At 55.3% G+C, this 121,896-nt stretch overlaps 2 protein-coding genes and 1 pseudogene across 7 annotated transcripts; 2 read left to right on the top strand and 1 right to left on the bottom strand.

Moving 5' to 3' along the window:
- Nucleotides 1–548: 548 nt before the first annotated feature.
- On the top strand, nt 549–9,274 carry DYNLRB1 (dynein light chain roadblock-type 1). 5 transcript variants are annotated; one of them, XM_026115735.2, is made up of 4 exons: nt 549–661; nt 3,659–3,734; nt 5,169–5,342; nt 6,504–7,032. In XM_026115735.2, the coding sequence occupies exons 1-4, from the start codon at nt 617–619 to the stop codon at nt 6,545–6,547; spliced, it is 339 nt and encodes a 112-aa protein (XP_025971520.1). In that variant the 5' UTR covers nt 549–616; the 3' UTR covers nt 6,548–7,032. The 5 variants fall into 5 exon arrangements, with proteins under 5 accessions (XP_025971520.1, XP_064377336.1, XP_064377335.1 ...); XM_064521266.1 differs by lacking the exons at nt 549–661; nt 6,504–7,032 and adding exons at nt 1,220–1,360; nt 7,263–9,274 and having other exon boundaries at nt 5,169–5,336; XM_064521265.1 differs by lacking the exons at nt 549–661; nt 6,504–7,032 and adding exons at nt 1,220–1,360; nt 7,263–9,274.
- Nucleotides 9,275–13,071: 3,797 nt separating this feature from the next.
- On the top strand, nt 13,072–28,275 carry MAP1LC3A (microtubule associated protein 1 light chain 3 alpha). Of its 2 annotated transcripts, XM_064521263.1 has the most exons (5): nt 13,072–13,281; nt 21,225–21,280; nt 23,900–23,998; nt 26,684–26,790; nt 27,310–28,275. In XM_064521263.1, exons 1-5 carry the CDS (start codon nt 13,242–13,244, stop codon nt 27,470–27,472), a joined length of 465 nt encoding a protein of 154 aa, XP_064377333.1. In that variant the 5' UTR covers nt 13,072–13,241; the 3' UTR covers nt 27,473–28,275. The 2 variants fall into 2 exon arrangements, with proteins under 2 accessions (XP_064377333.1, XP_064377334.1); XM_064521264.1 differs by lacking the exon at nt 23,900–23,998 and having other exon boundaries at nt 13,101–13,281.
- A 9,196-nt stretch (nt 28,276–37,471) lies between these two features.
- On the bottom strand, nt 37,472–44,539 carry LOC135330065 (ropporin-1-like; annotated as a pseudogene).
- Between the last annotated feature and the right edge of the window lie 77,357 nt (nt 44,540–121,896).

Here is a 121,896-nt window from a genome sequence, read left to right as displayed (position 1 = left end):
TTATTGCTGGACTAGAAAGAGATACTAGCATTAAAAAGAACTAGGCTGCAGAGCTGTAAGTATCCACTAAAACAGAAAATAACTGTATGATTCTAAAGAAGGATTTATTCCTGATCTCAGATTTCTGATCCCATGTCCACTCTCACCCTCTTTCCCAACTCTATAGTAACACAACATTGATGATGTTCATTAGAGAGAAATTGTTTTCTCTGAGCCACCAGAAAGTAGCCCTGCTAAGAACAGGATTCCAAATTTGAAGGGCCAGTGACCTGATCTGCTATGGCAAATCCTGTTTTTCAAAGTATCTTGGAAATAAATGAAAAAAAAAAAACTTTATGAGGTCATTATTTCCCTTTCTGTATCTTTTCTATGTGAAATATAGACTGCTTTTGCAGCTCCATTAATTTGAACTCTTGTTCTTAAATGTGGTCACTGCTTTTAATCATTATAAAGCAGTCAGAAATGGCTACACTGAGTAAGATTAATCTTTAAAAAAGGAGTTGAGTCATTGTGAAAGGTGGATTTCCACGTGCCTTTGCTCCAACGTCTGCTTTCTGTAACTGCTGTGAGCAGTTCAGCGTCAGTTTTCTGCGTGCACACTGCTCACAGGATTGCAATGCCCAAAGAAGCAAAACGCGATTCAGGCAGAGAATGGCCCCAGGTAAACAAGGAAAACGAAAGGAATCTAACAGATTTTGTTACTGCATATATTTAGCACCCACTGTGTTGGATAAGGTTCGGGGTGGGCTGGGGGGGGTGGGGGCACAGGGGTTTGTTGTGGTTGTTCTGTCTTAAGACTAGGACATCTCGCAGCCTTTCCAGAGGCCTCCGTCCAACGTACTGCGCAGGGCAGAAGGAGCAGCCGCTATCACCCTCATGGCATTAATTCCCGGGCTCGAGGCCGGTCGGTTCCCAGGCTTTTTGCCCGCGCTGGTGTCAGGAGCGCGGCGCCCGGGGAAGACCTGGGCAGCCTCACTCCCTCTGGACTCGGCCCGGGCCGCGGCTGAGCGGCGGCAACGAGGAGCGGGAGGTTCCGCCTGCTGCGCGGAGAGAGGCCCGTGAGAAAGAGGGCAGCGCCGCGACACCTCCTGGAAAAAAAGAGGAACTTTGGGTTCCAGCAGAGGCCCGAGAAACCGCAGCATTAGGAGGGCGGGGCCGCCGAGCGCCCCATCACGGCGGCGGCGCAGGCGCTTGACCCTCCTCTGCTGCCGTAGAACAAGTGCTTCCGGGACTGGGGCGAGGCTAGCCGCCCGTAAGGGGGCGCGGCCCGCCTCTCCTGTGTGATGATTGGTGACGGGGGAGGCGCATGCGCAGGGGGAGCCGTGACTGGGCTGTGGTGGCGGCAGCAGCGCTCGAGATGGTGGGTGAGGGCCGCGGCGGCGGGCCGCGCCGCGCCGCGGAGGGCTGCGGGCGGGCGGGAGCGAGCGAGCGAGCGGCGGCGGCGGCGGCGGCGGCCCGGCCCGGCTCCGCGCGGGGCTGCTTCGCCGGGGCGCTCCCCCCCCGCGCCGGGGCGGCCCGGCAGGAGCGCGGCTGCGGCCCGGTGCCCGTTCGCCGCCGCCCCGCTTCCCCTTCAAGTGTGCTACTAGGTGAAAGATACTTACAAAACCCGGGATCAAAATAGCTGGAGAAGTTTCTTAAGAAATAAAAACACCGACCTGGGCTGTAGGTGGGAAAATCGGCGTGGTCCGTTAGGCCTGAGGGAGAGTCGAGGAGTTCGGGCTTTCAGGATAAAGGCAGCGGCTGCGTGTGTAGCTGAGCTCACGTGAGAGCCGCTGTGTGACAGGATTTGTCTCCTTCTCCCGTCCGAGCGGCTCTCTCCATCCGCACGTACGATCTCCTGTGGTTGTTCAGCTCCCTGTTAAGATAGTCTTTGTCTGGTTAGCAAGATAACGGCCAATTTTTTTTTCCCGAGTAATATTTTTCCTGGTTTAGTTGGTTGAATTGGCTTACGGAGGTGGCTGAGGAGCATCAGAGCTAGTGCTTAAGTGGTACATGCGTGCCAGGGAGCGGGAATAGGAGAAGCAGGGCTTTCCAGTTGAAACAGCACTGAACTGTTAGATGAGTTCACCCTGCCTTGTGAATGAGACTAGGTTATCTGCAGGTTGGTTGTTAAAATCAAAACTGGGTATCGTTCTGCACGGCTGCATCTTCGTGTCCAAACAGGGTTTGTTAAGCTCTGACGAAGGAAAGTGTTTCATAAATTGGGACTTAAATAAGAAGTCAGGAAGTTATTTCAGACCTGACAGTCTGCCACCATTTATTTCTCAGCTTTTGTGCACCCTGTAATTTGCTCTTTGTTTCAGCCCCTTTTTCTTCCATTTGGAATTTGTCCAGCATAAAATATAATCAAAAGCTTTGTCAAAATGCTTGAGTTTTGACTTCTCTGTGCTAGAGAGGACAGACAAACTGCTTCATAAAGGCAAAATTAGGTAGTAACATCTCGCCGCAGCAGCAGCAGTGTGTGTTCCTCCAAGCTACTTACGCTAACAGAGTCCTGCAGAAAGTTTGCTGTTAGTTCTGAGGTCTAGGCCAGGTTGAGATGAGCCCGCTTCCCAGGGAACAGAGCTTATAACATGACTGTGCTCGGTTGGTGGTGACAGAGAGAGGGTTATTCACAATGCCTAACAAACACAGCTCTGTTGTCCAAATGCACCATACATATCTGGCCTTTTCGCTGGGTTTAGGTAATCCCTTTCTTCTCTTCTAGATGATTTCTATGGGGCTTTGTTTTGTTTTCTTTTTGAAAGATGCCCTGTGCCTCTGTTTCCTTTAGTGGGAATCAAAAATACCAAACATTGCATTAAGGGTGTTCACCCAGCAGTGGAATAAACCTTTGGTGGTGAAATATTTATGGCTCTGTTAGAGGACCTCTGGGTAAATTTTGATTGATCTCTTGTAGCGATTAAAGTTTTGCAGAGGGGTTTGAAAGCTCTTAGGAAGTCGTTGATGATTTTGCAGATCTGGCAAATGGACTGACAGCTGGGCCTTCAGTGGTTTGTTTGTTTGTTTTTGGTTTTTTTTGTTTTTGTAAGTTGATTCCTTGGAGTAGTAAATTATTGTTAGTGCTTATAATCTTGTAGCTCTCCCAGCAAGAATCATAATCATAAGGAAAGAACATAGTTCACTTTTTCCTTCACTTTTCTTATGTTTAATTGCTCTTAGCATTCATTTGATAAAAGAGAAAATAGTCTTACACCCAGAATTTATCTTTTTCTATTTTGTTCTTAAATTCCACCTGTATTTTCCTACATGATTTTTGCATTATACCTAAACTGTAGCAGTCTGACTAGGCAATCTTCCAGTTACAAGCCAGCAAGCCTAGAGTAAGAAACCAACGCATGAGGTTGCAGGAGGGTTTGGAGAAGAGGAGAGGGGTGAAAAGATTAAAAGGGAGTCCAAGTTTGCATCACAAATGAGTGATGCACTCTTCACAAATGAATGGAGACAGCTGGGAAACAACTGAAAAGGGCTTGCTGAAATGGTCGTATCAACGATGTCTGTACTTTGCTCTCTGGAAATGTGTGGTGTCTGTTTGAATCATCTTGGTGCAGCTTTATTTTCAGATATGTTATTACAAATAATTATTTCAAGTCAAATAGTGCCTGTAAGGCATCACGATGCCTCATCTTCTATTGATTTGCACTTTCTGTTTTTGCAGGCTGAGGTAGAAGAAACACTGAAGCGAATTCAGAGTCAAAAGGGAGTGCAAGGAATAATTGTTGTTAATTCTGAAGGTATTGTGCCAGTTGCAGTTATCTAAAATAGAATTTATTCAGAGCATGCACTTTAAGGACTGCTGACTGTGCTACTTGCATTTAGGTTAAATGTCTCTCCTTAGCAAAGGTTTTCTGGTAGCCAGTGCCAATTGACAATAATTAGCGGCTACAGGAGCAAGTTGGGTTCTCTTTCCTGTTGTTCTACCAGCTCATTTGTATTATTGAAAGAAATAAATTAAGCTTACACTGGAAAAGCTTTTAAGTGTCTTGAGTTCTGCCAGCATTTGAGATTGTAGTCTACCAAAGCCTTACCTTTTTGAGGCTTTTGCATTTTTTAATGGTAGCACTAAAAGATCTTACGACATTAAAATCTTGCTGAGGTGCGTGTCTGGAATGCCGCTATCTTGGCAGAGGTGAGTAGCTCAGCAGCTATCTTGTGCTCATGGCCTCGTGGGACTCATAAGCTTGTTGTCTCTTTTTGAAGCCCCTGTGGAGTCCAATGCAGTTAGGCATGTTCAGAGTACTCCAGATACACTAACAGTACCGTGGGCAGCCCAGCTTTTTAAAATGGTGTGATCGTCTTTTTAAATTGAATATTTGTTGGAAATACTCCTCAAAAAAGATGACAAAGAGGTAGCAACTATATGTGAATATATTGAAGACTGGGTCATTGCATGCTTAGCTCACTTGAACATATTCGGCTTGTGTTCCTGCTTGCTGTTTTTACATAATGGTTTGTAACGGTTGTGCTCTGCAGTCTGAAGGTCACATATTTGAGCATATACCTTCATCATTTTTTCAGTCATGCCAGTGTTTGGTAATAAGCTGCTTTACTGTTGCCTGACACAAGCTGGATTTTGGCTGGCTTTTGCGGGGAAAGTGCATCTAGTGGATAGCAGAAGTATAAAGGAAGGAAAGCTCTGGCCAAACAGTGTCAGTGTAATTGCCCTCTTGGTGGGTGCACAGGAATTGAAGCAGGGAACCTGCAGGACTGTGTCAGCTGTAACGACTAAATATAAGAGCCTCAGCTCTGATGCAACAGCTCATGTCCTCTATACTCAACACTGATCCCAGCCCAGGTTACTTGACCGTCATTTAACTGCAATACTCAGGAGACTTTCTGAAAGGAAGAGTTGACCCCAGTCAGAAAAACAAAACTGAAACACTGGTATTCCCGGTCTCTCCCAAAATATATTATGCATCTTATAAACAAATGAATAACAGAGAGCAAGAGTAAGAGACTGATGCTACTAGAGACAAGCAATTTTGCACATTTTATTTCTGTTCATGTTCTTCTGTTAAGCCTTTTAAAAAGAACACCCCTAATCCCGTTCCCCAGGTGTTGCTATAACATCTACTTAGGTTAAATGGCCACCACAGTTGGACCTGATGATGAATTAGTTCCAGTGTTTCATCACTGACCCCTGCTGTTCCCACGGTGACTTCTTGCAGGTATTCCTATCAAAAGCACTATGGACAACTCCACAACGATTCAGTATGCGGGCCTAATGCACAGTTTCATCATGAAGGCAAGGAGCACTGTGCGAGACATTGATCCCCAGAATGACCTCACATTCCTGCGGATCCGCTCCAAGAAAAACGAAATAATGGTTGCACCAGGTAAAAGTGAGTGGTGTGAAAGGAGGCATCAGAGAATCTGGTAGAATTCTTTTCTCACGAGATTTGTCACACTTGCCCATTGCATATTTTTTGACATAGATATTGTGTGAGCCTGAAAGAAGTGAGTCCCCTGTGTTGCTTTTGTTTGTATTATGCACTCTTTTTTTCCAAGGCATTTGAGCTGTCTTGCTTTCTTCAGAGCTGAATCCTTTTATCATTGACCTAAGTTTGCTTCTTCATGTTCGAATGTGGGAATGCATTTTCCTCATTCCATTTTGATCAAAGTGGAAAACACTGAATAGCATTTGAGAGAGTGTTGCAGCCTTCTGTGTTTTGTGTTTTTCAACATAAAACCAGAAAAGTCAGAAATTGATGTTTTGAGAGCAGTTTCAGATCAGCATTCTAGGCGAAGCAGTGTAAAGCAAAACAGTAAAATAGATTCTCAGGTTTAGAGGAGGGGAACACAGCATGTTGCAGCTGCACTCATGAGTCTTAAAATATAGCAGTAGCAGCAACTTTCTCTTCAGGAAATGTTCTCTGTATTTCATCAAATTATGAAATGAGGAGTGATGGGATGAATACAGTTCACTGATGTGGCAAAAACTTTGCTTTGTTCCTTCATACCATGTCAGATTTGGTGGGATTGTGCTGATGGGGAGGCAGAAGATGGAATTCCAATCCCAGTAGACTGCTCCACAGGGCAATTACTGAGAAAGAAAGGCTTTTTGGTTAATGCTGATCTCTAAGATGAAAAAGGAGGAGTAAATGTTGCTCCAGAACAAATACAGCTGCAGCCACTTCAGCCCAGCAGTCTGCCTGTGGGATATGGGAAATCACTGTCTTGCACCACCTATCTTGGTTTGATCATTTCATGTGCCTGTTATGCCTACACCTTAAGGCACAAACTGAGTTAAATTTGGTTGGTTTGGAAGCGGGCAGTTTCTTAGATTGTGACTCTTTCCTCAGTAAGACTTAGGTGATCTGACATGTCAAACCTCTTTTGTTCATTGAGGGCAAATGCAAAGGCTCTACAGTTTCTAAAGTGTATCAGTGAGGAATGGAAAAATGCTGAAATTTACTGTTGCTAAATACAAATGTGTTTTTTCTTGGTGAACAATTCTCAGCAATGAAAGAATAACTTCTTTTTTTCTTTTCCCCTCCTTCCAGATAAAGACTACTTCCTGATTGTCATCCAAAATCCAACCGAATGATTACACTACCTTGGTCTCTTTTTTTTCCCTTTACCCAACTTTTTTAATTTAATAGCAAAGAGTAAAGCATTAGTGTTAACTCTGTTGTGCCACTTTGATAATGTCTGGAAAAACAAAAGCAGGGTTTTTTGTTGCTTACAAAGAGGAAAAAGTGGCTTTCCCCCTGCCCCGTGTATCACAAAAGTGGTTTTGAGGGAGTTTCTCTGAAATAGAATCAGGTGGCTTAGGCTGTCAAAAGTGCAACAGATTCTTTTAATAGCTAAGGTAATATAATATTCTAATAATGTTCTAAAAAGATTATTCCTTGTATGTTTCCATACTCCTGTCACTGCTATTTCAGATATGCTTTTACACTATTGCTTTTGAATGACTGTAAATATGAAACTTGCCTGTCTTCATGTTCTCTCTTACTCTGTTGGTTTTACAAGGTTTTTTTCTTTTTGAAAAAGAAGTCTGGCCATATCAAATTAAAGTGTCATCAGCGATTGCTTTTGTCTTGTGCATTTTCCTTCTCTTGTAAATATATTAATTATTTTCTTGGTTGACTGAGTTTTTTTTCTTCAAAAAGTGAAATTTTCCAGGGGCAGTTTTTGGCTACCGGTTGCTTTCTCTGATTCTCTAAACAGTAACTTATTCAAAGTGAGTGTACTATACACTTGTTATTGTTTGCCATGTTAGAGCATCTTCCCACCACTTCCTTTCCTTTTCTTTTCAGACAGAGAAGAGAAGTGTTGTGGTTGAATAAGGCCATAGAGGCTGCCTGTTGGAGCTCTCATACTAACACAGTTCACAGCCAGCATGATCTGGTATCTTGCCTCGGTAATTTTTCAAGTGTTGGCCATTAAGTACAAAAAAGGTCATCTGGTTTCTCCAAAATAATAAAAGGGGTTATTTTCTAGCCTTGAAAGTGTCTTGTAATTGCATGCAGAACTTAAGAATGTGTGCCAAATATCTGCATAGAAATTAATAATTACTTCTACAGTTTTAGTAATTAGCAAAAAAGTTGAAAACTTCCTCCATGTAAATTAAATTACATGAACATTATGTGCCTCTTTGCATATGTGACCCCCTCCTCTAAAGCTTTTTTTGTTGTTTACTTACTGCCTTAGTAAACCTATATGGTGAACTCATTCCTTCTGGGTAGGAATTCTTGCTCGGGTACTAGGTAAGCAGCAGTACCCCTGTGTGGGCTTGTCTGAGTGGTGCTGGTTACAAGACAAAATTCTTCTGTCACTCCTCCCATGGGGTATGAGAGGAAGCCCATCCTTCCTATTCCATTCCTTCAGCACTCCATGAAGACCTCTTGCTTTTTGTTGCTCCTGGGATAATATTAGAGGAAAGTCTATGTCACGGTGTATTACCGACGTATGAAATTGCCATTCAGATAGTGTTTAGCAAGATGCAGAAATGGCCTGTGAATATACTGTTACTGATCTTCATGGCTATCACAATGTGCTAGGAATTGCCTGGGTTCCATATGAGCAGAGCTGCTGTCCAAAGGAATTCATGGATAGAGGAAATCAAACTTACTTGTGTTCTTTAAAGTTGCTGATGCATTTTGTGACAGAGAAAATATAGTTTTAAACTGTGTATTATTATCCTGCTATTTTCTTGTTCCTCTTTGACACAACAGGTCAAAATTTCACGCCAGACATTCCTGAATCCTGCAGTGGTGCTAACTAAGCTCCAGGAGAAGCTTTCTTCCCCTCCCCAAATACAAACATAACCCTGGCTTGTACTGGATGTCTTAGTGATGCAACGCACATAATAGCTCAGATTCAAAAAAGATGCATATTGTTTTTTTCCACTCGATTTTTTTTTTTCACTTCGTACACGCATAGCTCAATACTAGGAACTGCTTCAGGAGGGAGCCGTGCTCTGACAGCCTAGTTCCCTTTCCAGTCTGGTTTGTTCCACGGAAAAGGGAGGGGGCTGCAGTCAGCTGCTGTGTCTTGTAGGTAGTATAGCTGCCAGCTTGTGCTTTAGCCTTCTCATGCGTCTGGCCTCAAACTGTACTTGTGGTGGAAGTGCTCTACCAGCATGAAGAGGAGTTTCTCCCAAAGTGCACCTGAGCAAAGAGATGGTGGATGCACATGAAACATGCCGTACAATAAAAGAGAAAAGCTTGACTGCAATTTCACTAGGGATGCTGTTACTTGTGCCTGCCATCAATCACTCCTGATTGATGCATCTGTTAGCAAAAGTGTGTAACCTGGATTTAGCCCTGTTCTCTCAAAATTACATGCAGTAGTAGGAGCAAGTGATACTGTCCAATTCTGCACCTAGGAACAGACTAAGAACTTCTTAAGGATGATCTCAGCAGGTCAGGGTGATGAAGGGATATTCCAGGCAATCAGCTGCAGTGCAGTTTTGAAGTCTCTGGTACAAATGTTGAAGTGTTGGACACTTGTTGGATTTCCAGATCACAAAGCAAGGGGGTGCATGTATGGTGACTCAGATCTCCAAGACTGTCTGTATCTTCATGGTGTATTTGTTTTGTGAACATTAATCCTTTTTTTTTTTTTTTTTGATAGTGTTTATGACCAGGAAGGCCATTAACATTTTTTAGAAGATAAGTGGAATTCTGTCTTGCAGAGCATGACTCCAGACCCTATATATATAATTGTATCTGGTGTAGTTCCTAATATTCAGCAGCTTATATAGTGCATATGATCTGTTGTAATTTATTTTAATTTACTATTGCCTCCATAAAATGATCTTCTGCAACCTGAAGCCTCTGGATGATAACTGAATAGTGAGACAAGTCTGAAGAAAAATGTGATTTCAGTTATCTTCTCTATCTTCTGTTGCTCACAGGCAGAAAAATATTTCCTTGGAGATGGTGACCTGCATACATATTTTGGCTTTCCCTATTATGTGGCAGTGTTACTCTTGTGAACAGTGAAAAACTCCTTTAGTGTCCTCTGTTATTCTGGACACCTCCTTAAGGATAACCATCCTACCAATGGTTCTGTGCTGTATCTGGGTTTGGGACAGGGCTGAGTGTGTGGGTGATCTTTTTGTGTGTGTGTTTTTTTTTTTTTAATCTTGTAATAAATAAACCTATTGCAGAATTAAGATGATGCACACTTTCTGCATTATGTTGAGATCATCATACTTAAAGTGAAATTACTAGGTTCCTGCCATATGCTGATTATTTTTCAATGACTGTTAATCAGTCAAGTTTGAATATACTCAGGACCTTGAGTATAAGGGTCTTGAAAAAGCTGGTATTGAGTCTGAAGGAGTTTACTGAATCCAGCTGGTTAGGGTAGGGCAGGGCTGGGCTTATGCCAGACTAGTGCCACTTTTACACTACACTTCAAAATTGATTCAGATTTTAAAAAGGGGGGAGGGGTGATGCTGAAGAACAACTTCCGTTCAGATACTTACTATGGAGGAAAAAGTGTCCGATTTGGATTGGGAGCATCATAAAGATGTGGCTGGAAGTTACTTCTTTGCATGCGGAGTTAGGGGAGGATTTCACTTTTCCTAAAAGCTGTCTTAATGAGCTTCAAGAAAGAGGTTGGATGAATTCCTGTTTCTTGTCCTGTGCTTGCTGAGGCTGGGCCTAGTCCTTCACATGGTAAAATAATAATTGCAAATTGAGGAAGAATAGAAAAATAAGCATGATGGATCTAGCCAGAAAGCATTACAAGGTGATTCAAAGGAAGGCTTGGATAACCTCTAGGCTGTGTGCCTAAGAGCTGCTTTGTGTTGTGCTTGGAGAGTGGCCTAACCTCCTATCTTTGAGTAAATTTTTATGGATCCCTCTCTGAAGGCAGAGGGAGCATTGCTCTTAAGACATGGAAAGCAAACCCTAGAGTATTAACAAGCTAACGAAGTACAGTTTGAGGTATGGCTCTGGGCTGTGAACAGCAGCACTTGAGACCCAAGGACATACTCCCTTTTGCTGACTGCTCTGAGATAGGGCTCTGGCAGAGGATTGCAGGTGGTAACATTTTAGGATAGCAAAAGCTAGACTTGTGGAAAGTCATCTTCTGTGGGCCTTAGAACAGCTCTTTTAAGCTGCTTCAGCTTGCGTTTGTTCCTGTGCCCTCCCAAGCAACTCCTCCATCTGCCTGAGATGGCTGAGTTCTGATTGCGCAGCATTCCTCCTAATGTACCAGACTTTTATCTCTGATCTAGTCTTAACAGTTTTATTATGCATAGCTACATCTATAGGTGATGAAAGCCTGGCATAGATGATTATGCCAAGATAGGCTGGCCTTATGTTAGGAATGTGTAAGAAAAGCTGTGCCAGCTGGGATCATCTGGGGGTGCAGGGGCAGTGAGCTCTGATAGACACAGCCATGTCAATAGAAACCTCAACATCAGCACAGTTTCTGTTGGCAAAAATGCAGTTTTTTGTTTTTTGGTTTTTTAACCAGCGTGACAGGATTCCTTTGGGGAGATTTCCTTCCACTGGCACGGTTTTGCAAACATCCAGGGGTGCTTATCGGTGGTGTTTACCCCATAGGAACACTGACATATGTAAAGCTTTATTGTTGATTATAGGTCACATTAGGACAGCTCTGTGGTGCTGGATTGATATAGTTGGATCCTCCATCCTCTTTAAACCTCTGCTTGACCTGTTTTTTTTGGATCTGAAATCCAATAGATCTAAGGAGTTGTACCACTGACATGAGAAAGAACAGGCAAGAGAGGTATTAGCATATGCAAGATTTTTCAGGAAAGGTGAGACTGAGGGGAGAAGCATATAAATCATTGGGAGTATTCTGGTGTATTAGCAGTGGAGTTTCCTTGATCCATGTCCCATTTATATAAATAAAATAATATGTTGGAGAGCTCCAGAACTTCCATGAATCAGTATATTTTCTCCCAATCTATGTGTATGAATAGTGTTCTACGGAATTATGGCCTCAGCCCTGCAACCTGATCTGCACGTACAGGATCAGGGATTAAATCGCATTAGAAAGAGTTCCTCATGTCTTTCATCAAAAATTGGTTAACGCTTTATCACATAATAGTAGTAATAAAAAATATTTTTTGTCTGAGCATGCAGCATGCAGTTAATCAGCTTGCCAGGTCTATTTCAACTCTCCTTACTTCACTTTTTCTATTTCCTAATTGAGGGGACCTGTATTGGAAATGAATTTGAACCTGCATTTAGTTATGATGAACTGGCACTGTAGTTATAAAAGTGAATCTGAAAAGTTTATATTTACTTTTCAGTAATTCATACAATTCTTGTTTAGGCCAGAAAAATCCATTAAGTTAGCCTTGAAAGTTTAAAGGCAAATTATTTCCTTTTTGGATAAACTCTATAATGGAAAAAAAAATGTTAGAATCTAGTTAAGTTTTTAATTGGTGACACTTTTAATAGTTGGAGTTCATTTTTTAAACAGATGCAAACTTTTGCGTCTCTTTTTACTGAATGTGTACTTTAACATTTTGTGATCACCCAGGTTTCATGCTGATTCACTGTAAACACTGAAACATTGCATCAGCATAACACAGCTTTCGTTGCAGCATACATCTAGAAGGAATGTTAAATGTGGTTCTTCGTGCAACATTGTCGTTTTATTTCTGTTGTGTTTGATTTATTTAGAGTAGCTCTAGAAATAGCCTATTTGTAGTTGTGCTGTGGGCTTGAAAATATGCAGCATGGAAGTGGCTTTAAATGCAAGATGGAGAAAAGAGCACAACAGACTCATTAGGGGAGAAGTGGCAGAGGTAGCCACATGTACTCCAAATACCCGATCGTCTTGGTGAGCCTGGTTTCTGGGGGGGTTGCGTACTGCGGAGGGTCACAGAGGCAGCCCTAAGCGGAGCCCCGTCTCAGCAGCCGTCACTGCCTGGCGACCCCCCTCCCTCCAGCCTCACAGCATCGGCGTTTCCTGGGAGGCACCGATGGTAACAGGGATGACATCTGAGACGGGATCTCCAGAAGCAGCCAGGACATGCCGTAGACACTTGTCTGCCCTTTGCGCCTGCCTGAAAACCCCAACCCCAGGATGCTGCTGCTCCATTTGACCGGGGCCTGTGCTCGCTCTCCCCGACGAGCGGGAGGGAGCTGTTGGCCCCAGGGGGCTCGGGCGCTGCGAACGCTGCATGGGGCCTTGCTGCCAGGACGTTGCGCTCTCTCCTCGTGGCTGCTGCTGGCCGGAGGCGACCTTCCTGTCGACCTCAAAGCGTCTATCTTATTTATAGAATCACGAGTCACTGTAGTAGCTATGAGCTGATGAAGAGGAAAAACCCTTCTCCGATGAGTGGAAGCCGTCTCAAACCTTTGCATGTAAATAAATACGAAGGCTGGAAAGCAGCATGGGGAGAGTCTTTGTTACCTTCAGGTAACTAGGGGGAACGAAGGAGTAAGCTGTCCTCCCCACGACAGAACTAATGGCGTCCTGTCACCTACAGCTAGGGGCTTTCATCCTCTAAAGTGGCGGAGAAGCCCCTGCTCTTCCTTGCGCCGCACCCGGCAAGGCAGCGCCCGCCGTCGCCACTCCCGGCCCGGCCCCGCCCGGCCGCCATCTTCCCCCCGGGCCCAGCCCCGGCCCCGCCCGCCAGGCGCCGCCGCAGGGCAGCCGCCGTCGGCCAAACGCGGCCTCGCGCCTCCCCTTTAAGGAGTGTTGTGGTGACGTCACCGGGCCGGCTGCGGCTGCCGCTCGAGCGCAGGCCGCGCCGCCGCCGCCGCCGCCGCGCGCCAGACGCCGCCGCCGCCGCCGCCATGCCCTCGGACCGGCCCTTCAAGCAGCGCCGCACCTTCGGTGAGCCGCGGGCGGGCTGGGCCGCGCGGCGGGGGCGCCGCGCCCTGCCTCGCTCCGCCGCGGGCACCTGCCGTGCCCGTGGGCCGCGGCGCGGCGCCGCGCGGTGATGTAATCCCGGCCGGGAGCGGGGGGCGCGCGGCGGCGTTAGCGGCCGCCCCTGAGCGCGGCCGCGTTTCTGCGCCCCCGCAGTCAGCGCGGGGAGGGAAGCGGCGCAGGGGCAGGGAGGGGCCGCGGGGCGAACCCGCCGCACTCGGTGGCAGCGCGGCTCCCGCCTCAGCAGCGGGGCCGGCGGGCCCCGGGCGGGCGGCCGCGCTCGCCGCGCGCCGGCGGGGCCGGGGCGGTGATGCCGCGCGGGGCGGCCCGCAGCGCGCCCGGCCGGGGCGCGGCGCTGAGGCGCCCGCGGTGCCGCCGCGGGAGCGCGGTCGTGGCCCCGGCGGGGGGACCGAGTCGCCTGCTGACTTCTTACCGGCGCTTCCGAGCGTGTGTCGCTCTGAGCACCCAGCCTCGAGAGGACCCGTACTGCTGCTTTTTATCGAAACGTTTATCTCCTTGTCTTACGTCAGCTTTGGCTGTTGTGCCTGACCAGGGAGATGCCTGCTGAATTAGCCCCCGTATTTTATAAAGCACGAAATAACGCATTTGTCCAGAGTAAGTGTTGTCGCGAGGGTAGGTGCTGTAGGTGAGGGGGAGAAATTTGTATTCCCTACCTGGCTGAGCCATCAGCCTCCTGTGCGACTTCTTTGTGTCCCCATTAGAAGAGGGGTGACTAACTACCCTCTCAGAAAGGGCTTTGGAGTCTACTGAACAAGAGTAGTGGTCAAAAGCTGAATGTTCTTCTTGCATGTTTACCCTGGGTCCTGTCTTTAAACTTTTGACTGTCGGACAACAGTATTCTCTTCAGGAATTGTTCTCCCTCTTCCCTGTCCGGTTAGCATTAGAGTAGTTATTGTTCCGAGGACTTGATACACCTCCTCAAATTTTCTCGAGAGTCAGAAGATTTAATGCTGAGACTGTACCCATTACTGTGTTGGAATGGTGGGAAAACTCAGTGACAAAAAGGTTTCCATAAATTCTCTACCAGACTTGATTGCCAGGCTTGACAGTGAAATCAGATGAACATGGACTTCTGTTTCCCTTGACCTTTTCCAGCTGGCATTGGGAAACGTGTGTTTCTGTCGGATTGAATCCTTTACTGTCTGAATAACGCTGAAGTCAATGTCTTCAGGCCAAATAAAGCCTTCTTTTGTGTCAGATACTGTCCAAACAAAGGTGAGGGTGTTTCTTATGTGAATTTTAAAATTAGAGTTTTTTCCTATGAACTGTGGATCCAACCCCTTGCTGCTCTCTTGAAAACTGTAAATATTTGGTAATTTGTTATCGCAACCCTTCTGGCCTTAAACGCTTACCCAGCCTTCCCGTGCTGCTGCAGCCACTCCAAGCAAATGTGCAGAAACAAGAATAAAATGAAATCTCGGTACCCTGGGATACTTGCTTGGGTCCCTGCCGTATCTTGTATTCTCTTAAACTGTGTGTTTAAAAGCCAGTAAAGTTCTAAATTAAACCCTTAGTAGCTACTTACTCTTAAACTGGTGAGAGCCAGCTGCTTATGGCCAGGGTTTGGTTTCCCTTTGCAAATTGCTCAGCTTTTCTACAAGCTGAAAGGAAAACAAAACCCAAGAAGGCTCAGAGTAGCTGAAAGCAAGCGAGATCAAAATAGCCCAGGAGGGACGGGGTGTGGGGTGAGGGAGTTTGGTGCTGGCAGCTGCAAGTGCTCTTTGTTTGTGTGTACTTTCCTCTGCCCTTTTGCGCTCTCAGCTGACTGGTTTGCAGAATCCTCCCAAGGGGAGGAGGAGGCCTGGCAGCCCACGCAGTTGCTTTGGGTCAGGGCTGGAATTGCTCAGCTGGGGAAAGTAAATACATCTTGTTTTCATCTTCAAATCCTTACACAACAGGAGCAGGAAGTGTTTGTTTACAATGCAGTTGGAGAGGGCTGATGGAAAATACCTCCAGCTACAGTGTGCGTTCAGAACGGCTTAATTTTTAAGACTTACAGAAGTGCTACAGTTCCAAAAAAACAGAGAAAAGGCAGAGTCAGGAGCGTAATTGTTTGCAAAAGCTGCCCAGGCTCCAGTTGCATGGCAAATGGCTTTCTTGGTCTTGTTCTGCCACCCATTGCTGAAGACTCCACTTTCCTCAATACCTGTTTTTCCCCTTCTTGTATTTTTGAGACTGAGATTTATTTTTCCGTGAATTTCTTCTGCTTGTTCCTCTGCTTGGTCTTGGGTCTATTCTGAATAAGCTTTCCTGATTCATATTCATAGCTGTTGAGGAATTGGAAAAGGGACCGGCTGGGAAACTCTGAGGGCTCAAGTGCATTGAGGGCAGGGAGCACTGGCTTCTCCTGTGATCTGAAGTGTCGTTAACAGTGAGACGGTGAGGCTCTGTGAGCTGGTCCAGTCCTTGGCGTGTCTGCAGCAGAACCTCTTTGATCTGGATGCACGAAGGAAAAACCTGACGGTAACCCTCTGCTTTCATGTGCTAAACCTGAGCATGTGGTCAGATCCATTGTAGGAGTCCGGAACAATTCCCAGAACAAAATTATGGTCTGTGTTGGAGGAACAGGGTGTACTGACTGCAGTGAGTGTGTGTGGTTGCTGGACCACACCGTTGCACTTCCGGTAGAAAGTGCAAGTCCTTCAGAGCATTGGATACTGATTGCACCTCCCACTGTTCTTGAAGTTACTGTTTTGAACTGGCTGATTTACTGTTGAGAGGCTGCCAAAAGCTTCAAGCTTTGTTTGCAATGCAGTGCATAACCAGTGAGATTACGGGCAACGACCTTAAACCTTGCTGACCAGTTGGCTAACGTCAAATCTGGAAGTGAGTTGGCCTTGTGCCCCAGTATCCTGCTGAAATGGAGACACATCACAGTAACGCACATACATGTGTATCCTCATGTTGGTCAGCAGCAGCCCCTGGCTAGATGATGAACATAAAGGTTTGACCTCAGCCTCTCTGAACTGAATATTCCCACAGCAGGTTCAGTTCTCTGGGAGATTTGCCTTTAGTTCTGGGAAGCCAATTCTCTTAAGTGAAAAAGCAGTAATAGATAAAGGCAGTGTCTATAACTGAATTCCCTCTTTTGGCTGAGGGGAGAAGGAAGCATTGCCTTCTGTAGGGACTAGTCTAAGCGAGCCGTGCTTGTACCAGCTGAAAGACCACCAGTGGATGAATTGTGTCTCTCAGGTGCCATGGTGTACTTCTCAAAACAGATTTTGCTTGATAGTAGCTTGGAAAAGCCTCTTGATCTGAGCTTAGTTAATGGGTCAGCTTGTCCTCATAGTATGCTATGCATAGTATGCTATACGAGGATTGGGAGCTTATAGAAATGAATGTGATTGCTGAGATCCCTCTGCAATCACCTGACTCCAGGAACTGGGCAGTCAGAAATCCTTCCAGCCATTACATATCTTGTGATAAAACTGTAACAATAAAATGGATATTCACCCAGACAGATTGTCAGTTGTTCCAAGTTCATAGTGGTAAAACCTTCCTGTGACAGCAAAATATCAGACTCTACCCGTGCCATGTTACAGACACGCTGTCTATCAGACAGCAAGTTTAAAACAACATACTCTGTGTCCTGAGTCGTCTTGCTTGGCGCCTTAGCTGTTTGGAGGCCTTGCAGCTCTAGACTTTGGGGACGAAAGAAGTAACACATGAGCAATAATCAGAATCACCGACCATGTTCTTGTGCCGTTGTTGTCCTACATAGACTGAGGCAGCAGCCTTGTCCCAGTAGTAAGGGCTGTTTTTGCAGGGCAGGGCTGGCCTGGCAAGCTTCGTCCTCTTTTCTCAAATATGAGTCTCCTCTTGCTCCTTCTGCGGAGTCACTGGCCTGAGAACAAGCTCTCCGTCATTGGACAAGGACAGGTCAGGTCAGCTGTGGTATGATCCATGGCACATAAACAGAGGTAGTTCGAGGTGTCTGGCCTTAGTCAGGGTGGTGTGATACTACATAAATATTTATTAATGTTCATCTGCAGCGACCTGCGTAACTTGCCCTTGGCTTCAACATTTGCCAGCAGAGGGCTCGTCCCAGACATATCCTGATTTAAAACTATCCAATTCTTCCTCTCCTTGCTAAAAGTCTTCTAGAAAGGGGATCATGCTTCAGTACTCCTCCCTGAGACTGACCACAGCAGGCTGTCTGCACCTTTCCTTCATGATAAGGGCGGTAGCACTTGAAGTCTCCAGGGTATGGAGCAACAGGGAGAGGCAGAAGCTATTGTTGGCTCTGGCTGAATTGCTACTCTCTTCTTTGCTCTTCATATGCAGCTTTTGCTCAGTTCTGGAGCTGTTGACCTTGTAGCATGTCGATAACCTGTTTAGGTGGTGTTTTTTTGGACGGAAGTTGTGGTCTACCTGTTGATCATAGACAGCAGGGCTGGTCATCTAGCCCATCCATTGCCCCAGGGCAGTACCAATGCCTGACCAGTGTTTGTGTAGTGTTCCCTGAAAGAGCTGTCCCTTATGCAACTGCACCGTCAAAGAATTTCCATGTGTTTTCCTTATGTTCTGCCATCTGTATCTTTTGTCAGATTAAGCTCTTTGTAGCCAGGGCTGTCCTTTCGTTCTGTGTCTGTACAGCACCCGGCACGGTCAAGGACTGCGTCCTGTAGCCAGGGTTCCTGGGCACTTCCAACGCAAAAGGTTAATGCTATGAAAGTCTGACTTAAAATTTTCTGCTGTTCTCTTGAACTCACGTAAAGATCTCATCTTTTTGTGCCTGGAGGTATGCTGTATGCCCACATCTTTGGGAGAACAGCTTCAGAACAATTTCAGACAAGAAAGCAGCAGAGACTCCTGTGTGCTGTGCAGTTTGGAAGCTTTGCTGTTGGTGCTTAGCAGCTGAAACAGCAGTTGGAGGGCAAACAGGCAATTTTCCTGGCTTATGCAATGCTACAAAAATATTTGTCTTTCAAGAGCCCATAGCAGTGAAATTTTGCCAGGCAGAGCCAATAAAATGTGTGCATGTTTTTCTTATTGCCATCTTGAGCTCTTACATCCTGGCACTGTGGCAATCCCCAGCTGCCTTAGTGATGGATGTCTTGGTGATCTCACGTGTGAGCAGAGACGGTGCTTTTCACCCTCTGGTGGGTGTGTGCAGTTTAATCTTTGCTTGGCTCTTTCAAAGTAGCAGTTGCAAGCAGCACGGCAGTGTATACCCGTGTCACCTGCCTCCAGCTCCCCTCAGTGCCGGCTGAAGCCCCTTGGTCCCCTTCTGTTTGGAGTCCCCGAGCTGCTGAAATCAGGAGCGCTGTTTTGCTAGTAAGGAAGGGCCAGCAAAAAAGTGTAGCTGCAGACTGGGTTGTGTAAACAGTTCTGCTTCGCTTTACATGTAGGCCAAGGATATACTAGCTGGGTGCTGCAGCAAAGGGGAAAGTGTTACTTCAGTGAGCACAGCTACAGTTTTGGGAGAGCTGCAGGGGAAGAATGAGGCTTGTAAAATCCAGCATGTAGTATGACATGCAAGTGTGCAGACACTGCTAGTGAAAGCGGGGAGGAAACCTGTCTGCAGTGCCATAGCTGGGTGCTAGGCTTGCATTTCCAGTCAGGGTCTCTCTGAAGTGTCTCCAGTGGCATTGTGGGTCTGTGCCCTCCTAGTCCCTGCTCTGTCCATTCATACTATACTTTCTTGTTATTCCTGTGATTTACTTAGAATTTACTTAGTTTAGACTAAATCTGAATTAGGTTAAAGGTTGTATTTATAGCCATTCCTTGCTGCCTGGTGTTGAGGATACTTTGCTAAGATACAGGATCAACATCTACCTCCCACCACAAGCCGAAGAGGGTATGGGTGACTGTCAACTATTTCTTGCATGAGAGCTCTAGCTGCTGAACTACTGTGCAAATGGAAATGATCACTGTATGATGTTTGATGTGAACTCACCTTCAGGGTATTTGAGAGCATGGTTGCCCCTCCTGATTCACAACCCTGCTTGGGCAGGAGATAGTTGTGGAAGCAGTTGGCTCACCAAGACTAGGATGGGACTGAATGTGCTCCTTAGCAGAGCTTTAAATGTCCTAGAGACTTATGTCTGAATCTTCAGGTGCCTGAACAGCTTAGGTAAGGTTGTCCTGAACTGCTTTCCTGAGTCAAGATTCTGAAATGGGCATCTTCTGGGCAGAGGAGTAAGTAAAGTGCTTTAGATGTTTGCCATAGCGATGATACTTGCCTGTTGAAGGGATCCAGCAGCCCCTGGAGCAAAGCAGCACATGCAGTCATCGCACTATGATAACCTGCTAATCAGCCGTGTCCAGCAGGGAGGCTCCCAAGGCCCTGGCCTAGCTGATCAGAAAGGCCAAGTGCTGGGCTCATGGTAGCTCTTGAAGATGCTGCAAATAGGCAGGTGGGACAGGACAGCTGCAACTATGGTGCGTCAGACTGGAGACTAGGGAGGGCTTTAGAGGTGCTGGCTCATGCCCTGGGTTCCTTCTGAGCAGGTAGTCGGCAAGACCTGGAAGAAACGTGCCATAGCAGCAGCCTGACCTGTCTCAGTCTAAGGCACGTGCAACCCGAGCCCATCAGGGGATAAAGGACAGCTATTTTAGATGTGGGATTCTGAGGCACAGACAGGTAACTGGTACCTTATCCTACCGTTCAGCTATATTCTTGCTTAGCTGCTGCTTCTCCTTTTCCTTTGCTGTGATGCTTAAACCAGTTTTTCCCCTCTCTCAAGGTTACATTTGTCAGTGACCAGTAACTGAGCATCAGTGAGCTGTTTATAGCTCTGGGGCTGCATTTACTGGAGCATCAGGCAAAAAAGTGCTGTTGGAAGATGAGTCAGTGTGGAGTAATGACTGTTGATGCTGCTCACCAGAGTGTGGTCCAAATGACTACTTCTCTTGTGCGTTCCCTGTGTAGCCCTTCGTAGACTAGAAGTGATGCAAGAGGGAGTTCAGGTTTGTAGTGAGCCAGCGTCCCGGGAACAGCGTATGCACAGGGAGCACAGCCCAGCCGCCTCCAGTGCTTCCTCCTCCCGCAACTTCCTGCCATTTTGAAATGTGGTCCCCAGGTTCCTGCCACAACTGGAGGGCCCTGTGATAAAGCAGTGAGTGTGAGTATTGAAATTCTCGTGGAAGCTCAAAGAGCACACAAACTTTTACATACTGCCTGTTGTGTGTGTCAGTAAATATGAACTCAGGAGGAAAATGGGTTACAAGTGTGAGAATAACTATAGAAAAAATCTTTTGGTGTGGTGGTCACCTCCCCTGACCACCCCACCCTACTCACACTCTTTGCTTAATTTTTTTTTCCTGTTTCTACAATGGGTTTAGAAATATATTCTCTTAGGCCAATAGCTATTGTAGCTACAGATGCATGGCAGTGAGGGAGGTCCTTCTTGGCAAGAGGTATCCCTTTAGGATTGAGGCACTGTGCCAGAGAGTACCTGGAAATGTACAAAAAACCAAGTCCCACTTGGGGCCATCATCTCCTCTGGGGGAACATCCAGAAGACTTAATGAGCCTAAGTTTCCAGGGTCAAGACCCTAGAGCTACACTGCTGCCCAGCACCAGTGATCACAAGCTGCATTTGCTTAGCATAGATTTAGGAGTAGAACTTTGTTGTCCCTGGGGTCTTATTTAAGTCACTTTGCTTCTGCGTGTGTTGCCCTGTTTTACCAAGCAGGGTAATGCTTCCCTGTCTTGGGGGATGGTTGGGGTGGTAGGAAGCCATGAAGGGTTGATGACTGAACCTGAGATTTGGCTGAAAACCTTACTGCAGCAAAATGTGCAAAAGTGTCCCAGTGAACAGAATTTGCATTTCTTTTGCAATGTCCCTCTTGTCTGTGCGGGGCTGGCAGGGTGGTTACCTTTTCTTTGTCTGAACTAGCACAGCCAAATGTTTCTAACTTTTTTCTTCATCTTTTTCCTTCCAGTGGATCGTTGTAGAGAAGTGCAGCAGATCCGAGAACAGCATCCAAACAAAATCCCGGTAAGTGCCAGTTCTTGCTCTTCTGCATTTGACTTCATTCTCTCGACCACTTTGTGCTACTGAACAGCCTCCACCAACCAGCCACTGAGGTTACAAAGCTTTGGTCCCCAGACTCAGCACAAGAGGCTCTCCATAAGCCTCCAATACCTTGTGCATGGCAGCTGCTCAGTAGTAGACCTCATTCTCAGCAGCACAAAATACTATCTTTCTCTTAAGCTTGATGCCTGTCCTTGGGGGAAGGAACTAATTTGGTGTCAAATCTCCTTCCAAGCTAGTGCAGCAGAAGATTCTGAAATGGCCAGTATTTTGTTGCAGTAGCTGGCTGACTTTTACTGAATAACCTGGTGAGGATTTTTCTGTGCCTGTCCAGAGAAGGATGCATGAGAGGATCTTCGCTGTATTGAAAACAAAGAGACTCTTAGGATAGTTCATACCACAGTGAAACAGTGACACCAGTTCTGTGCTGGCCCAGCACCTGCTGTTGCTGTTTGTAGGTGAGACTCCATGAACTGCCTCCAGTTCTTATGGCCCATCTCAGGCCTAACATGCTGTCTCTCTCCCTCTGTTCTTGGTTGAGTGTACTGTCTCTGTCCTAGCTGAATATTTGGGAGGATAGAGAGCTTAGAGAACAAATGTCCTCAGGGCTTGCTCAAGTTAGTATTTGCAATATGAAAGCGTGTGTGACCCCAGGAAGTGAGACCTGTTCCTGGTCTCTAGGTGTTGGCTGCGCATCAGCCTTGTCTCAGAATTGCATCTGGCTGCAGTCTCTCCTTCACTGTTTAGCCTTCAAGACTTACTGTCTCAAACACTCTTCTTGGCACATACTAGTCCGTTCCTGACTTGCCCTTCTCTTAATTTTAACATAGCATCTTCTAGCAAAAAGAGTTCTTCCTCTTCCTGACTTGCCCTTCTCTTGATTTTAACATAGCATCTTCTAGCAAAAAGAGTTCTTGCTCTTCCTCTTTCTTCCCCTGCATTGTCAATATGATGTTCTTGAATTGTCGGCTCAGCAGAGCAGGACTTGTCCCGTGCAGCACATTCAATGCTGCTTGAGTACCAGTATACCACATCATCTATGCATTTACTGACTGCTGTGCTTAAGACAGTATTCGTGACACTAGGCTGGCTCTGCGTTTCTCCAGAATTGTGGCAGAGCTAATTATAGGGGCCTTAAGGCTCTAATAATGAGGAGAGGCTAGAGATGGTCTGTACATAAATACATGAATGCATTCATATATCAGGGGCCTGTACACAAATGCATGTTGCCTGGGAAACAAAATGAGCCAGAGCTCTGCATCCACATGCAGAATTTCGCTGGCATCACAGACATGGTGGGAGAGCTACCACACCTGGAGTGCTCTTTTTCTGTGTTGAGATCAAACACTATGTGCCCCAGGGGAGGGCTTCTATGTCATCAGGCCTTAGCCACTAGTGTGATTGTTTGGGAATCCTATGTGTGCAAGGGTGTTTAGCTCTGGAAGGGACCTCAGCCCTCCCACACCTGCTCTAGTGGCCTCTTTATTCTGTGCGTTAACATCCTTGACAGTGTCCTGAGTGCCAGCCGTGTGAAAGGATGAGGGAATCCCCTGGGTTTTTGTATACTGCTGAGGGGTTGGATAGGTGCTTCCGTCTTACCACAGGCCTGGTGCTTGGCTTTTCTTTGTATGATGGGACATAGGTACTAGAGAAGGCTCTACCTTTGTGTGTAGTTGTGGGGTGAGGGAAGAGCAACTGAATTTCTTTCTAAGGCTGTGTTATCTCATTATCTGTACTTCATCCTCTGCAGAGCTAAATGAGCCCTCTGCTTTCCTCCTCGGCTGACTGACACAACAAGAGTGGTGGTGGGGATACATATAGCCACAAGCTTGCTGGAACAATAAAAATAATCAGGAGGAGAGAAGGAAGAGTGCCTTGGGTGGTCTGGCTGTGTTTCTGTCTTTGGTATCTCTAATGGTCTGATCCTGATTAGACCCTGACACCAGGTTTGTTGCTGTCTCTTGTCACATACACAGCCTGTAAGTCACTGGGCTTAGCTTTCAGTGCTAGGGTTGTCAGTAAAGCCACAAACTACGAAATGGAGCAGGGTGTGGGGGAAAGCTGTGATTCAGAGCAGCTCAGTGCAGGTGAATTAAGTGCAGGAAGGTCTTAGTTTCCTTTGGAAAAAAAGGAACTGTTTTTGCCAAGTGACTGGCTTGTCTTGAGAGGCCTTTGGAATGAGCAAAGGGGTTTGTGCCCACAGCCCAGGGTGAGTCTGGGGAGAAGAGGCAGGATATTGCCTCAAGCTGCACCCTTGCTGCTGGTGGACAGCATAGCAGACTGTACTGTAGCTGCTGCCCTCTTCCTGCATCTCCAGTTGCTGCTCTGAGCCTTGAGTGAGTTCCCCTTTGCTTTGACAGAGGGCCTGGCTTTGTGCCTGGCATTTCTCTCCTGTTTCCCTGAGAGTGCTTTGAGAAGAGGCTGAGGAAGGGGCTGTGCCATGTATGTGTAGGGGGGCTGAAAGAGCAACAAAACCTGGCTTTTCCTGGTGTTTTGCTCTGGCACCCTTGCTCAGTATCAAAAGTGGTGGCCGATGTATAATACCTTTGTGGGCCCTCATATGCTGCTTGTCTTGCTCATCAGGCTCGCTTTGTCCTGGATGGACTTTTCAGAAGGCATCTAGGGGAAGAGCTTCCCCCAAGACCCCTTGCACCTCTCCTTTGTCTGGGAACTGTCTGTGAGGTAAGGTCAGCCCATCCTGGTGGGCCGTCTGAGCGCTCATGGGATGCTCCCAGCTCACTGATGATGTTGCAGCATCCTCACAAAGGTGATTGGCCTTGATGAAGACAGAGCCTGGGACTCCTGCCCAGGTGGCAGTGCTCGGCCTCTCCCTGTATCTCGAGTGTTCCCCATAGCTGTCCCTTTCTACTGCACACATGGTCCTTCCCTGCACTCTATCTCCATGTTGGCTAGTTCTAGTTCAGGGTTTTAGTCAGGGCATGAGGAAGAGTCTTGTTTGAGTTGTGTCTAGGCTCTGTGGAGCTGGAGTTCAGCTGGGGCTGCCATACTGGGTGATGTTGAGCAGCTGTTCTGTGGGCTCTGTGCTCTTGAAGTGTCCCACTGCCCCAGCGAAGGGAGCTCTTGCATGTTGAGGCTGTGAGAAAGCTATTTAATAAGCCAAGAGATCTCTCAGCCGTGCCTTGTGGGGAGAGCTAGTGCTGCTTGGCTTAAGCACAATGTCCCACAGTTCCCTCGGCTTTCTGCTGGCTTTTGTCTGGTAAAGTTTCTTGTTCTGGTAAGGTCAGCACTGGAGCTGTCTCTGCCAGCTGGGTTTCGCCCTGCTCCAGGGTAATATCTTTGGACATGCCTCCTTCTGGGAGAGAAATGAGTCTTCCAGTTACCATTGTGCTCAGTGGATGAGCATAAAGGCTGTAGTCCCTGGATCTCTCCCTGTCATGCAGGGTGACAGCTGGTTCTCTGCATTCTGGGAATTGGTGTCTCTTTCTTGCTCCAGTCTTGCTCCTTGTTGCTTCTGCTTGCATTTGGCTTCCCTTCTACAGCTACAGCAGGGGCTGAGAGCCTAATGAAGGAGAGAGCTGGGCAGCAGGCAGATCCAAGGAGAATCTAGGTCCTCAGCATCATGCCACTCCCCAGCAGCTGTCTGGGATGAGTCGCATATATGTAGGCTAGAGGTCTGCTGTTATGCAGGTGGAGCCCCACCGACAGCCAAGTTTCTTGTGGATTGTTCGCACCTCATGGATGCTGAGGGCTCTTTTCTTGCTATGTTCTTGTCATACAGGCAGACAATCACTGTGCAGGCCAGGGGAGCCTTCTCCAGGACAGCTTCCCTCTGCTCCAGAGGGAGAGACAACAAGAGTGTGGAAGGGATGGACAAGAGGCCTTCCAGTGAGAAGAAGGATCTGTGTGTTCTTCCACTGCGCCTCTACTGGCTTTCTGCAGGGACCCCAAAGCTAGTAGTTACTGCTTTTATCAGCGATCAGATAGCAAGAGTTATATTGCTGCTGATGATAGTCTGGTGTATCATCAAATGATCAAGAAAAAGGCAAACTGAGCAGTGTTTCCACAGATTTGCCTGTTCCCTTCAGTGCCACAGAGCTGCCTTCTTGGGATCTTGATCTCTGCATGCCACTCAGGACCTACGCTGCCCAAAGGGATTTGCAGTCTCCCTTATTTTTTGGAAAAGAGCTGTGAAGATGATTTATGGGACCTTCTTGCCTTACAGCAAAAAATGATGTTCTGTCTCAACTTGGAGAGGACAGTGAACTGATTAGTATACAAGTATCTTTCTGGGGAGAAACCAGTTAGGTACTGAAGAGATGAGGGAGTCTTAAGTATCACTGCAATGGGAATGTATTGAGCTCGATAAGTAGATACTATTTATTATTTTAACTGCCTACCACCCACCTTCTTTCTCAGTGTACAAATAGTACATTTTCAAGTGGGTTTAAAATAGCAATTGTAGCTGTCAGCAAGCAACCCTTAACAAAAGAAAATTCTTAGTTGTAATAGTCAGGAAAACTGGAAAGAAACCATTGTTTTTCTGAGCATAGGTGTGGTAATCTCATCCCAAGTGAGACCTCTAGAAGGAGAGGCTGGGTTGGGCTGTCCTCTTGCTGGCACTGTGCTGAAGGGCCTTGGAAGCTCACTCTGCACGGTTCCTGTGGCACACTCAGGGAAGTGGCCTGGGGTTTGTAATCCATTTTGGAGTCGGTGTGTCTGAATGTTCATGTGAGGAATGTACTGGATATATTCAAACTTCCCCTTCCTGAAGGAATGCCTTGGGTAACTTCACAATTATTTCTAACAATGCTGCTTGTTCCTGAGTCTCCCCAGCTCTTCCTAAGGCAGCAGAGCGATGTTGAGCTGCAGCAGCCTGGAGCCTTGCACAAAAGGAGAGGAAAATGTCTCTTGCTGTGCAGAGGCTATCTGGGCTGGGGCTTGCAGGGTTGTGCCAGTTGCTTCCCCCCCGCATGATGCATCTGGGAGCTTGGTCCTTAGCTCAAGCCAGTGGAACCTGTGCTTTTGGTCAGTCTGAAAGTGATGATAAAACACCCCTCGCAGCCTGCTAAAGACTCTCCTGCCTGTCAGGGGAGAGAACAGAATCAACCCACCAGTGCCTGCTGTTCCTAAGCCAGTCAGAGCAGTGGGTGCTTTAGTTCACTCGTCTGGCAGGCTCTCTATCATCTTGTTCAGGCAGACAGACATTTCTGCTGAAGAGCTCTCCACATCAAAGCTGAGGGGCCCTGCTCTGCTCAGGTCCCTTTTCTGTTTCTCTGCCAGAAGGAAGCTAGGGGAAGCCTTGCCTCAACTTTTCCACTTGTGTTACTTTGTTTCTTGTATGTCCTTAAGGCCAGTGCTTGGGGCACTGCATACTGAAGCTGACCCTACTCTTGTCTTTCTGCCCAGGTCATCATTGAACGCTACAAAGGCGAGAAGCAGCTGCCAGTGCTGGACAAGACCAAGTTTCTTGTCCCAGACCATGTCAACATGAGTGAATTGGTCAAAATAATCCGGTGAGTGGGACACCCAGGACTGGCATGCTCTGAACCCACCCTCACCCACAGGTCCTGAACACAGCGAGAGTGGTGGGGTGCGGATGAGGTATAGGCAGCTACTGAGGGTGGGGACTGAGGACAGGACGTACACAGCATCCTTTTGTTGGGGCACAAACCGGTAGTGTGTATGCCCAGCATTGTAGCATCTGGTGAAAGACAGTGGCCTCTGCCCCATTTGGCTACTCCATGAGTTGATCAGGAAGACTCCAATCCTCTTCCTGTATCCTGCAGCTGAGATAGAAGAGGCCTCTCTGCCCTAGGCAGCAGGACTGGGTGAAAGATGCTTTACAGAGCCCCAACTTGGGAGCTGTTGGAGCCCAGAGCAGCTCCGCATGGCTTATAAGCACCATGTCCTGACCATGTGGGAGAAGGTCCTGGCTGTGCAGGTCTGGCTCTGCATGAATGGCATTGAAGGGGGCCAGGCAAGACTTGCTGTCACAGCGCCTGACTCAGGCCTTCCTGTTCTTGTCCCCACAGGCGTCGCTTGCAGCTGAATCCCACCCAGGCATTCTTCCTGCTGGTGAACCAGCACAGCATGGTGAGTGTGTCTACCCCCATCTCGGAGATCTATGAGCAGGAGAAGGACGAGGATGGCTTCCTCTACATGGTCTATGCCTCACAGGAGACCTTTGGCTACTGAGCCCTTGTAAGAGATGGCATGCGGAGATGGACGAACTGTGGTGCACAGGCCCCTAGCCTTGGAAGATGATGCAACCAGAGGCTCGCAAGAGGGGGACTGTGCTGGCTCCCTTCATCATTACCCCATCATCAAAAAGGCTCATGGTGTGTGTTGGACTTGCACAACCCTTTGCCTCTCTGTGTAGATTAGTCTCATTTCTTCCTCGACCCCCTACACGCGCATTTACCTACACACATCCATGCGTGCACACCAAGCCTCAGCTTCCTGTCCCATTCCCTCAGTGTAACTTTCAGCTGCTCTCCGTGTGTTGTGTATGTGTGTGTATTTCTAGCTTACTGCCAAAACAGTTCAGCTGGTGATGGGGAGAGGAAAGGGCAGTATCACCTTGGCTTTCAGTACAGGGAGAGCTGCCTCCCCCTCCAAGACACTAACAAAAGGCAGGAAGTCTGCAAAAACAGCAAACAAATGTTATCATTGCTCCTGAGTTTTAATTGATTTTAATTACACGCGTATCAGATTCTTGGTGCTACTGAGTAGATGTAGGCATCTTTATAGGACTGTGGATAATGTATATCCTTTAGATTTATTTTATTTTATTTTGAGGGATGGGTCGGAATGGGGAGATGGGGTAATCTTGTTTTCTGTCGGTAAGACAGGCTTTATTGCACTTTAAAGCATAGTAGATGTGAGAGTGGAATTTACTCTTAATTTATATGTTTGCCATATATAGTGCTGCTCCTCTGTTGACAGTTGTACCTAGATTTTTTTTCTTTTGTTAATAAAATTGACTTCCCTTCTCTGTCTCCCCATTGCATGCAATTTTTTCCTCTCAATGTGGCAAAGAGACAGTTCACTCAAGGATGTACTGTTTTATATTTGCTACGTTCCCCTTCCTACTTTTCATGTGTTACATCCCCAAAAAGTTTATGATGAAAATTCTACCCAGTTTAATCTATACAAATGTGTATATATAAATATATATATATATAAATAAATATAAATTCAAGTTGAGTCTGGTAGGAATGTTCTGTTCCTATCTCACTTGTCTGTGTTGATGTCCCTAGTAGCAGGTAAGAGTGATGCATGTTGGTTGGTGCATCGTATGCCCAGTGCTTGGAAGTGGTTAGTCCAAGTTGTGGTGAAAGGGCCTGGATGGGGTTCAGGATGGAAGGTGGAAGCTTGATCTAGAGAACAGAGCACTGGATGGTGATTTGGAAAACCTGGTTATCCTTGACCTATGTGTGAGGTAGTGTTAGGTGGGTCTCTTGTCCTGTGACCAAGTTTTCCTAATCTGTAAAAATGTAGACCCAATAAGCAGAAAGGCATGTGTTAATGCTGGTTGTTTTGCTCATGATATAAAAGAGGGTGAAACCTGGAGATGGGCATGGCAGTTCTAGAGGACACTTCCTGTCCCCTTTTGTGCCATTTTCCTTATCACAGGTATGAACATCCTACTGCCTGATGGTTACTCTTTATGCCAAACATATCGGTGCTGGGCTGGTGTGCAACAGACCTGGCTGAATCTTTGCACACTACCAAGACTGTGGTGGTCTTTTAAGACAAATCTGAGTGCTGCAAGTTCCTGAATGTGATGCTTGACCGCTCAGCAGTCCCAACGATGACAACTGGGCCTGGGTGGGGACCAAAAGGCACGCATGGAGGTCTTCACTGGAAAAAAGAACAAATGGAGCGCTCTGGGGCACACAAAGTCAAAGTGACGGCTCTGGGGGGGACAGCACTGAGAGGCACATGGAGGGTTTGGGATGGCACCGAAGGGCCACGTTCCCCTGGATCTGGTCATCTCCCAGGTGGGACCACGTTGGTCCACAGTTACTGTTGCCCCATGTGCTGGGCTGGCTAAAAGATTCCCTTGCTGGCAGAGATGAATTCCCACCCCTAGGGGAAGGACACTAGAGCCAAGGAGAGACAGAGCGAGAGATTTCCCCGGTGCTGTAGGGTGTCTCCCTGCCTCTGAGAAAAAACAACCCAAACCAAGCAGCGCAGTCCCCCTGCCTACCAAACTCCTTGAGGTGAGCCGAGTATTTTCCTGCTCTGAAAACGTGCTTGACTTCATGCAGCAGTGCCCTTGCAAGGCATAGCCCAGCTGTTGGGAGGGGGTTGCACCAAAAGGTGCACAGAGGATTCTGGGCGGCTCCAAAGAAACGGCAGGGCTCATGCTGCGGTGAGCTTACGGAAGGCATTTGACTGCTGGCCATGGAAATGTTTCACAAGAATTCTGAAGCAGAGCAGTCTTCACTCCACTGACACCCTAACATAGGGGCAGGAGCTGAGCTCGGCAACACAGGTGTGAGGGCAAGTGCTGGGAGTCCCCTTTTCTTCCCTGATGACTCATTGATAGCCCAGGCCTTCCCAGTCCCCGCAGGAAAACTCATTGAGGCTGGTTGAAGAGAAACTCCGGCTCCTCTACCTTGCCAGCTAGGCATCAGGTCTTGTCCCAGTCTTGGAGGAGCTGCTGGTGACTGTTGTGACCAACTGTAAATTACAAGAGCAGCAAAAGAATACCAGGAGGTAAGAGCAGTGCTTTGGAAGTACACTCTTTATTCTCTGCCGGGGGAAGCTCCCTGGGGGTATCCAGCACCAGAGTAGAATGTGGGTGCCCAGGGGTAATACAGGGGCTTGTGAATGCCTTACTGTGGGCTCTGAGCATCTCGCTCAGAGCCTCGGAGGACAAAGGGGAGGAGATGAGGTGACAGCTCCTCTGCAGACTGTGCTTCTGCCTCTGAAGGCATGACCATTCCGGGGACCATGATAGGTGGGAGCTTCATGCTTGGTGGATGCTTGTCTAATTTTTTAGCGGGGATTTTCTTTTCTGCTGGCCTTAGAAAGCCCTGGCCCGGAGAGCTCTCCTTCCCATCTCTTGGGCTGGGCTGTTTTGCGACCTGCCTTCCACAATGGACTCCTGAAGCCACTGTAGTCAGAGGGGGACCACACTGCAAATCTGGAGCAAATGCAGTTTCGGAGCATCTTGCCAAGCCCACAAGCTTTTGTGAGTCTGCTGCGAAGCATTAGCGGCAGATAAGGCCTCCTTGGAGATGGATGTCCGGCGAGGGAGCCGAGTCTCACCTCTTCTCTTCCCAGCCTGGGGACACCGCTGACCGGGCAGGGAGGGCGCTGGGCTTCAGCCAGCCCCGGGATACCAGCTGCCACCTCTCCTCTCCTCGCCTCTCCTCTCCCCCATCCCAGCCGCTGCCGGGCTCCGTGAGGCAGAGGGATTCCTGGAGGCTGCTCCTCCTGGCATCCCGGGGTGCTCCAGCATCCACTGCCGGGCTCCCTGGGGTGCTCAGTATCTGAGCAAGCAAGGGGCAAGGGCGCGTGGCTTTGCCGTGGTGAGGTTGGGACGGACCTACCGCAGGGTAGGTTGGTGCTGAGCCTATGCACGGAGCCACTGTGGCCTCCAAGGCCAGATTCATCCACCTTGCAGCCACAGGAGCGGTGGAGCTCCACAGGCCCGAGCGGGCAAATTCCCCTCCCGCCTTGTCCGCGCATGGGCCGTGTCCCGTGGCGCCCCAGGCCTGCCCTGGGGAGGTATCGCTCCTGAGACCCAGCACTCCCCGCGAGCCCCCCGAGCCTGGGCGCCAGAGCCGCGCTGGGCGCAGCATGGCTGCTGCAAGCCCTGGTGCCCCCGGCCCCTTCCCAAATCGTCCTCCCCGCCTGGGGCTCGAGGCTGTGAGCAGCCATGGGGCGGCATGGCCGGGGCAGCAGGGAGAGGTGGGCGACACAGACGGGGCGGAGGGGGGTGGTGGGAGGTTAACGCCGTTATAACCCGGCGCGGGGGGGGTCTCTAACAGCCGAGGGATCGCCGGCCAGATGGGGAGCCTCATCTGCTGCGCTGGGTGCGCTGGTCATGGCTACAAAGGAGGGTCCACTCGTAGCAGCTGGCATTTGTTAATGAACTGTAATTATTTTCCAAATACCAGATGGGTGTTATAGCTGTTTCACACACGCTGACTAGCATATTAGTATTCTACATAAGTTTGCTTTTATTAGCTGATTAAATAGACTTTCTGAAGACTTCTCACTGAAAGCAATTATATTTACTCAGGCTGAAAATGTAGTTATATTACTACATTATTAAGAGTAGAGTAGCAGAAGTGCATATAAATATTCAACATCCTCTGTACTCTCCCAATGTGTAAATTGTATCATTATTATGTATTGCTACATGAAACTATGCTGAACTTGCACTAAAACCATGCTGTGAAGATATCTATCTTGTCAAGAACAGGTAAAAGGGTTTTCTCGAAGGAATCTGGAGTCTGGCCCAATTTTTCTGTTCTTTGCAAAACTAAAAATAGGAAGATCACTGTAATAGGAAAACAGCAGAATTCCCCTTTTCTGGGCTAGAGAGAGGAGTATAAACTAGAAAACTGAAAAAAGGTTAAAAGATGATGTGTGGCTATTACTGACACAGTGTCCAGAACCATTGGTGTACTTTCTTTTCTTAAGGGGGCTTATGGAACTTTGTGGATGAATTCTCATTGAACTGAGACATGAATGTAACAATTTTAATAATTAAAAAGAATTATCTTAAGTTGTTTAACAACAGCTAACAGATGCAGAAAAACCCAGTCACCCAAACCACAATCCCATTTTTTTTCTTTGACATATTATTTGATGAGGCATCGAACCATGCTTCCTTTTTTATCAAAAGGAAAATTAATACAGAAGGCTAGCAAAGTGCATTCTTGTCAACTGAATCATTTTGAAATTATGAATGAAATTGCAAAATTGACTTATAAATAATAAAAAAAATTAAATGCAACTGTGCAGATGAGAAAATTGCTTTAAAAAATTAAAGTTCTTATGAAATCACAGACCTCCAAATGATCAGTCTTTAAAGAAAGATGCAGTTGCCATGAGAGTTGTGATAAGACTGAGCATAGATTTGGGTATGAGAAGACGTAGATTCTGTCATTGACTTCCTTCATTGAAGCAATTTGGCAAATCATTTAATATCTCTGGTCTTATCCTGCTATTATTGTAAAACTATGATAAAAAGAGCTTCTCTGTCCTACACACTGAAATACTTCAGTGTCATGTGCTGCATTCATACATAATATTATGATATTATTTATTCATGCTCATGATTAAACTTGGTTTCAGAGAGAAATTTAAATGTCATTTCCTTCCATTAAACAAACTCCATGTTTTCTTCCTTTTTGCTAGCTAGTTAACATTCCCAAGCTTTTGTGGTGGCACAGTTTGGGATGTGGCTGAGGCTGCGTTTTATTTCTCAGGGCTTTATGCGATGGGAGTGCAAAAGCAAGCTCTGTGACAATATTCCAGGTTCCCAACATGTTATTTTTCTCGTGATCAAGGTTGCCTCAAATTCTCTTGTTTAGATAGGGAGACTGCTTTTTTTCTGTGCTGTTCTGATGTATTCTTCTAATTTGCTTTTTACAAGGAAGCAAATGAGAAGATAGGTAGCTATAACGAAGTCTTCATTAAGAATGGCATTAATATCAAGGACATGGATTCAATTGTAACCACAGGATCAGAGTATAGATTATGCAGAGATTTGCTATGCCTGTGCATTAGGGGTTGTTAATTACCCCCTTTCCCCTGGGAGGCTTCTTGGCAGGTTTAGGGGTAAACAGCAAAGACAAAGAGAAGTACACTGAGCTACATCGTACTTTACTGATGTGAAAAATAAATTCTTGCTAACTGCCTTGAACATCTGGCGGACTCCCCTTTAGAGGATGTCTGGGAGAGAATGCTGGCGCAAGATGCCATGTATGCACTGTGGGGGGGGTTTGGTTTACAGGCGTTGGAGCTGTGGGGAAGGAGGCGATGAAGCAAAGAGCTGCTGTGGAATAGGCCACTCTTTGCACTCTCCTTGTCTGGGCTCTTTAAAGAGCATTTCTGGTAAGCGCTCTGCAAGAAGGCTCTTGAGATGGTGGCCCGAATGCCCATGAGCGTCTCTGTCTTTCTAGCCCGGGCGCAGAAGACAGCAACTCGGAGCAGGATGTCCTGAGCTGCTGGATATGCCGCTCGGGGTCAAACTCCCTTTGCTGCCTGGCTCCAACCCTGTCTTCTACTGGAGCAAGCTGGGGGAAAAGGTAAAAGCAGTAGAAAGGAGTAGGAAAAGTCCCCGCTTTTTCAGCCTCTGCTTGCCCAGATACACTGAGCAGCCTAGAGAAGAAATGGCAGGGCTCACCATCATCATCAAGGAGAGTCAAAATTTCTCCTGCTTCAGTTCTTTGGGTATATGCAAATACCATGGCCTCTCTGCTAGGGAGATATAGGAAGTCCCTTTTTCCTTCCAGGCCTCAATACATTGTTGCCAATACAGATACTACTCGGAGGCAAAGTTAGCCAAGGTGCTCCTTAGGACTGCCTAACCCTCAGGAGACTGCTTACAGTGGAGCAGAGTTTTGCTAACTTTGAAACACCAGGACAAAAGTTTTTGGTGTGGAGATTTCCTGCACTTCTTCCTGCTTGGCCTGCATGCCTCTTCTGCTTGGGTGTGGGGGGGTTCTCTTGCCTTCTCCCCACCCTCCTCTGCCCTGCAGTGTGGCTGTGGTATTTGTTAGGACTTCACAATGATGGGAAAGACTTTTGGTATCAGCTATTCACTGCTGAATATATACATATACATAGCACTGCTCCCTGCTGGGGGGGTGGGAGCAGAGCCCCCAGCCGCTGCGCAGGGCAGGGGGTGCAGGGGAGCAGCTCCCGCTGCGTTAGCGCTCTTGCTGGCAAGGCAGGCTGCGTAGCAAGCGTGACAAGCCTTGGGTGATTTCTGCCCTCGTCCCACTGCAGGTCGTGTGCACTCTGCGGCAGTTCAACGACTACAGGCAGTACCTGGCCACGCTCAGGACAGAGGCGGACAAAACGTACTGTCGAGAACAAGTACGTACAGCTCAGGGCTCACAGGCACGCTTCCCGGTGCAGAGGGTCGGGGCCTCACTTCTTTGCTCTCAGCAAGGCCTGACCTGAAGAAGCGGGGAAGGCTGCGCTGGCGTGCCAGGCCTTGTGGCATGGAAACGACTGCGCGGCTCCGTGCTGAGCTAGCGCAGGGCGCGGGGCTGGGCACAGGCAGGCCCGAGGGCCCGCCGCGAGTGCTGAGGCAAGCCCTTCTCTCCTGCCCCGGGTGCGTGGCTGAAGCACAGCGCTGCTCTGGGCCAGGGTGAAGCCTCCACACGCAGGTGCGTGAGAGCGTGTTGTGGCAGAGGGGAGCTGAGAGCCGGTGTCAACTTTCAGAAAAGGCTTCGAGAACAACTGGCAAAATTAAAGAGTGCCCCCGAACTGCCACAGGGGATGGACATTTCTCGCCTGCGAGAGCGGCTGCTGTGGGAGCAACGAGAGAGTTGGAGAGCTGCAGAGCGGGACGTGAGGGCCAGGTAAGAGACAGGACAAGGAACGCTTGCGCTAGGAGCGGGACCGTGGCCCTTCAGCGAGGTGCCGGCTGGAGCCTTGCGTTCCACGGAAGACCGCCAAATTGCTGCGCGAGCAGATGCTGGTTGTGCCTAGAGTGGTGCAATCAGTGTTTGGAGCCTGGCAAAGGCAGCTGGAAGCTGTTTGGGGCGCTGGAGCCAGGAAGCCCAGAGCGGGACGAGGGCAGTGGCTGAGCAGGGAGTGGTCTGGGCAAGAGAGCTGCAGGCGCTCTGTTTCAGCCATCTCTATTTCTCTTCAAAGGTATCTCGCCATGATTGCGGAGAGCATGGAGAAGCCTGAGGCTCCTGAAGCAGACAAAGGCCTCCCCCAGCAGGCTGAGCAGGACCAGGTGTGCCCGGCACTCTTGGTGGGCTCTTGTGCTCTCAGACTCCCCTACTCAGCATCAATCCCTTAGCTGCACTACGTGTCCCCACGGTCCCTGTTGCTTGTTTCTCGTGTGGCGAGCAGCCAGACATGCAGCGTCCCTGAGGCCGATAGTGCCAGTGCTTAGCCACCCGTGGGCTAGTTCCCTCCTGCAGGAGCTCCAAGGTTAGCTTAGAGGAGAGCCTGCTGTTGCCCGAGTCTCATTAGCGGGGCGTGGGAAATGCTGCCTGGCTCCATCTGGTGCAACAGCCTGGCAGGCAAAGTACAGGAGCAGCTGGGTGCTCCAGGAACAAGGACTGCTTTTCTATTCTCTTGGTCTCAAAACTAGCCTTCTTCACATGCGCACTGGAAAAGGAGCAAGTGAGCCTCAGAGAAGAGGCAGAGGTGTCATGAGAGCAGGCAGCACCCATGGCAGAAGAGCGCAAAGAGTCCAGCCCAACAACTTAACCTCCTCCCTCTCCTCTACCCTTTTCTTCACCGTTCCCTCATCAGTTCCCGCTGGTTTCTGTTACAGAAGCCTTTAACGGGAGAAGTGCATCACGAAGTCCAGACTACGCTGGTGTGGACTACGCCAACAGAAGCCCAGGAGCTGCAAGAGCTGGCTGAGAGCGTGGTCGAGGAAGTGCTGCAGAGGGTGAAAGAGCTGCATCCGGCTGTCCACGTTTTAAGGAGGGCTCCCCTGGCCATCAGCGGAAGGATACTGGCTAGTGCGAGAAGGGCAGAGCCTTCAGAGACATCGCCTCCAGATCTCCAGCAGGAAATCGGACAGGTGGCCAGAGAGATTGCAGCAACCCTTTGGGATCGCTTAGGGAAGCGTTTGCTATGCAGCCAGTCAGACGCCTCTGAGCCCAGGCTGTTGGCCAGGCGGAGGCAGCAGCTTGTTGCTGGAGGAGCCACGCGAGCTGCCGAATCGGGAGGAAGCAGAGCGAGGCAAGCTGAGGGAGCAGGCTATGATGGAGCATCTCCTCTGCCTTCTCTTGACCAAATCCCCACAGATGCAGTTGTGAGTGTTGGAGTCACCTTGCAATCATTCGTGGCTTCTCAATTTGAACGGCACTTCCAGTGTAAATTTTCTGAAGTCCTGAAGCTGCCCCTTGAAACGATTTCTGAGAGACAACCGCAGCCACCCCAGACGCCTGTCTCCACCCAGGGCACAAAAGAAGGGGAAGGATCATCTAGTGAATCTGAACACTGGCTGTCAGAAGCCACAAGCTTGCCCCCAGTGCAGCCTTTGCAAAATCTTGCAGCTGTATCCCCAGAGAGTAGCACGCTTGCAAGGCGTAGCATCCAAAATGCCATTTGCAAAGTTCAGCATCTCCACGCAGAATTAAAAGTGTATGCTGAAAGGATTGTCCGTGATGCTCTTGACACCCTGAAGAAGGAGGAGGAGGAGAAGAAGTTAGAAAAAGAAATGCATGCAAAGGCAAGCTGCTTTGAGGCCTCTTCAGAAGAAAGCACGGAGGAGAGTGGGCTAGTGGAGCAGCTATTAGAGCGGTGTGGTCCCCCTCTGACTACAGTGGCTTCAGGAGTCCGTTGTGGAAGGCAGGTCGCAAAACAGCCCAGCCCAAGAGATGGGAAGGAGAGCTCTCCGGGCCAGGGCTTTCTAAGGCCAGCAGAAAAGAAAATCCCCACTAAAAAATTAGACAAGCATCCACCAAGCATGAAGCTCCCACCTATCATGGTCCCCGGAATGGTCATGCCTTCAGAGGCAGAAGCACAGTCTGCAGAGGAGCTGTCACCTCATCTCCTCCCCTCTGTCCTCTGAGGCTCTGAGCAAGATGCTCAGAGCACAGCAGAAGGCGTGCAGAAGCCCCTGTATTACCCCTTGGCACCCCCATTAAGACCTTGCGCTCCAGTGCCAGAAACCCAAGCTAAAGCGAGGCCAGGGAGCACGCGAGACAGTTGCCATGAGAGCTGTGATAAGACTACAAGAGTTAGCAGAAATGTATTCTGAGCATAGATTTGGGTATGAGAAGATGTAGATTCTGTCATTGACTTCCTTCATTGAAGCAATTTGGCAAATCATTTAGTTTCTCTGGTCTTGTCCTGCTATTATTGTAAAACTATGATAAAAAGGGCTTCTCTTAATTCACACACACATTTTCTGGTTGACTTGACCACATTTATTCACAGAGACTTTGAGAACTCTGCTGGTAATGGGGGTATCTGTGGTATTTCTTCATCCTTCATCCCTAGAGTCTTGGAAAAGTTGTGCACTTATTCCAGCCTGACCCGAGGGTTCTCTGTAAAAATCACTCACTTTAATTAGACCATCTGGTCCAATGCTGTATGAAGAATAAAAATTGCATCTCTTAATTAATTAAAATTACACTTGCAATATAATGTATTATAAAATAATGCTGATTATAAGTTTCCCCCTTTTGACTGGATTTTTTTCTCCTAAACTCTATTGAAATGGTTCTTCAAGCTTTGTTTGCTGGTCCTGTTCCAGCACTTGATGGATACTCTTCCACTGATATTATGGAGGGAAGAGATGATTTGGTCCTTGTGCAAGCTCCATCATGACTTTTCTCTTGACGCATTCTGTACATAGAATAGGCCCTTCATTTCTTCATTCATTTACATAAACACTTTACACTTTCTGAAACAGCTAAACTCTAACTAAACTAACCAACTAAAATCTATGATATGTTTTTAAAATATATTTCCTGCAGTAACATTTCATTGTAAAGATTGGTCAGCATCCAAAACGTGTCACTTCTTTTCTTTTTTATCATATCTGTTCAGCATCTGACTTCCAGAAGACTATAAAAATTTGCACCAACTACACTACCAGCTTTCTAGAGACTAAACTAAGCTACCAGGCACAAGGATTTATTATGTGTGTAGTACAGTGAGAACACAATTGCGAACAAATGTGTTACATAATAAACTGGAAAGCAATGCTTCTTAGCATCCAAACAAGAAAGCGTTATTTAAACTGTAAAGTTTTGAATCAGGAACATTGTCTTTCTCGATTGTGAAGCATCTTTGATGCTATAAAATAAAATAAACAACTCTGGTTACTCTTCTGTCCTTTTAGACTTTATTAATGTCCTATAATTACTGTTTACTCCTTGGATTTAGCCATTCTTTATGCTTTTTCACTTCACTGTTTTTACTTTAGATTAGTTATTACTTAGTTAATATTACTACTAGACTTACATCTCCTGTTCAAGGTAATTTAGCACCTGTCTGACATGGGATGCTGAAATCTCTCCATCCTTTTCAGCAATGTAAGTGTAGAGAAACTGGAGAGTGCTGAAAGGAATACGTGGATCATCGTAATCACCAGATAAAACCTCGCATAGGATTTTCAGTGTTTCTGCAAACATCTGTTGGAAAAGAGAACAACCAACCAAAAAGTTTCAATTTGGCATTGTTAATGAAGAGACTGGTAGCCAATACCGTTTGGTGTGGAAATAATGCCAAAGGCAATAAAAATGTGCTAGCAAAAGTGGCATAAATAAAAAGTATAATGATGTCAGCAATGTCCCAAATAGATGAAGGGGACTTCTTGGATTTCCATGATTTATGTCAAACTTGATTTTATGTCATATCTGGAGAATTAGTTTAGGTGAAGATGTAAGGACTATATTGTTAGTGAGGAAGAATAGTAAAATATTTTTACAAATACTATCGTTAGTATGAATATGTGATGGATGCTACTATTCATCTTGTTTTAAATAACATGTTCTTTTTTAGAGGGAAGCTAAAGAGCTTCCACCCTTGTCTGGACAAGGGTGAAAGTTTAGATATTCCACTTCTTAAAAGTCACTGACCTTTTAAAGCTCACCTCTTTTCCCCTGCTGTATGACTGCTAAGTATGGATGGTAATTTTGACCCAGATCTGCAGAAAATCTTGGCCCGCTCTGTGCCAGTTCTAATGTGCAGCCTGTCATTATAAGGAGATGATTCAGGACTTTGCCAGTTCTCAGTCCTTCCATGACTGTCTGCTCCAGGAAGGAAGTCATTGGCTGCATATCTTAAATCTGTACCTGTACACTTAATGTCTCAATAGTATACACAGTTGTGCAGTGTTTTTCAGACTCTTTGAGTGGATATATAATTCAAGCTACGGCTTATCACACAATTTGGTGATGCTGAAAACCTGGGGTGTAATTCACAAAATCACATCATTAGAGTCAAATCAATAAGAAACAGAATTAAAAAAAAATGTAGGCCTAGAAGAAAACTTCAGTTTGGAATTATCTGGGGTAAAAATGCTAACAGATACATCTTGCAGAATCAACTCAGCTATTCATTAGGAAAAAGAACATGAAATGCAATAATGTCCAAGTAGTGATGATGAACTACAAACAGAAAAAAGGGTGAAGTGGAATATGATAGCTTAATACAGCTCATTGTGCAGTGGACTATCTACTCAGAGGAATCAGATTAGCTGAATTGTGATAGAATGTGTTCTCTCTACTAGAAGGTGATTGACAAACTAGAGAGAATTGAAGAAATGGTGACAGGACCAATATAATATAGGAAAAAACAAATGTATAAGAAGAGTCTCAAAACATAAACCAGGGAAAAGCTGGCTGAATTATGAATAATTAAAACATATCTTTGGTTGTATTCACCATCTTAATAGTTGAGGTGCCTTCCATGTTGCATGAGACATCACTGAAAATCACAGTAAGATGGCCATTGCCCTAAAAAAGTTACAGTTTAAGCTGACAAGCTGGTAGGTGCCCCGAAAGCCATCATTTGCAATTGAGGAATAAAGCTACACCCTGGCTAATGGAAAGAGAATGGACATCTTTTCTGTCTCTCCACCCATCCTTCAATTTATGTATAACTGACAGAAAAAGGGAGATTAAGAGCAATAAATATATAGTTAACAGAAAACTGATACTTAATTTGCCAAAGACAAGTTTAAGGGATGTCTTGACCACAGTAAAAATACTGTTAGAGAAAGCAGAAGTTTAGTAGCATGCTTTTCAGTTTGATAGATAAAGATGAGATGATAAAGGTGGACAATATGGAATGGGCATACAAGCCATAAATTTCTTCATCCCAATATGTAAATAGAATGGCAAAATCAAAAGAACTTAGCTTTGGCTTCTCTGTCCTTATTTAAGTAAATACCTTATGTAAAACACATTAAATGTTCTTCACCTTAGGAGGTTCTCACATGGCCAATATCGTAACGATATCAAATTATGTCTTGTAGGAAACATAAAGATTCGCAGTGTTTTGAGTTTTATGAGCTGATGACAATTTAAATAACAATCCAGATTTTCAGGAAACTGATACCCTATTGCATGAAGTACTTGTGCATGACTTTTGAATCCCACAAGATGGTGCCACCTGACTATATAGTAATAAGATATACACTTGTTAAATCAAAAAAAAGACTCATCATTTCCTTAAGATAAATCAATGCACAACTCTCTTGTTTAGGTAAAATTAGGAAAAAGGTCTCTGGCACTTCATAGAATCTTTGTCAAAGCTTGTCTTTACAGGCAATTCTGCTGATAGGAATTATGTTTTAGTAGTGAAGGACTATATATCATTACACTTCATTACACTATTTTTTTTGTTGCTCTGCTACATTTATTATCTTCTGTGACATCAAAATGATCATTACAAACACATAGGCTATTTCCACAGCACGTAAGTTTAATATCACAACTAGATTCTGATGGCTTTAGCAGAAGTACAAACTGTGTGAACAGATGAATTTCTAAAAACATTTCTTATTTTCATGACAAGTTGGAAAAAGAGCAGAAGCAACAGAAGAACAACAGCAAATACAATCTCTGAAGAGAACTGACTCTAGAGTGGTTTTCTGAAAATCCCATGAGCGGCTGTTGGAACTAATGCTGGCAGAAATAGTTCTGAAGACCAGGATGAAGGAAATAGGTCCCACCAAGGTTAAATCTTGTAATCTTGCTGTTTTAGAAGTAGATACATAGGTGAATAAATTATACTGTCTGAGAGACCTTTGAAATAATCTGCTGCTACTGCAAACAGCCCATAGAGCTTCATCCATTAATGTCTGCTTTAAGCTTCTGTTTGAGTTGTTCAGGACTTAATCTTTTTTATTCCCAAGTCCACTGATCATCACCTCTGTGCATGCTTACGTCCACGGCCTAATCTCATCTGAATTAAAGCTTTCAACTATAAAATGAAGTTGGTTATACCAATATAATAGAGGTGCCATAACTAGTGCTCTGCTAATCCTCCAGATGGCCTCATGTGCAAGTCAGGGAACTATGCAGTCTCCAATATGCAAACATTGGCCCAATGCAGATGTATGGGATGAAAAAGGGCCTTTCATGATATTTGCAGGTGAATCAATCACATCAATACATCTGATTGTATCAGCTCAGTAACTTGGTTGTCTTCCACTGCTAATAGAAAATCACAAACCCATTTTCCTTTACAAAATGGCTAAGAGAATCAAAGCAGCAATGCATATAAGTACTGCGAGAAGTATCTAGGTACTTTTCTGAACCCACAGTGAAGTCGGTGACTGTATTTGCTAGATTGTTGACACTAACTGATAGCTTTTTACATTCCAGGTTCTTCTAGAGGTTATGAGAGAAGACTGCAACCTGTTTACCATAGGGCATGACTGTCAATTGCCATTAGACCCAAATGCGCTACCTCCCCTTTGGTTTCTATAGTCAGGAAAACATGAACTGAAAGCATGTGTTATGGCACCAAGTTTCTCTAGTGTTCTTGGATTTCTTTTACAGACATTGTCCGAATATTAGGTAGTGGTGAAAAGTTGTTTCCCTTGACGCAAGAAGTTTACTATAGTCATCCAAATTACTGCTACAAAATCAGAGTGAGTGAGGAACAGCAAGACAGAGCCAGGATACTTCTCTTCAGTCGTATCTGCTGAATGATGCTGGAGACAGAGAAACTCTCTTGTTCTAGCCCTCACAGCTATGGCATAGCACTGCAGAAATGCCTTTATGAAACCATTAGAGGAAGCTTCTTTCACTGTCTCTCTAGCTGCCTTCCCCTTTGTTTAATCTGTTGCAAATTGTCTGGAAGGAAAAAAGCTTGGAAAGAGTGTACTATAAACATTCTGGCTCCCTTGATCCATGAAATAATACAGTTAAAGTAATTCCCTTATTCCTAAAAGAGATTTCCTCCTTACTTAAAAAACAACAGCTGTGTTAGTCAATGATACTGTTAAAATGCATAATTACTCAGTCTCCTATTTCAACCCAAACATTAACTCAGAATCACTATATATAAAGTATTCATACAGGACAACATAAAAGTATGAAGAAACCTACCACTCCATTCAGATGACATGCCAGGGCTAAATACTTCAGCCACTCAATTTCTTCGGTAAAATACCCAACATTGATTACACTCGCGAATAAGTCTTTTGGGAGATTCAGTGACTTCCACATGTGAGCCAGTTCATCTGCATTGATTATGAGTCTCCTTCCCACCTGGAAATAAATGTAAATAAAAATGCATCACAGGAAAATGAATGCCATTTTGTTTTCATTTGGAATAAGACAAAATTTTCTCTTATTTATTCCAAAATCAGCCCCAGAATCCTTGACTGGGCCTTAACCTAGGCTTTTGCTTTTGAAATAAGCTGTGATGATTGGGGCCTAGTTCCCTTTAAAGGGAGCATCAGTGATACCAGAGAATAACTGGATGCCTGAAGCTCACGTTTTGCTGGTATAGCTAAGAAAGATTATGGCAAAATTAATCCATAAAGAAAAATATGGGGGGAAAAAAGTGGAAGCAAATAATGATTACAGGTTTTATAAATACAGGTAAAATTAACAGTGTGAGTACAGGAAATAATTACTTCTGCAACATCTGGGAGGGTGTTGATTTTACAGAACTGTGGCCTGACAGTAATTTTAAATTTGTTAGTGGGCATTTCATCATGCAAATTCTCCCTTTGACTACAGCAGTATGACTTGTGTGAGCAAGTGATCTGAGTATGAAAACCATGAATAGTCAGGGCCAAAGGAAGCACAGCTGAAGAAATAATCTACTTTCTACTATATGCAAACAGCTAATACATTAGTATTTTCCATACACATTATATCTGTATTAACTGAATAGAATATTTATAGGCATAAAGCTGAAAGCAGACTCTCCAAACTGAAAATGCGGTCAATCTGTTTCTTGCCCCCAAAAGTAAGGAAGGTGTTACTTACTCTTTGATGTAGGACTTTTAAGAGCTCTGGTGTGAGGTCTTTCCATTTTGACCAAGGCCTCCTTTCTTGTCCTTGTTTTACTGGGGGAATATCACCATGGGCCACAGCAGTAAAGTAACTAGATGAAAAGATAAAGAGGTGCTTGCTTTCTAAACGCCTTTAACCAAAGCAGATCTTCCAACACAGATGTTTGAGCAAGTTTTGCTTACTGGACAAAAGGTGATTGGTTTTCCATGCCTGGTGTATCTGTTAACTGTTTAAATTTTAAATAGCACTGTTTTGTTCTGTGCTGTCAATGGACTTCTTCATTATTCATGCTCAAACTGGATTTTGGGTAGTGCCTTTGGGACCTGATCCAACACACACTGTAATCAATACGGTGTCTACCCTTTATTTCAGGACCAGAGTGCTGTTAACTTCAGAGACTGCCCCAGGAGCACGGACTCCTTGTGGTATGTCTATTTACCCTGTTTCTCCATAGGGTTTTTACATTCTAATCTGGGGCTCTGCACCTGGCTTGTTATCAGCGTGCAATTTAGCTGCGTTAAAGTTTGTTCTGGTATGTATAAACAGACTGTAGTTGGGGCAGTGACGTAGTGTTGACCTACTCTGAACTTAGCTGAAAGCTTATTCTTGTGAAGAGTTTCAACCCAGATCATACAGTGATCGCTGCCAGTCTTTGATCAGACTGAACTGCGTGAGCACAGATATTTACCCCCACTAACTCTTCACTCACACTAAGAAAGATGTAAAATAAGAGGCAGCCTACGACAAATACAAGCCAATATTTTGCTTTTGCCATCTGCCACTTCATGTGTGTGCAATTGCTGTACAGGGCTAGTAGGTTACTACTACTAGAAGCTCAGTCCCCAGGAGGGGTAAAGCAAGGTAACCCTATTAAAGTCAAGGGACAGAACACTGAAGTTACCAAGATTTCTATGGTTACAGGCACAAATCATTTGTGTCCAAGAATAACTGGTATTTTGTTAGGAAAAAAAAAAAAGTTAACCTACTCTGCAGACCATTGTAGCAAATCTGGAGGCCGGGTTTGAATAGCAGCTTTTGTATATTGGGTTAGCACTTCTCGCAGTTCTGGAAGACTGCACTTGTGTTTATTTGTACACGACATAATTACAGCACCTATGAGGAAAAATAATACTTTTGTAACATATTTTGTCTATAATGGAATGTACGAGTATGAATTAATAAGTTTTTCATACAGTTCAGTACTCTCCTACTGAAAAAACTTATAAATCCAAAGACCAACCAACTTAAACTTAAATGGAAACTTCCACTTCCATTGGGACACACGGAATCAAATCTTAAGTTAGCTCCATTCCAAAGGAAATCATACAAGTGTCATTCTCTAAGGCAGAACTTGTGAAAACAGCTAACTTTTTTTTCTTGCTAAAGTTTCACTTCTCAGTGCTAGTGGTAGTTAATATAGGCTCAATGAATTATAATTAATACTAGAGCCATTGCTTTAAATTTAATTTTTTCACAATCATAACATTCAAATGATAAATAAGACATAAGGGGAAGGAGGAAAAATATACACTCATTACGTCATATATAAGAACAACAAATCAAACGAATTTCCACATAAGATGGAGCAATCTAATTCTTCTTGGGAAATAAGGTCAGAAGCAGTTAGATTCTTAGTGACTGTTATACAAGAAAATATATTTACCATTGCAACACAGTTGCTGGGGCCTCTAAACAACAGCGCTGTTTTGACTTTCCATGAGGCGTGCATCCCTGAAAACTAGTGCTTAATTATCCTAAGGACTTGGGTGCTCAGTGTCTATTAAACTCCCAGAAAATGTGGTGTCCTTTTATAGCCTCCTTTGAAAATCAAGGAGAAGACAATAAAATCAGCAAGCACGAAAGGCTCCTAAAAGTCACTAAAGGCTGTAAATTATCCAGAGGTTGGGAGGGAACAGTCAAACTGTTCCACTGATTTGTGCAAGTAAGGGCTGAAAGCACATAATGGCTGTGCCCCTGCCGATAACCAGTAGACCTGTCTAATGTCTACACCCTGTTGATGACAACAAAATAACTAGAAGTGTCTGTTCTTATAGGTGAAGATATAATTATTAGTCATGTTTGTACTGTGCAGGCATCTTGGAAAGGTAGCAGGCTGCAGTGAACTGAAAATGGGGAAAAAGGTTTGGATCATCTAGGTGACCCTGTGTGATAAGAAGACACCTCCAAAGGGTGGGAGGAGCAGTGATGTACTAGAGGGTCCCTGTGAGGATGTCTTGGGAGCTCCATGGGGGGATTGTCTGTTCACACGACCTGTTGTAGGAAGGTTGGGTCCTGCGCAGCAGCTTCCACCTGGGCCAGACAGCAGCCTAGGGTGTTTGCACCCCCAAACAAACCTCAGTTAGCTTAGGGGAGAGCTGATTGAAAAGCTAAAGGGAAGAAAGTAGTAAAGAAAAACCAAAGAGGAAGAGGAAATGAAAGAGAAAGCTGAAAGCAAGCAGCTGAAGCAATGCCAGTCTACAGCCCTGCCTGGCCTGGCCATGGCCCTGCTCATCCAGACCTAGACCCGCAGGCTGACTGCCTGGCTTGACCTCAGACCTGTTCTGTCACTATGGACCTGCCTAGCGATCATGAGGCTGTGTCTGACCCCAGTTACCCTCACCAGGCCTGATTCAGGCCTGCAGATTGACTTCCTGGCTTGACCTCAAACCTGCCTCATCACTATGAACTTGCCTGATGGAACCTTGCTTGGACCTGCCTGGGCTTGCCTGGGGGCAGCGGGATGTGGCCTGGCTGATAAGGCCCTGGGATTGCTGATGATCCCCCCATGGGATAGCGCCCAGCTCCCTGTCCCTTAAGGAGAAGCAGGTCCTTGCATCTCCCTGAGCATTCAGTGCTTCTCTGCGAGAGAGCTCATCCTGCTCTCTAGCTTACATCTGCCTTGCTACATTTTGAACTGACCATTTTATTTTCTGTTCTCCGTTAACTTGGACAGCATCTCTTCCTTTACCTCTCTGCAAGCATGTTTTAAAGATTTGAGGACTATTATCATGTGACCTTTGTTACTCTCTGTTCTATAGCAAACAACCTGAAATTGCTCAATCCTGCCTTGTATGTTGTGTTTCTTAAAATTTTGGTTACTCTCATCTGAAGTCTTCAACCGATCCACATTCTTCTTGAAATATGATGCCCAAAACTGGACAAAACACTCCAGCTGAGACCTTACCAATGCTAAGAATAGCAGAAGGATTATTTCATCTGGCTATAAATGATACCTCTGAATATAAATGATGAACCTGTATTTCACAATAGCCCTCAAATATTTTTCTGCAAAGCTGTGAGCTGTCTCGTTATTCCTGACATTGTACAATTGTTGCTGATTCCTGACTTGCACAGAATCTTGAACATTCATTCATTCAATATCTTTTTTGCATGATATTTCTCTAAATTGTTAAGATATGTTTAGATTAATTCAGATTATATCCCTCAGCTCCTTGGACGTAGTCTAGCTGGAAAAGAATTCTCTTCCTTAATCAGCCCACATGTGGCTGGATCTACCCACTTCTGCCACTGGCCTAGGAGGCACTGAGGCTCCTGTGACCGCACAATCCCAGCCAGCAGCCATTGGACTGCCCCTGACCTATGCGGCACAGAGCCTGCTGTGACCTCACAAACACAGCAGGCAGCCATGAGCCTGCCACTGGCCTATGAGCCACAGAGTCTGCTCTGATGTCACAAGCACAGCAGGCAGCCAGAGGCCTGCTACTGGCCTATGAGGCACTGAGACTGCTGTGACCTCACAAGCACAGCCAGCAACCATTGGCCTCCCACTGGTCTATAAGGCACTGGGACTGCTGTGACCTCACAGCACAGCCAGCAACTACTGGCCAGCCACTGGCCTATACAGCGCAGAGCCTGCTGTGACCTCACAAGCACAGCCAGCAGGCATGAGCCTGCCACTGCCCTATGAGGAATGGCGGCTTCTGTGACTTCCGATTCCAGACAGGAGGTGGTGCTTGCCACTAAACTATGAGGCACGGAGGCTGCTGTGCCCTCACAAGCACAGCCAGCAGCCAGGAGCATGGCACTGGCCTAGGAGGCACTGAGGCTGCTGTGATCTGACAAGCACAGCCAGCAGACATGAGCCTGCCATTGCCTATGGGACACTCAGGCTGCTGTGACCTCACAAGCACAGCCAGCAGCCAGGAGCCTGCCACTGGCCTGTGAGGCATGGAGGCTGCTGTGACCTCACAAAGCACAGAGAGCAACCATCAGCCTGCCACTGGCCTCGGAGGCACTGAGGCTGCTGTGACCTCCCAAGCACAGTCAGCAGCCAGGAGCCTGCCACTGGCTTGTGAGACACTGAGTCTGCTATGACCTCACAAGCACAGCCAGCAGCCAGGAGCCTGCCACCTCCATGGAGGCACTGATGCTGCTGTGACCTCACCAGCACAGCCAGCAGGCATGAGCCTGCCACTGCCCTATGAGGAATGGCAGCTTCTGTGACCTCCCATTCCAGACAGGAGGTGGTACCTGCCACTAACCTATGAGGCACACTGAGGTTGCAGTGACCTCACAAGCACAGCCAGCAGCCATGAGCCGGCCAGCCGGCCTATGAGGAAAGGAGGCTGCTGTGACCTCACAAACACAGCCAGCAGCCAGGAGGCTGCGCCTGCCCTATGAGGAATGGAGGCTGCTGTGACCTCACAAGCACAGCCAGCAGCCAGGAGGCCACCACCGGCCTGTGAGGAAGGAGGCTGCTGTGACCTCTCAAGCACAGCCAGCAGCCAGGAACCTGCTACTGGCCTAGGAGGCAGTGAGGCTGCTGTGACCTCACAAGGAGATCCAGCAGCCATGAGATTGCCACTGGCATAGGAGCCACTCAGGCTGCGGTGATGTCAAAAACACAGCCAGCAGCCATGAGCCTGCCACTGGCCTCGGAGGCACTGAGGCTGCTGTGAGCTCACAAGGACAGCCAGCAGCCATGAACCTGCTACTGGCCTATGAGGCACTGAGGCAGCTGTGAGCTCACAAGCACAGCCAGGAGCCTGACACTGGCCTAGGAGGCACTGAGTCTGCTGTGACCTCAGAAGCACAGGCAGCAGCCAGTAACCTGACACTGGCCTCAGAGACATTCAGACTGCAGTGGGCTCACAAGCTTAGCCAGCAGCCATGAGCCTGGCACTAACCTGTGAGGCACTGAGGCTGCTGTGACCTTACAAACACAGCCATCAGCCATGATGCTGCAACTGGCCTCAGAGGCACTCAGGCTGCTGTGACCTCACAAGCACAGCCAGCAGCCAGGGGCCTGACACTGGATTATGGGGCACTGAGGCTGATGTGACCTCACAGGCACAGGCAGCAGCCAGGAGACTGCCACTGGCCTAGGAGGCACATAGGCAACTGTGACCTCACAAGCGCAGCCAGCAGCCATGAGCCTGCCACTGGCCTCAGAGGCACTGAGGCTGCTTTGATGTCACAAGCACAGCCAGAAGGGGACGCTGTAGACTAACCTGTGGGGCACTAAGCCTGCTGTGACCTCACAGGCACAGACAACAGCCATGAGCCTGCCACTGCCTTCGGAGGCGCTCAGGCGGCTGTGACCTCACAAGCACAGCCAGCAGTCATGAGCCTGCCAGTGGTCTAAGAGGCACTCAGGCTGCTGTGTTCTCACAAGCACAGACAGCAGCCATGAGCCTGCCACTGGCCTCAGAGGCACTGAGGCTGCTTTGATGTCACAAGCACAGCCAGAAGGGGACGCTGTAGACTAACCTGTGGGGCACTAAGCCTGCTGTGACCTCACAGGCACAGACAACAGCCATGAGCCTGCCACTGCCTTCGGAGGCACTCAGGGTGCTGTGACCTCACAAGCACAGCCAGCAGTCATGAGCCTGCCAGTGGTCTAAGAGGCACTCAGGCTGCTGTGTTCTCACAAGCACAGACAGCAGCCAGGAGCCTGCCACTGACATAGGAGTCACGGAGGCTTCTGTGACCTCACAAGCACAGCCAGGAGCCATCAGCTTGCCACTGGCCTATGAGGCCCTCAGGATGGTGAGACCTCCCAAGCACAGCCAGCAGCCAGGAGCCTACCACTGACCTATGAGGCACCCAGGCTCCTGTGACCTCACAAGCACAGCCAGCTGGAGGCACTGCACGGTAAATTATGAGGCACCGAAGCTGCTGTGACCTCACAAGCACAGCCAGCAGTCATGTGCCTGACACTGGCTTGGGAGGCACTGAGGCAGCTGTGACCTCACAGGCACAGCCAGCAGCCATGAGCCTGCTACTGGTCTAGGAGGCGCTCAAGCGGCTGTGACCTCAGAAGCACAGCCAGCAGCCATGAGCCTGCCACTGGCCTAGGAGGCACTGAGTCTGCTGTGACCTCACAAGCACAGCCAGCGTCCATGAGCCTGACACTGGCCTAGGAGGCACTCAGGCAAATGTGACCTCACAACCACAGCCAGGAGCCATGAGCCTGCTGCTGGCCTAAGAGGCACTCAGGCAGCTGTAACCTCACAAGCACAGCCAGCGTCCATGAGCCTGACACTGGCCTAGGAGGCACTCAGGCAGTTCTGACCTCACAAGCACAGCGAGCAGCCATGAGCCTGCTGCTGGCCTAGGAGGCACTCAGGTAGCTGTGACCTCACAAGCGCAGCCAGCAGCCATGAGCCTGCCGCTTGCCTAGGAGGCACTGAGTCTGCTGTGACCTCACAAGCACAGCCAGTAGCCAGGAACCTGCCACTGGCCTAGGAGGCACTGAGGCTGCTTTGATGTCACAAGCACAGCCAGCAGGGGACGCTGCAGACTAACCTGTGAGGCACTGAGGCTGCTGTGACCTCACAGGCACAGGCGGCAGCCATGAGCCTGCCACTGCCTTCGGAGGCAATCAGGGTGCTGTGACGTCACAAGCACAGCCAGCAGCAATGGGCATGGCACTGGCCTCGGAGGTACTGAGGCTGCTGTGACCTAACAAGCACAGCCAGCAGCCCTTGGCCTGCCATTGCCTTCGGAGGCACTCAGGGTGCTGTGACGTCACAAGCACAGCCAGCAGTCATGAGCCTGCCACTGGTCTAAGAGTCACTCAGGCTGCTGTGACTTCACAGGCACAGCGAGCAGCCAGGAGCCTGCCACTGGCCTAGGAGGTACTGAGGCCGCTGTGACCTCACAAGCACAGCCAGTAGCCAAGAGCCTGCCGCTGGCCTAAGTGGCACTCAGGCAGCTGTGACCTCACAAGCACAGCCAGCAGCCATGAGCCTGCCACTGGCCTATCAGGCACTCAGGCTTCTGTGGCCTCACAACCACAGCCAGCAGCCAGGAGCCAGCCACTGGCCTAGGGGGCACTGAGGCTGCTGTGACCTCACAAGCACACCCAGCAGCCATGAGCCTGCCGCTGGCCTAAGAGGCACTCAGGCAGCTGTGACCTCACAAGCACAGCCAGCGTCCAAGAGCCTGACACTGGCCTAGGAGGCACTCAGGCAGCTCTGACCTCACAAGCACAGCCAGCAGCCATGAGCCTGCCGCTGGCCTAGGAGGCACTCAGGTAGCTGTGACCTCACAAGAGCACAGCCAGCAGCCATTAGCCTGCCGCTGGCCTAGGAGGCACTGAGGCTGCTGTGACCTCACAAGCACAGCCAGTAGCCAGGAACCTGCCACTGGCCTAGGAGGCACTGAGGCTGCTTTGATGTCACAAGCACAGCCAGCAGGGGACGCTGTAGACTAACCTGTGGGGCACGAAGCCTGCTGTGACCTCACAGGCACAGGCAGCAGCCATGAGTCTGCCACTGCCTTCGGAGGCAATCAGGGTGCTGTGACGTCACAAGCACAGCCAGCAGCCATGAGCCTGCCACTGGTCTAAGAGGCCCTCAGGCTGCTGTGTTCTCACAAGCACAGCCAGCACCCAGGAGTCTGCTGCTGGCCTAAAAGGCACTCAGGCTGCTGTGACCTCACAATCACAGGTAGCAGCCATGAGGCTGCCACTGGCCTAGGAGGCACTGAGTATGCTGTGACCTCACAAGCACAGCCAGCAGCCAGGAGCCTGCCACTGGCCTCGGAGGTACTGAGGCCGCTGTGACCTCATAAGCACAGCCAGTAGCCAGGAGCCTGCCGCTGGCCTAAGAGGCACTCAGGCAGCTGTGACCTCACAAGCACAGCCAGTAGCCAGGAGCCTGCTGCTGGCCTAAAAGGCACTCAGGCAGCTGTGACCTCACAAGCACAGCCAGCAGCCAGGAGTCTGCCACTGCCCTAGGATGCACGGAGGCTGCTGTGACCTCACAAGCACAGCCAGCAGCCAGGCGCCTCCGACAGGCCTGGGAGGCAGTTAGGGTGCTGTGACCTCACAAGCACAGCCAGCAGCCATGAGCCTGCCACTGGACTAGGAGGCACAGAGGCTGGTGTGAACTCACAAGCACAGACAACAGGGTACCTTGCCACAAATCTTTGAGGCCCTGAGTTTGCTGTGACCTCACAAGCGCAGCCAGCAGCCATGAGCCTGCCACTACCTAGGAGGCACGGAGGCTGCTGTGACCTCACAAGCACAGCCAGCAGCCAAGAGCCTGCCACTGGCCTAGGAGGCACAGAGGCTTCTGTGACCTCAGAAGCACAGCCAGCAGCCAGGATTCTGCCAGTGGCCTAGGAGGCACTGAGGCTGCTGTGATCTCACAAGCACAGCCAACAGGGTAGCTTGCCACCAATCTTTGAGGCCCTGAGGCTGCTGTGACCTCACAAGCACACTCAGCAGCCAAGGGCCTCCCACTTACCTTGGAGGCACTCAGGCTGCTGGGACCTCACAAGCACAGCCAGCAGCCAGGAGCCTGCTACTGGCCTGTCAGCCACGGAGCCTTCTCTGACCTCACAAGCACAGCCAGCAGACAGGAGCCTGCCACTGGCCTCGGAGGCACTGAGGCTGCTGTGACCTCACAAGCACAGCCAGCAGCCATGAGACTGCCACTGGCCTGGGAGGCACTCAGGCAGCTGTGACCTCACAAGCACTGCCAGCAGGGCGCGCTGCACACTAACCTATGAGGCACTGAGTCTGCTGTGACCTCACAAGCACAGCCAGCAGGGGGCGCTGCACAATAATGTATGAGGCCCTGAGTCTGCTGTGAGCTCACAAGCACAGCCAGCAGCCAGGAGCGTTCCGCTGTCCTCGGAGGCACTGAGTCTGCTGTGACCTCACAAGCACAGCCAGCAGCCAGGAGCCTGCCACTGACCTAGGAGGCACTCAAGTTGCGGTGACCTCACAAGCACAGCCAGCAGCCAGGAGTCTGCCACTGCCCTAGGATGCACGGAGGCTGCTGTGACCTCACAAGCACAGCCAGCAGCCAGGAGCCTGCCACTGTCCTAGGAGACACTCAGCCTGCTCTGACCTCACAAGCACAGCCAGCAGCGATGAGACTGCCACTGACCTCGGAGGCACTGAGTATGCTGTGACCTCACAAGCACAGCCAGCAGCCATGAGCCTGCCACTGGCCTAGGAGGCACTGAGGCTGCTGTGACCTCACAAGCACAGCCAGCAGCCATGAGCCTGCCACTGGCCTAGGAGGCACTCAGGCTGCTTTGACCTCACAAGAGCAGCCAGCAGCCATGACCCTGCCACTGGCCTCGGAGGCACTCAGGCTGCTGTGACCTCACAAGCACAGTCAGCAGCCGTGAGCCTGCCACTGGCCACGGAGATACGGAGGCTGCTGTCACCTCAGAAACACAGTCAGCAGCCAGGAGCCTGCCACTGGCCTAGGAGGCACTCAGGCTGCTGTGACCTCACAAGCACAGCCAGCAGCAGGCGTTGCATATTAACCTATGAGGCACTGAGGCTGCTGTGACCTCACAAGCACAGGAAGCAGCCAGGAGCCTGCCACTGGCCTAGAAGGCACTCAGGCTGCTGTGGGCTCACAAGTACAGCCAACAGCCATGAGGCTGCCACTGGCCTAGGAGGTGTTGAGGCTGCTGTGACCTCACAAGCACAGTCAGCAGCCGTGAGCCTGCCACTGGCCTAGGAGACACTGAGGCTGCTGTCACCTCAGAAACACAGTCAGCAGCCAGGAGCCTGCCACTGGCCCAGGAGGCACTCAGGCTGCTGTGACCTCACAAGCACAGCCAGCAGGGGGCGCTGCACACTAATATCTGAGGCACTGAGGATGCTGGGACCTCAAAAGCACTGCCCTCAGCCAGGAGCCTGCCAGTGGCCTACCAGGCATTCAGGCTTCTGTGACCTCACAAGCACAGCCAGGAGCCAGGAGCCTGCCACTGGCCTAGGGACACTGAGGCTGCTGTGACCTCACAATCACAGGTAGCAGCCATGAGCCTGCCATTGGCCTAGGAGACACTGAGGCTGCTGTGACCTCACAAGCACAGCCAGCAGCCATGAGCCTGCCACTGGCCTAGGAGGCACTCAGGCTGCTGCGACCTCACGAGAACAGCCAGTAGGGAGCGCTGCACACTAAAGTATGAGGCAGAGAGGCTGCTGTGACCTCACAAGCACAGCCAGCAGCCATGAGCATGGCACTGGCCTAGGGGGCACTCAGACTGCTGTGACCTCCCAAGCACAGCCAGCAGCCTGGAGCCTGCCACTGGCCTAGGAGGCACTTAGTCTGCAGTCACGTCACAAGCGCAGCCAGCAGGGGGCACTGGACACTAACCTCGGTGGCACTGAGGCTGATGTGACATCACAAGCACAGCCAGCAGCCATGAGCCTGGCACTGGCAGAGGATTCACTGACGCTGCTGTGACCTCCCAAGCACAGCCAGCAGCCAGGAGCATGGCACTGGCCTCGGGGGCACTGAGTCTGCTGTGACCTCACAAGCACAGCCAGCAGCCATGAACCTGCCACTGGCCTCGGAGGCACTCAGGCTGCTGTGACCTCACAAGCACAGCCAGCAGCCATGAGCCTGCCACTGGCCTAGGAGGCACTCAGGCTGCTGTGACCTCACAAGCACAGCCAGCAGCCAGGAGCCTGGCACTGGCCTCGGAGGCACTGAGTCTGCTGTGATGTCACAAGCACAGCCAGCAAGGCGCGCTGTAGACTAACCTATGAGGCACTCAGGCTGCTGTGACCTCATAAGCACAGCCAGTAGGGGGAGCTGGACACTACACTATGAGACACTGAGGCTGCTGTGACGTCACAAGCACAGCCAGCAGTCATGAGCCTGACACTGGCCTCGGAGGCACTGAGGCTGCTGTGACCTCACAAGCACAGCCAGCAGCCAGGAGCTTGCCACTGGCCTAGGAGGCACTGAGGCTGCTGTGACCTCACAAGCACAGCCAGCAGCCAGGAGCCTGCCACTGGCCTAGGAGGCACTGAGGCTGCTGTGACCTCACAAGCACAGAGAGCAGCCAGGAGCCTGCCACTGTCCTAGGAGGCACTGAGGCTGCTTTGACGTCACAAGCACAGGCAGCAGCCATGAGCCTGACACTGCCCTATGAGGCACTGAGGCTGCTGTGATCTCAGAAGCACAGCCAGCAGCCATGAGCCTGCCACTGGCCTAGGAGGCACTCAGGCTGCTGTGACCTCACAAGCACAGCCAGCAGCCAGGAGCCTGCCACTGGCCTAGGAGGCACTCAGGCTGCTGCGACCTCACGAGAACAGCCAGTAGGGAGCGCTGCACACTAAAGTATGAGGCAGAGAGGCTGCTGTGACCTCACAAGCACAGCCAGCAGCCATGAGCCTGCCACTGGCCTAGGAGGCACTCAGGCCACTGTGACCTCACAAGCACACCCAACGTCCATGAGCCTGATACTGGTCTAGGAGGCACTCAGCCTGCTATGACCTCACAAGCACAGCCAGCAGCCATGAGCCTGCCACTGAACTACAAGGCGCTCAGGCTTCTGTGACCTCACAAGCCCAGCCAGCAGTCATGAGCCTGCCACTGGCCTAGGAGGCACTCAGGCAGCTGTGACCTCACAAGCACAGCCAGCAGCCATGACCCTGCGACTGGCCTCGGAGGCACTGAGGCTGCTGTGACCTCAGAAGCACAGCCAGCAGCCAGCGGCCTGCCACTGGCCTAGGAGGCACTCAGGCAGCTGTGACCTCACAAGCACAGCCAGCAGCCAGGAGCCTGCCACTGTCCTAGGAGGCACTCAGGCTGCTGTTACCTCACAAGCACAGCCAGCAGCCATGAGCCTGCCACTGGCCTAGGAGGCACTCAGGCTGCTGTGACCTCACAAGCACAGCCAGCAGCCATGAACCTGCTGCTGGCCTAGGAGGCACTCAGGCTGCTGTGACCTCACAAGAGCAGCCAGCAGCCATGAGCCTGCCACTGGCCTAGGAGGCACTCAGGCTGCTGTGACCTCACAAGCACAGTCAGCAGCCGTGAGCCTGCAACTGGCCACGGAGACACTGAGGCTGCTGTCACCTCAGAAACACAGTCAGCAGCCAGGAGCCTGCCACTGGCCTAGGAGGCACTCAGGCTGCTGTGACCTCACAAGCACAGCCAGTAGCAGGCATTGCATATTAACCTATGAGGCACTGAGGCTGCTGTGACCTCACAAGCACAGGAAGCAGCCAGGAGCCTGCCACTGGCCTCGGAGGTGCTCAGGCTGCTGTGACCTCACAAGCAAAGCCAGCAGTGGGCGCTGCACATTAACGTATGAGGCACTGAGGCTGCTGTGACCTCACAAGCACAGCCAGCAGCCAGGAGCCTGCCACTGACCTAGAAGGCACTCAGGCTGCTGTGGGCTCACAAGTACAGCCAACAGCCATGAGGCTGCCACTGGCCTAGGAGGTATTGAGGCTGCTGTGACCTCACATGCACAGCCAGCAGCCGTGAGCCTGCCACTGGCCACGGAGACACTGAGGCTGCTGTCACCTCAGAAACACAGTCAGCAGCCATGAGCCTGCCACTGGCCTAGGAGGCACTCAGGCTGCTGTGACCTCACAAGCACAGGGGGCGCTGCACACTAACATCTGAGGCACTGAGGATGCTGGGACCTCAAGAGCACAGCCAGCAGCCCGGGGCCTGCCAGTGGCCTACCAGGCATTCAGGCTTCTGTGACCTCACAAGCACAGCCAGGAGCCAGGAGCCTGCCACTGGCCTAGGGACACTGAGGCTGCTGTGACCTCACAATCACAGGTAGCAGCCATGAGCCTGCCACTTGCCTCAGAGGCACTGAGGCTGCTGTGACCTCACAAGCACAGCCAGCAGCCAGGAGCCTGCCACTGGCCTAGGCCGTACTCAGGCTGCTGTGACCTCACAAGCACAGTCAGCAGCCAGGAGCCTGCCACTGGCCTCGGAGGCACTCAGGCTGCTGTGACCTCATTAGCACAGACAGCAGCCAGGAGCCTGCCACTGGCCTAGGAGGCACTCAGGCTGCTGTGACCTCACAAGCACACCCAGCAGGCAGGAGCCTGCCACTGGCCTAGGAGGCACTGAGGCTACTGTGGCCTCACAAGCACAGGAAGCAGCCATGAGCCTGTCGTTGGACTAGGAGGCATTCAGGCTGCTGTGACCTCACAAGCACAGCCAACAGCCATGAGCCTGCCACTGGCCTAGGAGGCACTCCGGCAGCTGTGACCTCACAAGCACAGTCAGCAGGAGGGACTGCACAGTTAATTATGAGGCACTGAGGCTGCTGTGACCTCGCAAGCACAGCCAGCACCAGGAGCCTGCCACTGGCCTAGAAGGCACTGAGGCTGCTGTGAGCTCACAAGTACAGCCAACAGCCATGAGGCTGCCACTGGCCTAGGAGGCACTCAGGCTGCTGTGACCTCACAAGCACAGTCAGCAGCCGTGAGCCTGCAACTGGCCACGGAGACACTGAGGCTGCTGTCACCTCAGAAACACAGTCAGCAGCCAGGAGCCTGCCACTGGCCTAGGAGGCACTCAGGCTGCTGTCACCTCAGAAACACAGTCAGCAGCCAGGAGCCTGCCACTGGCCCAGGAGGCACTCAGGCTGCTGTGACCTCACAAGCACAGCCAGCAGGGGGCGCTGCACACTAACATCTGAGGCACTGAGGATGCTGGGACCTCAAAAGCACTGCCCTCAGCCAGGAGCCTGCCAGTGGCCTACCAGGCATTCAGGCTTCTGTGACCTCACAAGCACAGCCAGGAGCCAGAAGCCTGCCACTGGCCTAGGGACACTGAGGCTGCTGTGACCTCACAATCACAGGTAGCAGCCATGAGCCTGCCACTGGCAGAGGATTCACTGACGCTGCTGTGACCTCACAAGCACAGCCAGCAGCCATGAGACTGCCACTGACCTCGGAGGCACTGAGTATGCTGTGACCTCACAAGCACAGCCAGCAGCCATGAGCCTGCCACTGGCCTAGGAGGCACAGAGGCTGCTGTGACCTCACAAGCACAGACAGCAGCCAGGAGCCTGCCACTGGCCTAGGCCGTACTCAGGCTGCTGTGACCTCACAAGCACAGCCAGCAGCCATGAGCCTGCCACTGGCCTAGGAGGCACTCAGGCTGCTGCGACCTCACGAGAACAGCCAGTAGGGAGCGCTGCACACTAAAGTATGAGGCAGAGAGGCTGCTGTGACGTCACAAGCACAGCCAGCAGCCAGGAGCCTGCCACTGGCCTAGGAGGCACTCAGGCCACTGTGACCTCACAAGCACAACCAACGTCCATGAGCCTGATACTGGTCTAGGAGGCACTCAGCCTGCTATGACCTCACAAGCACAGCCAGCAGCCATGAGCCTGCCACTGAACTACAAGGCGCTCAGGCTTCTGTGACCTCACAAGCCCAGCCAGCAGTCATGAGCCTGCCACTGGCCTAGGAGGCACTCAGGCAGCTGTGACCTCCCAAGCACAGCCAGCAGCCATGAGCCTGCCACTGGCCTAGGAGGCACTCAGGCAGCTGTGACCTCACAAGCACAGCCAGCAGCCAGGAGCCTGCCACTGGCCTAGGAGGCACTCAGGCTGCTGTTACCTCACAAGCACAGCCAGCAGCCATGAGCCTGCCACTGGCCTAGGAGGCACTCAGGCTGCTGTGACCTCACAAGCACAGCCAGCAGCCAGGAACCTGCTGCTGGCCTAGGAGGCACTCAGGCTGCTGTGACCTCACAAGAGCAGCCAGCAGCCATGAGCCTGCCACTGGCCTAGGAGGCACTCAGGCTGCTGTGACCTCACAAGCACAGTCAGCAGCCGTGAGCCTGCAACTGGCCACGGAGACACTGAGGCTGCTGTCACCTCAGAAACACAGTCAGCAGCCAGGAGCCTGCCACTGGCCTAGGAGGCATTCAGGCTGCTGTGACCTCACAAGCACAGCGAGCAGCAGGCGTTGCATATTAACCTATGAGGCACTGAGGCTGCTGTGACCTCACAAGCACAGGAAGCAGCCAGGAGCCTGCCACTGGCCTCGGAGGCGCTCAGGCTGCTGTGACCTCAAAAGCAAAGCCAGCAGTGGGCGCTGCACATTAACGTCTGAGGCACTGAGGCTGCTGTGACCTCACAATCACAGGTAGCAGCCATGAGCCTGCCACTGACCTAGAAGGCACTCAGGCTGCTGTGGGCTCACAAGTACAGCCAACTGCCATGAGGCTGCCACTGGCCTAGGAGGTATTGAGGCTGCTGTGACCTCACAAGAACAGCCAGCAGCCGTGAGCCTGCCACTGGCCACGGAGACACTGAGGCTGCTGTCACCTCAGAAACACAGTCAGCAGCCAGGAGCCTGCCACTGGCCTAGGAGGCACTCAGGCTGCTGTGACCTCACAAGCACTGGGGGCGCTGCACACTAACATCTGAGGCACTGAGGATGCTGGGACCTCAAGAGCACAGCCAGCAGCCCGGGGCCTGCCAGTGGCCTGCCAGGCATTCAGGCTTCTGTGACCTCACAAGCACAGCCAGGAGCCAGGAGCCTGCCACTGGCCTAGGGACACTGAGGCTGCTGTGACCTCACAATCACAGGTAGCAGCCATGAGCCTGCCACTGGCCTAGGAGACACTGAGGCTGCTGTGACCTCACAAGCACAGCCAGCAGCCATGAGACTGCCACTGACCTCGGAGGCACTCCGGCAGCTGTGACCTCACAAGCACAGTCAGCAGGAGGGACTGCACAGTTAATTATGAGGCACTGAGGCTGCTGTGACCTCGCAAGCACAGCCAGCACCAGGAGCCTGCCACTGGCCTAGAAGGCACTGAGGCTGCTGTGACCTCACAAGTACAGCCAACAGCCATGAGGCTGCCACTGGCCTAGGAGGCACTCAGGCTGCTGTGACCTCACAAGCACAGTCAGCAGCCGTGAGCCTGCAACTGGCCTAGGAGACACTGAGGCTGCTGTCACCTCAGAAACACAGTCAGCAGCCATGAGCCTGCCACTGGCCTAGGAGGCACTCAGGCTGCTGTGACCTCACAAGCACAGCCAGCAGGGGGCGCTGCACACTAACATCTGAGGCACTGAGGATGCTGGGACCTCAAAAGCACTGCCCTCAGCCAGGAGCCTGCCAGTGGCCTACCAGGCATTCAGGCTTCTGTGACCTCACAAGCACAGCCAGGAGCCAGAAGCCTGCCACTGGCCTAGGGACACTGAGGCTGCTGTGACCTCACAATCACAGGTAGCAGCCATGAGCCTGCCACTGGCCTAGGAGACACTGAGGCTGCTGTGACCTCACAAGCACAGCCAGCAGCCAGGAGCCTGCTACTGGCCTACCAGGCACTCTGGCTGCTGTGACCTCACAAGCACAGCCAGCAGCCAGGAGCCTGCCACTGTCCTAGGAGACACTCAGCCTGCTCTGACCTCACAAGCACAGCCAGCAGCGATGAGACTGCCACTGACCTCGGAGGCACTGAGTATGCTGTGACCTCACAAGCACAGCCAGCAGCCATGAGCCTGCCACTGGCCTAGGAGGCACTCAGGCTGCTGTGACCTCACAAGCACAGCCAGCAGCCATGAGCCTGCCACTGGCCTAGGAGGCACTCAGGCTGCTGTGATCTCAGAAGCACAGCCAGCAGCCATGAGCCTGCCACTGGCCTAGGAGGCACTCAGGCTGATGTGACATCACAAGCACAGCCAGCAGCCATGAGCCTGGCACTGGCAGAGGATTCACTGACGCTGCTGTGACCTCCCAAGCACAGCCAGCAGCCAGGAGCATGGCACTGGCCTCGGGGGCACTGAGTCTGCTGTGACCTCACAAGCACAGCCAGCAGCCATGAACCTGCCACTGGCCTCGGAGGCACACAGGCTGCTGTGACCTCACAAGCACAGCCAGCAGCCATGAGCCTGCCACTGGCCTAGGAGGCACTCAGGCTGCTGTGACCTCACAAGCACAGCCAGCAGCCAGGAGCCTGGCACTGGCCTCGGAGGCACTGAGTCTGCTGTGATGTCACAAGCACAGCCAGCAAGGCGCGCTGTAGACTAACCTATGAGGCACTCAGGCTGCTGAGACCTCATAAGCACAGCCAGTAGGGGGAGCTGGACACTACACTATGAGACACTGAGGCTGCTGTGACATCACAAGCACAGCCAGCAGTCATGAGCCTGACACTGGCCTCGGAGGCACTGAGGCTGCTGTGACCTCACAAGCACAGCCAGCAGCCAGGAGCTTGCCACTGGCCTAGGAGGCACTGAGGCTGCTGTGACCTCACAAGCACAGAGAGCAGCCAGGAGCCTGCCGCTGGCCTAGGAGGCACTGAGGCTGCTGTGACCTCACAAGCACAGCCAGCAGCCATGAGCCTGCCACTGGCCTAGGAGGCACTGAGGCTGCTGTGACCTCACAAGCACAGAGAGCAGCCAGGAGCCTGCCACTGGCCTAGGAGGCACTCAGGCTGCTGCGACCTCACGAGAACAGCCAGTAGGGAGCGCTGCACACTAAAGTATGAGGCAGAGAGGCTGCTGTGACGTCACAAGCACAGCCAGCAGGCAGGAGCCTGCCACTGAACTACAAGGCGCTCAGGCTTCTGTGACCTCACAAGCACAGCCAGCAGCCATGACCCTGCCACTGGCCTCGGAGGCACTGAGGCTGCTGTGACCTCAGAAGCACAGCCAGCAGCCAGCGGCCTGCCACTGGCCTAGGAGGCACTCAGGCAGCTGTGACCTCACAAGCACAACCAACGTCCATGAGACTGCTACTGGTCTAGGAGGCACTCAGCCTGCTATGACCTCACAAGCACAGCCAGCAGCCATGAGCCTGCCACTGAACTACAAGGCGCTCAGGCTTCTGTGACCTCACAAGCACAGCCAGCAGCCATGACCCTGCCACTGGCCTCGGAGGCACTGAGGCTGCTGTGACCTCAGAAGCACAGCCAGCAGCCAGCGGCCTGCCACTGGCCTAGGAGGCACTCAGGCAGCTGTGACCTCACAAGCACAGCCAGCAGCCAGGAGCCTGCCACTGGCCTAGGAGACACTGAGTATACTGTTACCTCACAAGCACAGCCAGCAGCCATGAGCCTGCCACTGGCCTAGGAGGCACTCCGGCAGCTGTGACCTCACAAGCACAGCCAGCAGCCGTGAGCCTGCCACTGGCCACGGAGACACTGAGGCTGCTCTCACCTCAGAAACACAGTCAGCAGCCAGGAGCCTGCCACTGGCCTAGGAGGCACTCAGGCTGCTGTGACCTCACAAGCACAGCCAGCAGGGGGCGCTGCACACTAACATCTGAGGCACTGAGGATGCTGGGACCTCAAAAGCACTGCCCTCAGCCAGGAGCCTGCCAGTGGCCTACCAGGCATTCAGGCTTCTGTGACCTCACAAGCACAGCCAGGAGCCAGGAGCCTGCCACTGGCCTAGGGACACTGAGGCTGCTGTGACCTCACAAGCACAGAGAGCAGCCAGGAGCCTGCCACTGGCCTAGGAGACACTGAGGCTGCTGTGACCTCACAAGCACAGCCAGCAGCCATGAGACTGCCACTGACCTTGGAGGCACTGAGTATGCTGTGACCTCACAAGCACAGCAAGCAGCCATGAGCCTGCCACTTGCCTCAGAGGCACTGAGGCTGCTGTGACCTCACAAGCACAGCCAGCAGCCAGGAGCCTGCCACTGGCCTAGGCCTTACTCAGGCTGCTGTGACCTCACAAGCACAGTCAGCAGCCAGGAGCCTGCCACTGGCCTCGGAGGCACTCAGGCTGCTGTGACCTCATTAGCACAGACAGCAGCCAGGAGCCTGCCACTGGCCTAGGAGGCACTGAGGCTACTGTGGCCTCACAAGCACAGGAAGCAGCCATGAGCCTGTCGTTGGACTAGGAGGCATTCAGGCTGCTGTGACCTCACAAGCACAGCCAACAGCCATGAGCCTGCCACTGGCCTAGGAGGCACTCCGGCAGCTGTGACCTCACAAGCACAGTCAGCAGGAGGGACTGCACAGTTAATTATGAGGCACTGAGGCTGCTGTGACCTCACAAGCACAGCCAGCAGCCAGGAGCCTGCCACTGGCCTAGAAGGCACTCAGGCTGCTGTGAGCTCACAAGTACAGCCAACAGCCATGAGGCTGCCACTGGCCTAGGAGGCACTCAGGCTGCTGTGACCTCACAAGCACAGTCAGCAGCCGTGAGCCTGCAACTGGCCACGGAGACACTGAGGCTGCTGTCACCTCAGAAACACAGTCAGCAGCCAGGAGCCTGCCACTGGCCTAGGAGGCACTCAGGCTGCTGTGACCTCACAAGCACAGCCAGCAGGGGGCGCTGCACACTAACATCTGAGGCACTGAGGATGCTGGGACCTCAAAAGCACTGCCCTCAGCCAGGAGCCTGCCAGTGGCCTACCAGGCATTCAGGCTTCTGTGACCTCACAAGCACAGCCAGGAGCCAGAAGCCTGCCACTGGCCTAGGGACACTGAGGCTGCTGTGACCTCACAATCACAGGTAGCAGCCATGAGCCTGCCACTGGCCTAGGAGACACTGAGGCTGCTGTGACCTCACAAGCACAGCCAGCAGCCAGGAGCCTGCTACTGGCCTACCAGGCACTCTGGCTGCTGTGACCTCACAAGCACAGCCAGCAGCCAGGAGCCTGCCACTGGCCTAGGAGACACTCAGCCTGCTCTGACCTCACAAGCACAGCCAGCAGCCATGAGACTGCCACTGACCTCGGAGGCACTGAGTATGCTGTGACCTCACAAGCACAGCCAGCAGCCATGAGCCTGCCACTGGCCTAGGAGGCACTCAGGCTGCTGTGACCTCACAAGCACAGCCAGCAGCCATGAGCCTGCCACTGGCCTAGGAGGCACTCAGGCTGCTGTGACCTCACAAGCACAGCCAGCAGCCATGAGCCTGCCACTGGCCTAGGAGGCACTCAGGCTGCTGCGACCTCACGAGAACAGCCAGTAGGGAGCGCTGCACACTAAAGTATGAGGCAGAGAGGCTGCTGTGACCTCCCAAGCACAGCCAGCAGCCATGAGCCTGCCACTGGCCTAGGAGGCACTCAGGCCGCTGTGACCTCACAAGCACAACCAACGTCCATGAGCCTGCTACTGGTCTAGGAGGCACTCAGCCTTCTATGACCTCACAAGCACAGCCAGCAGCCATGAGCCTGCCACTAAACTACAAGGCGCTCAGGCTTCTGTGACCTCACAAGCACAGCCAGCAGTCATGAGCCTGCCACTGACCTCGGAGGCACTGAGGCTGCTGTGACCTCACAAGCACAGCCAGCAGCCAGCAGCCTGCCACTGGCCTAGGAGGCACTCAGGCAGCTGTAACCGCACAAACACAGCCAGCAGCCAGGAGCCTGCCACTGGCCTCGGAGGCACTGAGTATACTGTTACCTCACAAGCACAGCCAGCAGCCATGAGCCTGCCACTGGCCTAGGAGGCACTCAGGCTGCTTTGACCTCACAAGAGCAGCCAGCAGCCATGACCCTGCCACTGGCCTCGGAGGCACTCAGGCTGCTGTGACCTCACAAGCACAGTCAGCAGCCGTGAGCCTGCCACTGGCCACGGAGATACGGAGGCTGCTGTCACCTCAGAAACACAGTCAGCAGCCAGGAGCCTGCCACTGGCCTAGGAGGCACTCAGGCTGCTGTGACCTCACAAGCACAGCCAGCAGCAGGCGTTGCATATTAACCTATGAGGCACTGAGGCTGCTGTGACCTCACAAGCACAGGAAGCAGCCAGGAGCCTGCCACTGAACTACAAGGCGCTCAGGCTGCTGTGACCTCACAAGCAAAGCCAGCAGCCAGGAGCCTGCCACTGGCCTAGAAGGCACTCAGGCTGCTGTGGGCTCACAAGTACAGCCAACAGCCATGAGGCTGCCACTGGCCTAGGAGGCACTCAGGCTGCTGTGACCTCACAAGCACAGTCAGCAGCCATGAGCCTGCCACTGGCCACGGAGACACTGAGGCTGCTGTCACCTCAGAAACACAGTCAGCAGCCAGGAGCCTGCCACTGGCCTAGGAGGCACTCAGGCTGCTGTGACCTCACAAGCACAGCCAGCAGGGGGCGCTGCACACTAACATCTGAGGCACTGAGGATGCTGGGACCTCAAAAGCACTGCCCTCAGCCAGGAGCCTGCCAGTGGCCTACCAGGCATTCAGGCTTCTGTGACCTCACAAGCACAGCCAGGAGCCAGAAGCCTGCCACTGGCCTAGGGACACTGAGGCTGCTGTGACCTCACAATCACAGGTAGCAGCCATGAGCCTGCCACTGGCCTAGGAGACACTGAGGCTGCTGTGACCTCACAAGCACAGCCAGCAGCCAGGAGCCTGCTACTGGCCTACCAGGCACTCTGGCTGCTGTGACCTCACAAGCACAGCCAGCAGCCAGGAGCCTGCCACTGGCCTAGGAGACACTCAGCCTGCTCTGACCTCACAAGCACAGCCAGCAGCCATGAGACTGCCACTGACCTCGGAGGCACTGAGTATGCTGTGACCTCACAAGCACAGCCAGCAGCCATGAGCCTGCCACTGGCCTAGGAGGCACTCAGGCTGCTGTGACCTCACAAGCACAGCCAGCAGCCATGAGCCTGCCACTGGCCTAGGAGGCACTCAGGCTGCTGTGATCTCAGAAGCACAGCCAGCAGCCATGAGCCTGCCACTGGCCTAGGAGGCACTCAGGCTGCTGTGACCTCACAAGCACAGCCAGCAGCCAGGAGCCTGCCACTGGCCTAGGAGGCACTCAGGATGCTGCGACCTCACGAGAACAGCCAGTAGGGAGCGCTGCACACTAAAGTATGAGGCAGAGAGGCTGCTGTGACCTCACAAGCACAGCCAGCAGCCAGGAGCCTGCCACTGGCCTAGGAGGCACTCAGGCCGCTGTGACCTCACAAGCACAGCCAGCAGCCATGAGCCTGCTACTGGTCTAGGAGGCACTCAGCCTTCTATGACCTCACAAGCACAGCCAGCAGCCATGAGCCTGCCACTGAACTACAAGGCGCTCAGGGTCTGTGACCTCACAAGCACAGCCAGCAGTCATGAGCCTGCCACTGGCCTCGGAGGCACTGAGGCTGCTGTGACCTCACAAGCACAGCCAGCAGACATGAGCCTGCCACTGGCCTAGGAGGCACTCAGGCAGCTGTAACCGCACAAACACAGCCAGCAGCCATGAGCCTGCCACTGGCCTAGGAGGCACTCAGGCTGCTGTGACCTCACAAGCACAGCCAGCAGCCATGAGCCTGCCACTGGCCTAGGAGGCACTCAGGCTGCTTTGACCTCACAAGAGCAGCCAGCAGCCATGAGACTGCCACTGGCCTAGGAGGCACTCAGGCTGCTGTGACCTCACAAGCACAGTCAGCAGCCGTGAGCCTGCCACTGGCCACGGAGATACGGAGGCTGCTGTCACCTCAGAAACACAGTCAGCAGCCAGGAGCCTGCCACTGGCCTAGGAGGCACTCAGGCTGCTGTGACCTCACAAGCACAGCCAGCAGCAGGCGTTGCATATTAACCTATGAGGCACTGAGGCTGCTGTGACCTCACAAGCACAGGAAGCAGCCAGGAGCCTGCCACTGGCCTCGGAGGCGCTCAGGCTGCTGTGACCTCACAAGCAAAGCCAGCAGCCAGGAGCCTGCCACTGGCCTAGAAGGCACTCAGGCTGCTGTGGGCTCACAAGTACAGCCAACAGCCATGAGGCTGCCACTGGCCTAGGAGGTGTTGAGGCTGCTGTGACCTCACAAGCACAGTCAGCAGCCATGAGCCTGCCACTGGCCACGGAGACACTGAGGCTGCTGTCACCTCAGAAACACAGTCAGCAGCCAGGAGCCTGCCACTGGCCTAGGAGGCACTCAGGCTGCTGTGACCTCACAAGCACAGCCAGCAGGGGGCGCTGCACACTAACATCTGAGGCACTGAGGATGCTGGGACCTCAAAAGCACTGCCCTCAGCCAGGAGCCTGCCAGTGGCCTACCAGGCATTCAGGCTTCTGTGACCTCACAAGCACAGCCAGGAGCCAGGAGCCTGCCACTGGCCTAGGGACACTGAGGCTGCTGTGACCTCACAATCACAGGTAGCAGCCATGAGCCTGCCACTGGCCTAGGAGACACTGAGGCTGCTGTGACCTCACAAGCACAGCCAGCAGCCATGAGACTGCCACTGACCTTGGAGGCACTGAGTATGCTGTGACCTCACAAGCACAGCCAGCAGCCATGAGCCTGCCACTTGCCTCAGAGGCACTGAGGCTGCTGTGACCTCACAAGCACAGCCAGCAGCCAGGAGCCTGCCACTGGCCTAGGCCGTACTCAGGCTGCTGTGACCTCACAAGCACAGTCAGCAGCCAGGAGCCTGCCACTGGCCTCGGAGGCACTCAGGCTGCTGTGACCTCATTAGCACAGACAGCAGGCAGGAGCCTGCCACTGGCCTAGGAGGCACTGAGGCTACTGTGGCCTCACAAGCACAGGAAGCAGCCATGAGCCTGTCGTTGGACTAGGAGGCATTCAGGCTGCTGTGACCTCACAAGCACAGCCAACAGCCATGAGCCTGCCACTGGCCTAGGAGGCACTCCGGCAGCTGTGACCTCACAAGCACAGTCAGCAGGAGGGACTGCACAGTTAATTATGAGGCACTGAGGCTGCTGTGACCTCACAAGCACAGCCAGCAGCCAGGAGCCTGCCACTGGCCTAGAAGGCACTCAGGCTGCTGTGAGCTCACAAGTACAGCCAACAGCCATGAGGCTGCCACTGGCCTAGGAGGCACTCAGGCTGCTGTGACCTCACAAGCACAGTCAGCAGCCGTGAGCCTGCAACTGGCCACGGAGACACTGAGGCTGCTGTCACCTCAGAAACACAGTCAGCAGCCAGGAGCCTGCCACTGGCCTAGGAGGCACTGAGGCTGCTGTCACCTCACAAGCACAGCCAGCAGGGGGCGCTGCACACTAACATCTGAGGCACTGAGGATGCTGGGACCTCAAAAGCACTGCCCTCAGCCAGGAGCCTGCCAGTGGCCTACCAGGCATTCAGGCTTCTGTGACCTCACAAGCACAGCCAGGAGCCAGAAGCCTGCCACTGGCCTAGGGACACTGAGGCTGCTGTGACCTCACAATCACAGGTAGCAGCCATGAGCCTGCCACTGGCCTAGGAGACACTGAGGCTGCTGTGACCTCACAAGCACAGCCAGCAGCCAGGAGCCTGCTACTGGCCTACCAGGCACTCTGGCTGCTGTGACCTCACAAGCACAGCCAGCAGCCAGGAGCCTGCCACTGTCCTAGGAGACACTGTGTATGCTGTGACCTCACAAGCACAGCCAGCAGCCATGAGCCTGCCACTGGCCTAGGAGGCACTCAGGCTGCTGTGACCTCACAAGAGCAGCCAGCAGCCATGAGCCTGCCACTGGCCTAGGAGGCACTCAGGCTGCTGTGACCTCACAAGCACAGCCAGCAGCCATGAGCCTGCCACTGGCCTAGGAGGCACTCAGGCTGCTGCGACCTCACGAGAACAGCCAGTAGGGAGCGCTGCACACTAAAGTATGAGGCAGAGCGGCTGCTGTGACCTCCCAAGCACAGCCAGCAGCCATGAGCCTGCCACTGGCCTAGGAGGCACTCAGGCCGCTGTGACCTCACAAGCACAACCAACGTCCATGAGCCTGCTACTGGTCTAGGAGGCACTCAGCCTTCTATGACCTCACAAGCACAGCCAGCAGCCATGAGCCTGCCACTGAACTACAAGGCGCTCAGGCTTCTGTGACCTCACAAGCACAGCCAGCAGCCAGGAGCCTGCCACTGGCCTCGGAGGCACTGAGGCTGCTGTGACCTCACAAGCACAGCCAGCAGCCAGCAGCCTGCCACTGGCCTAGGAGGCACTCAGGCAGCTGTAACCGCACAAACACAGCCAGCAGCCAGCAGCCTGCCACTGGCCTAGGAGGCACTCAGGCAGCTGTAACCGCACAAACACAGCCAGCAGCCAGGAGCCTGCCACTGGCCTCGGAGGCACTGAGTATACTGTTACCTCACAAGCACAGCCAGCAGCCATGAGCCTGCCACTGGCCTAGGAGGCACTCAGGCTGCTTTGACCTCACAAGAGCAGCCAGCAGCCATGAGACTGCCACTGGCCTAGGAGGCACTCAGGCTGCTGTGACCTCACAAGCACAGTCAGCAGCCGTGAGCCTGCCACTGGCCACGGAGATACGGAGGCTGCTGTCACCTCAGAAACACAGTCAGCAGCCAGGAGCCTGCCACTGGCCTAGGAGGCACTCAGGCTGCTGTGACCTCACAAGCACAGCCAGCAGCAGGCGTTGCATATTAACCTATGAGGCACTGAGGCTGCTGTGACCTCACAAGCACAGGAAGCAGCCAGGAGCCTGCCACTGGCCTCGGAGGCGCTCAGGCTGCTGTGACCTCACAAGCAAAGCCAGCAGCCAGGAGCCTGCCACTGGCCTAGAAGGCACTCAGGCTGCTGTGGGCTCACAAGTACAGCCAACAGCCATGAGGCTGCCACTGGCCTAGGAGGTGTTGAGGCTGCTGTGACCTCACAAGCACAGCCAGCAGCCATGAGCCTGCCACTGGCCACGGAGACACTGAGGCTGCTGTCACCTCAGAAACACAGTCAGCAGCCAGGAGCCTGCCACTGGCCTAGGAGGCACTCAGGCTGCTGTGACCTCACAAGCACAGCCAGCAGGGGGCGCTGCACACTAACATCTGAGGCACTGAGGATGCTGGGACCTCAAAAGCACTGCCCTCAGCCAGGAGCCTGCCAGTGGCCTACCAGGCATTCAGGCTTCTGTGACCTCACAAGCACAGCCAGGAGCCAGGAGCCTGCCACTGGCCTAGGGACACTGAGGCTGCTGTGACCTCACAATCACAGGTAGCAGCCATGAGCCTGCCACTGGCCTAGGAGACACTGAGGCTGCTGTGATCTCACAAGCACAGCCAGCAGCCATGAGCCTGCCACTGGCCTAGGAGGCACTGAGTATGCTGTGACCTCACAAGCACAGCCAGCAGCCATGAGCCTGCCACTTGCCTCAGAGGCACTGAGGCTGCTGTGACCTCACAAGCACAGCCAGCAGCCATGAGACTGCCACTGACCTTGGAGGCACTGAGTATGCTGTGACCTCACAAGCACAGCCAGCAGCCATGAGCCTGCCACTTGCCTCAGAGGCACTGAGGCTGCTGTGACCTCACAAGCACAGCCAGCAGCCAGGAGCCTGCCACTGGCCTAGGCCGTACTCAGGCTGCTGTGACCTCACAAGCACAGTCAGCAGCCAGGAGCCTGCCACTGGCCTCGGAGGCACTCAGGCTGCTGTGACCTCATTAGCACAGACAGCAGGCAGGAGCCTGCCACTGGCCTAGGAGGCACTGAGGCTACTGTGGCCTCACAAGCACAGGAAGCAGCCATGAGCCTGTCGTTGGACTAGGAGGCGTTCAGGCTGCTGTGACCTCACAAGCACAGCCAACAGCCATGAGCCTGCCACTGGCCTAGGAGGCACTCCGGCAGCTGTGACCTCACAAGCACAGTCAGCAGGAGGGACTGCACAGTTAATTATGAGGCACTGAGGCTGCTGTGACCTCACAAGCACAGCCAGCAGCCAGGAGCCTGCCACTGGCCTAGAAGGCACTCAGGCTGCTGTGAGCTCACAAGTACAGCCAACAGCCATGAGGCTGCCACTGGCCTAGGAGGCACTCAGGCTGCTGTGACCTCACAAGCACAGTCAGCAGCCGTGAGCCTGCAACTGGCCACGGAGACACTGAGGCTGCTGTCACCTCAGAAACACAGTCAGCAGCCAGGAGCCTGCCACTGGCCTAGGAGGCACTGAGGCTGCTGTCACCTCACAAGCACAGCCAGCAGGGGGCGCTGCACACTAACATCTGAGGCACTGAGGATGCTGGGACCTCAAAAGCACTGCCCTCAGCCAGGAGCCTGCCAGTGGCCTACCAGGCATTCAGGCTTCTGTGACCTCACAAGCACAGCCAGGAGCCAGAAGCCTGCCACTGGCCTAGGGACACTGAGGCTGCTGTGACCTCACAATCACAGGTAGCAGCCATGAGCCTGCCACTGGCCTAGGAGACACTGAGGCTGCTGTGACCTCACAAGCACAGCCAGCAGCCAGGAGCCTGCTACTGGCCTACCAGGCACTCTGGCTGCTGTGACCTCACAAGCACAGCCAGCAGCCAGGAGCCTGCCACTGTCCTAGGAGACACTGTGTATGCTGTGACCTCACAAGCACAGCCAGCAGCCATGAGCCTGCCACTGGCCTAGGAGGCACTCAGGCTGCTGTGACCTCACAAGAGCAGCCAGCAGCCATGAGCCTGCCACTGGCCTAGGAGGCACTCAGGCTGCTGTGACCTCACAAGCACAGCCAGCAGCCAGGAGCCTGCCACTGGCCTAGGAGGCACTCAGGCTGCTGCGACCTCACGAGAACAGCCAGTAGGGAGCGCTGCACACTAAAGTATGAGGCAGAGCGGCTGCTGTGACCTCCCAAGCACAGCCAGCAGCCATGAGCCTGCCACTGGCCTAGGAGGCACTCAGGCCGCTGTGACCTCACAAGCACAACCAACGTCCATGAGCCTGCTACTGGTCTAGGAGGCACTCAGCCTTCTATGACCTCACAAGCACAGCCAGCAGCCATGAGCCTGCCACTGAACTACAAGGCGCTCAGGCTTCTGTGACCTCACAAGCACAGCCAGCAGCCAGGAGCCTGCCACTGGCCTCGGAGGCACTGAGGCTGCTGTGACCTCACAAGCACAGCCAGCAGCCAGCAGCCTGCCACTGGCCTAGGAGGCACTCAGGCAGCTGTAACCGCACAAACACAGCCAGCAGCCAGCAGCCTGCCACTGGCCTAGGAGGCACTCAGGCAGCTGTAACCGCACAAACACAGCCAGCAGCCAGGAGCCTGCCACTGGCCTCGGAGGCACTGAGTATACTGTTACCTCACAAGCACAGCCAGCAGCCATGAGCCTGCCACTGGCCTAGGAGGCACTCAGGCTGCTTTGACCTCACAAGAGCAGCCAGCAGCCATGAGACTGCCACTGGCCTAGGAGACACTGAGGCTGCTGTGATCTCACAAGCACAGCCAGCAGCCATGAGCCTGCCACTGGCCTAGGAGGCACTGAGTATGCTGTGACCTCACAAGCACAGCCAGCAGCCATGAGCCTGCCACTTGCCTCAGAGGCACTGAGGCTGCTGTGACCTCACAAGCACAGCCAGCAGCCATGAGACTGCCACTGACCTTGGAGGCACTGAGTATGCTGTGACCTCACAAGCACAGCCAGCAGCCATGAGCCTGCCACTTGCCTCAGAGGCACTGAGGCTGCTGTGACCTCACAAGCACAGCCAGCAGCCAGGAGCCTGCCACTGGCCTAGGCCGTACTCAGGCTGCTGTGACCTCACAAGCACAGTCAGCAGCCAGGAGCCTGCCACTGGCCTCGGAGGCACTCAGGCTGCTGTGACCTCATTAGCACAGACAGCAGGCAGGAGCCTGCCACTGGCCTAGGAGGCACTGAGGCTACTGTGGCCTCACAAGCACAGGAAGCAGCCATGAGCCTGTCGTTGGACTAGGAGGCATTCAGGCTGCTGTGACCTCAGAAGCACAGCCAACAGCCATGAGCCTGCCACTGGCCTAGGAGGCACTCCGGCAGCTGTGACCTCACAAGCACAGTCAGCAGGAGGGACTGCACAGTTAATTATGAGGCACTGAGGCTGCTGTGACCTCACAAGCACAGCCAGCAGCCAGGAGCCTGCCACTGGCCTAGAAGGCACTCAGGCTGCTGTGAGCTCACAAGTACAGCCAACAGCCATGAGGCTGCCACTGGCCTAGGAGGCACTCAGGCTGCTGTGACCTCACAAGCACAGTCAGCAGCCGTGAGCCTGCAACTGGCCACGGAGACACTGAGGCTGCTGTCACCTCAGAAACACAGTCAGCAGCCAGGAGCCTGCCACTGGCCTAGGAGGCACTGAGGCTGCTGTCACCTCACAAGCACAGCCAGCAGGGGGCGCTGCACACTAACATCTGAGGCACTGAGGATGCTGGGACCTCAAAAGCACTGCCCTCAGCCAGGAGCCTGCCAGTGGCCTACCAGGCATTCAGGCTTCTGTGACCTCACAAGCACAGCCAGGAGCCAGAAGCCTGCCACTGGCCTAGGGACACTGAGGCTGCTGTGACCTCACAATCACAGGTAGCAGCCATGAGCCTGCCACTGGCCTAGGAGACACTGAGGCTGCTGTGACCTCACAAGCACAGCCAGCAGCCAGGAGCCTGCTACTGGCCTACCAGGCACTCTGGCTGCTGTGACCTCACAAGCACAGCCAGCAGCCAGGAGCCTGCCACTGTCCTAGGAGACACTGTGTATGCTGTGACCTCACAAGCACAGCCAGCAGCCATGAGCCTGCCACTGGCCTAGGAGGCACTCAGGCTGCTGTGACCTCACAAGAGCAGCCAGCAGCCATGAGCCTGCCACTGGCCTAGGAGGCACTCAGGCTGCTGTGACCTCACAAGCACAGCCAGCAGCCAGGAGCCTGCCACTGGCCTAGGAGGCACTGAGGATGCTGCGACCTCACGAGAACAGCCAGTAGGGAGCGCTGCACACTAAAGTATGAGGCAGAGCGGCTGCTGTGACCTCCCAAGCACAGCCAGCAGCCATGAGCCTGCCACTGGCCTAGGAGGCACTCAGGCCGCTGTGACCTCACAAGCACAACCAACGTCCATGAGCCTGCTACTGGTCTAGGAGGCACTCAGCCTTCTATGACCTCACAAGCACAGCCAGCAGCCATGAGCCTGCCACTGAACTACAAGGCGCTCAGGCTTCTGTGACCTCACAAGCACAGCCAGCAGCCAGGAGCCTGCCACTGGCCTCGGAGGCACTGAGGCTGCTGTGACCTCACAAGCACAGCCAGCAGCCAGCAGCCTGCCACTGGCCTAGGAGGCACTCAGGCAGCTGTAACCGCACAAACACAGCCAGCAGCCAGCAGCCTGCCACTGGCCTAGGAGGCACTCAGGCAGCTGTAACCGCACAAACACAGCCAGCAGCCAGGAGCCTGCCACTGGCCTCGGAGGCACTGAGTATACTGTTACCTCACAAGCACAGCCAGCAGCCATGAGCCTGCCACTGGCCTAGGAGGCACTCAGGCTGCTTTGACCTCACAAGAGCAGCCAGCAGCCATGAGACTGCCACTGGCCTAGGAGGCACTCAGGCTGCTGTGACCTCACAAGCACAGTCAGCAGCCGTGAGCCTGCCACTGGCCACGGAGATACGGAGGCTGCTGTCACCTCAGAAACACAGTCAGCAGCCAGGAGCCTGCCACTGGCCTAGGAGGCACTCAGGCTGCTGTGACCTCACAAGCACAGCCAGCAGCAGGCGTTGCATATTAACCTATGAGGCACTGAGGCTGCTGTGACCTCACAAGCACAGGAAGCAGCCAGGAGCCTGCCACTGGCCTCGGAGGCGCTCAGGCTGCTGTGACCTCACAAGCAAAGCCAGCAGCCAGGAGCCTGCCACTGGCCTAGAAGGCACTCAGGCTGCTGTGGGCTCACAAGTACAGCCAACAGCCATGAGGCTGCCACTGGCCTAGGAGGTGTTGAGGCTGCTGTGACCTCACAAGCACAGCCAGCAGCCATGAGCCTGCCACTGGCCACGGAGACACTGAGGCTGCTGTCACCTCAGAAACACAGTCAGCAGCCAGGAGCCTGCCACTGGCCTAGGAGGCACTCAGGCTGCTGTGACCTCACAAGCACAGCCAGCAGGGGGCGCTGCACACTAACATCTGAGGCACTGAGGATGCTGGGACCTCAAAAGCACTGCCCTCAGCCAGGAGCCTGCCAGTGGCCTACCAGGCATTCAGGCTTCTGTGACCTCACAAGCACAGCCAGGAGCCAGGAGCCTGCCACTGGCCTAGGGACACTGAGGCTGCTGTGACCTCACAATCACAGGTAGCAGCCATGAGCCTGCCACTGGCCTAGGAGACACTGAGGCTGCTGTGATCTCACAAGCACAGCCAGCAGCCATGAGCCTGCCACTGGCCTAGGAGGCACTCAGGCTGCTGCGACCTCACGAGAACAGCCAGTAGGGAGCGCTGCACACTAAAGTATGAGGCAGAGAGGCTGCTGTGACCTCACAAGCACAGCCAGCAGCCATGAGCCTGCCACTGGCCACGGAGACACTGAGGCTGCTGTCACCTCAGAAACACAGTCAGCAGCCAGGAGCCTGCCACTGGCCTAGGAGGCACTCAGGCTGCTGTGACCTCACAAGCACAGCCAGCAGGGGGCGCTGCACACTAACATCTGAGGCACTGAGGATGCTGGGACCTCAAAAGCACTGCCCTCAGCCAGGAGCCTGCCAGTGGCCTACCAGGCATTCAGGCTTCTGTGACATCACAAGCACAGCCAGCAGCCATGAGCCTGGCACTGGCAGAGGATTCACTGACGCTGCTGTGACCTCCCAAGCACAGCCAGCAGCCAGGAACATGGCACTGGCCTCGGGGGCACTGAGTCTGCTGTGACCTCACAAGCACAGCCAGCAGCCAGGAGCTTGCCACTGGCCTAGGAGGCACTGAGGCTGCTGTGACCTCACAAGCACAGAGAGCAGCCAGGAGCCTGCCACTGGCCTAGGAGGCACTGAGGCTGCTGTGACCTCACAAGCACAGACAGCAGCCATGAGCCTGCCACTGGCCTAGGAGGCACTGAGGCTGCTGTGACCTCACAAGCACAGAGAGCAGCCATGAGCCTGCCACTGTCCTAGGAGGCACTTAGGCTGCTTTGACGTCACAAGCACAGGCAGCAGCCATGAGCCTGACACTGCCCTATGAGGCACTGAGGCTGCTGTGATCTCAGAAGCACAGCCAGCAGCCAGGAGCCTGCCACTGGCCTAGGAGGCACTCAGGCTGCTGTGACCTCACAAGCACAGCCAGCAGCCAGGAGCCTGCCACTGGCCTAGGAGGCACTCAGGCTGCTGTGACCTCACAAGCACAGAGAGCAGCCAGGAGCCTGCCACTGGCCTAGGAGGCACTGAGGCTGCTGTGACCTCACAAGCACAGCCAGCAGCCATGAGCCTGCCACTGGCCTAGGAGGCACTGAGGCTGCTGTGACCTCACAAGCACAGAGAGCAGCCATGAGCCTGCCACTGTCCTAGGAGGCACTTAGGCTGCTTTGACGTCACAAGCACAGGCAGCAGCCATGAGCCTGACACTGCCCTATGAGGCACTGAGGCTGCTGTGATCTCAGAAGCACAGCCAGCAGCCAGGAGCCTGCCACTGGCCTAGGAGGCACTCAGGCTGCTGTGACCTCACAAGCACAGCCAGCAGCCAGGAGCCTGCCACTGGCCTAGGAGGCACTCAGGCTGCTGTGACCTCACAAGCACAGCCAGCAGCCAGGAGCCTGGCACTGGCCTAGGAGGCACTGAGGCTGCTGTGACCTCACAAGCACAGCCAGCAGCCAGGAGCCTGCCACTGGCCTAGGAGGCACTGAGGCTGCTGTGACCTCACAAGCACAGAGAGCAGCCAGGAGCCTGCCACTGTCCTAGGAGGCACTGAGGCTGCTTTGACGTCACAAGCACAGGCAGCAGCCATGAGCCTGACACTGCCCTATGAGGCACTCAGGCTGCTGTGACCTCACAAGCACAGCCAGCAGCCAGGAGCCTGCCACTGGCCTCTGAGGCACTCAGGCTGCTGTGACCTCACAAGCACAGCCAGCAGCCATGAGCCTGCCACTGGCCTAGGAGGCACTCAGGCTGCTGCGACCTCACGAGAACAGCCAGTAGGGAGCGCTGCACACTAAAGTATGAGGCAGAGAGGCTGCTGTGACCTCCCAAGCACAGCCAGCAGCCATGAGCCTGCCACTGGCCTAGGAGGCACTCAGGCCACTGTGACCTCTCAAGCACAACCAACGTCCATGAGCCTGCTACTGGTCTAGGAGGCACTCAGCCTGCTATGACCTCACAAGCACAGCCAGCAGCCATGAGCCTGCCACTGAACTACAAGGCGCTCAGGCTTCTGTGACCTCACAAGCACAGCCAGCAGTCATGAGCCTGCCACTGGCCTCGGAGGCACTCAGGCAGCTGTGACCTCACAAGCACAGCCAGCAGCCAGTAGCCTGCCACTGGCCTCGGAGGCACTGAGTATACTGTTACCTCACAAGCACAGCCAGCAGCCATGAGCCTGCCACTGGCCTAGGAGGCACTGAGGCTGCTGTGACCTCACAAGCACAGCCAGCAGCCATGAACCTGCTGCTGGCCTAGGAGGCACTCAGGGTGCTGTGACCTCACAAGCACAGTCAGCAGCCATGAGCCTGCCACTGGCCTAGGAGGCACTCAGGCTGCTGTGACCTCACAAGCACAGTCAGCAGCCGTGAGCCTGCAACTGGCCTCGGAGACACTGAGGCTGCTGTCACCTCAGAAACACAGTCAGCAGCCAGGAGCCTGCCACTGGCCTAGGAGGCACTCAGGCTGCTGTGACCTCACAAGCACAGCCAGCAGCAGGCGTTGCATATTAACCTATGAGGCACTGAGGCTGCTGTGACCTCACAAGCACAGGAAGCAGCCAGGAGCCTGCCACTGGCCTCGGAGGCGCTCAGGCTGCTGTGACCTCACAAGCAAAGCCAGCAGTGGGCGCTGCACATTAACGTATGAGGCACTGAGGCTGCTGTGACCTCACAAGCACAGCCAGCAGCCAGGAGCCTGCCACTGACCTAGAAGGCACTCAGGCTGCTGTGGGCTCACAAGTACAGCCAACAGCCATGAGGCTGCCACTGGCCTAGGAGGTATTGAGGCTGCTGTGACCTCACAAGCATAGCCAGCAGCCGTGAGGCTGCCACTGGCCATGGAGACACTGAGGCTGCTGTCACCTCAGAAACACAGTCAGCAGCCATGAACCTGCCACTGGCCTAGGAGGCACTCAGGCTGCTGTGACCTCACAAGCACAGGGGGCGCTGCACACTAACATCTGAGGCACTGAGGATGCTGTGACCTCAAGAGCACAGCCAGCAGCCCGGGGCCTGCCAGTGGCCTACCAGGCATTCAGGCTTCTGTGACCTCACAAGCACAGCCAGGAGCCAGGAGCCTGCCACTGGCCTAGGGACACTGAGGCTGCTGTGACCTCACAATCACAGGTAGCAGCCATGAGCCTGCCACTGGCCTAGGAGACACTGAGGCTGCTGTGACCTCACAAGCACAGCCAGCAGCCATGAGACTGCCACTGACCTCGGAGGCACTGAGTATGCTGTGACCTCACAAGCACAGCCAGCAGCCATGAGCCTGCCACTTGCCTCAGAGGCACTCAGGCTGCTGTGACCTCACAAGCACAGCCAGCAGCCAGGAGCCTGCCACTGGCCTAGGCCGTACTCAGGCTGCTGTGACCTCACAAGCACAGCCAGCAGCCAGGAGCCTGCCACTGGCCTAGGAGGCACTCAGGCTGCTGCGACCTCACGAGAACAGCCAGTAGGGAGCGCTGCACACTAAAGTATGAGGCAGAGAGGCTGCTGTGACGTCACAAGCACAGCCAGCAGCCAGGAGCCTGCCACTGGCCTAGGAGGCACTCAGGCCGCTGTGACCTCACAAGCACAACCAACGTCCATGAGCCTGATACTGGTCTAGGAGGCACTCAGCCTGCTATGACCTCACAAGCACAGCCAGCAGCCAGGAGCCTGCCACTGGCCTAGGAGGCACTGAGGCTGCTGTGACCTCAGAAGCACAGCCAGCAGCCAGCGGCCTGCCACTGGCCTAGGAGGCACTCAGGCTGCTGTGACCTCACAAGCACAGCCAGCAGCCATGACCCTGCCACTGGCCTCGGAGGCACTGAGGCTGCTGTGACCTCAGAAGCACAGCCAGCAGCCAGCGGCCTGCCACTGGCCTAGGAGGCACTCAGGCTGCTGTGACCTCACAAGCACAGCCAGCAGCCAGGAGCCTGCCACTGGCCTAGGAGGCACTGAGTATACTGTTACCTCACAAGCACAGCCAGCAGCCATGAGCCTGCCACTGGCCTAGGAGGCACTCAGGCTGCTGTGACCTCACAAGCACAGCCAGCAGCCATGAACCTGCTGCTGGCCTAGGAGGCACTCAGGGTGCTGTGACCTCACAAGCACAGTCAGCAGCCATGAGCCTGCCACTGGCCTAGGAGGCACTCAGGCTGCTGTGACCTCACAAGCACAGTCAGCAGCCGTGAGCCTGCAACTGGCCTCGGAGACACTGAGGCTGCTGTCACCTCAGAAACACAGTCAGCAGCCAGGAGCCTGCCACTGGCCTAGGAGGCACTCAGGCTGCTGTGACCTCACAAGCACAGCCAGCAGCAGGCGTTGCATATTAACCTATGAGGCACTGAGGCTGCTGTGACCTCACAAGCACAGGAAGCAGCCAGGAGCCTGCCACTGGCCTCGGAGGCGCTCAGGCTGCTGTGACCTCACAAGCAAAGCCAGCAGTGGGCGCTGCACATTAACGTATGAGGCACTGAGGCTGCTGTGACCTCACAAGCACAGCCAGCAGCCAGGAGCCTGCCACTGACCTAGAAGGCACTCAGGCTGCTGTGGGCTCACAAGTACAGCCAACAGCCATGAGGCTGCCACTGGCCTAGGAGGTATTGAGGCTGCTGTGACCTCACAAGCACAGTCAGCAGCCATGAGCCTGCCACTGGCCACGGAGACACTGAGGCTGCTGTCACCTCAGAAACACAGTCAGCAGCCATGAGCCTGCCACTGGCCTAGGAGGCACTCAGGCTGCTGTGACCTCACAAGCACAGGGGGCGCTGCACACTAACATCTGAGGCACTGAGGATGCTGTGACCTCAAGAGCACAGCCAGCAGCCCGGGGCCTGCCAGTGGCCTACCAGGCATTCAGGCTTCTGTGACCTCACAAGCACAGCCAGGAGCCAGCGGCCTGCCACTGGCCTAGGGACACTGAGGCTGCTGTGACCTCACAATCACAGCCAGCAGCCATGAGACTGCCACTGACCTCGGAGGCACTGAGTATGCTGTGACCTCACAAGCACAGCCAGCAGCCATGAGCCTGCCACTTGCCTCGGAGGCACTCAGGCTGCTGTGACCTCACAAGCACAGCCAGCAGCCAGGAGCCTGCCACTGGCCTAGGCCGTACTCAGGCTGCTGTGACCTCACAAGCACAGCCAGCAGCCAGGAGCCTGCCACTGGCCTAGGAGGCACTCAGGCTGCTGCGACCTCACGAGAACAGCCAGTAGGGAGCGCTGCACACTAAAGTATGAGGCAGAGAGGCTGCTGTGACGTCACAAGCACAGCCAGCAGCCAGGAGCCTGCCACTGGCCTAGGAGGCACTCAGGCCGCTGTGACCTCACAAGCACAACCAACGTCCATGAGCCTGCTACTGGTCTAGGAGGCACTCAGCCTGCTATGACCTCACAAGCACAGCCAGCAGCCATGAGCCTGCCACTGGCCTCGGAGGCACTGAGGCTGCTGTGACCTCAGAAGCACAGCCAGCAGCCAGCGGCCTGCCACTGGCCTAGGAGGCACTCAGGCTGCTGTGACCTCACAAGCACAGCCAGCAGCCATGAACCTGCTGCTGGCCTAGGAGGCACTCAGGCTGCTGTGACCTCACAAGAGCAGCCAGCAGCCATGAGCCTGCCACTGGCCTAGGAGACACTCAGGCTGCTGTGACCTCACAAGCACAGCCAGCAGCCATGAACCTGCTGCTGGCCTAGGAGGCACTCAGGCTGCTGTGACCTCACAAGCACAGCCAGCAGCCAGGAGCCTGCCACTGGCCTAGGCCGTACTCAGGCTGCTGTGACCTCACAAGCACAGCCAGGAGCCAGAAGCCTGCCACTGGCCTAGGGACACTGAGGCTGCTGTGACCTCACAATCACAGGTAGCAGCCATGAGCCTGCCACTGGCCTAGGAGACACTGAGGCTGCTGTGATCTCACAAGCACAGCCAGCAGCCATGAGACTGCCACTGACCTCGGAGGCACTGAGTATGCTGTGACCTCACAAGCACAGCCAGCAGCAGGCGTTGCATATTAACCTATGAGGCACTGAGGCTGCTGTGACCTCACAAGCACAGGAAGCAGCCAGGAGCCTGCCACTGGCCTCGGAGGCGCTCAGGCTGCTGTGACCTCACAAGCAAAGCCAGCAGTCAGGAGCCTGCCACTGGCCTAGAAGGCACTCAGGCTGCTGTGACCTCACAAGCACAGCCAGCAGCCAGGAGCCTGCCACTCGCCACGGAGACACTGAGGCTGCTGTTACCTCAGAAACACAGTCAGCAGCCATGAGCCTGCCACTGGCCTAGGAGGCACTGAGGCTGCTGTCACCTCACAAGCACAGCCAGCAGGGGGCGCTGCACACTAACATCTGAGGCACTGAGGATGCTGGGACCTCACAAGCACAGAGAGCAGCCAGGAGCCTGCCACTGGCCTAGGAGGCACTGAGGCTGCTGTGACCTCACAAGCACAGCCAGCAGCCATGAGCCTGCCACTGGCCTAGGAGGCACTGAGGCTGCTGTGACCTCACAAGCACAGAGAGCAGCCATGAGCCTGCCACTGTCCTAGGAGGCACTTAGGCTGCTTTGACGTCACAAGCACAGGCAGCAGCCATGAGCCTGACACTGCCCTATGAGGCACTGAGGCTGCTGTGATCTCAGAAGCACAGCCAGCAGCCATGAGCCTGCCACTGGCCTAGGAGGCACTCAGGCTGCTGTGACCTCACAAGCACAGCCAGCAGCCAGGAGCCTGCCACTGGCCTAGGAGGCACTCAGGCTGCTGTGACCTCACAAGCACAGCCAGCAGCCAGGAGCCTGGCACTGGCCTAGGAGGCACTGAGGCTGCTGTGACCTCACAAGCACAGCCAGCAGCCAGGAGCCTGCCACTGGCCTAGGAGGCACTGAGGCTGCTGTGACCTCACAAGCACAGAGAGCAGCCAGGAGCCTGCCACTGTCCTAGGAGGCACTGAGGCTGCTTTGACGTCACAAGCACAGGCAGCAGCCATGAGCCTGACACTGCCCTATGAGGCACTCAGGCTGCTGTGACCTCACAAGCACAGCCAGCAGCCAGGAGCCTGCCACTGGCCTCTGAGGCACTCAGGCTGCTGTGACCTCACAAGCACAGCCAGCAGCCATGAGCCTGCCACTGGCCTAGGAGGCACTCAGGCTGCTGCGACCTCACGAGAACAGCCAGTAGGGAGCGCTGCACACTAAAGTATGAGGCAGAGAGGCTGCTGTGACCTCCCAAGCACAGCCAGCAGCCATGAGCCTGCCACTGGCCTAGGAGGCACTCAGGCCACTGTGACCTCACAAGCACAACCAACGTCCATGAGCCTGATACTGGTCTAGGAGGCACTCAGCCTGCTATGACCTCACAAGCACAGCCAGCAGCCATGAGCCTGCCACTGAACTACAAGGCGCTCAGGCTTCTGTGACCTCACAAGCACAGCCAGCAGTCATGAGCCTGCCACTGGCCTCGGAGGCACTCAGGCAGCTGTGACCTCACAAGCACAGCCAGCAGCCAGTAGCCTGCCACTGGCCTCGGAGGCACTGAGTATACTGTTACCTCACAAGCACAGCCAGCAGCCATGAGCCTGCCACTGGCCTAGGAGGCACTGAGGCTGCTGTGACCTCACAAGCACAGCCAGCAGCCATGAACCTGCTGCTGGCCTAGGAGGCACTCAGGGTGCTGTGACCTCACAAGCACAGTCAGCAGCCATGAGCCTGCCACTGGCCTAGGAGGCACTCAGGCTGCTGTGACCTCACAAGCACAGTCAGCAGCCGTGAGCCTGCAACTGGCCTCGGAGACACTGAGGCTGCTGTCACCTCAGAAACACAGTCAGCAGCCAGGAGCCTGCCACTGGCCTAGGAGGCACTCAGGCTGCTGTGACCTCACAAGCACAGGAAGCAGCCAGGAGCCTGCCACTGGCCTCGGAGGCGCTCAGGCTGCTGTGACCTCACAAGCAAAGCCAGCAGTGGGCGCTGCACATTAACGTCTGAGGCACTGAGGCTGCTGTGACCTCACAATCACAGGTAGCAGCCAGGAGCCTGCCACTGACCTAGAGGGCACTCAGGCTGCTGTGGGCTCACAAGTACAGCCAACAGCCATGAGGCTGCCACTGGCCTAGGAGGTATTGAGGCTGCTGTGACCTCACAAGCATAGCCAGCAGCCGTGAGCCTGCCACTGGCCACGGAGACACTGAGGCTGCTGTCACCTCAGAAACACAGTCAGCAGCCATGAGCCTGCCACTGGCCTAGGAGGCACTCAGGCTGCTGTGACCTCACAAGCACAGGGGGCGCTGCACACTAACATCTGAGGCACTGAGGATGCTGTGACCTCAAGAGCACAGCCAGCAGCCCGGGGCCTGCCAGTGGCCTACCAGGCATTCAGGCTTCTGTGACCTCACAAGCACAGCCAGGAGCCAGGAGCCTGCCACTGGCCTAGGGACACTGAGGCTGCTGTGACCTCACAATCACAGGTAGCAGCCATGAGCCTGCCACTGGCCTAGGAGACACTGAGGCTGCTGTGACCTCACAAGCACAGCCAGCAGCCATGAGACTGCCACTGACCTCGGAGGCACTGAGTATGCTGTGACCTCACAAGCACAGCCAGCAGCCATGAGCCTGCCACTTGCCTCAGAGGCACTCAGGCTGCTGTGACCTCACAAGCACAGCCAGCAGCCAGGAGCCTGCCACTGGCCTAGGCCGTACTCAGGCTGCTGTGACCTCACAAGCACAGCCAGCAGCCAGGAGCCTGCCACTGGCCTAGGAGGCACTCAGGCTGCTGCGACCTCACGAGAACAGCCAGTAGGGAGCGCTGCACACTAAAGTATGAGGCAGAGAGGCTGCTGTGACGTCACAAGCACAGCCAGCAGCCAGGAGCCTGCCACTGGCCTAGGAGGCACTCAGGCCGCTGTGACCTCACAAGCACAACCAACGTCCATGAGCCTGATACTGGTCTAGGAGGCACTCAGCCTGCTATGACCTCACAAGCACAGCCAGCAGCCAGGAGCCTGCCACTGGCCTAGGAGGCACTGAGGCTGCTGTGACCTCAGAAGCACAGCCAGCAGCCAGCGGCCTGCCACTGGCCTAGGAGGCACTCAGGCTGCTGTGACCTCACAAGCACAGCCAGCAGCCATGACCCTGCCACTGGCCTCGGAGGCACTGAGGCTGCTGTGACCTCAGAAGCACAGCCAGCAGCCAGCGGCCTGCCACTGGCCTAGGAGGCACTCAGGCTGCTGTGACCTCACAAGCACAGCCAGCAGCCAGGAGCCTGCCACTGGCCTAGGAGGCACTGAGTATACTGTTACCTCACAAGCACAGCCAGCAGCCATGAGCCTGCCACTGGCCTAGGAGGCACTCAGGCTGCTGTGACCTCACAAGCACAGCCAGCAGCCATGAACCTGCTGCTGGCCTAGGAGGCACTCAGGGTGCTGTGACCTCACAAGCACAGTCAGCAGCCATGAGCCTGCCACTGGCCTAGGAGGCACTCAGGCTGCTGTGACCTCACAAGCACAGAGAGCAGCCAGGAGCCTGCAACTGGCCTCGGAGACACTGAGGCTGCTGTCACCTCAGAAACACAGTCAGCAGCCAGGAGCCTGCCACTGGCCTAGGAGGCACTCAGGCTGCTGTGACCTCACAAGCACAGCCAGCAGCAGGCGTTGCATATTAACCTATGAGGCACTGAGGCTGCTGTGACCTCACAAGCACAGGAAGCAGCCAGGAGCCTGCCACTGGCCTCGGAGGCACTCAGGCTGCTGTGACCTCACAAGCAAAGCCAGCAGTGGGCGCTGCACATTAACGTATGAGGCACTGAGGCTGCTGTGACCTCACAAGCACAGCCAGCAGCCAGGAGCCTGCCACTGACCTAGAAGGCACTCAGGCTGCTGTGGGCTCACAAGTACAGCCAACAGCCATGAGGCTGCCACTGGCCTAGGAGGTATTGAGGCTGCTGTGACCTCACAAGCACAGTCAGCAGCCATGAGCCTGCCACTGGCCACGGAGACACTGAGGCTGCTGTCACCTCAGAAACACAGTCAGCAGCCATGAGCCTGCCACTGGCCTAGGAGGCACTCAGGCTGCTGTGACCTCACAAGCACAGGGGGCGCTGCACACTAACATCTGAGGCACTGAGGATGCTGTGACCTCAAGAGCACAGCCAGCAGCCCGGGGCCTGCCAGTGGCCTACCAGGCATTCAGGCTTCTGTGACCTCACAAGCACAGCCAGCAGCCATGAGACTGCCACTGACCTCGGAGGCACTGAGTATGCTGTGACCTCACAAGCACAGCCAGCAGCCATGAGCCTGACACTTGCCTCGGAGGCACTCAGGCTGCTGTGACCTCACAAGCACAGCCAGCAGCCAGGAGCCTGCCACTGGCCTAGGCCGTACTCAGGCTGCTGTGACCTCACAAGCACAGCCAGCAGCCAGGAGCCTGCCACTGGCCTAGGAGGCACTCAGGCTGCTGCGACCTCACGAGAACAGCCAGTAGGGAGCGCTGCACACTAAAGTATGAGGCAGAGAGGCTGCTGTGACGTCACAAGCACAGCCAGCAGCCAGGAGCCTGCCACTGGCCTAGGAGGCACTCAGGCCGCTGTGACCTCACAAGCACAACCAACGTCCATGAGCCTGCTACTGGTCTAGGAGGCACTCAGCCTGCTATGACCTCACAAGCACAGCCAGCAGCCATGAGCCTGCCACTGGCCTCGGAGGCACTGAGGCTGCTGTGACCTCAGAAGCACAGCCAGCAGCCAGCGGCCTGCCACTGGCCTAGGAGGCACTCAGGCTGCTGTGACCTCACAAGCACAGCCAGCAGCCATGAACCTGCTGCTGGCCTAGGAGGCACTCAGGCTGCTGTGACCTCACAAGCACAGCCAGCAGCCATGAGCCTGCCACTGGCCTAGGAGACACTCAGGCTGCTGTGACCTCACAAGCACAGCCAGCAGCCAGGAACCTGCTGCTGGCCTAGGAGGCACTCAGGCTGCTGTGACCTCACAAGCACAGCCAGCAGCCAGGAGCCTGCCACTGGCCTAGGCCGTACTCAGGCTGCTGTGACCTCACAAGCACAGCCAGGAGCCAGAAGCCTGCCACTGGCCTAGGGACACTGAGGCTGCTGTGACCTCACAATCACAGGTAGCAGCCATGAGCCTGCCACTGGCCTAGGAGACACTGAGGCTGCTGTGATCTCACAAGCACAGCCAGCAGCCATGAGACTGCCACTGACCTCGGAGGCACTGAGTATGCTGTGACCTCACAAGCACAGCCAGCAGCAGGCGTTGCATATTAACCTATGAGGCACTGAGGCTGCTGTGACCTCACAAGCACAGGAAGCAGCCAGGAGCCTGCCACTGGCCTCGGAGGCGCTCAGGCTGCTGTGACCTCACAAGCAAAGCCAGCAGTCAGGAGCCTGCCACTGGCCTAGAAGGCACTCAGGCTGCTGTGACCTCACAAGCACAGTCAGCAGCCATGAGCCTGCCACTCGCCACGGAGACACTGAGGCTGCTGTTACCTCAGAAACACAGTCAGCAGCCATGAGCCTGCCACTGGCCTAGGAGGCACTCAGGCTGCTGTCACCTCACAAGCACAGCCAGCAGGGGGCGCTGCACACTAACATCTGAGGCACTGAGGATGCTGGGACCTCAAAAGCACTGCCCTCAGCCAGGAGCCTGCCAGTGGCCTACCAGGCATTCAGGCTTCTGTGACCTCACAAGCACAGCCAGGAGCCAGGAGCCTGCCACTGGCCTAGGGACACTGAGGCTGCTGTGACCTCACAATCACAGGTAGCAGCCATGAGCCTGCCACTGGCCTAGGAGACACTGAGGCTTCTGTGACCTCACAAGCACAGCCAGCAGCCATGAGACTGCCACTGGCCTAGGAGGCACTTAGTCTGCAGTCACGTCACAAGCGCAGCCAGCAGGGGGCACTGGACACTAACCTCGGTGGCACTGAGGCTGATGTGACATCACAAGCACAGCCAGCAGCGATGAGCCTGCCACTGGCCTAGGAGGCACTTAGGCTGCTGTGACCTCCCAAGCACAGCCAGCAGCCAGGAGCATGGCACTGGCCTCGGGGGCACTGAGTCTGCTGTGACCTCACAAGCACAGCCAGCAGCCATGAGCCTGCCACTGGCCTCGGAGGCACTCAGGCTGCTGTGACCTCACAAGCACAGCCAGCAGCCATGAGCCTGCCACTGGCCTAGGAGGCACTGAGGCTGCTGTGACCTCACAAGCACAGCCAGCAGCCAGGAGCCTGGCACTGGCCTCGGAGGCACTGAGTCTGCTGTGATGTCACAAGCACAGCCAGCAAGGCGCGCTGTAGACTAACCTATGAGGCACTCAGGCTGCTGTGACCTCATAAGCACAGCCAGTAGGGGGAGCTGGACACTACACTATGAGACACTGAGGCTGCTGTGACGTCACAAGCACAGCCAGCAGTCATGAGCCTGACACTGGCCTCGGAGGCACTGAGGCTGCTGTGACCTCACAAGCACAGCCAGCAGCCAGGAGCTTGCCACTGGCCTAGGAGGCACTGAGGCTGCTGTGACCTCACAAGCACAGCCAGCAGCCAGGAGCCTGCCACTGGCCTAGGAGGCACTGAGGCTGCTGTCACCTCACAAGCACAGCCAGCAGGGGGCGCTGCACACTAACATCTGAGGCACTGAGGATGCTGGGACCTCAAAAGCACTGCCCTCAGCCAGGAGCCTGCCAGTGGCCTACCAGGCATTCAGGCTTCTGTGACCTCACAAGCACAGCCAGGAGCCAGGAGCCTGCCACTGGCCTAGGGACACTGAGGCTGCTGTGACCTCACAATCACAGGTAGCAGCCATGAGCCTGCCACTGGCCTAGGAGACACTGAGGCTTCTGTGACCTCACAAGCACAGCCAGCAGCCATGAGACTGCCACTGGCCTAGGAGGCACTTAGTCTGCAGTCACGTCACAAGCGCAGCCAGCAGGGGGCACTGGACACTAACCTCGGTGGCACTGAGGCTGATGTGACATCACAAGCACAGCCAGCAGCCATGAGCCTGGCACTGGCAGAGGATTCACTGACGCTGCTGTGACCTCCCAAGCACAGCCAGCAGCCAGGAGCATGGCACTGGCCTCGGGGGCACTGAGTCTGCTGTGACCTCACAAGCACAGCCAGCAGCCATGAGCCTGCCACTGGCCTCGGAGGCACTCAGGCTGCTGTGACCTCACAAGCACAGCCAGCAGCCATGAGCCTGCCACTGGCCTAGGAGGCACTGAGGCTGCTGTGACCTCACAAGCACAGCCAGCAGCCAGGAGCCTGGCACTGGCCTCGGAGGCACTGAGTCTGCTGTGATGTCACAAGCACAGCCAGCAAGGCGCGCTGTAGACTAACCTATGAGGCACTCAGGCTGCTGTGACCTCATAAGCACAGCCAGTAGGGGGAGCTGGACACTACACTATGAGACACTGAGGCTGCTGTGACGTCACAAGCACAGCCAGCAGTCATGAGCCTGCCACTGGCCTCGGAGGCACTGAGGCTGCTGTGACCTCACAAGCACAGCCAGCAGCCAGGAGCTTGCCACTGGCCTAGGAGGCACTGAGGCTGCTGTGACCTCACAAGCACAGCCAGCAGCCAGGAGCCTGCCACTGAACTACAAGGCGCTCAGGCTTCTGTGACCTCACAAGCACAGCCAGCAGTCATGAGCCTGCCACTGGCCTCGGAGGCACTGAGGCTGCTGTGATCTCAGAAGCACAGCCAGCAGCCAGCGGCCTGCCACTGGCCTAGGAGGCACTCAGGCTGCTGTGACCTCACAAGCACAGCCAGCAGCCAGCAGCCAGCAGCCTGCCACTGGCCTCGGAGGCACTGAGTATACTGTGACCTCACAAGCACAGCCAGCAGCCATGAGCCTGCCACTGGCCTAGGAGGCACTCAGGCTGCTGTGACCTCACAAGCACAGGGGGCGCTGCACACTAACATCTGAGGCACTGAGGATGCTGTGACCTCAAGAGCACAGCCAGCAGCCCGGGGCCTGCCAGTGGCCTACCAGGCATTCAGGCTTCTGTGACCTCACAAGCACAGCCAGCAGCCATGAGCCTGCCACTGGCCTAGGGACACTCAGGCTGCTGTGACCTCACAATCACAGCCAGCAGCCATGAGACTGCCACTGACCTCGGAGGCACTGAGTATGCTGTGACCTCACAAGCACAGCCAGCAGCCATGAGCCTGCCACTTGCCTCGGAGGCACTCAGGCTGCTGTGACCTCACAAGCACAGCCAGCAGCCAGGAGCCTGCCACTGGCCTAGGCCGTACTCAGGCTGCTGTGACCTCACAAGCACAGCCAGCAGCCAGGAGCCTGCCACTGGCCTAGGAGGCACTGAGTATACTGTTACCTCACAAGCACAGCCAGCAGCCATGAGCCTGCCACTGGCCTAGGAGGCACTCAGGCTGCTGTGACCTCACAAGCACAGCCAGCAGCCATGAACCTGCTGCTGGCCTAGGAGGCACTCAGGCTGCTGTGACCTCACAAGAGCAGCCAGCAGCCATGAGCCTGCCACTGGCCTAGGAGGCACTCAGGCTGCTGTGACCTCACAAGCACAGCCAGCAGCCGTTAGCCTGCCACTGGCCACGGAGACACTGAGGCTGCTGTCACCTCAGAAACACAGTCAGCAGCCAGGAGCCTGCCACTGGCCTAGGAGGCACTCAGGCTGCTGTGACCTCACAAGCACAGCCAGCAGGGGGCGCTGCACACTAACATCTGAGGCACTGAGGATGCTGTGACCTCAAGAGCACTGTCCTCAGCCAGGAGCCTGCCAGTGGCCTACCAGGCATTCAGGCTTCTGTGACCTCACAAGCACAGCCAGGAGCCAGGAGCCTGCCACTGGCCTAGGGACACTGAGGCTGCTGTGACCTCACAATCACAGGTAGCAGCCATGAGCCTGCCACTGGCCTAGGAGACACTGAGGCTGCTGTGATCTCACAAGCACAGCCAGCAGCCATGAGACTGCCACTGACCTCGGAGGCACTGAGTATGCTGTGACCTCACAAGCACAGCCAGCAGCAGGCGTTGCATATTAACCTATGAGGCACTGAGGCTGCTGTGACCTCACAAGCACAGCCAGCAGCCAGGAACCTGCCACTGGCCTCGGAGGCGCTCAGGCTGCTGTGACCTCACAAGCAAAGCCAGCAGCCAGGAGCCTGCCACTGGCCTAGAAGGCACTCAGGCTGCTGTGGGCTCACAAGTACAGCCAACAGCCATGAGGCTGCCACTGGCCTAGGAGGTGTTGAGGCTGCTGTGACCTCACAAGCACAGTCAGCAGCCATGAGCCTGCCACTCGCCACGGAGACACTGAGGCTGCTGTTACCTCAGAAACACAGTCAGCAGCCATGAGCCTGCCACTGGCCTAGGAGGCACTGAGGCTGCTGTCACCTCACAAGCACAGCCAGCAGGGGGCGCTGCACACTAACATCTGAGGCACTGAGGATGCTGGGACCTCAAAAGCACTGCCCTCAGCCAGGAGCCTGCCAGTGGCCTACCAGGCATTCAGGCTTCTCTGACCTCACAAGCACAGCCAGGAGCCAGGAGCCTGCCACTGGCCTAGGGACACTGAGGCTGCTGTGACCTCACAAGCACAGCCAGCAGCCATGAGCCTGCCACTGGCCCAGGAGACACTGAGGCTTCTGTGACCTCACAAGCACAGCCAGCAGCCATGAGACTGCCACTGGCCTAGGAGGCACTTAGTCTGCAGTCAAATCACAAGCGCAGCCAGCAGGAGGCACTGGACACTAACCTCGGTGGCAGTGAGGCTGCTGTGACATCACAAGCACAGCCAGCAGCCATGAGCCTGGCACTGGCAGAGGATTCACTGACGCTGCTGTGACCTCCCAAGCACAGCCAGCAGCCAGGAGCATGGCACTGGCCTCGGGGGCACTGAGTCTGCTGTGACCTCACAAGCACAGCCAGCAGCCATGAGCCTGCCACTGGCCTCGGAGGCACTCAGGCTGCTGTGACCTCACAAGCACAGCCAGCAGCCATGAGCCTGCCACTGGCCTAGGAGGCACTGAGGCTGCTGTGACCTCACAAGCACAGCCAGCAGCCAGGAGCCTGGCACTGGCCTCGGAGGCACTGAGTCTGCTGTGATGTCACAAGCACAGCCAGCAAGGCGCGCTGTAGACTAACCTATGAGGCACTCAGGCTGCTGTGACCTCATAAGCACAGCCAGTAGGGGGAGCTGGACACTACACTATGAGACACTGAGGCTGCTGTGACGTCACAAGCACAGCCAGCAGTCATGAGCCTGCCACTGTCCTAGGAGGCACTGAGGCTGCTGTGACCTCACAAGCACAGCCAGCAGCCAGGAGCTTGCCACTGGCCTAGGAGGCACTGAGGCTGCTGTGACCTCACAAGCACAGCCAGCAGCCAGGAGCCTGCCGCTGGCCTAGGAGGCACTGAGGCTGCTGTGACCTCACAAGCACAGCCAGCAGCCAGGAGCCTGCCACTGGCCTAGGAGGCACTGAGGCTGCTGTGACGTCACAAGCACAGCCAGCAGCCATGAGCCTGCCACTGGCCTAGGAGGCACTCAGGCTGCTGTGACCTCACAAGCACAGCCAGCAGCCATGAGCCTGCCACTGGCCTAGGAGGCACTCAGGCTGCTGTGACCTCACGAGAACAGCCAGTAGGGAGCGCTGCACACTAAAGTGTGAGGCAGAGAGGCTGCTGTGACCTCCCAAGCACAGCCAGCAGCCAGGAGCCTGCCACTGGCCTAGGAGGCACTCAGGCCGCTGTGACCTCACAAGCACAACCAACGTCCATGAGCCTGCTACTGGTCTAGGAGGCACTCAGCCTGCTATGACCTCACAAGCACAGCCAGCAGCCAGGAGCCTGCTACTGGCCTACCAGGCACTCTGGCTGCTGTGACCTCACAAGCACAGCCAGCAGCCAGGAGCCTGCCACTGTCCTAGGAGACACTCAGCCTGCTCTGACCTCACAAGCACAGCCAACAGCCATGAGGCTGCCACTGGCCTAGAAGGCACTCAGGCTGCTGTGAGCTCACAAGTACAGCCAACAGCCATGAGGCTGCCACTGGCCTAGGAGGCACTCAGGCTGCTGTGACCTCACAAGCACAGTCAGCAGCCGTGAGCCTGCAACTGGCCACGGAGACACTGAGGCTGCTGTCACCTCAGAAACACAGTCAGCAGCCATGAGCCTGCCACTGGCCTAGGAGGCACTCAGGCTGCTGTGACCTCACAAGCACAGCCAGCAGGGGGCGCTGCACACTAACATCTGAGGCACTGAGGATGCTGTGACCTCAAAAGCACTGCCCTCAGCCAGGAGCCTGCCAGTGGCCTACCAGGCATTCAGGCTTCTGTGACCTCACAAGCACAGCCAGGAGCCAGAAGCCTGCCACTGGCCTAGGGACACTGAGGCTGCTGTGACCTCACAATCACAGGTAGCAGTCATGAGCCTGCCACTGGCCTAGGAGGCACTCAGGCTGCTGTGACCTCACAAGCACAGCCAGCAGCCAGGAGCCTGCTACTGGCCTACCAGGCACTCTGGCTGCTGTGACCTCACAAGCACAGCCAGCAGCCAGGAGCCTGCCACTGTCCTAGGAGACACTCAGCCTGCTCTGACCTCACAAGCACAGCCAGCAGCGATGAGACTGCCACTGACCTCGGAGGCACTGAGTATGCTGTGACCTCACAAGCACAGCAAGCAGCCATGAGCCTGCCACTGGCCTACCAGGCACTCAGGCTGCTGTGACCTCACAAGCACAGCCAGCAGCCATGAGCCTGCCACTGGCCTAGGAGGCACTTAGGCTGCTGTGATCTCAGAAGCACAGCCAGCAGCCATGAGCCTGCCACTGGCCTAGGAGGCACTCAGGCTGCTGTGACCTCACAAGCACAGCCAGCAGCCAGGAGCCTGCCACTGGCCTAGGAGGCACTCAGGATGCTGCGACCTCACGAGAACAGCCAGTAGGGAGCGCTGCACACTAAAGTATGAGGCAGAGAGGCTGCTGTGACCTCCCAAGCACAGCCAGCAGCCAGGAGCCTGCCACTGGCCTAGGAGGCACTCAGGCCGCTGTGACCTCACAAGCACAACCAACGTCCATGAGGCTGCTACTGGTCTAGGAGGCACTCAGCCTTCTATGACCTCACAAGCACAGCCAGCAGCCATGAGCCTGCCACTGAACTACAAGGCACTCAGGCTTCTGTGACCTCACAAGCACAGCCAGCAGTCATGAGCCTGCCACTGGCCTCGGAGGCACTGAGGCTGCTGTGACCTCACAAGCACAGCCAGCAGGGGGCGCTGCACATTAACATCTGAGGCACTGAGGATGCTGTGACCTCAAAAGCACTGCCCTCAGCCAGGAGCCTGCCAGTGGCCTACCAGGCATTCAGGCTTCTGTGACCTCACAAGCACAGCCAGGAGCCAGAAGCCTGCCACTGGCCGAGGGACACTGAGGCTGCTGTGACCTCACAATCACAGGTAGCAGTCATGAGCCTGCCACTGGCCTAGGAGGCACTGAGGCTGCAGTGACCTCACAAGCACAGCCAGCAGCCAGCAGCCTGCTACTGGCCTACCAGGCACTCAGGCTGCTGTGACCTCACAAGCACAGCCAGCAGCCAGGAGCCTGCCACTGTCCTAGGAGACACTCAGCCTGCTCTGACCTCACAAGCACAGCCAGCAGCGATGAGACTGCCACTGACCTCGGAGGCACTGAGTTTGCTGTGACCTCACAAGCACAGCCAGCAGCCAGGAGCCTGCCACTGGCCTAGGAGGCACTCAGGCTGCTGTGACCTCACAAGCACAGCCAGCAGCCATGAGCCTGCCACTGGCCTAGGAGGCACTTAGGCTGCTGTGATCTCAGAAGCACAGCCAGCAGCCATGAGCCTGCCACTGGCCTAGGAGGCACTCAGGCTGCTGTGACCTCACAAGCACAGCCAGCAGCCAGGAGCCTGCCACTGGCCTAGGAGGCACTCAGGATGCTGCGACCTCACGAGAACAGCCAGTAGGGAGCGCTGCACACTAAAGTATGAGGCAGAGAGGCTGCTGTGACCTCACAAGCACAGCCAGCAGCCAGGAGCCTGCCACTGGCCTAGGAGGCACTCAGGCCGCTGTGACCTCACAAGCACAACCAACGTCCATGAGGCTGCTACTGGTCTAGGAGGCACTCAGCCTTCTATGACCTCACAAGCACAGCCAGCAGCCATGAGCCTGCCACTGAACTACAAGGCGCTCAGGCTTCTGTGACCTCACAAGCACAGCCAGCAGTCATGAGCCTGCCACTGGCCTCGGAGGCACTGAGGCTGCTGTGACCTCACAAGCACAGCCAGCAGCCAGCAGCCTGCCACTGGCCTAGGAGGCACTCAGGCTGCTGTGACCTCACAATCACAGGTAGCAGCCATGAGCCTGCCACTGGCCTCGGAGGCACTGAGTATACTATAACCTCACAAGCACAGCCAGCAGCCATGAGCCTGCCACTGGCCTAGGAGGCACTCAGGCTGCTGTCACCTCAGAAACACAGTCAGCAGCCAGGAGCCTGCCACTGGCCTAGGAGGCACTCAGGCTGCTGTGACCTCACAAGCACAGTCAGCAGCCAGGCGTTGCATATTAACCTATGAGGCACTGAGGCTGCTGTGACCTCACAAGCAGAGGAAGCAGCCAGGAGCCTGCCACTGGCCTCGGAGGCGCTCAGGCTGCTGTGACCTCACAAGCAAAGCCAGCAGTGGGCGCTGCACATTAACGTATGAGGCACTGAGGCTGCTGTGACCTCACAAGCACAGGAAGCAGCCAGGAGCCTGCCACTGGCCTCGGAGGCGCTCAGGCTGCTGTGACCTCACAAGCACAGCCAGCAGGGGGCGCTGCACATTAACGTATGAGGCACTCAGGCTGCTGTGACCTCACAAGCACAGCCAGCAGCCAGCAGCCTGCCACTGGCCTAGAAGGCACTCAGGTTGCTGTGGGCTCACAAGTACAGCCAACAGCCATGAGGCTGCCACTGGCCTAGGAGGTGTTGAGGCTGCTGTGACCTCACAAGCACAGGAAGCAGCCAGGAACCTGCCACTGGCCTCGGAGGCGCTCAGGCTGCTGTGACCTCACAAGCAAAGCCAGCAGCCAGGAGCCTGCCACTGGCCTAGAAGGCACTCAGGCTGCTGTGGGCTCACAAGTACAGCCAACAGCCATGAGGCTGCCACTGGCCTAGGAGGTGTTGAGGCTGCTGTGACCTCACAAGCACAGTCAGCAGCCGTGAGCCTGCCACTGGCCACGGAGACACTGAGGCTGCTGTCACCTCAGAAACACAGTCAGCAGCCAGGAGCCTGCCACTGGCCTAGGAGGCACTCAGGCTGCTGTGACCTCACAAGCACAGCCAGCAGGGGGCGCTGCACACTAACATCTGAGGCACTGAGGATGCTGTGACCTCACAAGCACAGGAAGCAGCCAGGAGCCTGCCAGTGGCCTACCAGGCATTCAGGCTTCTGTGACCTCACAAGCACAGCCAGGAGCCAGGAGCCTGCCACTGGCCTAGGGACACTGAGGCTGCTGTGACCTCACAATCACAGGTAGCAGCCATGAGCCTGCCACTGGCCTAGGAGACACTGAGGCTTCTGTGACCTCACAAGCACAGCCAGCAGCCATGAGACTGCCACTGGCCTAGGAGGCACTTAGTCTGCAGTCACGTCACAAGAGCAGCCAGCAGGGGGCACTGGACACTAACCTCGGTGGCACTGAGGCTGATGTGACATCACAAGCACAGCCAGCAGCCATGAGCCTGGCACTGGCAGAGGATTCACTGACGCTGCTGTGACCTCCCAAGCACAGCCAGCAGCCAGGAGCATGGCACTGGCCTTGGGGGCACTGAGTCTGCTGTGACCTCACAAGCACAGCCAGCAGCCATGAGCCTGCCACTGGCCTCGGAGGCACTCAGGCTGCTGTGACCTCATAAGCACAGCCAGTAGGGGGAGCTGGACACTACACTATGAGACACTGAGGCTGCTGTGACGTCACAAGCACAGCCAGCAGTCATGAGCCTGACACTGGCCTCGGAGGCACTGAGGCTGCTGTGACCTCACAAGCACAGCCAGCAGCCAGGAGCTTGCCACTGGCCTAGGAGGCACTGAGGCTGCTGTGACCTCACAAGCACAGCCAGCAGCCAGGAGCCTGCCGCTGGCCTAGGAGGCACTGAGGCTGCTGTGACCTCACAAGCACAGCCAGCAGCCAGGAGCCTGCCACTGGCCTAGGAGGCACTCAGGCTGCTGTGACCTCACAAGCACAGAGAGCAGCCATGAGCCTGCCACTGGCCTAGGAGGCACTCAGGCTGCTGTGACCTCACAAGCACAGCCAGCAGCCATGAGCCTGCCACTGGCCTAGGAGGCACTCAGGTTGCTGTGACCTCACGAGAACAGCCAGTAGGGAGCGCTGCACACTAAAGTGTGAGGCAGAGAGGCTGCTGTGACCTCCCAAGCACAGCCAGCAGCCATGAGCCTGCCACTGGCCTAGGAGGCACTCAGGCCGCTGTGACCTCACAAGCACAACCAACGTCCATGAGCCTGCTACTGGTCTAGGAGGCACTCAGCCTGCTATGACCTCACAAGCACAGCCAGCAGCCATGAGCCTGCCACTGAACTACAAGGCGCTCAGGCTTCTGTGACCTCACAAGCACAGCCAGCACTCATGAGCCTGCCACTGGCCTCGGAGGCACTGAGGCTGCTGTGATCTCAGAAGCACAGCCAGCAGCCAGCGGCCTGCCACTGGCCTAGGAGGCACTCAGGCAGCTGTGACCTCACAAGCACAGCCAGCAGCCAGCAGCCAGGAGCCTGCCACTGGCCTAGGAGGCACTCAGGCTGCTGTGGGCTCAAAAGTACAGCCACCAGCCAGGAGCCTGCCACTGGCCTAGGAGGTATTGAGGCTGCTGTGACCTCACAAGCACAGCCAGCAGCCGTGAGCCTGCCACTGGCGACGGAGACACTGAGGCTGCTGTCACCTCAGAAACACAGTCAGCAGCCAGGAGCCTGCCACTGGCCTAGGAGGCACTCAGGCTGCTGTGACCTCACAAGCACAGGGGGCGCTGCACACTAACATCTGAGGCACTGAGGATGCTGTGACCTCAAAAGCACAGCCAGCAGCCAGGAGCCTGCCAGTGGCCTACCAGGCATTCAGGCTTCTGTGACCTCACAATCACAGGTAGCAGCCATGAGCCTGCCACTGGCCTAGGAGACACTGAGGCTGCTGTGACCTCACAAGCACAGCCAGCAGCCATGAGACTGCCACTGACCTCGGAGGCACTGAGTATGCTGTGACCTCACAAGCACAGCCAGCAGCCATGAGCCTGCCACTTGCCTCAGAGGCACTCAGGCTGCTGTGACCTCACAAGCACAGCCAGCAGCCAGGAGCCTGCCACTGGCCTAGGCCGTACTCAGGCTGCTGTGACCTCACAAGCACAGTCAGCAGCCAGGAGCCTGCCACTGGCCTCGGAGGCACTCAGGCTGCTGTGACCTCACAAGCACAGCCAGCAGCCAGGAGCCTGCCACTGGCCTAGGAGGCTCTCAGGCTGCTGCGACCTCACGAGAACAGCCAGTAGGGAGCGCTGCACACTAAAGTATGAGGCAGAGAGGCTGCTGTGACGTCACAAGCACAGCCAGCAGCCAGGAGCCTGCCACTGGCCTAGGAGGCACTCAGGCCGCTGTGACCTCACAAGCACAACCAACGTCCATGAGCCTGATACTGGTCTAGGAGGCACTCAGCCTGCTATGACCTCACAAGCACAGCCAGCAGCCAGGAGCCTGCCACTGGCCTCGGAGGCACTGAGGCTGCTGTGACCTCAGAAGCACAGCCAGCAGCCAGCGGCCTGCCACTGGCCTAGGAGGCACTCAGGCTGCTGTGACCTCACAAGCACAGCCAGCAGCCATGAACCTGCTGCTGGCCTAGGAGGCACTCAGGCTGCTGTGACCTCACAAGAGCAGCCAGCAGCCATGAGCCTGCCACTGGCCTAGGAGACACTCAGGCTGCTGTGACCTCACAAGCACAGTCAGCAGCCGTGAGCCTGCCACTGGCCACGGAGACACTGAGGCTGCTGTCACCTCAGAAACACAGTCAGCAGCCAGGAGCCTGCCACTGGCCTAGGAGGCACTCAGGCTGCTGTGACCTCACAAGCACAGCCAGCAGCAGGCGTTGCATATTAACCTTTGAGGCACTGAGGCTGCTGTGACCTCACAAGCACAGCCAGCAGCCATGAGCCTGCCACTGAACTACAAGGCGCTCAGGCTGCTGTGACCTCACCAGCAAAGCCAGCAGTGGGTGCTGCTCATTAACGTATGAGGCACTGAGGCTGCTGTGACCTCACAAGCACAGCCAGCAGCCAGGAGCCTGCCACTGACCTAGAAGGCACTCAGGCTGCTGTGGGCTCACAAGTACAGCCAACAGCCATGAGGCTGCCACTGGCCTAGGAGGTGTTGAGGCTGCTGTGACCTCACAAGCACAGCCAGCAGCCGTGAGCCTGCCACTGGCCACGGAGACACTGAGGCTGCTGTCACCTCAGAAACACAGTCAGCAGCCAGGAGCCTGCCACTGGCCTAGGAGGCACTCAGGCTGCTGTCACCTCACAAGCACAGCCAGCAGGGGGCGCTGCACACTAACATCTGAGGCACTGAGGATGCTGTGACCTCAAAAGCACTGTCCTCAGCCAGGAGCCTGCCAGTGGCCTACCAGGCATTCACGCTTCTGTGACCTCACAAGCACAGCCAGGAGCCAGGAGCCTGCCACTGGCCTAGGGACACTGAGGCTGCTGTGACCTCACAATCACAGGTAGCAGCCATGAGCCTGCCACTGGCCTAGGAGACACTGAGGCTGCTGTGACCTCACAAGCACAGCCAGCAGCCATGAGACTGCCACTGACCTCGGAGGCACTGAGTATGCTGTGACCTCACAAGCACACCCAGCAGCCAGGAGCCTGCCACTTGCCTCAGAGGCACTCAGGCTGCTGTGACCTCACAAGCACAGCCAGCAGCCAGGAGCCTGCCACTGGCCCAGGCTGTACTCAGGCTGCTGTGACCTCACAAGCACAGTCAGCAGCCAGGAGCCTGCCACTGGCCTCGGAGGCACTCAGGCTGCTGTGACCTCACAAGCACAGCCAGCAGCCAGGAGCCTGCCACTGTCCTAGGAGGCACTGAGGCTGCTTTGACGTCACAAGCACAGCCAGCAGCCATGAGCCTGCCACTGGCCTAGGAGGCACTTAGTCTGCAGTCACGTCACAAGCACACCCAGCAGGCAGGAGCCTGCCACTGGCCTAGGAGGCAGTGAGGCTGCTGTGGCCTCACAAGCACAGGAAGCAGCCATGAGCCTGTCGTTGGACTAGGAGGCATTCAGGCTGCTGTGACCTCACAAGCACAGCCAACAGCCATGAGCCTGCCACTGGCCTAGGAGGCACTCCGGCAGCTGTGACCTCACAAGCACAGTCAGCAGGAGGGACTGCACAGTTAATTATGAGGCACTGAGGCTGCTGTGACCTCACAAGCACAGCCAGCAGCCAGGAGCCTGCCACTGGCCTAGAAGGCACTCAGGCTGCTGTGAGCTCACAAGTACAGCCAACAGCCATGAGGCTGCCACTGGCCTAGGAGGCACTCAGGCTGCTGTGACCTCACAAGCACAGTCAGCAGCCGTGAGCCTGCAACTGGCCACGGAGACACTGAGGCTGCTGTCACCTCAGAAACAAGGTCAGCAGCCATGAGCCTGCCACTGGCCTAGGAGGCACTGAGGCTGCTGTGACCTCACAAGCACAGCCAGCAGGGGGCGCTGCACACTAACATCTGAGGCACTGAGGATGCTGGGACCTCAAAAGCACTGCCCTCAGCCAGGAGCCTGCCAGTGGCCTACCAGGCATTCAGGCTTCTGTGACCTCACAAGCACAGCCAGGAGCCAGAAGCCTGCCACTGGCCTAGGGACACTGAGGCTGCTGTGACCTCACAATCACAGGTAGCAGTCATGAGCCTGCCACTGGCCTAGGAGGCACTCAGGCTGCTGTGACCTCACAAGCACAGCCAGCAGCCAGGAGCCTGCTACTGGCCTACCAGGCACTCTGGCTGCTGTGACCTCACAAGCACAGCCAGCAGCCAGGAGCCTGCCACTGTCCTAGGAGACACTCAGCCTGCTCTGACCTCACAAGCACAGCCAGCAGCGATGAGCCTGCCACTGGCCTAGGAGGCACTTAGGCTGCTGTGATCTCAGAAGCACAGCCAGCAGCCATGAGCCTGCCACTGGCCTAGGAGGCACTCAGGCTGCTGTGACCTCACAAGCACAGCCAGCAGCCAGGAGCCTGCCACTGGCCTAGGAGGCACTCAGGATGCTGCGACCTCACGAGAACAGCCAGTAGGGAGCGCTGCACACTAAAGTATGAGGCAGAGAGGCTGCTGTGACCTCACAAGCACAGCCAGCAGCCAGGAGCCTGCCACTGTCCTAGGAGGCACTCAGGCCGCTGTGACCTCACAAGCACAACCAACGTCCATGAGGCTGCTACTGGTCTAGGAGGCACTCAGCCTTCTATGACCTCACAAGCACAGCCAGCAGCCAGGAGCCTGACACTGAACTACAAGGCGCTCAGGCTTCTGTGACCTCACAAGCACAGCCAGCAGTCATGAGCCTGCCACTGGCCTCGGAGGCACTGAGGCTGCTGTGACCTCACAAGCACAGCCAGCAGGGGGCGCTGCACATTAACATCTGAGGCACTGAGGATGCTGTGACCTCAAAAGCACTGCCCTCAGCCAGGAGCCTGCCAGTGGCCTACCAGGCATTCAGGCTTCTGTGACCTCACAAGCACAGCCAGGAGCCAGAAGCCTGCCACTGGCCTAGGGACACTGAGGCTGCTGTGACCTCACAATCACAGGTAGCAGTCATGAGCCTGCCACTGGCCTAGGAGGCACTGAGGCTGCAGTGACCTCACAAGCACAGCCAGCAGCCATGAGCCTGCTACTGGCCTAGGAGGCACTCTGGCTGCTGTGACCTCACAAGCACAGCCAGCAGCCATGAGCCTGCCACTGTCCTAGGAGACACTCAGCCTGCTCTGACCTCACAAGCACAGCCAGCAGCGATGAGACTGCCACTGACCTCGGAGGCACTGAGTTTGCTGTGACCTCACAAGCACAGCAAGCAGCCATGAGCCTGCCACTGGCCTAGGAGGCACTCAGGCTGCTGTGACCTCACAAGCACAGCCAGCAGCCATGAGCCTGCCACTGGCCTAGGAGGCACTGAGGCTGCTGTGATCTCAGAAGCACAGCCAGCAGCCATGAGCCTGCCACTGGCCTAGGAGGCACTCTGGCTGCTGTGACCTCACAAGCACAGCCAGCAGCCATGAGCCTGCCACTGTCCTAGGAGACACTCAGCCTGCTCTGACCTCACAAGCACAGCCAGCAGCGATGAGACTGCCACTGACCTCGGAGGCACTGAGTTTGCTGTGACCTCACAAGCACAGCAAGCAGCCATGAGCCTGCCACTGGCCTAGGAGGCACTCAGGCTGCTGTGACCTCACAAGCACAGCCAGCAGCCATGAGCCTGCCACTGGCCTAGGAGGCACTGAGGCTGCTGTGATCTCAGAAGCACAGCCAGCAGCCATGAGCCTGCCACTGGCCTAGGGGGCACTCAGACTGCTGTGACCTCCCAAGCACAGCCAGCAGCCTGGAGTCTGCCACTGGCCTAGGACGCACTTAGTCTGCAGTCACGTCACAAGCGCAGCCAGCAGGGGGCACTGGACACTAACCTCGGTGGCACTGAGGCTGATGTGACATCACAAGCACAGCCAGCAGCCAGGAGCCTGCCACTGGCCTCGGAGGCACTGAGTATACTATAACCTCACAAGCACAGCCAGCAGCCAGGAGCCTGCCACTGGCCTAGGAGGCACTCAGGCTGCTGTCACCTCAGAAACACAGTCAGCAGCCATGAGCCTGCCACTGGCCTAGGAGGCACTCAGGCTGCTGTGACCTCACAAGCACAGCCAGCAGCCAGGCGTTGCATATTAACCTATGAGGCACTGAGGCTGCTGTGACCTCACAAGCAGAGGAAGCAGCCAGGAGCCTGCCACTGGCCTCGGAGGCGCTCAGGCTGCTGTGACCTCACAAGCAAAGCCAGCAGTGGGCGCTGCACATTAACGTATGAGGCACTGAGGCTGCTGTGACCTCACAAGCACAGGAAGCAGCCAGGAGCCTGCCACTGGCCTCGGAGGCGCTCAGGCTGCTGTGACCTCACAAGCACAGCCAGCAGTGGGCGCTGCACATTAGCGTATGAGGCACTCAGGCTGCTGTGACCTCACAAGCACAGCCAGCAGCCAGGAGCCTGCCACTGGCCTAGAAGGCACTCAGGCAGCTGTGGGCTCACAAGTACAGCCAACAGCCATGAGGCTGCCACTGGCCTAGGAGGTGCTGAGGCTGCTGTGACCTCACAAGCACAGTCAGCAGCCGTGAGCCTGCCACTGGCCACGGAGACACTGAGGCTGCTATGACCTCACAAGCACAGCCAGGAGCCAGGAGCCTGCCACTGGCCTAGGGACACTGAGGCTGCTGTGACCTCACAAACACAGGTAGCAGCCATGAGCCTGCCACTATCCTAGGAGACACTGAGGCTGCTGTGACCTCACAAGCACAGCCAGCAGCCATGAGCCTGCCACTGGCCTAGGAGGCACTCAGGCTGCTGCGACCTCACGAGAACAGCCAGTAGGGAGCGCTGCACACTAAAGTATGAGGCAGAGAGGCTGCTGTGACCTCACAAGCACAGCCAGCAGCCATGAGCATGGCACTGGCCTAGGGGGCACTCAGACTGCTGTGACCTCCCAAGCACAGCCAGCAGCCTGGAGTCTGCCACTGGCCTAGGAGGCACTTACTCTGCAGTCACGTCACAAGCACAGCCAGCAGGGGGCACTGGACACTAACCTCGGTGGCACTGAGGCTGATGTGACATCACAAGCACAGCCAGGAGCCATGAGCCTGGCACTGGCAGAGGATTCACTGACGCTGCTGTGACCTCCCAAGCACAGCCAGCAGCCAGGAGCATGGCACTGGCCTCGGGGGCACTGAGTCTGCTGTGACCTCACAAGCACAGCCAGCAGCCAGGAGCCTGCCACTGGCCTTGGAGGCACTCAGGCTGCTGTGACCTCACAAGCACAGCCAGCAGCCATGAGCCTGCCACTGGCCTCGGAGGCACTCAGGCTGCTGTGACCTCACAAGCACAGCCAGCAGCCAGGAGCCTGGCACTGGCCTCGGAGGCACTGAGTCTGCTGTGACGTCACAAGCACAGCCAGCAAGGCGCGCTGTAGACTAACCTATGAGGCACTCAGGCTGCTGTGACCTCATAAGCACAGCCAGCAGCCATGAGCCTGCCACTGGCCTCGGAGGCACTGAGGCTGCTGTGACCTCAGAAGCACAGCCAGCAGCCAGCGGCCTGCCACTGGCCTAGGAGGCACTCAGGCTGCTGTGACCTCACAAGCACAGCCAGCAGCCATGAACCTGCTGCTGGCCTAGGAGGCACTCAGGCTGCTGTGACCTCACAAGAGCAGCCAGCAGCCATGAGCCTGCCACTGGCCTAGGAGACACTCAGGCTGCTGTGACCTCACAAGCACAGTCAGCAGCCGTGAGCCTGCCACTGGCCACGGAGACACTGAGGCTGCTGTCACCTCAGAAACACAGTCAGCAGCCAGGAGCCTGCCACTGGCCTAGGAGGCACTCAGGCTGCTGTGACCTCACAAGCACAGCCAGCAGCAGGCGTTGCATATTAACCTTTGAGGCACTGAGGCTGCTGTGACCTCACAAGCACAGCCAGCAGCCAGGAGCCTGCCACTGGCCTCGGAGGCGCTCAGGCTGCTGTGACCTCACCAGCAAAGCCAGCAGTGGGTGCTGCTCATTAACGTATGAGGCACTGAGGCTGCTGTGACCTCACAAGCACAGCCAGCAGCCAGGAGCCTGCCACTGACCTAGAAGGCACTCAGGCTGCTGTGGACTCACAAGTACAGCCAACAGCCATGAGGCTGCCACTGGCCTAGGAGGTGTTGAGGCTGCTGTGACCTCACAAGCACAGCCAGCAGCCGTGAGCCTGCCACTGGCCACGGAGACACTGAGGCTGCTGTCACCTCAGAAACACAGTCAGCAGCCAGGAGCCTGCCACTGGCCTAGGAGGCACTCAGGCTGCTGTCACCTCACAAGCACAGCCAGCAGGGGGCGCTGCACACTAACATCTGAGGCACTGAGGATGCTGTGACCTCAAAAGCACTGTCCTCAGCCAGGAGCCTGCCAGTGGCCTACCAGGCATTCACGCTTCTGTGACCTCACAAGCACAGCCAGGAGCCAGGAGCCTGCCACTGGCCTAGGGACACTGAGGCTGCTGTGACCTCACAATCACAGGTAGCAGCCATGAGCCTGCCACTGGCCTAGGAGACACTGAGGCTGCTGTGACCTCACAAGCACAGCCAGCAGCCATGAGACTGCCACTGACCTCGGAGGCACTGAGTATGCTGTGACCTCACAAGCACACCCAGCAGCCAGGAGCCTGCCACTTGCCTCAGAGGCACTCAGGCTGCTGTGACCTCACAAGCACAGCCAGCAGCCAGGAGCCTGCCACTGGCCCAGGCCGTACTCAGGCTGCTGTGACCTCACAAGCACAGTCAGCAGCCAGGAGCCTGCCACTGGCCTCGGAGGCACTCAGGCTGCTGTGACCTCACAAGCACAGCCAGCAGCCAGGAGCCTGCCACTGTCCTAGGAGGCACTGAGGCTGCTTTGACGTCACAAGCACAGCCAGCAGCCATGAGCCTGCCACTGGCCTAGGAGGCACTTAGTCTGCAGTCACGTCACAAGCACACCCAGCAGGCAGGAGCCTGCCACTGGCCTAGGAGGCAGTGAGGCTGCTGTGGCCTCACAAGCACAGGAAGCAGCCATGAGCCTGTCGTTGGACTAGGAGGCATTCAGGCTGCTGTGACCTCACAAGCACAGCCAACAGCCATGAGCCTGCCACTGGCCTAGGAGGCACTCCGGCAGCTGTGACCTCACAAGCACAGTCAGCAGGAGGGACTGCACAGTTAATTATGAGGCACTGAGGCTGCTGTGACCTCACAAGCACAGCCAGCAGCCAGGAGCCTGCCACTGGCCTAGAAGGCACTCAGGCTGCTGTGAGCTCACAAGTACAGCCAACAGCCATGAGGCTGCCACTGGCCTAGGAGGCACTCAGGCTGCTGTGACCTCACAAGCACAGTCAGCAGCCGTGAGCCTGCAACTGGCCACGGAGACACTGAGGCTGCTGTCACCTCAGAAACACAGTCAGCAGCCAGGAGCCTGCCACTGGCCTAGGAGGCACTCAGGCTGCTGTGACCTCACAAGCACAGCCAGCAGGGGGCGCTGCACACTAACATCTGAGGCACTGAGGATGCTGGGACCTCAAAAGCACTGCCCTCAGCCAGGAGCCTGCCAGTGGCCTACCAGGCATTCAGGCTTCTGTGACCTCACAAGCACAGCCAGGAGCCAGAAGCCTGCCACTGGCCTAGGGACACTGAGGCTGCTGTGACCTCACAATCACAGGTAGCAGTCATGAGCCTGCCACTGGCCTAGGAGGCACTCAGGCTGCTGTGACCTCACAAGCACAGCCAGCAGCCAGGAGCCTGCTACTGGCCTACCAGGCACTCTGGCTGCTGTGACCTCACAAGCACAGCCAGCAGCCAGGAGCCTGCCACTGTCCTAGGAGACACTCAGCCTGCTCTGACCTCACAAGCACAGCCAGCAGCGATGAGCCTGCCACTGGCCTAGGAGGCACTTAGGCTGCTGTGATCTCAGAAGCACAGCCAGCAGCCATGAGCCTGCCACTGGCCTAGGAGGCACTCAGGCTGCTGTGACCTCACAAGCACAGCCAGCAGCCAGGAGCCTGCCACTGGCCTAGGAGGCACTCAGGATGCTGCGACCTCACGAGAACAGCCAGTAGGGAGCGCTGCACACTAAAGTATGAGGCAGAGAGGCTGCTGTGACCTCACAAGCACAGCCAGCAGCCAGGAGCCTGCCACTGTCCTAGGAGGCACTCAGGCCGCTGTGACCTCACAAGCACAACCAACGTCCATGAGGCTGCTACTGGTCTAGGAGGCACTCAGCCTTCTATGACCTCACAAGCACAGCCAGCAGCCAGGAGCCTGCCACTGAACTACAAGGCGCTCAGGCTTCTGTGACCTCACAAGCACAGCCAGCAGTCATGAGCCTGCCACTGGCCTCGGAGGCACTGAGGCTGCTGTGACCTCACAAGCACAGCCAGCAGGGGGCGCTGCACATTAACATCTGAGGCACTGAGGATGCTGTGACCTCAAAAGCACTGCCCTCAGCCAGGAGCCTGCCAGTGGCCTACCAGGCATTCAGGCTTCTGTGACCTCACAAGCACAGCCAGGAGCCAGAAGCCTGCCACTGGCCTAGGGACACTGAGGCTGCTGTGACCTCACAATCACAGGTAGCAGTCATGAGCCTGCCACTGGCCTAGGAGGCACTGAGGCTGCAGTGACCTCACAAGCACAGCCAGCAGCCATGAGCCTGCTACTGGCCTAGGAGGCACTCTGGCTGCTGTGACCTCACAAGCACAGCCAGCAGCCATGAGCCTGCCACTGTCCTAGGAGACACTCAGCCTGCTCTGACCTCACAAGCACAGCCAGCAGCGATGAGACTGCCACTGACCTCGGAGGCACTGAGTTTGCTGTGACCTCACAAGCACAGCAAGCAGCCATGAGCCTGCCACTGGCCTAGGAGGCACTCAGGCTGCTGTGACCTCACAAGCACAGCCAGCAGCCATGAGCCTGCCACTGGCCTAGGAGGCACTGAGGCTGCTGTGATCTCAGAAGCACAGCCAGCAGCCATGAGCCTGCCACTGGCCTAGGAGGCACTCTGGCTGCTGTGACCTCACAAGCACAGCCAGCAGCCAGGAGCCTGCCACTGTCCTAGGAGACACTCAGCCTGCTCTGACCTCACAAGCACAGCCAGCAGCGATGAGACTGCCACTGACCTCGGAGGCACTGAGTTTGCTGTGACCTCACAAGCACAGCAAGCAGCCATGAGCCTGCCACTGGCCTAGGAGGCACTCAGGCTGCTGTGACCTCACAAGCACAGCCAGCAGCCATGAGCCTGCCACTGGCCTAGGAGGCACTGAGGCTGCTGTGATCTCAGAAGCACAGCCAGCAGCCATGAGCCTGCCACTGGCCTAGGGGGCACTCAGACTGCTGTGACCTCCCAAGCACAGCCAGCAGCCTGGAGTCTGCCACTGGCCTAGGACGCACTTAGTCTGCAGTCACGTCACAAGCGCAGCCAGCAGGGGGCACTGGACACTAACCTCGGTGGCACTGAGGCGGATGTGACATCACAAGCACAGCCAGCAGCCAGGAGCCTGCCACTGGCCTCGGAGGCACTGAGTATACTATAACCTCACAAGCACAGCCAGCAGCCAGGAGCCTGCCACTGGCCTAGGAGGCACTCAGGCTGCTGTCACCTCAGAAACACAGTCAGCAGCCATGAGCCTGCCACTGGCCTAGGAGGCACTCAGGCTGCTGTGACCTCACAAGCACAGCCAGCAGCCAGGCGTTGCATATTAACCTATGAGGCACTGAGGCTGCTGTGACCTCACAAGCAGAGGAAGCAGCCAGGAGCCTGCCACTGGCCTCGGAGGCGCTCAGGCTGCTGTGACCTCACAAGCAAAGCCAGCAGTGGGCGCTGCACATTAACGTATGAGGCACTGAGGCTGCTGTGACCTCACAAGCACAGGAAGCAGCCAGGAGCCTGCCACTGGCCTCGGAGGCGCTCAGGCTGCTGTGACCTCACAAGCACAGCCAGCAGTGGGCGCTGCACATTAGCGTATGAGGCACTCAGGCTGCTGTGACCTCACAAGCACAGCCAGCAGCCAGGAGCCTGCCACTGGCCTAGAAGGCACTCAGGCAGCTGTGGGCTCACAAGTACAGCCAACAGCCATGAGGCTGCCACTGGCCTAGGAGGTGCTGAGGCTGCTGTGACCTCACAAGCACAGTCAGCAGCCGTGAGCCTGCCACTGGCCACGGAGACACTGAGGCTGCTGTGACCTCACAAGCACAGCCAGGAGCCAGGAGCCTGCCACTGGCCTAGGGACACTGAGGCTGCTGTGACCTCACAATCACAGGTAGCAGCCATGAGCCTGCCACTATCCTAGGAGACACTGAGGCTGCTGTGACCTCACAAGCACAGCCAGCAGCCATGAGCCTGCCACTGGCCTAGGAGGCACTCAGGCTGCTGCGACCTCACGAGAACAGCCAGTAGGGAGCGCTGCACACTAAAGTATGAGGCAGAGAGGCTGCTGTGACCTCACAAGCACAGCCAGCAGCCATGAGCATGGCACTGGCCTAGGGGGCACTCAGACTGCTGTGACCTCCCAAGCACAGCCAGCAGCCTGGAGTCTGCCACTGGCCTAGGAGGCACTTACTCTGCAGTCACGTCACAAGCACAGCCAGCAGGGGGCACTGGACACTAACCTCGGTGGCACTGAGGCTGATGTGACATCACAAGCACAGCCAGCAGCCATGAGCCTGGCACTGGCAGAGGATTCACTGACGCTGCTGTGACCTCCCAAGCACAGCCAGCAGCCAGGAGCATGGCACTGGCCTCGGGGGCACTGAGTCTGCTGTGACCTCACAAGCACAGCCAGCAGCCAGGAGCCTGCCACTGGCCTTGGAGGCACTCAGGCTGCTGTGACCTCACAAGCACAGCCAGCAGCCATGAGCCTGCCACTGGCCTCGGAGGCACTCAGGCTGCTGTGACCTCACAAGCACAGCCAGCAGCCAGGAGCCTGGCACTGGCCTCGGAGGCACTGAGTCTGCTGTGATGTCACAAGCACAGCCAGCAAGGCGCGCTGTAGACTAACCTATGAGGCACTCAGGCTGCTGTGACCTCATAAGCACAGCCAGTAGGGGGAGCTGGACACTACACTATGAGACACTGAGGCTGCTGTGACGTCACAAGCACAGCCAGCAATCATGAGCCTGACACTGGCCTCGGAGGCACTGAGGCTGCTGTGACCTCCCAAGCACAGCCAGCAGCCAGAAGATTGCCACTAACCTAGGAGGCACTGAGACTGCTGTGACCTCACAAGCACAGCCAGCAGCCATGACTCTGCCGCTGGCCTAGGAGGCACTGAGGCTGCTGTGACCTCACAAGCACAGCCAGCAGCCTGGAACCTGCCACTTGCCTACCAGGCACTCAGGCTGCTGTGACCTCACAAGCACAGCCAGCAGCCAGGAGCCTGCCACTGGCCTAGGCCGTACTCAGGCTGCTGTGACCTCCCAAGCACAGTCAGCAGCCAGGAGCCTGCCACTGGCCTCGGAGGCACTCAGGCTGCTGTGACCTCACTAGCACAGCCAGCAGCCAGGAGCCTGGCACTGGCCTAGGAGGCACTCAGGCTGCTGTGACCTCACAAGCACAGCCAGCAGCCAGGAGCCTGCCACTGGCCTAGGAGGCACTCAGGCTGCTGTGACCTCACAAGCACAGCCAGCAGCCAGGAGCCTGCCACTGGCCTAGGAGGCACTGAGGCTGCAGTGACCTCACAAGCACACCCAGCAGGCAGGAGCCTGCCAATGGCCTAGGAGGCACTGAGGCTACTGTGGCCTCACAAGCACAGGAAGCAGCCATGAGCCTGTCGTTGGACTAGGAGGCATTCAGGCTGCTGTGACCTCACAAGCACAGCCAGCAGCCATGAGCCTGCCACTGGCCTAGGAGGCACTCCGGCAGCTGTGACCTCACAAGCACAGTCAGCAGGAGGGACTGCACAGTTAATTATGAGGCACTGAGGCTGCTGTGACCTCACAAGCACAGCCAGCAGCCAGGAGCCTGCCACTGGCCTAGAAGGCACTCAGGCTGCTGTGAGCTCACAAGTACAGCCAACAGCCATGAGGCTGTCACTGGCCTAGGAGGTGTTGAGGCTGCTGTGACCTCACAAGCACAGTCAGCAGCCGTGAGCCTGCAACTGGCCACGGAGACACTGAGGCTGCTGTCACCTCAGAAACACAGTCAGCAGCCATGAGCCTGCCACTGGCCTAGGAGACACTGAGGCTGCTGTGACCTCACAAGCACAGCCAGCAGCCAGGAGCCTGCTACTAGCCTACCAGGCACTCTGGCTGCTGTGACCTCACAAGCACAGCCAGCAGCCAGGAGCCTGCCACTGGCCTAGGAGACACTCAGGCTGCTGTGACCTCACAAGCACAGCCAGCAGCCATGAGCCTGCCACTGGCCTAGGAGGCACTCAGGCTGCTGTGACCTCACAAGCACAGCCAGCAGCCAGGAGCCTGCCACTGGCCTAGGAGGCACTGAGGATGCTGCGACCTCACGAGAACAGCCAGTAGGGAGCGCTGCACACTAAAGTATGAGGCAGAGAGGCTGCTGTGACGTCACAAGCACAGCCAGCAGCCAGGAGCCTGCCACTGGCCTAGGAGGCACTCAGCCCGCTGTGACCTCACAAGCACAACCAACGTCCATGAGCCTGCTACTGGTCTAGGAGGCACTCAGCCTGCTATGACCTCACAAGCACAGCCAGCAGCCATGAGCCTGCCACTGAACTACAAGGCGCTCAGGCTTCTGTGACCTCACAAGCACAGCCAGAAGTCATGAGCCTGCCACTGGCCTCGGAGGCACTGAGGCTGCTGTGACCTCACAAGCACAGCCAGCAGCCAGGAGCCTGCCACTGGCCTAGGGGGCACTCAGGCTGCTGTTACCTCACAAGCACAGCCAGCAGCCATGAGCCTGCCACTGGCCTAGGAGGCACTCAGGCTGCTGTGACCTCACAAGCACAGCCAGCAGCCAGGAGCCTGACACTGGCCTAGGGGGCACTCAGGCCGCTGTGTCCTCTCAAACACAGTCAGCACCCATGAGCCTGCCGCTGGCCTAAGAGGCGCTCAGGCGGCTGTGATCTCACAAGCGCAGCCAGCAGCCATGAGCCTGGCACTGGCCTAAGAGGCACTCAGGCAGCTGTGACCTCACAAGCACAGCCAGCAGCCAGGAGCCTGGCACTGGCCTAAGAGGCACTCAGGCTTCTGTGACCTCACAAGCACAGCCAGCGTCCATGAGCCTGACACTGGCCTAGGGGGCACTGAGGCAGCTCTGACCTCACAAGCACAGCCAGCAGCCATGAGCCTGCCAGTGGCCTAGGAGACACTCAGGCAGCTGTGACCTCACAAACACAGCCAGCAGGGGGCGCTGTACATTAACATAGGAGGCACTGAGGCTGCTGTGACCTCACAAGCACAGCCAGCAGCCAGGAGCCTGCCACTTGCCTACCAGGCACTCAGGCTGCTGTGACCTCACAAGCACAGCCAGCAGCCATGAGCATGGCGCTGGCCTAGGGGGCACTCAGACTGCTGTGACCTCCCAAGCACAGCCAGCAGCCTGGAGCCTGCCACTGGCCTAGGAGGCACTTAGTCTGCAGTCACGTCACAAGCGCAGCCAGCAGGGGGCACTGGACACTAACCTCGGTGGCACTGAGGCTGCAGTGACCTCACAAGCACAGCCAGCAGCCATGAGCCTGGCACTGGCAGAGGATTCACTGACGCTGCTGTGACCTCCCAAGCACAGCCAGCAGCCAGGAGCATGGCACTGGCCTAGGGGGCACTGAGTCTGCTGTGACCTCACAAGCACAGCCAGCAGCCATGAGCCTGCCACTGGCCTCGGAGGCACTCAGGCTGCTGTGACCTCACAAGCACAGCCAGCAAGGCGCGCTGTAGACTAACCTATGAGGCACTGAGTCTGCTGTGACCTCATAAGCACAGCCAGTAGGGGGAGCTGGACACTACACTATGAGACACTGAGGCTGCTGTGACGTCACAAGCACAGAGAGCAGCCAGGAGCCTCCCGCTGGCCTCGGAGGCACTCAGGCTGCTGTGACCTCACAAGCACAGCCAGCAGCCATGAGCCTGTCACTGGCCTAGGAGGCACTCAGGCTGCTGTGACCTCACAAGCACAGAGAGCAGCCAGGAGCCTGCCACTGTCCTAGGAGGCACTGAGGCTGCTTTGATGTCACAAGCACAGGCAGCAGCCATGAGCCTGACACTGCCCTATGAGGCACTGAGGCTGCTGTGACCTCACAAGCACAGCCAGCAGCCAGGAGCCTGCCACTGGCCTAGGAGGCACTCAGGCTGCTGTGACCTCACAAGCACAGCCAGCAGCCATGAGCCTGCCACTGGCCTAGGAGGCACTCAGGCTGCTGCGACCTCACGAGAACAGCCAGTAGGGAGCGCTGCACACTAAAGTATGAGGCAGAGAGGCTGCTGTGACGTCACAAGCACAGCCAGCAGCCAGGAGCCTGCCACTGGCCTAGGAGGCACTCAGGCCGCTGTGACCTCACAAGCACAACCAACGTCCATGAGCCTGCTACTGGTCTAGGAGGCACTCAGCCTGCTATGACCTCACAAGCACAGCCAGCAGCCATGAGCCTGCCACTGAACTACAAGGCGCTCAGGCTTCTGTGACCTCACAAGCACAGCCAGCAGCCATGACCCTGCCACTGGCCTCGGAGGCACTGAGGCTGCTGTGACCTCAGAAGCACAGCCAGCAGCCAGGAGCCTGCCACTGGCCTTGGAGGCACTGAGTATACTGTTACCTCACAAGCACAGCCAGCAGCCATGAGCCTGCCACTGGCCTAGGAGGCACTGAGGCTGCTGTGACCTCACAAGTACAACCAACAGCCATGAACATGCTGCTGGCCTAGGAGGCACTCAGGCTGCTGTGACCTCACAAGAGCAGCCAGCAGCCATGAGCCTGCCACTGACCTAGTAGGCACTCAGGCTGATGTGACCTCACAAGCACAGTCAGCAGCCGTGAGCCTGCCACTGGCCACGGAGACACTGAGGCTGCTGTCACCTCAGAAACACAGTCAGCAGCCATGAGCCTGCCACTGGCCTAGGAGGCACTGAGGCTGCTGTGACCTCACAAGCACAGCCAGCAGCCATGAGCCTGCCACTGGCCTCGGAGGCACTCAGGCTGCTGTGATCTCACTAGCACAGACAGCAGCCAGGAGCCTGGCACTGGCCTAGGAGGCGCTCAGGCTGCTGTGACCTCACAAGCACAGTCAGCAGCCAGGAGCCTGCCACTGGCCTAGGAGGCACTCAGGCTGCTGTGACCTCACAAGCACAGCCAGCAGCCAGGAGCCTGCCACTGGCCTAGGAGGCACTGAGGCTGCAGTGACCTCACAAGCACAGCCAGCAGCCAGGAGCCTGCCCCTGGCCTAGGAGGCACTGAGGCTACTGTGGTCTCACAAGCACAGCCAGCAGCCATGAGCCTGTCGTTGGACTAGGAGGCATTCAGGCTGCTGTGACCTCACAAGCACAGCCAACAGCCATGAGCCTGCCACTGGCCTAGGAGGCACCCCGGCAGCTGTGACCTCACAAGCACAGTCAGCAGGAGGGACTGCACAGTTAATTATGAGGCACTGAGGCTGCTGTGACCTCACAAGCACAGCCAGCAGCCAGGAGCCTGCCACTGGCCTAGAAGGCACTCAGGCTGCTGTGAGCTCACAATACAGCCAACAGCCATGAGGCTGCCACTGGCCTAGGAGGTGTTGAGGCTGCTGTGACCTCACAAGCACAGTCAGCAGCCGTGAGCCTGCAACTGGCCACGGAGACACTGAGGCTGCTGTCACCTCAGAAACACAGTCAGCAGCCAGGAGCCTGCCACTGGCCTAGGAGGCACTCAGGCTGCTGTGACCTCACAAGCACAGCCAGCAGGGGGCGCTGCACACTAACATCTGAGGCACTGAGGATGCTGTGACCTCAAAAGCACTGCCCTCAGCCAGGAGCCTGCCAGTGGCCTATCAGGCATTCAGGCTTCTGTGACCTCAGAAGCACAGCCAGGAGCCAGAAGCCTGCCACTGGCCTGGGGACACTGAGGCTGCTGTGACCTCACAATCACAGGTAGCAGCCATGAGACTGCCACTGGCCTCGGAGGCACTCAGGCTGCTGTGACCTCACAAGCACAGCCAGCAGCCAGGAGCCTGCTACTGGCCTACCAGGCACTCTGGCTGCTGTGACCTCACAAGCACAGCCAGCAGCCATGAGCCTGCCACTGTCCTAGGAGACACTCAGCCTGCTCTGACCTCACAAGCACAGCCAGCAGCGATGAGACTGCCACTGACCTCGGAGGCACTGAGTATGCTGTGACCTCACAAGCACAGCCAGCAGCCAGGAGCCTGCCATTGGCCTCGGAGGCACTCAGGCTGCTGTGACCTCACAAGCACAGCCAGCAGCCATGAGCCTGTCACTGGCCTAGGAGGCACTCAGGCTGCAGTGACCTCACAAGCACAGCCAGCAGCCATGATCCTGTCACTGGCCTAGGAGGCACTGAGGCTGCTGTGACCTCACAAGCACAGAGAGCAGCCAGGAGCCTGCCACTGTCCTAGGAGGCACTGAGGCTGCTTTGGCGTCACAAGCACAGGCAGCAGCCATGAGCCTGACACTGCCCTATGAGGCACTCAGGCTGCTGTGATCTCAGAAGCACAGCCAGCAGCCATGAGCCTGCCACTGGCCTAGGAGGCACTCAGGCTGCTGTGACCTCACAAGCACAGCCAGCAGCCATGAGCCTGCCACTGGCCTCGGAGGCACTCAGGCTGCTGTGACCTCACAAGCACAGCCAGCAGCCAGGAGCCTGCCACTGGCCTAGGAGGCACTCAGGATGCTGCGACCTCACGAGAACAGCCAGTAGGGAGCGCTGCACACTAAAGTATGAGGCAGAGAGGCTGCTGTGACGTCACAAGCACAGCCAGCAGCCATGAGCCTGCCACTGGCCTAGGAGGCACTCAGGCCGCTGTGACCTCACAAGCAAAACCAACGTCCATGAGGCTGCTACTGGTCTAGGAGGCACTCAGCCTGCTGTGACCTCACAAGCACAGCCAGCAGTCATGAGCCTGCCACTGGCCTCGGAGGCACTGAGGCTGCTGTGACCTCACAAGCACAGCCAGCAGCCATGAACCTGCTGCTGGCCTAGGAGGCACTCAGGCTGCTGTGACCTCACAAGAGCAGCCAGCAGCCATGAGCCTGCCACTGGCCTAGGAGGCACTCAGGCTGCTGTGACCTCACAAGTACAGTCAGTAGCCGTGAGCCTGCCACTGGCCACGGAGACACTGAGGCTGCTGTCACCTCAGAAACACAGTCAGCAGCCAGGAGCCTGCCACTGGCCTAGGAGGCACTCAGGCTGCTGTGACCTCACAAGCACAGCCAGCAGCAGGCGTTGCATATTAACCTATGAGGCACTGAGGCTGCTGTGACCTCACAAGCAGAGGAAGCAGCCAGGAGCCTGCCACTGGCCTCGGAGGCACTCAGGCTGCTGTGACCTCACAAGCAAAGCCAGCAGTGGGCACTGCACATTAACGTATGAGGCACTGAGGCTGCTGTGACCTCACAAGCACAGCCAGCAGCCAGCAGCCTGCCACTGGCCTAGGAGGCACTCAGGCTGCTGTGACCTCACAAGCACAGCCAGCAGCCTGGAGCCTGCCACTGGCCTAGGAGGCACTCAGGCTGCTGTGACCTCATAAGCACAGCCAGTAGGGGGAGCTGGACACTACAGTATGAGACACTGAGGCTGCTGTGACCTCACAAGCACAGCCAGGAGTCATGAGCCTGACACTGGCATCGGAGGCACTGAGGTTGCTGTGACCTCACAAGCACAGCCAGCAGTCATGAGCCTGCCACTGGCCTCGGAGGCACTGAGGCTGCTGTGACCTCACAAGCACAGCCAGCAGCCAGCAGCCTGCCACTGGCCTAGGAGGCACTCAGGCAGCTGTGACCGCACAAGCACAGCCAGCAGCCATGAGCCTGCCACTGGCCTCGGAGGCACTGAGGCTGCTGTGACCTCACAAGCACAGCCAGCAGCCAGGAGCCTGCCACTGGCCTAGGAGGCACTCAGGCTGCTGTGACCTCACAAGCACAGCCAGCAGCCAGGAGCCTGACACTGGCCTAGGGGGCACTCAGGCAGCTGTGACCTCACAAACACAGTCAGCACGCATGAGCCTGCCGCTGGCCTAAGAGGCGCTCAGGCGGCTGTGATCTCACAAGCGCAGCCAGCAGCCATGAGCCTGCCGCTGTCCTAAGAGGCACTCAGTCAGCTGTGACCTCACAAGCACAGCCAGCAGCCATGAGCCTGTCACTGGCCTAAGAGGCACTCAGGCTTCTGTGACCTCACAAGAACAGCCAGCGTCCATGAGCCTGACACTGGCCTAGGGGGCACTCAGGCAGCTCAGACCTCACAAGCACAGCGAGCAGCCATGAGCCTGCCAGTGGCCTAGGAGACACTCAGGCAGCTGTGACCTCACAAACACAGCCAGCAGGGGGCGCTGTACATTAACATAGGAGGCACTGAGGCTGCTGTGACCTCACAAGCACATTCAGCAGTAATGAGCCTGCCACTGGCCTAGGAGGCACTGAGTATGCTGTGACCTCACAAGCACAGCCAGCAGCCATGAGCCTGCCACTGGCCTATCAGGCACTTACGCTGCTGTGGCCTCACAAGCACAGGAAGCAGCCAGGAGCCTGCCACTGGCCTCGGAGGCGCTCAGGCTGCTGTGACCTCACAAGCAAAGCCAGCAGTGGGCGCTGCACATTAACGTATGAGGCACTGAGGCTGCTGTGACCTCACAAGCACAGCCAGCAGGGGGCGCTGCACACTAACATCTGAGGCACTGAGGATGCTGTGACCTCAAAAGCACTGCCCTCAGCCAGGAGCCTGCCACTGGCCTACCAGGCATTCAGGCTTCTGTGACCTCACAAGCACAGCCAGGAGCCAGGAGCCTGCCACTGGCCTAGGGACACTGAGGCTGCTGTGACCTCACAATCACACCCAGCAGGCAGGAGCCTGCCACTGGCCTAGGAGGCACTCAGGCTGCTGTGACCTCACAAGCACACCCAGCAGGCAGGAGCCTGCCACTGGCCTAGGAGACACTGAGGCTGCGGTGACCTCACAAGCACATCCAGCAGGCAGGAGCCTGCCACTGGCCTAGGAGGCACTCAGGCTGCTGTGACCTCACAAGCACAGCCAGCAGCCAGGAGCATGGCACTGGCCTCGGGGGCACTGAGTCTGCTGTGACCTCACAAGCACAGCCAGCAGCCATGAGCCTGCCACTGGCCTCGGAGGCACTCAGGCTGCTGTGACCTCACAAGCACAGCCAGCAGCCATGACCCTGCCACTGGCCTCGGAGGCACTCAGGCTGCTGTGACCTCACAAGCACAGCCAGCAGCCAGGAGCCTGGCACTGGCCTAGGAGGCACTGAGTCTGCTGTGACGTCACAAGCACAGCCAGTAGGGGGAGCTGGACACTACACTATGAGACACTGAGGCTGCTGTGACGTCACAAGCACAGCCAGCAGTCATGAGCCTGATACTGGCCTCGGAGGCACTGAGGCTGCTGTGACCTCACAAGCACAGCCAGCAGCCAGGAGCTTGCCACTGGCCTAGGAGGCACTGAGGCTGCTGTGACCTCACAAGCACAGCCAGCAGCCATGAGCCTGTCACTGGCCTAGGAGGCACTGAGGCTGCTGTGACCTCACAAGCACAGAGAGCAGCCAGGAGCCTGCCACTGTCCTAGGAGGCACTGAGGCTGCTTTGACGTCACAAGCACAGCCAGCAGCCATGAGCCTGACACTGCCCTATGAGGTACTCAGGCTGCTGTGATCTCAGAAGCACAGCCAGCAGCCATGAGCCTGCCACTGGCCTAGGAGGCACTGAGGCTGCTGTGACCTCACAAGCACAGGAAGCAGCCAGGAGCCTGACACTGCCCTGTGAGGTACTCAGGCTGCTGTGATCTCAGAAGCACAGCCAGCAGCCATGAGCCTGACACTGCCCTGTGAGGTACTCAGGCTGCTGTGATCTCAGAAGCACAGCCAGCAGCCATGAGCCTGCCACTGGCCTAGGAGGCACTGAGGCTGCTGTGACCTCACAAGCACAGCCAGCAGCCATGAGCCTGCCACTGGCCTAGGAGGCACTCAGGCTGCTGTGACCTCACAATCACAGGAAGCAGCCATGAGCCTGCCACTGGCCTAGGAGGCACTCAGGCTGCTGCGACCTCACGAGAACAGCCAGTAGGGAGCGCTGCACACTAAAGTATGAGGCAGAGAGGCTGCTGTGACCTCACAAGCACAGCCAGCAGCCAGGAGCCTGCCACTGGCCTAGGAGGCACTCAGGCCGCTGTGACCTCACAAGCACAACCAACGTCCATGAGCCTGCTACTGGTCTAGGAGGCACTCAGCCTGCTATGACCTCACAAGCACAGCCAGCAGCCATGAGCCTGCCACTGAACTACAAGGCGCTCAGGCTTCTGTGACCTCACAAGCACAGCCAGCAGCCAGCGGCCTGCCACTGGCCTAGGAGGCACTCAGGCAGCTGTGACCTCACAAGCACAGCCAGCAGCCAGGAGCCTGCCACTGGCCTCGGAGGCACTGAGTATACTGTTACCTCACAAGCACAGCCAGCAGCCATGAGCCTGCCACTGGCCTAGGAGGCACTCAGGCTGTTGTGACCTCACAAGAGCAGCCAACAGCCATGAGCCTGCCACTGGCCTCGGAGGCACTGAGTATACTGTGACCTCACAAGCACAGCCAACAGCCATGAACCTGCTGCTGGCTTAGGAGGCACTCAGGCTGCTGTGACCTCACAAGCACAGTCAGCAGCCGTGAGACTGCCACTGGCCACGGAGACACTGAGGCTGCTGTCACCTCAGAAACACAGTCAGCAGCCATGAGCCTGCCACTGGCCTAGGAGGCACTCAGGCTGCTGTGACCTCACAAGCACAGCCAGCAGCAGGCGTTGCATATTAACCTATGAGGCACTGAGGCTGCTGTGACCTCACAAGCACAGGAAGCAGCCAGGAGCCTGCCACTGGCCTCGGAGGCGCTCAGGCTGCTGTGACCTCACAAGCAAAGCCAGCAGTGGGCGCTGCACATTAACGTATGAGGCACTGAGGCTGCTGTGACCTCACAAGCACAGCCAGCAGCCAGGAGCCTGCCACTGGCCTAGGAGGCACTCAGGCTGCTGTGACCTCACAAGCACAGCCAGCAGCCATGAGCCTGCCACTGGCCTAGGAGGCACTCAGGCTGCTGCGACCTCACGAGAACAGCCAGTAGGGAGCGCTGCACACTAAAGTATGAGGCAGAGCGGCTGCTGTGACCTCACAAGCACAGCCAGCAGCCAGGAGCCTGCCACTGGCCTCGGAGGCGCTCAGGCTGCTGTGACCTCACAAGCAAAGCCAGCAGTGGGCGCTGCACATTAACGTATGAGGCACTCAGGCTTCTGTGACCTCACAAGCACAGGAAGCAGCCATGAGCCTGCCACTGGCCTAGGAGACACTGAGGCTGCTGTGACCTCACAAGCACAGCCAGCAGCCATGAGCCTGCCACTGGCCTAGGGGGCACTCAGACTGCTGTGACCTCCCAAGCACAGCCAGCAGCCTGGAGCCTGCCACTGGCCTAGGAGGCACTTAGTCTGCAGTCACGCCACAAGCGCAGCCAGCAGGGGGCACTGGACACTAACCTCGGTGGCACTCAGGCTGATGTGACATCACAAGCACAGCCAGCAGCCATGAGCCTTTCACTGGCAGAGGATTCACTGACGCTGCTGTGACCTCCCAAGCACAGCCAGCAGCCAGGAGCATGGCACTGGCCTCGGGGGCACTGAGTCTGCTGTGACCTCACAAGCACAGCCAGCAGCCATGAGCCTGCCACTGGCCTCGGAGGCACTCAGGCTGCTGTGACCTCACAAGCACAGCCAGCAGCCATGACCCTGCCACTGGCCTCGGAGGCACTCAGGCTGCTGTGACCTCACAAGCACAGCCAGCAGCCAGGAGCCTGGCACTGGCCTAGGAGGCACTGAGTCTGCTGTGACGTCACAAGCACAGCCAGCAGGGCGCGCTGTAGAATAACCTATGAGGCACTGAGTCTGCTGTGACCTCATAAGCACAGCCAGTAGGGGGAGCTTGCCACTGGCCTAGGAGGCACTGAGGCTGCTGTGACCTCACAAGCACAGCCAGCAGCCAGGAGCCTGTCACTGGCATAGGAGGCACTGAGGCTGCTGTGACCTCACAAGCACAGAGAGCAGCCAGGAGCCTGCCACTGTCCTAGCAGGCACTGAGGCTGCTTTGACGTCACAAGCACAGGCAGCAGCCATGAGCCTGACACTGCCCGATGAGGCACTCAGGCTGCTGTGATCTCAGAAGCACAGCCAGCAGCCATGAGCCTGCCACTGGCCTAGGAGGCACTCAGGCTGCTGTGACCTCACAAGCACAGCCAGCAGCCAGGAGCCTGCCACTGTCCTAGGAGGCACTGAGGCTGCTTTGACATCACAAGCACAGCCAGCAGCCATGAGCCTGCCACTGGCCTAGGAGGCACTCAGGCTGCTGTGATCTCAGAAGCACAGCCAGCAGCCATGAGCCTGCCACTGGCCTAGGAGGCACTCAGGCTGCTGTGACCTCACAAGCACAGCCAGCAGCCATGAGCCTGCCACTGGCCTAGGAGGCACTCAGGCTGCTGTGACCTCACAAGCACAGCCAGCAGCCAGGAGCCTGCCACTGTCCTAGGAGGCACTGAGGCTGCTTTGACGTCACAAGCACAGGCAGCAGCCAGGAGCCTGACAATGCCCGATGAGGCACTGAGGCTGCTGTGACGTCACAAGCACAGCCAGCAGTCATGAGCCTGACACTGGCCTCGGAGGCACTGAGGCTGCAGTGACCTCACAAGCACAGCCAGCAGCCAGGAGCCTGCCACTGGCCTAGGAGGCACTCAGGCCGCTGTGACCTCACAAGCACAGCCAGCAGCCAGGAGCCTGCCACTGGCCTAGGAGGCACTTAGGCTGCTGCGACCTCACGAGAACAGCCAGTAGGGAGCGCTGCACACTAAAGTATGAGGCAGAGAGGCTGCTGTGACGTCACAAGCACAGCCAGCAGCCAGGAGCCTGCCACTGTCCTAGGAGGCACTCAGGCCGCTGTGACCTCACAAGCACAACCAACGTCCATGAGCCTGCTACTGGTCTAGGAGGCACTCAGCCTGCTATGACCTCACAAGCACAGCCAGCAGCCATGAGCCTGCCACTGAACTACAAGGCGCTCAGGCTGCTGTGACCTCACAAGCACAGCCAGCAGCCAGCGGCCTGCCACTGGCCTAGGAGGCACTCAGGATGCTGTGACCTCACAAGCACAGCCAGCAGCCAGGAGCCTGCCACTGGCCTCGGAGGCACTGAGTATACTGTTACCTCACAAGCACAGCCAGCAGCCATGAACCTGCCACTGGCCTAGGAGGCACTCAGGCTGCTGTGACCTCACAAGCACAGCCAACAGCCATGAACCTGCTGCTGGCCTAGGAGGCACTGAGGCTGTTGTGACCTCACAAGAGCAGCCAGCAGCCATGAGCCTGCCACTGGCCTAGTAGGCACTTAGTCTGCAGTCACGTCACAAGCGCAGCCAGCAGGGGGCACAGGACACTAACCTCGGTGGCACTGAGGCTGATGTGACATCACAAGCACAGCCAGCAGCCATGAGCCTGGCACTGGCAGAGGATTCACTGACGCTGCTGTGACCTCACAAGCACAGCCAGCAGCCAGGAGCATGGCACTGGCCTCGGGGGCACTGAGTCTGCTGTGACCTCACAAGCACAGCCAGCAGCCAGGAGCCTGCCACTGGCCTCGGAGGCACTCAGGCTCCTGTTACCTCACAAGCACAGCCAGCAGCCAGGAGCCTGGCACTGGCAGAGGATTCACTGACGCTGCTGTGACCTCACAAGCACAGCCAGCAGCCAGGAGCATGGCACTGGCCTCGGGGGCACTGAGTCTGCTGTGACCTCACAAGCACAGCCAGCAGCCATGACCCTGCCACTGGCCTCGGAGGCACTCAGGCTCCTGTTACCTCACAAGCACAGCCAGCAGCCAGGAGCCTGGCACTGGCCTCGGAGGCACTGAGGCTGCTGTGACCTCACAAGCACAGCCAGCAGCCATGAGCCTGCCACTGGCCTCGGAGGCACTCAGGCTGCTGTGACCTCACAAGCACAGCCAGCAGCCATGACCCTGCCACTGGCCTCGGAGGCACTGAGGCTGCTGTGACCTCACAAGCACAGCCAGCAGCCAGGAGCCTGGCACTGGCCTAGGAGGCACTGAGTCTGCTGTGACGTCACAAGCACAGCCAGCAGGGCGCGCTGTAGAATAACCTATGAGGCACTGAGTCTGCTGTGACCTCATAAGCACAGCCAGTAGGGGGAGCTGGACACTAGACTATGAGACACTGAGGCTGCTGTGACGTCACAAGCACAGCCAGCAGTCATGAGCCTGATACTGGCCTCGGAGGCACTGAGGCTGCAGTGACCTCACAAGCACAGCCAGCAGCCAGGAGCTTGCCACTGGCCTAGGAGGCACTGAGGCTGCTGTGACCTCACAAGCACAG

This window comes from Dromaius novaehollandiae, chromosome 16 (assembly GCF_036370855.1).
Source record: "Dromaius novaehollandiae isolate bDroNov1 chromosome 16, bDroNov1.hap1, whole genome shotgun sequence".
Classification (NCBI taxonomy): domain Eukaryota; kingdom Metazoa; phylum Chordata; class Aves; order Casuariiformes; family Dromaiidae; genus Dromaius; species Dromaius novaehollandiae.
The sequence above is the reverse complement of the archived record's forward strand: the minus strand, read 5'-3'. Positions and strand labels throughout refer to the sequence as shown.

Bases quoted from the DNA above. Each gene is read 5' to 3' on its own strand.
- DYNLRB1 (XM_026115733.2), top strand. From the start codon at position 1,307: ATGCGCAGGGGGAGCCGTGACTGGGCTGTGGTGGCGGCAGCAGCGCTC. The intron at 1,361-3,658 runs GTGGGTGAGGGC...CTGTTTTTGCAG, and splicing joins CGGCAGCAGCGCTCGAGATG to GCTGAGGTAGAAGAAACACT. The intron at 3,735-5,168 runs GTATTGTGCCAG...GACTTCTTGCAG, and splicing joins AATTGTTGTTAATTCTGAAG to GTATTCCTATCAAAAGCACT.
- MAP1LC3A (XM_064521263.1), top strand. From the start codon at position 13,242: ATGCCCTCGGACCGGCCCTTCAAGCAGCGCCGCACCTTCG. The intron at 13,282-21,224 runs GTGAGCCGCGGG...TTTTCCTTCCAG, and splicing joins CAAGCAGCGCCGCACCTTCG to TGGATCGTTGTAGAGAAGTG. The intron at 21,281-23,899 runs GTAAGTGCCAGT...CTTGCTCATCAG, and splicing joins AGCATCCAAACAAAATCCCG to GCTCGCTTTGTCCTGGATGG.